A 144,179-nucleotide genomic window follows, 5' to 3' on the forward strand; every position below is an offset into this window, starting at 1 on the left:
CTGTTTATTTAAAGAGTTGCGGTGGCCTCCACTTGTGCACTTGTGTGGAGGAAAACATCACACTGAGATCTCAAGTGTCACGGCAATTAGTCAAATGGGGAAAGATGCTGCTCCAGGATATTCAGGGACACTGTACTTGATAATCTTTAATTTGCTCAATATTACAATTAAGGTAGCTTTAAATGTGTTATAACCTTAATAATGTCAACATGTTTCCATTATCTCTGGTGTTGCATATTACTTTTAACCTACTTCACATGCAAGAACGTATTAATGCATTTTTTGGCTGCTGGTAAAGTGGCCCTCTAACGTGCTTGTAAAGGACTTAATAACTTCATAGAAATGTTTTGCTGATGAGTATTTTTTAATTATTGGAAAATCTCTCAGTAAGGTTTGAAAACAAATGCACTACACTGTCATTGGCTAAGAGATAAATACTAATGAGGAGAGATGCGATTTAACAGGAAGACAACGCTGATGTTATCATGACAAAACAAAGTGGAGAGAATAAGGAGGAAAACACAGCAGAATTCAGTCAAAAGACCTGAGGTTCTAACTTCGGCTTCTCAACTCATTAGCTGTGTGATCTCAAGAAAGCTGCTGAACTTATCTGAGCGTTGGTTTCTGTATCTCCAGCTAAAAAGCCATGGTTGTTCTAGCAGTATTCATATGAGAATGTAATAAATTGATGCTGGTGAATGAGTTGTGTAAAGAGCTATGCAAATATGTATTATTATTGCACAAAGCTGGGAACGAAAAACATTTGGATGATGAGTGATGCTGTTTCCTGTCCTCATTTATCACATGTGTTTCCAGTAGTATTTTAAGACAATTAAGTCTAAACAAGAGGAAAAAGAGACAGAGGGGACAGTTCATTTCTTCCATCTTGGAGCTGCTTAGCCAGAAATGATAGATGATGGCTGTTCTACATCCATGCCCCTGCCCAATATGAGGATGGGTTTTATGTGAGAGAGAAGCAGTCTGCTAAGTAGCAACTGGAAAATGGAATTTGTAGGAGTCACATTTTTTATACCATGCTGAGAGTGACCAATGACCAGAGGCTAGATTTTATTTTCTTATTTTGGGATCAACTCCACTAGCCTCTGGCAGTTGCTTATGTGCCCTCCTCCTTCACAACTGTTCAGAGGCAGGCATAGCCCCATGCCTGGATTATTGAGGTAAACATTTATGTAACTCCAATGCTTTCCACTGGTGTGAAATTACTGATACGTTGGGATCCTCCATTTTCCCTAATTAGACCAGTGAGTGAGGGATTTGCAAAAACAATTCCAGAGACTCTCACTTTAATATTAACTAATGTGCAGTTGGCCTACTTTTTGATTTTCCCACTGAACATATAGGGTCAGTTTCTCATCTTGCTTGGCACCCCTGTGGAGTAAGCTCTCAGCTCAAAACTGCAATGTTTTCAGAGGCGGTGTCTTCCCTCCTGTCACCTCTGTCTTGTCCTTTGCCTCCCACTAGAATTTTGATCACCATCCAGCCACATACAGAAGCTCTGGTTTCAAGGGGCTGTAGAACTACGTTGACAGGCTTGTCTAGTCAATTTAATTAAGGAAATTGAAATTGTTCAATTGATTTTTAAAATATATACTGTATAGACCTGTATGATCACTGGGTGTGGAGGGGTGTATGTGTGCACGTGTGTGTGTGTGTGTGTGTGTGTGTATTAACATGAATTGGCTTTCAGAGTTATAGTGTACTCTTTATTCAGATAGACTTCGGGGAAGGTAAACTAGGAACACAAAAGGAAATACTCTCCATGAAAATTTAAGTGAGGCACAGTGGGAAGAATAACAATTTTTGGAGTCAGACAGATTGTGTTCAAATTCTGGCTCCTGAACTGACTTCTTTTGTAATCTTCAGCTAGTAAATTTATCCATGCTCCAGATTCCCTGTCAATAATGTAGGAATAAAACTTAGCTCTTAATTTGGTTGTGGGGTTATAATAATGTTGGTATATTGCTCCCCATATCTTGGCACCTAAGAAACATTATATGGTCACTTCTCATTTCTGAGAGACCCATGAGATAGATGAGATACACATGTGTACAGAAAATCTACCTAGTTCACAGGCAAGCAAAAACAGACCCACACCTTAGAAAGAGAAGGGAAAAGGAGGAAGAAGAATGAGCAGGAGACTAGTTTCCCAAACCAGCTTTAACCAAAAGAGCGATTTTTCTCTCTTCTATACACCTGGCTTCCAGATAGGATTTGGTTAACTGAAAAAGCTTCTCATCTAGAACAACTTGGCAAACCACTAGACAAGATCATCCTAAGGCTCCTTCCAACTCTCATATTCTGTCAGGATGTGTCACCTTTTTCAAACTTTAGTTTGGTAGACTATCAGGCTGCCTGAGGCTTCAGGAAATTTCAAGGCAGTTGTAGGGCAGAGTCAGCTTTTTGAAAACTATGAAGCAGACATGTAATTCTTGGATCTCTATTTTCTGTGTAGACAGGGCCCTACTTTTCTTCAGATTCCTCACTCCAGTAACCTATCCAGCCTCTAAAGTTTCTGGGAACAGCTCCCTGCCTTGGACTCCCCCCTCACTCTACATCAGTCTTCTTTATCCTCACAGCACACCTTTCTGTTTAGATGCAGAAACTCTGTCCTTATCCCTGACGGTGTCCATCTCCACTGAACCGTGGTTAATTAGAAGAAAGTACTTCACACCCTCCTCCCTCAGAAATATCTTTATTACCCAAAATTATAAGCCTCAGAGGGAAATGCTTTCCTTCAAGAGTATCTTTTCTCGCTTTCAAATGCCCACTGCAATGCCAGCTGCCTTGTTTGTCTTCCCCAGAAAGCCAGCTCTGATGTCAGATGTGAAAGTCTCTACTACAGTCGTTAAAAGATAAGCTTTGGGGTCAAACAGCCTCACACTTTGCTCCTGGCTGCATAACTTCTTTGCTTCTTTTTTTTTGCACACCTTACTTAATTTCTCCAGTTTCTGGTATTTTTATGTAATATCCATCTTGGGATTGCTGTAAGAATGTGACCCTTTTCCTAGGATAAACAGCCACTGAAACTAGTCACACCTCTTGTATTTTGTTACCACCACCATCATCATTATATAACCACTTGACTGTTAGTCTAAACCTGAAGGTAAAACTGCCTTTGCAAAAATCTCATTTAAAAAAAATGAGAATATGATGACAGTGAAAGAGATCTGACCAAACTGACTCCATCTTGCTTGTAATCTCCAAGCTGTCCTTGTTCATTCCTGGGAGTAGGTTGACCTAACTTTGGGAGGAGCTTAGTTTATAGATTAGCTTTGAAGCAAAGATGGTAACAATCCTTTCCCAAAAGAAGCTCCCTTCCTTCCTGGGGACTACACTGCCTTTGCAGGACTAACAAATTAGCTACAAGATTAGAAATTATGGTTTAGGAGTCATGCAGTCAAATGCTGCAAGATTCTAAACCTCCCCAAATTGCTCCTGGGGATAACATCACTATTGTAAAATCTAATATCAGGGCCTGAGATATTTTGCAGACCCTGTACTCAATGGATCAGCTGGCACCACCCAGATCAATAAACTGGCTCATCTGGTCTTCTGGCCCCCATCCAGGAACTGACTCAGCACAAGATGGCAGCTGTAACTTCCTATGACTTCATCTCCCATCTGACCAATTAACTCCTAACTCACTGGTCCCTTACCCAACAAATTATTCTTAAAAACTCTGATCCTCAAATTTTCAGGGAGTCTAATTTGAGTAATAATAAAACTCTGATCTCCCGTATAGCTAGCTCTGGGTAAATTACTCTTTCTCTATTGCAATTCCCCTGTCTTGCTAAATCAGCTCTGTCTAGGCAGTGGGCAAGGTCAACCCATTGGGCAGTTACATATTCTGCAGGAAATGTTACACTTGTTCATTTTATATAAATAAACTCAATTTGGCCAGGTGCAGTGGCTCACACCTATAATCCTAACATTTTGGAAGGCAGAGGGAGGAGGACTGTTTAAACCCAGGAGTTCAAGGCTGCAGTGAGCTATGATCACACCACTGCACTCCAGCCTGAGCCACAGAGCAAGATTCTGCCTCTAAAGAAAAAAATAAAAATAATTTAAAAAGATAAAATAAACTCAATTTAAATATACAATGGGGTTCCACTGTACACACACACATACATTCTCTCTCACACACACACATACACACACACGTACACATTCACATATACATCCAAAGTTGCACCTGAAGGACTTCAGATCTTCCCAGCACTAAAGCTTTGGGAAAATCCTCCTATCATTACTGGCTAATTGTTAAATGGTTATCTCAGCTTCTTGGATACCTTTTGGTCTAAAGGCTCTTCTGTTTCTGGGTTTTATCTGTTCATAGACATTAGGTGAGAATGGGCGCACCCATCCTTGGAGTCTACGCAACAGCCTGAGACCAGAGTATCCACTCAGAGTAATGAGCAGGCACACCTTCTGTTGAAGCCTGTCAATCTGTTCTTTCCAGGTTGGGGAAATTTTCTTTCTTTCCCTACTCTTTACTTTTGCCCTCAACTCCATGCTTCTCCTACCATCCCACTTTAGAATGCTCAGGACTTTATGAAATACTACAAGAATACACACATACCTCGATAAAAAAGGAGAATAGCATCTGGAAATGAGTGGGTGAAAAGTGTACGTATATATACATATTATAATAATCTTCTGTCATAATTAACACCACCGTCTGCAGCAGCAACACCATCACCACCATCATCATCATCACTGCCTATGTCACCAATACCAAGAACTCCTTTTCTATCATCTCAACACTTTGCAATTCTTAAAAGAAGACAACAATGAGTCAGACTTGCAATAGCTTGGAAGATTTTGTTATCCTTATGTATTAGTCTGTTCTCACACTGCTAATAAAGACATAACCGAGACTGGGTACTTTATAAAGGAAAGAGGTTAAATGGACTCACAGTTCCACATGGCTGGGGAGGCCTCGTAATCATGGTGGAAGGCAAAGGAAGAACAAAAGCATGTATTACATGGCAGCAGGCAAAGAGAGTCTCTGCAGGGAAACTCTCCTTTATAAAACCATCAGATCTTGTGAGACTTATTCACCATCACAAGAACAGCATGAGAAAGACCTGCCCCATGATTCAATTACCTCCTACTGGGTCCTTCCCAGGACACATGGGAATTATGGGAGCTACAATTCAAGATGAGATTTGAATGGAGACACAGCCAAACAATATCACCTTAGGAAGATAAAGAGACACATAGACCAACAATGCAAAACTCTAAACCTCAAAGATACTCATTTTTGACCAAAGCATATCTAGATACCAATAAATCCCTTCCCTTTAATGCAATACTTCACAGTCATTTCACCAAGTCTAATCTTCTTCCAACACAAAACAGTAAACTGGCATGATATATGGAGGGAAGAAAAATACTCTCAGGAAGACTGTATAAGTCCGCTCGCCACTGAAGTTTCAGCTTAAATTTTTAAATGTTAATGACTTCTTGTGAGTTGGTGACAGTGAATAATCCACATTAAACTAGGGGTCTTGTTGATGGGTCCTTCCCCAATTTTCAGGTAAATGTTAACTTCATATAAATCCCCTTTAACTAATGAAAGATAAACACATTCAAAGACAAAAGTAGTGCAGTTTATAACTGTGGCTAAGCTTAATAGATAGAAAATTCATGTAAAGGGCTTAATATTATTAATCCTGGAGTTGTACATTTCCAGACCTTTGATGCATAAAGGCAGAGCCCAAAATATTCCTCCAATTCTGATTAAATAGTAATAGCTATTATATACTAACAGATAAAATGTGCTTGGCAGCAACATAAAATCTTTACAAACACTAGGTCACTTAATCCTCACATCATCTTTGAAAAAAATGCTCCTGCAACTTGAAATGGCAATAAAACTTCAACATCGCATAGCCAGGAAGTGGTAAACCATGATTCAGGTCTTGCTTGATTGACTCCAAGGCCCGTGTTCTTAACTATCAAGCTACACTGCCTCCCACTTCATAACCTCTTCACCTAGATAAAAGCAGTAGGATGCTTGTAATACCAAATTTGGTAACTGACAAGCAGTGTCTCCTACAATGCATTCAACTTTTTTCTACTGCCATGATTGTCTATTTATTCAATTTAGTTTAATAAATAGGAGCAATCATTTGCCCTCATTAATCTGATGTTGTTTTTTGTTTTTCTTTTAGAGACAGAATATTCCTCTGTCACGCTGTAGTAGAGTAGTGCGATCATAGCTCACAATAGCCTTGAACTCCTGGGCTCACACAATCTCCCGCCTCATTCTCCCATGTAGCTGGGACTACAGGCATGTGCCACCATACTCAGTTAATTTTTAAATTTTTTCCTAAAGACAGGGTCCTGCTGTGTTGCCCAGGCTGGTCTTAAACTCCTGACCTCAAATGATTCTTCTGCTTAAGCTTTTGAAAGTGCTGGGATTACAGGTGTGAGCTATCACACCCAGCCTGATAAATCTCATGTTTATGAGGTTGTTTATAAGAGTCATATTAAACTGAATCTTTCAATCCTTCATTTCACATTTCCCACATTCAGTTAGTCGACAAGTGCTTTTCTATCTTTCGGAAGTACTTTTAGTTTATTCCTTCTGTCCATTGGTTGAGGCACTCATTTGTCATGTGGGTGTTGTACTAGTTCCTAATGAGGTTTTTCTGATGATCTCTTCTACTTTTATCTACAAGAAAAAGTTGTGAAAGGTTTAAAGTACATCATACAAACAAATAAATAAGTTATTGTGTGTCCTATCTGGTGCCACCCAGGTTATTTCTACCTTCCATTGCTTTTGACCTATTTACCACTCTAAATTGTAGCTAGCTAGTTACAATACAAAGGATACAGTCTGCACACATGTAAATGAATTCTGCTTAGTGAAGGAAAAATTGACCTCTCCTTTCTCCACAGAAAAAGCAAGTTATACATCTATAGTCAACTTTTCTAATCTATGGGTTCCTGCAACCAACCACAGATTCAACCAACAGCAGATAGAAAATATTCAGAATGAAAATGGATGGTTGCATCTTTAGAGAACATGTACAGACTTATTTCATGTCATTATTCCCTAAACAATACAGTATAACAACCATTTACTATATATATAGTATTATGTGTTATAAGTAATTAAGAGATGGTTTAAAGTATACAGGAAGATGTGCATAGATTATATGAAAATACTGAACCATTTTATACAAGAGACTTGAGCATTTATAGATTTTGGTATGCATGGGGGAACTGGAATCAATCTCTCATGGGGGAGGAGTTATCTGAGGGACAAGTATATTTGTAAATGTATTTCAGTAGTGTTGACTGATCTATTTTTGAATTCTCCTTTCAATAAATTTTAACATCTTAGTGGTTTCCTCATTAATTAATAAGTTAAATAACATATTTGGCATGTGTTCATCTTATATTTGTATGACAATCATAGTTTCACCTTAAAATAAAACCTTAAACATATCTATCTTTGACATCGTTTATGTTTCCCAGGAATTCAAGACTGTAGCACAAATTTGATCACAAGTATTTAATGAAAAGTGACCCCAAAAACCCACAATAATGATGTGGGGAAAGCAATACAGGCAAGAAGGAAAAATCAAGAAAGGGTGTGTTACCGAGCTGAGTACCAGTGTGGACACTGGTACTCAATGCTGGTGGGGTGCCCTTTGAGGAACCATGTAGAACACATGCCTCAGAATTATCCCTTCAGAGGGTAAGAGGCTGGGACGTTTCCCTGCCAACTGCCCTCTCCTATAGGTGGAAGATTACCCTAGGGTGTTAACTCCCTTGTACTGCCTATCTGTGCATTCCTTGGCTTTGGAAAAAGTTGTGAAGCAGAAAAGTGAAGAAAACTGTTGTGTGTAGTCGAAGTATTATGTTGAGAGAAATGCACAGAACTAGTATCCTGGCTGTACTAAATCATGTGAACGGAGTGGATATGGTACAAGGCACAAAACAACTGCTGCATGACCAGTGTGCTCTATCTAAACCAAAAGTTTATGTTAGTCCTCTTCAATTTAGAAACTTTAAGTGATTTCCCACTGTCTTTAAAATAAAGTTCAAGCACATGGTCCTTCATGCTCTGACTTTAACCTCATCTCTCACCTCTCTCCTCCTGGAACCCTATTCCCCATTCAAAATCAGATACTTACCTCTCCTGACACTATTTTGACTTTGCATGGTGTTCCTCCTCCTCCTTTATAGCTAACCCACTGTTAGATGTATTAGAAGTGTTGTCACTCCCCACCAATATAAGACATTTCCTGACTTATGTCATTCTGCTTGCTGTACTCTGAGGCTTCCTTTATCACAGCAGCAGCTACTCTGTATTTCATTTGCCTGTCCTCTTTTTCTCCCACTCTCACTTTTGCTCTCTTTTTCACCTTTCTGTGAGTTCTTTGAGGGCCAACACAGTACTTATTTGTCTTTGTATGGTCAACCTTAATAGCTCCTCACCCATAGTAAGCACTCTGTGATGGTTAATACTGAGTGTCAACTTGATTAGATTGAAGGATACAAAGTATTGGTCCTGGGTGTGTCTAGGAGGGTGTTGCCAAAGAAGATTAACACTGGAGTCAGTGGGCTGGGAAAGACTAGGTGGGCACAATCTAATCAGCTGCCAACATGGCTAGAATACAAACAGGCAGAAAAATGTAAAAAAACAAGGTCTAGCCTCCCAGCCTACATCTTTCTCCCTTGCTGGATGCTTCCTACCCTTGAACATCAGACTCCAAGTTCTTCAGTTTTGGAACTTGGACTGGCTCTACTTGCTTTTCAGCTTGCTGACAGCCTACTGTGGGACCTTGCAATTGTGTAAGTTACTATGCATATATATATATACACACACACACACACACCCATTAGTTCTGTCCCTCTAGAGAACCCTAATACACACCCCAAAACTAAAAGTTTGTTCATTTAACTAAGCACTTACTCTGCACTGTGCTAGAGCATAATAGAATGTAAAGAGTTTGCATTAGTCAGGATTGACCAAGTTATGCTGCAGTAACAAATAACTGAGAAATATCAGTGGTTTACAGCTAACAAGGTCTATTTTCCACTCCCCCTCTACATTAATCACATGTGAGCAGAAAACCTCTGATCATAATAGTTACTCAGGAACCCAAGCAGCCAAGCAATCATCCTCTGGAACATTGTTGGCTGCTACCTAAAGGAAAAGAGAGTTCTTGAGTATTTTGTGCTGACAATTACATGCTCAGTCCAGGAGTGACACAAATCACTTCTGCTCAAAAATCACAGGCTGGAACTATGTAGTCTCATTCATTCAAAAAGGGGCTAGAACTATAATCCTGACATGTATCTAGGAACAAGACAGCTAGAATTATTTGGTGATCTTCACAACAGTTTCAGTCATCAACATTATTATGAATGGAATTGTGTCTTGTGCAAAATTCATGCATTGGCACTCTCACCACCAGTACCTCAGAATGGGACCTTTTTTGAAAATAACATCATTGCAGATGTAGTTAATATGGAGTCACACTGGAATATATGGGCTTCTAATCCAATATGAATGATGTCACCTTCTTATAAAGGAGGAAAAGTTGGAAATAAGCACACATTCAGGGAGAATGCCATGTGAACATGAAGGTAGCTATCTAGAGGCCAAGCAGAGAGGCCTGGGACAGATTCTTCTTTCACAGTCCTCAGAAGTACCCAACCCTGCCAACAACTTGCTTTTGGACATCTAGCCTCCAGTACTATAAGACCATAAATTTATGTTGTTTAAGCCACTTAGTTTGTGGCACTTTGATACAGCAGCCCTAGCAAACTCACACACATTTCTGTACTAAGAAATGGTTGTTGCTGTAACAAGTACTTAAACATGTGGAAGTGGCTTTGGAATTTAGTGAAGAGTTGAAGCTGGAAAAGAAATGCATGGTAGGATAAGCCCAGACTGCTCTAGATTGTTGGTACAAATTTGAACCTTAAAGGCATTTCTTGTAAGGTCTCAGATGGAAATGAAGAACATGTTATTGAGGACTGGATGAAAAGAGATCCTTGGTATAAAGTTGCAGAAAACTTGGCTAAATTGTATTCTGATGTTTGTGGAAAGTAGAACTTCTACACAATAAACTTGGATATTAACTGATGAGATTTCTATGCAAAGTGTTCAAGGTGAGGCCTGGTTTCTTCTTGTTGCTTATAGCAAAATGTGAGAGGACAGAGATAAATTGAAGAAGGTATTATTAAGAAAATAGGAAACAGTACTTGGAGATTTGGAAAATTCTCAGACTATCCATATTGCAGAATCGAGAAAGCTTACTTTGGAGAGAATGCCAAGGATGTGGCTAGACAACCGTTTGCTAAAGAAATTAGGCGTGTGACTCATGAATCCAATCAACCATCTCAGCAGAAGCCAGAAATAGAGGTGCAGTTATCCAGGAATAATCTGTGGAGGATTCTTTTTTTCTGATGGCTTGGACCCCCATGAATTGCACAGGAGGCCAACAAAGTTTTTGAGAATTTTATACCAGCAGAAACATTGTCAGTCGAGATAGAAAGGAACAGAGATGGGACAAAATGAAGAAATAATGATGCCAAAGGTGGCTCCAGGGCTGGATCCTCCTGTCTCAGAGGACTGAGTGATCCTCAGTTGTAGAGGGCAGGGCCACTGCCCAAAGATGAGAAGCAGAGCCACCACCCAGGACTGAGTGGGACAGGGCCACCACTCTGATGGGCCTAAGTCACAAAACATTCAGGCAAAGAGGATTATTCTCAAATCTTAAAATCTAATGGAATAAAGGAATCAAGACCTCTTTTTCCCTTCTGATTTTTCCCTTTTAGAATGGAAATGGCAATTCTGTGTCTATCTCAACACTGAATTTTGGAAGCAGATATTGCCTGGTTGTACAGGTTCACAGATGGGGAGGAATTTTGCCCCAAGATAAGTCATACCCCAAGTCTCATCTATATCTGATGTAGAAGTGATTTAGATGAGATTTTAGACCGAGAGTTGATCCTAGAATGTGTTAAGAATTTGGGGGTTGCTGAGATGGGGTGGATATATTTTGCATGTGAGAAGAACAGGAATTTTAAGGGGCGATAGGGTGGACTGTTATGGGTTGACTTGTATCCCTTAAAATGAATATACTGAAGTCCTAATGCCCCGTACCTCAGAATGTGACCTTATTTAGAAACAGGGTCATTGAAAAAATCTTCAATAATGGCATAATGCCTTAATTTGTTTCACTCAAAAGTGCATCTTGCTAGTAGTTAATTTGAGAGGTGATCTTAGGAAGCACCGTGAGGGAGTTGAGAAAGTGAGACAGGAAAATGAGAAGGTAAAAAAAAAAAAAAAAGTACATGGATAGGATGGTTCCCGCTATAAGCAACCAGAATTGCATCACTAGAACTCAGGTTCTAAATGGAATGCTGGCAATTGTCAGTCCAAACTGCTCTGAAATCAAGTGCCTAGATGGATGTGGCTTCATGCATTACAAGGATCTGTTATTCCTAAATTCATAGATTGACTTTGTGAAAATATATATACTATATTTATAGGTACAAAGGAAGTGTCTAACAAATTTTTGAATGAATGAATGAGTGACAACGGCTGAGGAGAATGTCCACTAAAGAAAAGTCCTTAGGCATTCTGTCATTTTTAAAGTTGCCCCTGCTGTGAGAAAAGGCTATTTCCTCAACAGATAAAGTCTGAAAGAAAAGGTCCCACATGTATATTGCCCTTAGCAATGATGTGTCACTGCCAAACTGCTTGCAGTATCTGCGATGGTTAATACTGAGTGTCAACTTCATTGGACTGAAGGATGCAAGATCTTGTTCCTGGGTGTGTCTGTGAGGGTGTTGCAAAGGAAATTAACATTTAAGTAAGTGGACTGGGAAAGGCTGACCCACCCTCAATCTGGCTAGGCACAATCTAATCAGCTGCCAGCATGCCAGAATAAAAGCAGGCAGAAGAATAGGAAAAGACTAGACTGGCTTAGCCTCTCCGCCTACATCTTTCTCTCTTGCTGAATGCTTCCTGTCCTTGAACATCAGATTGCGAGTTTTTCAGCTTTGGGACTCACACTGACTTCCGTGTTCCTCAGCATGCAGACAGCCTCTTGTGGGACCTTGTGATCCTGTGAGTCAATACTCCTTAAAACTCCCCTTTATATATACATCTATCCTATTAGTTCTGTCCCTCTAGAGTATCCTGACTAATACAGTATATTTGCTTTAGATCACCCACATTAAATATATATATATATATATATATACACACACACACATATATATATACAAACATATGTATGTATACATGATGTATATTTTTTCTTCTCCTGCTTACTGATGAGCAACCTACTGTACTCTCCTGCTCTCACTCATTTAAAACATCAGAATACTGTACCTCAATAAACACTCCCTACTCAGGCCTTGCCACTTAGATAATGTTCTTTTATCTTATGAGAAGCTCCAGGAAAAACGTGCTCCTGGTCAAAGATGCCTGACATACTTACTTCCCAATTCTTTTTTGAAAATTCATTAATCACAAGACCCTGAGACTTTCTGCAGAAAATTATACTTGTTTAAGGGTTTCACTAACTTATTTGATAATTTCACTTTTTGATAAAACAACTGTATGTCCAGCAGAATTAGTATTTGGCCAACACTTCATTAAAATCTCCCTTACAACATAGGTTATCTATGCATGTTCACATGAGACAAGACAGCACAAACCCAGAAAGTGGTCACAAAATAAGAATTTTTATTCCATGGTCACTTGCACACTTTCAGGTCCTCTTTGCTGCTCTAAGGTAATATGCAAATTTGAAGGTGATGCTTGACTCAATGGATGATATTATTTCTATGACCTGCAAGATCCTTTTCATCTGTGAATTTCCACTCTGTTCTTATGATCCTTTCTTTTCTCGATCTTTTAATATTTTCACAGCACCTTCCTTTTTTATTCCTTCTATCCCAGATTCTAATTTTCTTCCCTGATATCTCCTTCACTTTCCGGCTTCCAGCTACATATAGATAGAATATACCATTTTAATCCAAACTTCTTTTCATAAATTCTCCAGTGTTCTCTCAAAATATTTTGGAAGAAATGTAGAGGAAAATTTCATGGCTCATCATATTATAATTATATTGAAGTAGAGATGAGTCCATTATCAAATCCAAGGAAGATCCTTCCGACATGTATATAATACATATTTGGTTGCTTCCACTGATCAAGTTTAACCAGATAATTGGCATTACTCCATTTTAGCTGAGCTAGATAAACACAGACTCTACATTTGACAAGAGGGCTTCCCTTGCATTGTCTTTCTGCAGTGACTTACTTGGTGTGAGATGGGGGTCCAGGGTAGTGGTGGTGGTGATGGCAGTGGCAGCAGCATTGATAATGGTATTGGTGATGGTGGTGCATAACATGTCTGCATATAATGGAACGTTTTTATATCTCTGTAGAGTCTAGGCCCACTTTCTTGGTAGACACTATTCTGTGTACATTTAGGGAACAGAAATTCTACAGCCCAGACTAGACTTCAGATGCCAGTATTTTATATAAAAATAGTGTTTCAGAATTTCAAAATAAGTTTGTCTGCCTGTCTATCTACCTATCATCTAACTATCTATTATCTACCATTCCCTATATTTAATTTTTAACTTTATGAGACAGAAAACAGGAGAAAACCTTCAATGAAGAAACAGAATGCTCATAATGCAGAGGAAAAACTATCTTGGTAAGGAAAATATTTCCATTTTATATTTTTAAGAGGTCGACACAAACAATAGTGAGTTAAAATATTTTTTAAATTATGCACAGTGTCACTTGCCAGTGTTGTGTTAATTAATGCAAATGTAGAAGACTGCATCAGTTCTTGCTTGAAATCTACTGATGTACATCTGTACAGTAAATATGTTAGTGAATAACCCTAAGCCACTGTCAGAAGATTCTTTTCTCAACTGCTAATCCTAGAAAATCATTGCCAGCATTCTAGGCGTATTTTCATATGTTCAGGAAAATCAAAAGGAATCAGTAGAAGCCTACAGAAGGGAGTGTGGCACTTTCCCATTCTGTATGCACAGGCTCAATTGCCCAGTAGTAAGCAGAAAATAGAAAGAAAATTAACATTTATTGAGCAGCTACTCAAGAAGTGACTTTTACAGTAGTTACTTAATTTTTATAAAATATGCATTATTAAAGTGTCTGTAAGATGCCTTAGTTTTCCAAAATGGCTAAGAACAAAATAAATGAGAAAGGTTAAAACAAAGATGTTTTTTGGCAATATTCCATGTGAGGGTACCAGCTCATTATTCCATGATTGCCATTTTCATTAATACAGAAGGATTTTAAGCATTGATGATCTTTTCTTCTAGTGAATAGAAAACAAAAACTTAACATCTAAGTAGTCAAAATATCTTTTTCCCCCAACACTGTTAACAAGAAATCTATGTCTGCTAACTTGGATTCTGAGCGTTTCTTGTGGAGCATCATAAAAGGAACTGAGAGAGAGAGAACAGTAAGTCACTGAAAAATGGAAAACAGAGGGTTAGTGGCAGAAGAGAAATGAACGGATGCAAATAGGAAAAACACAGAGTGGAGAAGACGAAAGCCAATGAGGATTGGATTATGTGTGTGTGTGGTTGGGAAAAAATAAAGAACATTCTCTGAATGTCCTCCTTATAGAAAAAATAAAGGAAGACTGAGAACCTAACTTACATAAAAGAAATAGTTATCAAGGGACAAGACTTAAAAACAGGATGATATCAAATGATATGCTCTTTCCACATTTCCAATTTCAATTGCATTTCAAATTAAATGTTGGATTAATTTTTAAAGTGTATCTCAGTTTTGGACTGGAACACAGATTAATTCAGTTTTATGCAGTTTACTTTAGCATTATAAATTACATCATTTCTGTGAGGATAATGATATTCTTCCTCCATATATCTCAGAATATTCTCTTCCAGCTTTTTTTTCTTTTTTTCTGAAATGTGTTCTCATTCTCTTGCTCAGGCTGGAATACCGTGGCAACATTATAGCTCACTATAGCCTCAAACTCTTGGGCTTAAGTGATCCTCCTGCCTCAACTCCCTGAGTAGTTGGGACTACATGCATGTGACACCACACCTGGCTAAATTCCCCAAATTTTTAATTGTTCAATCTGTTCATGAACTTTGAAGACTTCATATTCTTGACTCTAACAATGTATAGATAGAAAGAAAAAGAAAACATCGTATTTTAATTAAGATTTAAGTGAATATAAATTTTTCATTCTGAGCAAGACTTTGGCAAAATATTGAACTTATGCTAAGCTAAACATAAATCTATGGCTAAATTGAAGTGGCAATGTGAGGAGCTATGTCGATGTCCTCTCAGTGGAACAACTTAACTGGTCAAAGTTTTTTAAGAAAAAAATTGAAGTCTCTAGAAATTTTATGCTAAGGGCATGCAGAAAATGAAGAAACATTTTATTCAAGAAAAATTACTAAATCTTGGTAAAAATGGTAAGAGTCTGTGGCACTGAACCATGACCTGATCTCTCCCTGTCCCAGTCCCACCTAACTCCAGTTGAGTGTGGTGGAGTTCTACTCCTGGTGGCTTTAAACAGAATCACAGGGCTCTGCCTCCTCTTAGCACTCAGTCCAGGGTCATGACTTCTACTGGAGCATCAGCACACAAGCATTTCTCCTCTCTCCAAGCTTCAGCCAGCAGAAGCTGTGTTAAAGGCAAGTGTGGCCTGGAGGTCTAGGGCTCCCTCTTTCTGCCCAGTACCCACTTATATGGTGGAGCTTTGTCCAATATGTGTGCAGCTTAAGAGTATTGATATCTGTTTACTGTTGCTTCAGCTCAACTGTAGAGATACCTCCTGGAACCAATGACCCCCTAGTAGAATAGGGATGTCACCCTTAAAGAAGCTGGGCACTTTCTATTTGTTAGCTCCAGAGCAATAACACTGAGGTTCTGTCCACGGGGAGGGTAGGCTGTAAGAGCAGAGGGGTTCATAGCTCTCCATAAATGACCAGCTTTATTTGGAGTAGAGAATAGGGAAGTTGAAACCATAGGTCATTATTGAAAACAGTGGAGATTTTGGTAATGATAAATTAAAAGAAGTCTAGTAGCTTCATGATAGTAACAAGTGAAATGGAGACCAGCCAGAAGCTTAATAAGAAAAGAGTTAACTAAGAAGAACATTCTAGTGGTTTGAGAAGGTCTCAAATACAGGCCACAAAGAATACCCGTGTAAACACAAGTTAATTGGATTGGACAGTGGAGCAACTTATGCCCCAGGCATTGTTGAAAAAAATTGAGCAATAATCTAGCAATTCATGGAGAGCTGGGTGTGATACCAATACAGGGAGACCAGCCAGACGCTTAACAGGAAAATCAGGCGAAGAGACAATCAAAGAGCCAAGATAAAATCACTGTCATCACTGAAGGTGTGGGGCGTGATCATGACTGTGCACATGCCCAAGGCTGCACCCTCTGAGGAAAACATATAAATAAGGCTGCACACTGTGGAAATAGACTTCACAGGTTTAGTTCATCTAAGTTACTAAACAAATAAACAAAGGGTCAAGCAAACACAATATCAATTCCTGGAGCAGGAAAGTCAAAAACCAAAGTATCTACAATATATTCTCTAAAATGTGTAGTTTCCAGTAAAAAATTATGAGACATGCAAAGAAATAGGAAAGCATGACTCATACACAGGGGAAAAAAGCAGCCAATAGAAGCTGCCTGTGAAAGGAACAAGATGTCAGATTTTAAAAAGACATCAAAGTAGCCATTATAACATGTTTAAAGGACTAAAGAAAACTATGCTTAAAGCATAAAAGAAAGGTATATCTCACCATATTTTGATGAGATGGTAATGTCTTATCAAATAGAGAATAGAAATAAAAAGATAAAATTATATTTTTTAAATGAGTCAAATGGTAATTATGTAGTTGAAGAGTAAAATAAACAAAATTGTAAATTACTAGAGGGGCTTGACAATAGATTGGAGCTGGCAGAAAAGAGAATTAGAGAACCTAAAGATAGATCAATAGAGATTATGCAATTTGAAGAACACAGAGGAGAAAAAGAACAAATAAAAATGAACAGAGTCACAGAGAAATATGAGACATTTTCAAGTGCACTAACATAAGCTTAATGGGAACACTACTAGGAGAGGGGAGAGGGAAAGTGCAAACAAAAATATTTGAAGTAATAAAGGCTAAAATCTTCCTAAATTTGATGAAAAACATTAATCTGCATATATCCCGAAGTTCAAGACACTCTAAGCAGGACAAATGTAAAAAAATCCACACCTATATATCCACAACTATATCCAAACATCATAGTTAAAATGTTGAACGATTACAAACAGGAGAACATTTTGAAAAGAGTAAGAGATAAAAGTGATCATTGTGTAAAAGTGATACCTGAAGATTAATAGTTGACTGCTCATCGGAAACAATGGATGTCAAAAGGCAATTTAAAATGCTAAAAGTTGAAAGACATGAAATCAACCTAAATGTTCATCAATAACAGATTGGATAAAGAAAATGTGGCATATCTACACCATGGAATACTATGTAGCCATAAAAAAGAGTGAAATCATGTCTTGTGGGAACATGGATGGAGGTGGAGGCCATTGCCCTTAGGAAACTAATACAGAAACATAAAATCAAATACCACATGCTGCTACTTGTAAATGAGAGCTAAATAATGAGAACTCTTGGACACAAAGAGGGCAACAACAGACACTGTGTCGTACTTAATGGTAAAGGGTGGAAGGAAGGAGAGGATCAGAAAAATTAATTTTTGAATACTAGCCGTAGTACATGGGTGATGAAATAACCTGTAAAACAAACCCCCATGGCATGAGTTTACCCATATAACAAATCTGCACATGCACCCCTGAACCAAAACTAAAACTTTAACAAAAAAAGAAAAAAATTACTAAAAGTTAAAAAAATGTTCAACCCCAAGAATCTTATTTCCAGCAAAATTATCTTTAAAAAATGAAAGTGAAACAAATATATTCCAAGATAAACAAAAACTGAATCTGCCGCTAGCAAATCTGTTTGACAAGAAATTCTAAAGAAAGTTCTAAAGTTCTTCAGAGATGAAAAAGCAAAGCAGGGTAGTAAAGATAATGATGTAGCATAAAACAATATGTATATAACTGTATTGTTGGGTCTATAGCATATAGGATTGTAATATACTTGATGATAGCAGTGGAAAGGAGGTGAGCAGGACCATAGTTATATTGGAGTAAGAAAATAGTACCAGGTTATAACTAATATCCACAGAATAAATGAGGGGATAAAAAAGATAAATAAGAAGGTTAATGTGACAATCTGCTCAAATATATACTTGTTCTCATTTCTCTTTGGAATTTCTTCAGAAAACACTATTATAACAATGTATTGTGCTTATAACATATATGGACATAATATGTAAAACAATCATAGCACAGAAAAGAAAAGAAAATTTCACTGGAACAATGTCAGTATACCTCTAAAACAGAGGCAGGTAATGGAATAGAATTGAAAGTCTAGAAATAAATCCTAATATTTACTGTCAATTGATTTTCTACAAGGGTGCTAAGATAATTCAATGAGGAAATGATAATCTTTACAACAAATGGTGATAGGACAACTGGATAGTCACACACAAAAGAATGAAATTGCGCCCTTTCCTTAAAAATTATTAGAATGGGTTGTAAGAGCTAAAACCATACAACTCTTAGAATAAAACAGAGAAATAAATTTTTATGAATGTGCGTTAGGCAAAATACAACACCAAAAGCATAGTGACAAAAGAAAAAATAGACAAATTGGAATTTATCAAAATTAAAAACTTTGTGCCTCAAAGAATAGCATCAAATAAGTGCAAAGATACCTTATGGAGTGGGAAGAAATGTTTGCAAATTGTGTATCTAATAAGAGAATTATATCTAGAATTAATTAAAAAATCTTATGACTCAGCAATAAAAAAACAAATAACCCAATTTTAAAAATAGGCAACAGACACAAATAAATGTTTCTCCAGAAAAAAATCTGTGAATGATAATAAGCACATGAAAAGATGCTCAACATAATTATTCATTAAGGAAATACAAATCAAATACCACAATAAAATAGAGGAAATACTTCGCTCATTTTACCGTGCTTTGCTTTATGTTGCTTCAAAGGGTTGTGGCAAGCCTTCATCCAGCAAGTTTATTGACACTATTTTTCCAAAAGCACATGCTCACTTCATGTCTCTGACATTTTTGCATTTCTTGCAATATTTTGAACTTTTAAATTATCATTATATCTGTTATGGTGATCTGTATTCAGTCATGTTTGATGTTACTATTGCAATGGTTTGGGGGCACCAGGAACCACCCACACAGGACAGGAAACGTAACTGACAAATGTTGTATGTATTCCAACTGCTCCACTGACAAGTCATTCTCCATTTCTCTCTTTCTCTTCAGGCCTCCCTATTCTCTGAGACACAAGAATATTGAAATGAAGCCAATTAATAACCCTACAATGGCCTCTAAGTGTTCAAGTAAAGGGGTTAGAGATAATGCTATTACACACTTCATGAACTACAGTATAGTGTAAACATATCTTTTATATGCACAAGGAAACTAAAAAAATTGTGTGACTTAGTTTATTGCAAGTTTCACTTTATCATGGTGGTCTGGGACTGAACCCACAACTATCTTGATAGTATGCCTGTACCACTTCACACCCACTAGAATGACTAAAGCCAAAATGCAGACAATAATAAGTGTTGCTGAGGAGAAATAGAGATACTCATATACTACAATTTCACTCCTTTGCATATAGCTCTACATATACATCTACAAGAAATGAAAATGTATGTACACATAAAATCTTATACACAAATGCTCATGGAAGCACAGTTTGTAACAGCCAAAAAGTGGAAACATCTCAAATGTCCATCAGCTGACAAATGAACAATAAGAATGTGCTATAGTCACAAAACAATATATTATTCAGCAGCAAAATAGAATGAAGTACTAATACATGCTAAAATATGATGAACTTTGAAAGCATTCTATAGAGTGAAAACATATGGTCACGAAAGAGCACATATTGTAGGACTGAATGTTTATAAATTATCAGAATAGACAGTTTATTTATAAAGTAGATTAGTGGTTGCTCAGTGTTAATAGAAATGGGGAAATGGGAAGTGGCTGCTAATGCGTATGGGGTTACAGGAGTATTTCAAAATCAGATTATGAGATTGTGGTGATTGTACATGTCAAATGGGTAAATTGTATGATATGTGAGCTGTATCTCAATAAAACTGTTTAAAAACTATATTACTGAAAGTCTATCAATAAGTATTCCTATCTTACAATGAGATTAAAGCTCAGAAATGGAAAGTGGTCACCCAAATCCACATAAGCAAAAACTACCAGAAATAAGTCTGAAATTTAACTCCAAAGCTAGTGCTCTTTCCACATCACCAAACTGTACCCCAAAACATCGAAAAAAAATCTTTTAGAAAAACAAGAATTGGAAGACTGAAGCAGCTTCATACTCTTAACTGAAGCAAACCTGACAAATTTTCTCAAGCATCACATAAAAGGAGACTTTATTAAATGTAACTTTGGATTAGGCATGTTTGTGAGGGCGGTGAGGTAAATTCAGATAAAAACTATCCCCTGACTTCAGTGAGTGTGGAGTAATGTGGAACAAAAAGTGTAAATACGTGCTATGATGAAGTCATACTCCAGGAAAATACTGAGAGGAGGGATCTGCATCAAGTAACTTCTTTTTGAGGTGACATTTGGGCTGACTCTTAGAGAACACACAGGTTTTTAGGTAGATAAAAGAGGTATTTCAAAAAAAAATTAGCTGGGCATGGTGGCGCGTGCCTGTAGTCCCAGCTACTCAGGAGGCTGTGGCAGGAGAATTGCCTGAACCCAGGGGGCAGAGGTTGCGGTGAGCCAAGATCACGCCATTGCACTCCAGCCTGGGTAACAAGAGCGAAACTCCGTCTCAAAAAAAGAAAAAGAAAGAAAAAAAAAGAGGTATTTTCCACTTGAGGAATCTTAGCCAGTTAGTTCTCCCCTCCAGAGTTCTGACTCCGTGGATAAGCAGACCCAGGAGCAGAAGATGGACATTAAACTATCTTCTTAATTACTAATAAAGCTATTTGGAAAATATGATTTAAGTGTGTGCCCAAGTAGGCTTGCTGAGTCATCACCTCTAAAGTTTCGTGAGTTTACAAAAAAATGATGAGTTATCTATTGCTATGTAACAAATCTGAAAGCTTAGAGTGTTAATGATTTATTACTTCTGATGACTCCATGGGTTTACTGGGCTGTTCAGTGGCAGGCAGGCTGGGCTGGATGGCCCAAGAGGGCTGCCTTACGTGTCTGGAGTGCTAGAGCTGGATTTGGCCATGGTGCTTTGGTTGTCCTCTACATGGTTCCTTCATGTGGGACTTCCTCCCACACTCCTTCTCTCTCTGGCAAGACAGGCTGGACTTCCACACAACATGGCAACCAGATTCCAAGAAGGGAAAAATGGAAGCTGTCAGGGCTTTTAAGGTCTAGACCTACAACTCATAAAGCATCAGTACCATGGTACTTTATTGTTGTAAATAAATCAGAAGTCCAGTATGGATTTAAGAGGTGGGGAAATAGATTTTACTTCTTGATGGAAAAGTAGGCAAGCATGTGCAGGAAGAGGAGGAATTGTTGACAGCCCATTTTGGGGGATGATCCCAAACAGACTTATACATCTAGTCATAGATATAGCTGAAAACAGCAGGTCTTTATAACCGGTGGATACTGACTGCATGGAAAAGAACAGACAGAACAAGTGCCTTCTAGAGACAAGTGGATTCTAAACAGAGAGGAAGGAAGGCATTGCTCCAAGACTTCTCAATTCCTTCTCCCAAGTCCACCAATCAAATGAGTTCTCCTCCTCTGGACTAAGAATGAGTAAGGGGGTGGGAAAGGGACTAGAGGGTGTCTCAAGTAGAGTGCTGCTCATAGGGAAACATGAGGATTGAGGAATAAGTAAGTGGTCCACGACGATGCCGAGCAGAAGTCACGCAGAATGTTTGCAAAGTCAAATATTAGAAGGTATACATGAACTCTACAACTTCCCATTAGTCAGCACAGCTTGGAAAAGTACCAGGATGTTGCTGTCCAGGCCAAAAGGAAAAAAATAAAATAAATGGGGTTTCTTTTTCTGCGATGATCTCAGCAGTACCTCAGCCAATGTGCTCAACTCCATGTGGAGTTTCTTGAGAGATATCTGTTCTTCTTCTTCTAAAATAGGATTTAAGTTTGAGTACGTACTTATGAAAACTGAAGTTGGTTATTTTGATGACAGATGAGAGTAGGGTCCATATTGTAGAGGGGTATATAAATTACAGAGACAGGAAACCCCAGAGCCATGGCCAGCTCAGGTCATAACCCCCAGGCTCCCTCCATCCTGTGCAGAAGTACTAATGATGTGCGTGATTCCAACATCTAATTAATGCAGCAAATTCTGAAATGCTGTTGATGTTTACTCTTAATGAGTACATACAGTAAGGCAGGATGCTTCCATTTAGATATGCTAATGAATGTAATTGTAATTTTAATCCATCTTCTCTCCAAAGCAATTGAGGTTTCATAACCTGGAAAAATAGTGGGAGATTAGGAGTATCAGAAATGGGCTTTCTCCCTGAGGTAATTCACCTGAAACAAGAATCCTCAGGTAAAAAAAAAAAAAATTAAAACTATAAACCACCATTTGGTGCAGACTAGAGAAGGATTCTTGTCCTCATTTTGGAATCCCAGTGGGCCTAGAACACTTTGTGTTCAAGGACTCTCAAAGTTGTTTGTTCTTTTTGTTTGTTATTCCTTCCTTTGAGTTTATTTTAATGGTTGTTGCTTATAAGAACAATGAATTTGAAAGCATATTAGAACTGAATTAGGATACAAACACATGGACAACTATGTTGCATTACTAGCTAGGATCGGGGGTTATAACAACAAAGGTTAAGATAAAGGGTAGACACTGGGTCTGTAGAGTCCAAATAACCAGGGTAGCCTCTTTTAGAAAAAGAGTTTAAATTGAGAATATAAAAATTAGATACTGAGCCTTAGGAGGGGTTGACATAATTGAGGGTCTCAACGCTTAAGTTTTATTGGTTTCATAATAAATTGACCTCTGTTGGAAATATAACCTTATTAAATATATCATCTGATCATTTATATTGTTTTGTATAAAGAGCAGTTTTTCCATCACTGACAGATGTGTTTTGTAGCAGAGAAGACTTATAGAGGATAAGAGGATGTGTTACTAACAGGTAAGTTAATTTGCTAGTGCTGTTAGAACAAAGTACCACAAACTAGGTGGCTTAAACAAAAGAAATGTATTGTCTCATAGTTCTGGAGGCCTAGAGGCAAGATCAATGGGTCAGCGGGGATGGTTTCTTCTGAGGCTGTGAAAGAGAATCTGTTCCATGCCTCCTCCTGCCTTAGCTTCTGGTAGTTTACTGGCAATCTCTGACTTTCCTTGTAGACATGTCACCTCAATCTCGGCCTTCAACTTCATCTGATGTTCCCTCTGTGCATTTCTGTCTCGATGCCCACATTTCCCCTTTTTGTAAGGATACCAGTCACATAGGATCCACCCTACTGACCTCATCTTAACTTGATCATCTACAGAGATCCTATTTTTAAGTGAAGTCAAATTCATAGGTACTAGGGGTTAGAACTTCACTATCTTTTTGGAGGACACAATTCAACCCATAATAACAGGTGACAAGATACTGATATATGAACTAACTTAAGAAATTCAATGTTGCCAGGTAAAACCCAGCATACTGCTTATATCCTATTCTAATAAGTGAAAGTGTGTTTAGAAAATGTCAGAATTGTAGCAACATAATACCAGCTTGGGAAGCAAACCTACGTAATTCCTTCCATTCTATACCTGGAAGACTCCTATGGCTCCTTCATATTGCTCCAGCATCACCTTCTCTGAGACACCATTTCTCACTCATGTAACATCTGTTTGTCCCTCCAGATCTACCTTTTTCAACCCTGCCTGGCCTCAGCCTGAAGAGGCTGAATTCATGGGCTACATCAGTTGGGCTCCTAAGTCCTTTAGCTTCAGGCTGGGTTTAGCATATGTGGACCCCTAAGAGAAAACTGAAATAGTTAGATGGGTAAGGTCTAAGGATGTACACCCTGTACCTTCCTGTGAACTCATCTCTGGCTGTGTCTCTCAGATGAAGCCCACTGTTCCTCTCGAGTTCTGATTCTACATCTCTTTCCCTCCAGGCCCTGGAACCTTTCCTTTCTCTGGTCCCTTTCTTTCCTGTTTGGATCTCGGGTGCAATAGCTCAGGTTCTACTAAGCCATGGATGTGGGTTCTTTGCCCTGTGTTCCTTTATAGCCATCCTTTTGTTTGTTTCAGAGCTACTCTATTTTAAATGACCCATCTGTTTTGTACCAGGACCTTGACTCACACATCCTCCAGTCCCCAAATTTAATCACTTTCTTCTCTATCCCACAAGTGGATTAAACTTATATCTAAACAAACGTGCTTTATTGCACTATGTACATGTAATGGTGTTCACAGCCTGACTCTCTTACTAGGTTAAGAAGAGACAAATATCAAGTGAGGCTACTGCAGGAGCTCTGCCGAGTAACAGGGATACCCAGCCCTTCCAAACAGAGTTTATGTACCAGTTATCATCACTAAGTCTGAAATCTGATTACATTTGCCTCTCCTCTTTCTTCTTTCCCCTGTTTCTGGCAAATCACCTCTAAAAGCAGCTGACCTAGCAATTTTTAAGTTCATTTTGGGATAATGGGTCTTCCCTATATAGCACATTGTTTATCAAAATAAAGTAATGGAGAAGACATAATCTTAGTGACAAAAGACTCAGTCTTAGGAAGTATTAACTTCAGTTCGAATACTTATATCTGAAAGAAATTTTACTGCCTTCGCTATAAATCAACTCATTTCATAGGCCCAGAGGAAAAATTAAACAGCCACTTTCTGAGTTCTACTTGTAGAGTTTTACACAGCGGCAAGGTATTTGGAGGGGGTGCTATGGAACTAGTTATGGGTCACTTGTCCACTGAGTTACTGCTCACACTTCTGCTATCCTAGAAGCTCTCTGTTCTCACTCTCTCTCTCTCCCCCCTCCTTTCTCGCTCTCTCTCTCTCCCCCCCTTTCTCTCTCTCTGTCTCTCTGTCTCTGTCTGTCTTTCTCTCTCTCTCTCTCTCTCTCTCTCTCTCATCTGTTACACAGCAAGGTCTGACTGATACTACTTCTTAGTCCAGCTCTGTCTTCCAGGTCAGAGTGCAGTGGTGTAATCATAATCCATTATTGCCTCACATCCCTAGGCGCAAGTGATTCTCCCACCTCAGCTTTCTAAGTAGCTGGAACTATAAGCATACACCAGCACACCCAGCTAATTTTTGAATTTTTTGTAGAGATAAGGTCTCACTATGTTGCCCAGGCTGGTCTTGAACTCCTGAGCTCAAGCAATTCTCTACTTCAGCCTCCCAAAGTACTAGGATTACAGGCATGGGCTATGCAGCCCAAGCTCTCTGCCTTTTGTTTGTTTGTTTGTTTTTGTTTTTTTGAGATGGAGTCTTGCTCTGTTGCCAGGCTGGATGGAGTGCAGTGGTGTGATCTAAGCTCACTGCAACCTCTGCCTCCCAGGTTCAAGCAATTCTCCTGCCTCAGTCTCCTGTGTAGCTGGGACTATAGGCACGTGCCATCGTGCCCAGCTAATTTTTGTACTTTTAGTAGATATGGGGTTTCATCATGTTGGCCAGGATGGTCTCAATCTCTTGACCTCATCATGCACCCACCTCAGCCTCCCAAAGTGCTGGGATTACAGCCACCAGGCCCAGCCCTCTCTGCTTTTTCTATTTCAGGTTTGGGGCCTGGAATATTTCTGCAAGGCTTTCCTTGCACTTATAGACCTAACCATAACCACAAACCATTTTCTTTCTAAAATTCTTCTTCACCATCAAAGCTACATGAAACTTCTATCCCAGTCTTCCCTCTTTCTTCCCTTTTAAATCTCCAACCTATCTCTTTTCTTTCCGTGTTTTTAAGTAAGATATCTTGTCTACGTCTCAGTCATCTTTCTCAGCTGTTTAACATATCTGCTAAGGTGCCCTAAAGTCTTAGGATAATGGAACAGAAAATCACAGAGTATTAGGGCTTCAACTTTGAGCATAGTGACACGGGAGCAAGCAGGAAATAAAGGGTAAAAAGTAACTCAATGGCGATTAGCATTTCGAAATATTATCCTACCATCATACACTGATCTGAGGAGAAGTTCCTAAGGAGAGACATGAACATACACAGCTAGAGAGGGCAGTATGGTTGTGTCACCATTTATGTCAAATTGCATGATTAAAAGGGTAAGAATTCATGATGCAATTCATTGGTTTACCCAGAGCTTGCCCAAGTAATGAGCAATGAGCAACCCACCTGCCATGAGGATGTGTGGAAAAGGTGTTGCCATATACTACTGGAGAAATCTCCAGCATTGCTGATGACTGACTCTGTTTCTTATTTTAAGCTTCATGATGCACTTGCTCTAAATGGCTGCTTGCTGTCATTTCCACTTTTGCATAACTATCCTGAATTGTCTAAAGTTGGAACTTGGGGGTTCCTCCTATCATTCCTCTTATCCACCAAACTTGCAGATTCACCAAATAGGACCTACTTCAACTTCTCCTTTTATTCACTTGCCCAGAATTTAGCATCTCTAAATTAGTGATTCTCAAATTTGAGCATATCTCAGAATTACCTGAAGGGTTATTCAAAAGGATATTGCTGGGTCCCATCCCCATAATTTCTGATATAGTAGACCTGGAAATTTTTCATTTTCAATGAATTCCCAGCAGTTTCTTTCCCCAGGTAATGCTGGTCTAGTAATGCCACCACACAAATGCTTAAGTTTGGAAACGAGATCTTTAGTCCTGCTCTCCTAAAAGCAAAATGTTTCAGTGACAAAGAGATCACTCTATTTTCCTCCTCTGGTAAATAACTATGTTTTCCAGACTACGTGCTTTGATACAGTCTAGTCTCTCTAAAAATTCAAGAATTTTATTCCCTGGAGTCACTTTCAGGTCAGGGAATTACTTATTCGATAAATATTTAGTAAGCACTTACTTTCTGCAGTAGGTGTTATGACATGTATTAACACGAGACATATCCTCCATGAAAGAGGCAATAATGTGTTGCCAAACGCATGTAACTCTGGAAGTCCCAAAGTCGAAATGAAAGTGCACCTCTGCTGTAAGACACTGATTCTGGTTAGACTTGGTCACAAAAGAAATTCGTGCAAGATGTGGAAGCAGCAGCCATTACACTCAAATGTTGCTGTTGGGCAACTGCTGCAGCTTGTTCACGTGCCATTCATCTTGTGGCTCACTTTGTAGAATATGCATCAGCCAGTTTGCAGCTCTTCCAATTATCAAAGAATCTTTTCCTTCAGCTTCTCCAAGACCTGGGCCAGGTGCTTGTACAGCCACATGGTGAAAAGCACCAGGTCTTTTTGTCAGCACATTACTCACTCCATTCAGGTTGGAGGTACTGAGACACAGACATGAGTTCTAATTTGTCTTTATGGGATTCATTTTGTTCTTGGCTTCTTATCTGTCCTCATTTTCTCCCACTTTATGTAATCTTTTCTTAGGCACCATTATCCCTTATTACCTACAGTGACTTCCATCTCACACCCAACGAAGCAATGACTTTCTGTAGAACTCCCTATAAGCTCTCCTCAGAACTTAAGGCATAATCTCTATCATAAATTCCTTATTCCACATCACTCTTAGTGGTTCTGCTTCTCCATAAAAATATGACTGAGGCCGGGGGTGGTGGCTCACACCTGTAATCCCAGCACTTTGAAAGGCCAAGGCGGGGGATCAACAGAGGTCAGGAATTCGAGAGCAGCCTGCCCAACATGGTGAAATCCCGTCTCTAATAAAAATACAAAAATTAGCTGGGTGTGGTGGCGTGTGCCTTATAATCCTAGCTACTGGGGAGGCTGAGGTAGGAGAATAGCTTGAACCTGGGAGGCAGAGGTTGCAGTGAGCCAAGATCTCGCCACTGCACTCCAGCCTGGGCTACAGAGCAAGACTCCAACTCAAAAAAAAAAAAAAAGACTGAGAGACAGAGGTACCACTCACATGGACAAAGATATGAATGCTGCTCTTTAGAGTTTTGCAAAGCATGACCTATGCTGTCATATACATTAGCCCTGCACTAATACTGAAGATCTAAATCATCTTGGTCAATCTATGGAACTTTGCCTCATATGGAACTTCAATTTGTTAACATAGATAAAATGTCCTGACCACTCTAATTTAATGTAATTATCCCATCTCTGTTGTTCTCTATGCTCTTATTCTGTTTTATTTTCTACCTAACACCACTCTCCAAATAATTTATTTATTCCTTTGTTTACATGTTTAGAATCTGCATCCACTAGAATGTAAAATTCATGAGGGAAAGTGTTTTGTCTACCTTGTTTACAGTATCAGAAAACACATGTTCATACCTCTAGTACATGCCTTGGTATTCATCAAATATGATGGCTGGCTGAAATTGAAGCCGTCTAGCTTGGCTGATTGATCCCATCCTCAAATGAATTAATGACTAAATTAATTAAATGAATAAAATTCCTTGAAGAATGGCTAGTTCATGGTGATAACTCAACATAAAATGGTATTCTTTTTTTTTTAATTGGAACTGATAATGGAAATGTGGCCACTATTAGCCACAATATCCAACAGATATATGCCATAAAAAATGGCAGTATAGAATTTGAGAATACAGGAAAGTCACATGGAGTTAAGTAGTAAACCAAGGCTTTATGGATAAGGAGACGTTTCAGAGGGGTAATAATTTTAACAGGAGAAGGCTAGATGGGAGAGTGAAAACAAGAGGAGAAAGCAGGTGTTTAGCAAAGCATAGGTTGTTTTAAAATAATAAATGGCCTTTTTTGCCTGGAATATAAAGTTCATAACAAGAAATTTATAGAAGTTAAATAAGATAGAAAGGAAAATGAGGACCAAATTATGAAAGCCTTTTAATTACTCTCTAAATACTTAAAATTTCATTTTGTGAAACAGTATTCCACTAAATGTGTGCTCCACAGAGCACTAACACTAGCTATTCAAGACACTTTAGGAAAAAAAAAAAGCATTCATGGTCAAGTACCATATCCTTTATCTTCCTCTTGGAATACTGTAAGTACATTACCATATTTAAGACTCAGGGAGTCCTGAAGTAAAGGGACCTATTTAGTTTTGTTTAGCCCACGGTTCTCATATTTGGCGATGGAAAGTTTTCCATGCAAAATGCACAGTGCTATCGAGCAGAATTAGCATCTGTTGGATGAAGTTTGTTGAGAAGCACTCCATCAACATCCTATAGTAGTTGTCAAGGAAATACAACAACAAATACGATACATTCCTGATCATCTGGGATGTAATGCTATGTAGTGAATAAGGCACAAGGTTTATAGCATGATTTAGAGTTGGAAAACAATATATTCCAAAATAAATCCATATATATATTTACCTTGAAATGGCAGATAATAAATGTAAGTGTTGGAGAAATAAATACAGAGAGAACAGTTACGAAACTTCTGTAATTGTCTGAAAAGAAGGCAATGAAGCTTTGGATTATGGGTTAACTGTTGAATGGTTGAATGTATAATACATTCCTACATCCCCTTTCCCCACTCATGATCCGGCCCAGGCCAGCTGAGAAACTCCAAGAAATTTGGAGGCAGGGTGAGGCTATGCTTTCTGAACTTTCTTTTTCTTCCTTTTTTTTTTTTTTTGGTAAGAGAGAGCTTCCTGCTCTGCTACCCAGGCTGGAGAACAGTGGTGTGATTTCGGCTCACTGTGGCCTTGACTTCCCGGGCTCAAGCCATCCTCCCACCTCAGCCTCCAGAGTAACTCTAAACAGTTCTTGAGACATGAGGGCATTTGTCAGAAGGTCAGAGCTGGGAGAGCGAATTTAAACCAAGTGCTAATGTAAGAGAGCTAAAAGACAAGACGCAAGTGGAAGATGAGATGTGAGAAGATGAATGAGAAGTCACAGATTAGACAAGTGGGAGACAGTCTTGGGGAGCCCAGGAGATACACAGATGCTATTAGGATGCAATTTAATGTAGTGACCAAAGCCAGGTTAATTTAAAGGGACAAATGGCAGGTATCAGAGGTTAAAGGCATTAAGAAGGAGAATTCTTGTAATTTGGAGGCTAAGGTGGAAACAAACACAATCTTGGTAGAAAAATGGCTTTTGTCAAGGAGGCTGGTGGATAATTTGCATTCATTGCTCTTTTCCTTAGAAAGAGATGGAAATTTTGCTGAGAAGACATGGAAATGGACTTAGACATGGAAAGCTGTCTGGGTTTTCTCTCCCAGTGTAGAAGCTAGCCTCTAGGAAAAGAAGCAGCCTACTCCTCTATATTTCTCTAAGTCCCCATTGGCTACATCTGTATTAGATCTGCTAGCAAAAGAACTTCAGCTTTGAGTTAATGGCCATTTCTTTGAGTGTGTTGTACAGATATCTGTACCCATAGATTCAGGCTTAGTACTAGTGTGTAGTTAAGAGTTCAATAAATATTCAATGCCTGAATAAAAGAAGAAAAAGAAGGAAGAGAGAGAGAAAGGCTGATCCTGTCCAAGTTCAGAGAACAAATAAAGATTATTTAACAACATGAGGGTTTCTCACAAAACCTAAGTACATTATGAAAAGTCTAATGGCAAAAAGGATGATCATACAAATTTTCTCTGACTTTTTGAGGCACCAAATAAAAACCGGTTTATCTTTCACATGCTTCCTAATTCTTCATCTTTATTACATAGAGTAAACAAAAGGCAATTTGTGTATTTGCGTGACTGAGTCAACTTTCAAAGTCTATTTTCTGGTGTATTTGCTGTGAGTGATAGGACCACTCTGAATATGTACAGACAGGCACATCTATGTAGAAATGGAGATAATCAGAAAATCAGACAAAGCAGAGAAAGGCATGGTCATCTGATGAACTGGATAATACTTTGGAGAAGATGGATATTTTGGGTCTAAAATTAGTCCAGGGTATTTACACAGTTCACAATTTCTCTCTGCATAGACACAACGAAGTGGCCTTCCTGCAATCAGATTTCCAGAGGAAAAAAAAGCAATTCTTATTTGTCATTAACATTTACCTAATGCATAGGGTCAGTTGACATTAAGAAAAGTTGTTCAGGTAGAGTTAGGGTAGTCTGAATTATTTGAGGGAGGAGAAAGAAAACTGGATTATTCCGGTACTAAGGTAATTGAAAAATCCATAATAAATAAAGTAATGAGATTTTCAGAGAATCACTTAAGCAGGAAAAAAATGGCGTACAGTTACTAAATCTATAGCAGAATATAGATTCTTTAAAAGTTTTATCTTATTAAATAGAAATTTCACATTTATTTTCTGATAAAAAAATAAAAGTTCTATTTTTCTGGTTTTGTATAGAATCAATATATTATTTTGATATTTGTATAAATTTTAAATTTTCTGATGAAATTTGTGCGTTGAAATCTGCATAACCATTGTACATTAAATGGATATTGATCTAACATTAGAAATAAAAAACAATACCCATTAAATTAATCAATAAGGACTTAATTCCTGATGAACTCAGCAGCCTAAGGTGGGGTATTTGTTTGCTTTACCCCTTTCTAAGCAAACTATTTCATATTATAGGAAATAATCCAAGATTTAAAAGATTATGCTGGGGGAAAAACAGCACTCGTGAAAGCTGCAGTTTGTAATTGCAAAGTTAATTATCTTTCCTAAACCATCAGTTGTCACTTAGAGAGACCAGATTCTTGCAGACTCTCCAGGGACTGCCTTTATTTCATTCCTAATGGCTTGGGACCCACCATTTTGCTGTCTCTGAACATTTGGTCACTGAATGCACCATTTATGGAGTATTGTTTAATTAAGGACAAATTAAGAGAACTGTGCACAGAATTTAATTTCATAGGCTCTGTAAATTCTTTTAAAGAGGATACTAACTATAGGCATGATAAGTTTTCATTATCCATTTCTTCTATAAGGTATTGACAATTTATTGTTTGCAACAGTTCCAAGTTTTGTTTACTCTTCAGGGGATTTTGTTGGCACTGTACTTTTTGTGCTTCACAGAAATCCTATGGATGCATCCAATTCTTTATTAACCCCTTCAGTTCTGAATCACCCAGATGCAGAAGCTCACATGTTTGAAAGATTGCATTTGGTTTTTGTAAAGACCAGGGATTTATGGTGAGGGTCAAATGAGAACTGATATCATTAAAACATGTGCTTAATGTTTTAGATCTTGGGGTATAAAACATCCCAAGTTGATAAGTCATTCATTCATTCTTTCATTTGGTAAATATTTATTGAGTGCCTGCTATGCTTCAACAAATATTCTAATGAAGAATGCACCATTTGCTAAGAAGTAGAGGAGTTCTGAAATGTATTGGTTTTACAATTTTTTTTTAAATAAATTTGCTCCAGAATCCCCACTGCATCCTCTGAACAGCCAAGTATACATTATAAGTTGTAAGACACTTTTGATAGAATAATTCTGCATTTCATATGAGGCGAATATTACGGATCTTATTGTCCAAATTCCCATATGCTACTGGTGAAGATTACAGTTTATACATAAAATGAGCCAACATTTCTAACAAAGGATCTTAACTTATGAACCCTTCCCCCATTGCAGAGTTATCTCCAAAGAGAAAGGAAAATAGAATCCCACATAATTTTGTACATCTAAGAGTAGAGGGATCTTGGGTCCCACTTCTGCTTTAATCCTCCAAGTGAAATCAAGTCTCATCAGAATGCCTTCTTCCTTTCATAGATCAGAAGCATACAGAAGGGCATTTGCATCATTTGCCTAGGTGGAAAGGCCTTAACAGCCCTGAGGAGGCTTCTTGTGACACTTCTGTTCATGGGGGAGAAGCCAGATGGAGGTAGGCTGTCATTCCAAGAGAGAGTGGACATCAAGGAAACACATGGTAAGAATATGGGGAGAAGCTTCAGGGTGAGGTCAGATGGGGGACTTTAGCTCAGTGGAAGGAGGATGACTGAAACCTTGGTTTAGAAGGATTCAGCTTAGGACAGGTCCTGTCCCTGCTGCTGCTGCACTATGCTTCAGAGACAGAAAGCCTTAGTGAAATTCAGAGTTCCTGGGCCAAATGTAGCCTCCTGATATTCTGCAAAGCCACATCCTCACAGCAGTTGATCCTCAGTGTTCATTAGAACCACAGACCTCTGTTGACTCCCTCAATCCAGAGAATTTATATTTAACTGAGGGAGACTACCTCCTTCAACACCAAACTCCTCAATTAACATAAGCTTTTGATGGAAAAACTCAGGAAGTATATTGCAAACAGGCATCAAAGAAAAGAGCACAGGACCTGTTTTAAGAATAGAAAAAGAAAAAAACCAGGCAAAATAACAGCAATAATAATAACAGCAACAGAAAACAAACGACACTAAAACTATAAATTTAATGAAAACAAATGAGTCTTTTACATCTATTTACAATTTAAGGTAGTTAGAATTAGCTAACAGTAACAAAATACTTGACATGATAATTGACACAGGTGGAAAATTTTTTTTTAGTTTACAAGAAGTCATAGAGGAAGACAGTTGTTAGCATAGATTCAGCAGCTGTATGTTGTCAGGGTCAAGAACTCTGAAATACATTAACTTTGTCCATGTGGTCACAATATGGCTGTTACAAATCTGGCCATTACATCCTATTCAAGGAAGAAAGAAGGATGGAAAGCTTGTAGAAGAGTCGTATCATCCCATTTGTAAAGAAGAACATTCTTCCCAAGAAACTACCTGGATTTCTGCTCACCAAACTCATTGCTTAAAACCAAGTTCACTCATAGCTAAAAGAAAGGCTTAGAACATGAACATTTAATAGGGCTCATTGCATCCCTGTTACCAAGAGAGAACACTCAATTGGATTTTGAGTAGATAACCAAAACTGTCTATAGCACTGGTATAGCATCTTCTTATGTATAAAATAGTTTCACAGCAAAGAATTATTCTGACTGCAGGGATAAAAATCATTGAAGAGCAATTATTTAGAAGTTGTTAAAGGCAACCACAAGCTAACCTGCCTCAGAAACAAAAGTCTGCCTTATTTTGAACAAATTTTGGAAAGGCCCACATCCATAATTCAGGGAGTCATATTCCTACGCAAAAGCACTATACACTTGTTAATATATTTTTTTAATGTATCATGTTTGGAGCATGTTCATAGAATTTCTATGCTTTCAAGGTAAAACTAGGGTAAGGAAGAGAAAAAGAATATACTTAAAAGCACCTCAAATTCCTTCTGGCCCTATTTTCTGACTATTTTCATCTTTTGAATAATCCCACATAGTTTCCAGCATATGGAATCCTGAAGTTGCAGCATAATTACAATACATGAGTATTGCTTTGTTATTATAGCAACCTATTCTTAACTATTTTCCCTCCAAACTGCAAAAGTCTTTCTTTTGTGGGGATACTGCTGTTCTTCACAAAGTCAGCTTCTGGCTGGCAGCCCTTCACTCATCATAAAAAAAGATTTTTTTAAAAAAAGCAGTGTGTGTGCATACACACATGTGCATGCATGAAGTGGGGCCAAGACAGATTTTATAAAAACCTGGATCATCGAACACAGTATGCAGGACTAAATCCTTGCAATTTACATTTTTAGCATCACAGACAAAATAAGAGTATAAATGTTTGGATATAAGAAATAAAAACATAATAAATCCATAGATAGGTAAAACTCTAACATGTACTCTCAGATTTGCAGATGTGCACATTCGGATTTGCAGCCAGACAAAAGAATTTTTTATTATCGTATTTCATAAAGAATCTTCTAGCCATGAACTAGCTGCTAAAATATTTAGATAAGACAGAGTATATATAGAGGGAGGGAAAGGAGAAAAAAAGGAGGGTGTGACAGGGAAGTGAGGGAGGACTTGGAGGGGAAAGACTAAAGGGCTTAGAAATAAAATGTCATCTGAATCATAGCTAACATATTGCTCACCCAACACTAAAATGCTATAGAAAAATTATACCAAATCCAAAACCTGTCAAATGAGATTTAGCAACACAGTTCAGAAGTTATCCCCCATTGGGTAACTGTCTATACTCTTGCAACAAACCCCGTAAGTGTTCACAGTAGTTATTCCATATGCTAAGGGTAGCATATCATTTCAGAGCTGTCAGTTTTAATTTCGGTTTTATTAATTTTACCATAAGCCTGCAGACGTATATTTCAGAAGGCATATATCATGAAGATCGTAAACTCCCACAAAGAAGCTGGTGATAGTTATAGGTTATGTCACAGGTTTGATGGGAATTAGATTCATCAAGAGAATAGTAAGAGAAGGTTTAATGTATATGTCAAAGCATGCATCAAGAACTAGCCTGTCCACAAATTGGCAGTCTAGATTGTCCAAATGATGAAAAATACTTTGGTAATTCTTAAAAAATTAACAACACATTGTTTTACAAAAATGTGGGCTTTAAAGCAAACCTGTGAGCTCCTGAAAAAGGGTTTATTGTTTTTTAAAAAAGGAAATTACTTTTATTTCTAAAAGCACCACTTTTTACTTCAGTATTTCTCCAGTAACTTATTTTTTCAGAACCAGAATCAAATTTTCCATAGCATATTAGCAAACATCTTTCAGTCACTGATTGGTGTCTGTGGGTTTTAAAACATATAAAATGAAACCAATACTGTCATGAATTAAATATGGCTGAAAATTATTTGCCACTCATTCCATTGAGAGGCAGAATTTCTTCCTTCTCTCTGAATCTTGGATGACTTTGTGACTTGTTCTGTCCAAGGGAATGTACTAGGAGTGATTCTGATTAATTTCCTGGTTGAGCCTTAAGATGTAGTCCTAAGAGTCTTAAATAGGCTCATCAATGAAAAGAAAATCATGAGAAATTATTAAATCTCAAGTATGACCAACTGATGTTTCCTGGGTCATTTTATTACTATCACATAAGAATTTAGAACTCTAAGGCTTTTGCCTTTATGTCTTGGAACACTCCCCCTTAGAAGCCAGCCACCACATATGAAGTCCAGCTGCCCTTAGACCATCCACCATGTTGCAAGGAAGCCCAAGTCACTTAGGAAGAGAGAAGCTACCTAGGGGAATGGTGTGGTGCTCGATATGTAAGTGAAAGTTTCTTAGGTCTCAGCCTAAGGCCTAAAGATGAGACCTAAGAAACTTTGGCTCAGCCCTGTCAATAGCTGAATGCGGCTAAATGAATGATCCCAGTTACACCATGTCTCAGAAGTACTGCCCAGAAGAGCCCTGACAAATTTCTAACCTACAGAATAGTTAAAATAATATATTGTTTTTGCTTAAGCTACTGTGTCTCCAGGTGGTTTTTACTGTGCAATAAATCATCTACACAGATTATGTAGATGTCTATGTATGTGTATATGTAATGTACATGTTTGTAATTTAAACAGAAGTGATGCAAAATAAAAATTTAATAAAACATTGCGTTGTATTTTTATTTTAAAAGCCAATATACATGGATATATTGGGAGATGGCACAAGGTGGATAGGAAACTCAAATGAGAGACAGAGCTGTTACCATGTACCTCTTAAAAGGATTTTATACCATCATCATACTTACTCAAGGAAAGCGGGGGAGAAAAGAAGAGAAAGGGAGCGAGAGGGTGAGAATGTTTGATTTTGGAAATGCTTCCAGGGATTATATTTTGAGCAGCCTGGATGCCAGCTCTAAGGTAGACTTCAAATAGACTCATCAATGGAAATGTGATCATGAGAAAGCATTCAATCTCAAATATGGCCCACTGATGGACCTTTTGACTCTTGAGACATAAGCAGCCCCCTAGAGCCAAGAAACGTAACCTTATATACTTAGGTACAATGTTTACATTGAACATCTACACGCAAAAAAGCCTTAATTTTATTTTATAAGCAATATTCTCTTTTTTAAGTAAAGATTCACATAAATCACCTAAAACTTATCAATTGTTAATAGCTACTTATTTAATGTGGAGATAGTCAAAACAAAAAGCCCCATTTACAAAGTAGACATTTATAAGGGGCATGCATGCATGTGTGTGTGGTGATTACAGTTATCTTTACTGAGTCTGATTTTTTAATAAGTTTTTTAATGTTAACTGAACATTTCATCAAAGAGAAAAGGATGGCGTTTAAATGGATCTTATCTGAAATCATTTTGAACTCCTCTGTCATGAAAATGGAACATGTTTTTATCCTAGGATCTTTGCTATGCCCCATGTACAAAACATACTACCACAATAGTAAAACATACAATTCAACTCATGAGTATTTTAAAATGAAATGACTAAAATACCTTCTCAGTGGAATAAACTAATTTCATTACAGTGGTAATCATCAAAGCAAACTGACCATAGTATTCCATTAGTACTGCACGGCAAACTTGGATTTGAATATGACTCAAGAAGGTACAACCCTCCCTTCATAAAACTTTCATTCTCATTGACTCACATACAGAGAAAAACTATTCCTATATACAGATACTGAATTAGTATTTTGTCTTAAGTGTTTTAAAACATTGTTTTAATGTTCTAACTTTTCAAAGCTTTGAAAATTAAGAATAAAACATTTAATGAATATGTAGCTGATATAACAAGTAATCAAAAGAATTCATGCTCATGTGTGCACAAACACAAAAGTTTTAATAGCATGTGTGTTCAACCATGTGAAAATATTGTGACTGTGGTCACTGCAAGCTTTGACTTTTGAAAGCAAACAAAACTTTCATCTGGCAACACAAGATTAAATTTTGATGAAGTAAATATTTTACTTGGGGAGAGAATTATTAGGTTAGATTGTTTCAGAGTATTTTGCCGAACATCCTTTGAGGCCAAATCTACTGCGGTGCCTTGTTTGATTGTGCTTGCCATCTTATGCCTCTTTTATATTCATGAAAGAAATCCACCAGGGTAGGTGCCGCCTCCTTAGCCCCAGCTGCAGACTGACTACAATATAGAGCAGGTCTAAGACTAGCTCACAGCAAAGCGAGACCTAACCTAGACCAAACTAGTGAGACCTATTGCAGGACCCACCTACTACAGCTCAGCCCGGATGTATCAGTCCCACCTGACCCACAAACGTGGAAAATGTGCACTTCTGGTGCATGCTGCTATGATTATGTGAACATCTGTTACACAGCAAGGTCTGACTGATACTACTTCTTAGAAGATTTTAGGAAATAGGGACAAGTGGATTTTTCAAGAGCGTAAGTTGAATACTTTGTATTTACATTTTTGGTTTCTGGCTGTATTTAAGCAAACACTAAACAGGAAGAAAATACCAGGAGGAATTGATATAAACATCTGCCAGAAAAAACAATCTGACTGGGACCAGTGTTGGGAGACGAACGAGAGAGTATAGAAAAACAAACCAAAGGAAAACCACCACGTAGACACAGTCCCATTCTAACTCATGATAACTGATGTCATCAACTGAGAATATTGATCATATTCCTTTCACCAAAAATAATACTTTTCATATGTAGTACCTTTTGTCATTTGACTTTCTCAAAACGCAATTTAAGCAAACAGAAAGTATATTTTTATCTTCATTTTATAAATTAGTCAACTAAAGCTCAGAAAGGTGAAATGCCTCTGAGTCAAATGCAAAGATTTGACTCTAAGTTTTTTGTCTTCTAGGCCTGGACCTTGTCACAACAATGCTTTTTATGTCACTTTTATCAGGAAAAAAAATCAAAGCAAAAATAAAGGCCTTTATCCCAACCTGGAATTCAATACAGCATCTTGCCTAAGAACCATAAAATGCTGCAAAACATTAGCAGTGATTATCTAAGGACACTGTCTGTATGCCTCTTTGGGTTCATTTGGTTTTTTCTGTGGTACAGATGTGTCATCCAGGTCAATCACTCACCCCTCCGTAGTGGTTGGCCTCCTACCTAATGTTACTGACCAAAGCTGAGCCCCAGCAATGAATGAAGTCAGAAATTGGAAGAAAAGGCTTGGTCTTGGCTCCTATGTAATGGATTCAGCAGAAGCAAAATGCCAACTGTAATTAAAAATATATCTTGATCCTCGGTTGATATTTAGCATCTTGTCCATTAGCTTACTGGCTTGAGAGTTCACAGCCTTTGTGGTCATACCATTTGAGGGTTTTGATTTGGGCGTTGTGGTAAACTCCAAGCATTTGTCTGCACTCACTGGGGCTATTAATAGAAAAAGGTCTAAAAAGTTACGTTGTATTAGATATTTTTGTTTTGGTGTGTTTTTCCATGGGTATAACAGAACCACTGCCTTTCTCATTAACTACAACAACAAAAAAATATGCTATGCTGATATCCTATTAGCCAAACATGGAATAAGCTGCTAGCTAGTTTTAGTACTAGGAAGAACCTCAAATAAAAGCCAGGTATTTCATTCTAAAAACAAATATCACCTACTATGTGCCAGGCATTGTTAATACAAGGTTATGTAATACAAAGTTCCAAAAGCATTCCTTTGACTGGCTGTTTGCTAGTTCTTATAATAAGAAAATAATTAAATCCTCCTTCTCTGCTTAAATAAATCATTTGTTTAATGATTCATTCATTGACGAAACACTTGTAGATCACCTCCCATGAGAAAAATGTTCTAGAAGCTCATTCAGGGATCTTCTCCAGTTAAAACCTATGAGCTAAAATGACAGACAAGAAATGCACGCATCCAAACAAAGCCCTGGAATGGTTATTCTGCTCTGAAAGCCCAGTGAAATAGACTGTCTTTTGTTCATGTGAGGGGAGCCTTTGGATCACGTGGTTGCTGCATTGATCCTCTCAAGATCATTGTCTTCACAATTCCTTTCAGATTCTGCTGCTGTGATTTATCCAAAAATGGGGACAGGTACTCTCTATCCCACTTATGGCAACTTTGCCACCTGGCTGCTAAGGGAGGATTTCAAATGCCTTGAATATCCCAAGTTTTTCCATCAAAATAGTCTTTTCAAGTGTAGCTGCATCTCTTATCTCCCTAGAGACACACTGTCAAATATGGTAGCTGCCACATGTGGCAACTGAGCACTTGAAATGTGGCTAGTCCAAATTGAGATGTACTGTAAGTGTAAAATACACACCAGATTTAAAGGCTTAGCATGAAAAATTATGTAAAATATTCCATCTGGAATTTTTATATTGATTACCTATTGAAATGATCATGTTAGATACATTGGGGTAAATTATTAAAATTAATTTCACCTGCTTTTTATTGGCACCTAAACACTAAATTACATGTGTGGCTTGTATTAACATTCTCTTGGATATCCTTACATAGGAATACTAGATCTAGACCCTAGGAGTGACTGGTCGAATACATATGTTTTCAATTTTTTCTCTTCTTTTTGTCTCTATCCCAAACACTTGTGTTCTAGCATTCTCTTGCTACAACTTCATGCAGGAATCTAATTTTTCCATGTTTATCAAGTAATTAAAACAGACGTCTGGGAGTGAGTCCCTTACCAACCTCTTAATACCTTCAGAGCTCATTAAAGCTTAAGCAGGGTATCCTGTCAGACCTGGTGGAAGTAACATACTATATTAGTTTTCTGTAGCTGCTCTAATAAATGACCACTAACTTAGTGGCTTGAGCAAAAGTAATTTATTATCTTACAGCTCTGAGGTCAGAAGGCTGACACAGGTCTCACCAGACTAAAATCAAAACTGTGTTTCTTTCTGTAGGCTCTGGGTAAGATTCATTTCCTTGTCTCCTTCAACTTCGAAAGGCAACCTGCATTCCTTGGCTTACAGTCCCTTCCTCCGTCTTCAAAGTCAGCAACAAGACACTGAATCCTAACATCCTATCATTCTTATCTGCTGCTGCCTCGCCTCTTCATCTTTTAAGGGCTTTTGTGATTACATTGGACCCATATATTTAATCCAGGATAACTTCCCCTTCTCAAAATCTTTAACTTAAATCACAGCTGCAAAGTCCCTTTCACTACAAGTTCTCAGGATTAGAATGTAGACATCTTTGGGGGACAGAAAGGACATTGTTCTGCCTACTATACACACAAAGCTTCATTTAACCATCCTACAATAAATGCATGTATTTTTCAAATTTTAAAGAAGATTACCTTCTAGGGAATAGAAGAGCCTTGGGCATCTGATGGGCAAAAAGTGTCACCTCAGCATATGAGGTGAGGAGGACCTCATGAATGGTACAGATAAAATATAAGTTTGGAGGTCAGTGTTTCTGGATCCCTAATAATAGTAATTTCTGTTCCAGATGATTTATGAAAATGTATCTTGTGTATGTAACTGTTTTTAAACAGGGCTTAATCTTCATTCCCAGGAGACTTATTAATTAGGGCATCATTGTCTAGCTAAGAATCTTTACAGCAGACTTTCAAGGAAAGTCTAAATGAATCAAATAAGTTAGAAATTATATCTGGATTCCCAGACTTGCCATTCATCATCTTATTTTGTAACACCTCCTTCATGGCTATCAGTACCTCTAGATCGTGGTTTCTTAATGTTGGTACTATTAACATTTTGGGCCATATACTTCTTTGTGGTGGGGCTAGAATGTGGCTATTTAACAGCATCCCTGGCCTCTACCCAGTAGATGCCAGTAATATACACCTCCCACCCCAGAATTGTGACAATCAGAGATGTCTCCACACATTTCCAAATGTACCTTTGGGAAAGGGGATAAAATCATCCTCTGTCCAGAAATACTATTCTACATATATTAGGACACCCTAATTGAAATGGCACTGATTCAGGTATCCCAATCCTTCAAGCCCTCTAAGAATAAAAAGTATAAAATTTTATTTATGTTTGACTGGAGTTTTTCACAATGATTTTTTATATTAATCACTCTCCTTCCACAATCTAACTGGATCTCTCTATATAAGAAGAAATCACATGTAGTAAAAAGTATGAGCTTTGGAGTCATAGAGGCTTACTGTAGCCTTGGTTGACATTTCAGAACTTTAATTTTCTCATGAATGAATGTGAGTAATACATCTCCTTTTATAAAATGTCTAGCACAGTACTCGCTGGTCCCCGACAGCTGTTGCTTCCCTCTCCTCAACAACTACAGCCCCCTCACAACCCCACAAAAATCTGCTAAAATAAGAAAACTGAGATCCTGTAAGATCGTGGACTAACTCAACATGGGTGTGTGTGTGTGTGTGTGTGTGTGTGTGTGCGTGCGCACAGGCATACACACACAACGATATGAAATCACTAAAATCAGAGGCACAAACTGCTCTACTCTGCTAACAGCACAGCCTGGGTTTTCTCAGCCAAGTTTGATATTCTGACTTGACTGTGATGCACATGCTTCGTGATACATCTACTCCAAAGCTGAGACTAATGGCTATTTTGGTTTATCCTGGAGTCCTTGAAGTCATATCACAAGATCCTAGAATTTTAGAACTGGAGTCACGCTTACAGATCATCTAGCCCAGGAGTTTTCAAACTGTGCATACTGGAATCCTTTAGTGTCTGCTCCGGTGGGAGGAAGTGAGGAGCTAGATCCAGCCCTACATTTCCCAACCTCACTTCAACCGAAGTTAACACCGCTTGGCCCTGTTTTACAGACATGGCTCCTACGTAAAATTTGTGTGATAAAGGGGTTCTGCTGAATTTTTATGTTTAGTTTTCAAGCCATTGATTTAGTTCAACTCCCTCATTTTGCAAAAGTGAAAGTAACTTGACCTGTGTCCCTCCATGAATTAACAACACCCTCTGCACTTCAGCTTGCTGCTTTTCTAAGGGTCGCTGTTTTGAGAACAGAGCTGGCTTATGATCATTGTTAGACACTGCATCAACGGTTCTGCAATCAGCCAAGGGCATTGTGCTGAGAAGCCATCAATTATCCCGAGTAGTCAATGAGAGTTTGCTGTTGTAAAGGGACTCAATTGAAGATAATCCATAAAAAATCAATTACATTATTATTTCTTAATTAGGGCACTTGACAATATAGCTTTCCTCAGCAAAGCCATCAGTGAATAACACATAAATACACATAAATAAAGGCTGCTTCTGTCCCACTGAGCTCCTTGAGAAGTTCACAGTGACCTTTATTACCAAACATTTTCCAGACAAGAACGTTTGCATGTTTAAGAAAATTCTTAAGCTATTTTTCTCTGTTGGACAGAAAAATGAGTCAATCATAAGTGCCTGTAAAAAAAATAATATATTTGTATATTATTAAAATATTAATGTTAATTTAGTGCTTTCTAATTTGCAAAGAGCTGGCCTTTCTTTAAGGCAGTGATGAGCTTGACTCTATACCATGAAGGAAGCCAGTATGTCTTTACATCAACAACCAATAAGGAGGGGCCTCATCATATGAGACTATTTTCATGAATCTCCATTCATCCCTGATCTTATCCCATTCCAACTGAGTTTCCTTTTAGATACTAAGTCATGGCTTCATCTCTCATATGTAGCCTTGAAGAAGTCCTTTGGACTTGGTATTGATTTTATTTGTTCCTTTAACCTTTATTTGTTGAATGCCTGATTTATGTGACAGTCACTGTAGAAGCAAAGATTGTGGATGCACATTTTATCCTCCAATGGACAGGCAGTTATAATGCAATGCAAACCTCAAAGCTCTACAGGATTTTGAGAGCATTGAGTAGAGTATCTTACTCATGCTTAGAAAAGAAGAGACGGCTTTTTACAGTGAATTACCAGCTAAGCTGAGACTAGAATGATGAATAGGAGTTAACAAGACCAGGATAAAGTGAAATATCATGCGCAAAGGCCCAGGAGTGAAAGAAACTATGGCATAATACCAGATCTAAAAGTAGATCAAAATGAGTAGGGCTCAAAATACGACTGCAAATGTTGATTAGAGCCCCATGTAGGATTAGGGAAAGAGAGAGAGCTGTGAGAAAAAGGTGCTCTAGGCAAAAAGTAAAGCAAAGCAGGAACTGAAAAAGTTGACGACCACTAGTAAAGTATGAGGGATAATGGTGAGCAATGAATATGGAATCAAGAACCAGACTATGGAGGGCCTTACAAAGCATGTTAAAGAGTTTGTACTCTTCCAAGAGCAAATTCCATTCTAGTTCTGGCCCAGGAGAACTCATTCTCCATTCAGTTTTTAGAACGGTTGTTTTTGTGTGTTGTTTTAAGCATTTGCCCCCTATTCCATCTTAAAATTCCAATGGCTTTCCTTCACACTTGAGATTAAATCTAAGCTCCTTACCATGGTCAGCCAGGTTCTACATGCTCTCGTCCCTACTTACTTCTCTGATTTCCTCTCCAAACTGTCTTTCCCTTGCTTATTTCACTCCAGTCACATGAGCCTTCTGTCTGTTCCACTAGCATGTTAAATCCCTTGCTGTCTCAGGGACTTTGCACTTGCTGTTCCCACTGTCTGAAATGCTTTTCCCTCAGATCTTAACATGGCTGGACTTAGCACAAATGTCATTTCGGAGAGGTCTTCCACTATCACTCTGCTCTCAGGGTGCCTTCAGCTCAACCTCCTCCTGTCCTCTATCATAACATTCTGTTATATTTTATTCATTGCTGTATTATTGTAATAGCTAGGGAAGGTTTGCTCACATCCCCTCACCAACCCCACAATGTGGAATGACTCAAAGACAAAAGAAGCATATTTCTCATATATATACTAGTTCAAGATGGGTACTTCTTTTTGAAGGGTGAATCTTCTACTTGGAATAATGCAAAGACCCAGGGTACTTACATGTGGTGCCTCTGTCCTTATCTAAGGCTGCCATTCAACTACTGGGAAGGGAAAGGGAAACTTGGCCTGGAAATGGCACACAGTGTTTGCTCTTACTTTCCACTGGGGAGAATGAGTCCCACGACCACACAATTAGCTACAATGACATTACAGTATTTCTCTGTCTAGCCACTTGTCAGCAATACATAAAGAGAACAGATTTACTGGACAGCCATCTCTGCAACAGTAGCATAATCACTATTTAAAACTGCCCTGTTTATTTATCAGTTTGCTTAGTAGTGATAGTAGTAGTATTTTATTCTCCCATTAAAAATTAAAGTGGGTTTCATGATGCCAGAATCTTTTTCTATCCGTGGATACCACTATAGCTTCATTTCTTAGAAATGGTCAGATAAATATTGGGAGAATAAATGGTCAATAAATATTGTTTTAAAACTATGGTTTTGAGGCCAGTTATATTGGACAATATAGTAAGACCCTGTCTCAAAAAAAATACACACACATGCACACATATTTAACAGAAGTGTTGCTGTAATTAACTTTGGTTTTCATAAGTAGATCCCACACTTTTTCTACCATAGTGGTTTCTCAGCTTTCCTGTAAAGAGAAATCAAAGACCTGACTGTCTTGTGTAGAACTGAAGATAAGGCTTAGAGTTAGTGGTTTCTGAAATTTCACTTACCCAGCTCTGAAATTCTGTGTGCTCCTGATTCTTTTTATAATGTAAGGAGGAAAAGGAAACTTGCTCCTGAGATGCTAGGGTAGCTTTGCATTTAATAGAACAATGACTTATAGTCTTTGGTTTGGCTTAGGGTTGGGACACATTTTCAAATCTGAAATTGGCCTTAGTGCAGATCCTGATATCTTTAGGCAAGCAATCAGTTCTGTGGGGTTTTACTGCATCTCCTGGGGATGACAAGCAAACAGGACAGAAACAGACTTTGAGACAATGAAGGTCTTGCTGTTATTCAAGTGTGGCTAAGGTGCAATATTTTTAATCAGCACAGTGTTTGGACTGACTTTCTTAATGTAGCAACAATTCCAGGTTACTGTGTGGTATATTGAAAGACTCAGTAAGTATCTGTTTAATAAATATATTTAAAATGTCAATAATAATTAGAATGTGTAAAAATGTAAAAATGAAAAAAGCTGACAAAAGAGTTTCATTTTCTTTCTTTTGTTTTCTTCCTTTTAATTTGTAATTTTTTACGAGACAAAGTCTCACTCTGTCACCCAGGCTGGAGTGCAGTGACATGATCACAGCTCACTGTAGCTTCAACCTCCTGGGCTCAAAAGTGTGTAACACTAGGTGTGTAACACTATGCCTGGCTAATTTCTTGTTGTTGTTGTTATGTTATGAGAGACAGGGTCTCCATATGTTACCCAGTCTAGTCTTAAAGGAGTTTTAAAGCATGCTTACAGCTCACCAATTCTACATCTTTTAAAAATGCATAGGTTATACAGGATGTTGCCACTTTGGTTACATCTACAGAACAGCAAGATTTCACCAAAATGTTTTACAAGCATTTTCCTTTTCTGGAGTCTTTGGGGTAAAGGGGTATTTGGCTATGGCTGCTTCTGAGTCACACTCCCTTGTATCTTCTTTTTTGCTACTCCTCACTTTTAGGTACTAACATCTCAGTCCTTATTCCTACAGCTGCTATTCTTTCCCTGCCTTGGTGTCTGCCAACCAATGCCTACTACCTCTTTTGTTTCCCCAAACACACCAAAGCTGCTGTATATATTAGACTTTTACTACAAAGGTAAGACGTGGCGGCACCAAACCAGGTCCAACATAAAGGTAACCCCAAACCCTTCAAAACTCTACCAGCCCAAACACAGAAGGTATTATTTCTTAAGCTCGCTAGCTTTCATCTTATCAGGACCCAGGATCACTTCTCCCTACTTACAGAAGATGTTGTGTATTAGGCTGTTCTTGCATTGCTATAAAGAAATACCCAAGACTGGACAATTTATAAAGAAAAGAGGTTTAATTGGCTCATGGTTGTGCAAGCTTCTGTAAACAGGAAGCATAGTGCTGGCATGTGCTCAGCTTCTGGGGATGTAACACTGGGGATTACATTTCAACATGAGATTTAGGTGGTGACAAATAACCAAACTATATCTCCTTGTCAGTACTTAACCCAGTCCTCGGGTCTTACCAGTGTCCCCTTCAGAGAGTTTTCTGTGGGTGTCAGTGCTTGTCTCTCACCAGGCATAATCCTGAAGAGTGGGAGAATCAAGTTTTTCCCTTTTTCTTTCTTCTAGGAAAAGGCATTATCCATTATGGAGAAATACCACAAGCTCTTCATGGCAAAACCCCATTTATACTAAAAGTATAAAAATTAGCCAGGCCTGGTGGCAGGTGTCTGTAATCTCAGCTACTCAGGAGGCTGAAGCAAGAGAATCTCTTGAACCTGGGTGGCAGAGGTTACAGTGAGCTAAGGTAGCACCACGGCACTCCAGCCTGCCAGCCTGGGCGACAAGAGCAAGACTTCGTCTCAAAAAAAAAAAAAAGTTCAACATTGACCAGTCCACCCCTGGATACTGCTGAGGTATATGTTCTGTACTGGTTCCCAGAATTCCCTAGTGCGATTCAGCTCCAGTTACCCACATTCATGGTTACCTGCATATCCTGGTCTCATTTCCTCACTTTGCCCACCGGTGTTTCTTGAGACCACCACAAGAATAAATTTGTTAATTCATCACATGTGTATATATACAATTATTTATTTGTCAAATTTATCTCAGAGTCAGCTTTTGGGTGAATCCGCAAGGAAACACTACTGGACATGTCTATGCAGCTTCATTAACTCTCAATAAACACTTCTGCCTGGATTTGGGACTAACTCTGCATATCCAAAATACCCATGTGCCCCTGCTGACCAGTTTCAGCAAAGAGGTGACAGAAGCTCTGAGAGTGTTTTCTCCAAGAGGCTTTTCCTGATCACCCTATCTAAAATAGTACCCCCGCCCTCACCACCCCCTGTCCTCCTTTTTCTTTGTAGCATTCATCACCACCTGGCCTAAGAGTGGTGCTTATTTGTTCATTAATTTATTATCTATCTCTTCCACTAAGATATAAGTTCCATAAGGACTAGGAACTTCATTTATTTGCCTCTAATTTGTACATTTTTGATACCATTTAAACTCTATCCTACATCAACCAATCTACCAAACAAAATTGAGTCAGACATAGAGGGTATAAAGAAAAACATAATGTGGTTCTTTCCCTGAAAAAGTTAAGAGGCTAATGAGAGAAACAAATAATCAAATAATGACAATGGACTGTGATACGAGGTGTGAGCAGTGGCCTAGTCTATGTCTATGGAGTCTATGTCTTTAACATCTGTCATATGTATGAACTACTGATTCTCCACTCCGAATGCCACGCTCTCAGCTCTCTTCATCTACTTTCCTTCTAAATAAGTGCTCTTCCTCCAGGAATTTAAATACTCTGCAGATCCTATTAGAGTAAGCTTACAATACTCCAGCTGTGATCATGTCTTTTCCCTCATAAAAGCCTTTCAGCAGTTTGGTATTGCTTACATAAGAAATTCAAAATCTTAAACATGCTATGGACAGTTCTTTGAGGCTGTTGTATCCTCATTTACTTCTCTACTCCTTTTTAAGTGGAACTCTTCACAATTCTCAAAATATAACTTTTCTTGCTTCTGTTTTCTCTCTAGATGATGCATCTTTTTTCCCTTATTTTCCGCACCTGTCATGACTATCACACGGTTGTTTGGGGACAATTGCCCATGGTTCTCTTTCATTTCTGCATGTCTTAGAAGTGAGATATTGCCTTCCTTTGTTCCAGACTATCCCTTCAACGGTACTTATATAGCCAATAGCCTTGGAAGATAGAGACAGTGTCTCCTTTTGGAGCAAAGAATAGGTTTTCTTACTGCTCATTACAAAATAGATTTGGGTTTTCTAAGCTCAGATTCTCTCTCTTGTGACACAACCTACTGTGTGTTCAAGTGTTATCTCATCCTTTTCTTGTCTTCCTGTGGCAATTGAGGCTCATGGAAGCAGAGCAAAAAATATGCTTATATGCTGGTTACTTCTATCACTGTGAGTAATAAGGTATTATTTGTCTCTGATCCAGGAATCTTGTATTTTCTACCATCATCCATGCAACTGTGGCAGAATAACTTGTTAGCTTGCCAAAAGGGTTAGATTCTACATAGTCCATGATAAAGGCAAACCCTTCCTTAACTTTGAGACTTAACTAAATAATTATATTGTCAAAAGAAAAGTGAGAAAAAGAGGCATAAGAAAATAAAGAGTTCAAGAGAGCGTATGGCAGTCTCCAAAGAGGGCCTCATTTATTCCTTTCCTTGCTTTACATAAATGCTGCTCCTCATGTCAAGAGATTGAGTTTAGTTCCTATCCCTTTGAATCTGAGCTGGCCTTAGTGTAGTGAAATTGTGTTCTGGGACTTCTGAAAGTAGATTATTAGAAACCATCATTCTCAGCAAACTGACACAAGAACAGAAAACCAAACACCTCATGTTCTCACTCGTAGGCGGGTGTTGAACAATTAGAACACATGGATACAGGGAGGGGAGCATCACAGACAGCAGTCAGTTGTGGGGGGCTGGGGAGGGACAGCGGGGGATGGGGAGGGTGGTGAGGGATAACGTGGGGAGAAATACCAGATATAAATGATGGGGGGATGAATGCAGCAAACCACCTTGCCATGTATGTACCTATGCAACAATCCTGCATGACCTGCACAGGTACCCCGGAACCTAAAGTACAATTAAAAAAAAAAAGAAGGCTTTCAGCTTCCACAGAGGGTGCCTTAGAAACTTGCCTTTCACATATTCCCCTCTTGTCACTCATATAACAAAATATAAGAAATCTAAGCTACAAAGAGAGACCACGTATAGAAGCTCCGGTCAACAGCTGTCAATGAGCTCTCAGCTCACGTCCATGATCAACTATCATCCATGTAAGTGAGCCATCATGATCCTCCAGCCCAGTCCCGTCTTCAAATAACTTCAGTTCCAGCCATCACCTGAGCTCAACTATATGAGACACCACAAGTGAGAGCCACCGAGTTAAGCCTGGTTCATCAATAGTACGATAAAAGACAATACTACATTGTTTAAACTACTAAGTTTTGGGGTGGTTTATTATAAAGCAGCAGATAAATGGAGCAGAATCAGATTTCAGAAGGCCTGGGTCATCAAATAAAACACACAAAAACTACTTTTAAAAGCACACATATAGACAAAATTGCCAATGTAAACAAATTTATTTCATTCTAATCATGGTAGAAAAGACAGATGATTATCATACTTAGAATCTTAGATTATCATATCTCAGATGATTATCATACTTAGGAAGGTTATAACATTATTTTCAGACATCAAAATAGCTAAAAGCAAGTTAGGTATCAAATGATTTATTTAGGGATTCTCAGGTTTATGTGAAATAGTAAAGGTTTTTATTCTATTGGAGATTTTACTCATCGCTATGACCCTGTTAGTTTTAATTTGCCTCAGCATACAATTTATTTTTTCTGACTATGGAAGGTAACGTGCATAGTCATACTAGAAACAGAATAAACTGACAGTCCTTCCTTTTCCAGTACACACAAATGCTTTCCTGCTCGCTCTATTTGTTGCAACATGCATTCACGTGTCGTTCAATATTATAAGATCATTTTCATTAGAATATTCGATATACTTAGACCTGACTATGGAGACTGTGTCATACAGGTTAGCAGTTCTCAAACTTTAGCATGTATCAGAATCACCTGGCAGGCTTATTCAAGCCCAGATTGTGGGCCCTATCCCATATTATCTGATTCAGCAGTCCTGGAGAGGGGCCTAGAAATCCACTTTTCTAACAAGTTCTCAGGTAGTGCTGCAGAAGCTGCTGCTGCTCCCAGGTCCACATTTTAAACCACTGTATCATACGGTGGTAGTCAGGAGGGCAGCTGCTGCTGTAGACCACCTGGATGTGAATCTCAGCTATGTCCCATACTACTTTTTTTTTTTTGACATTGTGCCTCAACTTCTTCTGCAAAATAGAGATAATAAAAATAACCTACAGTAGAGAGTTGTTGAGAATATCAAACAAGAGAACCCAGGTAAAGCTCCTAGAAAAATTCTGGCATATAATAAGCACTTAATTAGTGCTGTTGTCCTTACTGACAAACTGTTTAACCCAGGCTTTAGAAGATATTATCTATTAACAAAAATCAATGTAGACATGTACAGACTTGAAATTTTCTTTCACAGGATGTTTAGGATTCTCCTGATTACTTCTTTGGATTTCTCCTTTCAGGTTGTGTCATATTGTTGAAACACAGTTAAGATTAGTTGAGTAATTAGCTTGTTCTCATTGACTATTTCATTTCAAAAACAGCAAAGCCCCACATAATTGTGATTGACCATCTATTTAAAGGAAGTCACCTAATTTGCCACTTCTACCCTTTAGTCTACTTCCTTATTACACATTAAAGTCTTCACTGGTCATTTTTTTTTTTTTTTCTCTAAAAGAAACACAAAGAGAAAAGGTTTTAAATAAATAATTGGATAAGTTTAGTATTTACTTGTTATTTCCTGAAAGGTGAAGTCTTGTCAAGAGGCAATGTTAGCATTACCAACAAATGTTTACATAGTAGAAATGATTCTTAGAATTCTTACAACTGCAGAGAACATTTTATTTTGGCTGACAAGACCACCAAGTATTTTCCAAATGTTTTTACTTCTTACCCTGAGCATTGCCAATGCTAATCTACTCATACAGTTTATAATTATTTGCCCTCAAAATCAGGTTTCTGTTTAGATATATTTGTGTTACCACTTTGCAAAATTTCACTTTTCTCTGGAGATTTTGCCCACAAAATGTCACATATCAGTGTAAGTCATAAATGAAACTTATTTAACATTCAAACTCCTTAGCTTATCTTACCAAGCCATTCAAAATCTCACCTTATTTACCCTTTCAGACTAAACTTGTCAAACTGTTACTTCATACAAGAGGTGTGCTCATGCATGTTTAGTGATCAGCTTTCTCAAGGGGGTGGGAAACAAACCAGCTACCACCGCCACCACCACCACCCAGATTTGTTGTCTTTGCCAATGGTAGGGGTATATATACTTCCACAATGGCCAATTTCAAACTACCCATAAGAGAGCAGTGAATGCAGACAGGAAGAGATGTGCACAGTTGGTTCTCACGAGTGAGCTGACACTAGCACACCACTGCTTCTGACACACATACACACATCAATGTTATAACCATAACAGGGTATCCATGATTTTATAAATACAACAGCACTCTCAAACCGGTCTGCCTTTGCTCATGTTGCTAATGCTGCCGAGAATACCCACCCACATGTGTACTGGCAAACTTCTACTTTACCTCCAAGGCTCAGGAAAGAGAATTTAAAAAGTCCAATCTTCATTCATAATTTTGCCATCACCATCAAAGGGAAGAATTAATTACTCCTTTTTTCTTTTTTCTGTGTTCACTTAGCACTTTAGTGATAATTTACTAAACACTATTACGTTGCTATTTGCAAATGTATTTGTGTATGCCTTGCATAGCTCCTGACACATAGTAATTAATACATTCATATTTCACTATTCGGAAAAAAACCCTCCAAGTAATTGAAAGCCCAGCATTTTAGGAAACAGAAGAAACAATATTTTCCAATAAATAAATAAATTAGTAAAAATAACTTAAGACTAATTAAAATTATACAAAAATTATTTTAAAGGTAAAATATTCAAGTAAGGGTATTTATCATGTAGAATTTTTGTTTACAGAATGTAATATTTAATATATTAATTTTTACTTAATTCTTACCACATTAGAAAAGGCTAAAAAAAAAACTAGCAGAGGTAAACCAACATACTTTAAATCAGAGAGCTAATTATTGTAAAGTCAAGATTGAAATTTTTCTAATCTGCCCTTTCTACTGAAATATGAAGTCAGTCTAATCTATACCAAAAAGCACTATCAGCTTCTTACAGCATTGTAAACTCAACAGTCATTTAATAAATATTACTAACTTTCCCCAGCCAAAGCCTGGTAAAAAACAATTCAGTAATACACATTTAATTCACCTTAGTCTTTCAAGTTTTGATAAACAAATACAGAAATAGGACCTGAAGAACATGGTAAAATTACAAAAGTGTGTAATTTTCTAATCCAGCAGTATGGTATTAACTCAATCGTTCATCAGGTATGTATTGAGTACCTACTATGTAATATCTAACATTTCCTGTCTCCTTACTATGTGTCAGGCAGTATGTCAAACACTTGATGTGTATATATTACATATATATTATATTTTTCATTCTTATAATCATTTGAAGCAGGTACTATTATTATCTAAATTTTTTCAGGTACAGCTTAGCAAGTTCAAACAACGTGGCCAAGGTCACAGAACTAATACTTGGCAAAGTTGAAGTGTAAACCAAGGCTGACACTTCCACTATTAACTATTAATACTATGAAATACTGCTTCATTTTTGTTGTAGAAATGAAACAATTGAAGACTCTTAGCACTAACAACAACAAACTGTCATTTAGATATTTGGGATTTTGGGGATAAAAGAGAGTAACTAGTCCCTGACTTCCAAAGAGTTTAAGGTCTGTTCAGCAAGACAGGAGGACATTGACATAAATATACTTCAATAAAGATATGTTTGTGATTAAAAATGTTTCAGAAATTCAGAAAAGACGAAATTTACTGGCAACTGAAACAAACAAGTAGGTGTCAAAATTTGAGGTAGGTGTCAAAGGAAGAGTAGGAGAAGAGAACAGGAGGAAAGCATTTCAAAGAAGCTAAAAAAGAGGTCACATTCAAGATGATGTGTCACCCAAAGATTATAAGTCATTGCAAATTGGAGGTGAGCGGTGGGGATAGGACTATAATCCAGATCTGAATACTGGAGCCTGGAGATAGGATGGTAATAGGGAAGTGAATTAAAAGAATGTACTGCAAACATCTTCATGAAGGTCCAGTAAGATTTTGTGAGTAAAAATAAAAGGACTCCAAAGTTTGTAACCCCAGTGACTAGGGGATGGGGAAGGAAATGAGGATATTTGAGAGAGAAACACTAGTTTGTTAATGTGGATAAGCCCTTTGTTTGCAAATTTTCTTTTTTTGGGGGGGGGGGGTGCTTTCCGGCAAAAACCGGAAAGCCTGCTAGATAAATTCTAAAGGAGCTGTAACACTTCTAAAAATGAGAAGATATAAAAGCTTCCAAATGGAAACGACTAGCAGGTAGCCAGAGATTTTTGCAGAAATGGATTCAGGAAAATGGTTTGGATCAATAGAGCTTATGTATATAGAAGTAATCGAAAATGTCTTGTGGGATGGTAAAAATCTTGACTAAATACTATTACAGAAAAGTAAGAGCTAAACCTTTGGGTAAGTCAACATTTAGGGGGTTGGAAGAGGAAATGCAACCAGTAAAGGGGACATTTTTAAGAATCAGCAAGTGTTAAGAAAGTCAAAATGAGAAATGGTGCCGTGTATTCTGGCCAGTAATACTAAGTACTAAAAAGAGGTCCACGAAGACAAGAACTAAAAAAAGACTATTGCTTTTCACAACTGATTGAAAGTGTTCTTGTAGAATACTAATACAATGAGTTGTACAGAAATCACATTGCTTTGAGTGAAGAACAGTGAAGAAATCAAGGCAGAAATATAGACCCTTTTTATAGTGAGCTAAGAGCAGAGGTAACAGAATGTGTGAGTTTTCTTTTTTCCCCCAAGTTGGAGGAGTCTTGGGTACACTGGAGCAGAAAACCCAAGATTGGGACAAAGACAGAGAATAAATACAGATGAAATAAGGTTCTTGAGAAAGCAAGAGGACGTGATGAAGTTAAAGGACCAGTTGGAGGAACCAATAGTAGACTGCAAGATAATCCCCCTTTCCTTCCTATGAGACCCCGGAAAAGAAAGGAGCAGAGAACATATTTTGCAGTTCAGAAAAGGGTACAGTTATTAGGCAAAAAATATCCTTTTGATAAGCTACCTACATCCAAATTCAGTCTGCCTGCCAAGTCATCACAATCATTTAATGGAAAGGCTTCCCCTAAAGGGAGCAGGTGTGATTGGAACCAATTCAAGTGTAAAGGGGTAGACACTTCCTTTGGCAATCTCCCACCTTTCTTCTCCCTCTTCTTTCTATCACATCCTGCAGGTGCCAGTGGCCCCCCACTGAGGAACTACATCCAGGTCTGCTCCTTGGGGATAATTCTCAAGACTGTACTTATTAAAAATTTAGGCCATTGTTGTTTTTTGCTTATCTGTCAAGAAAATGCTAATATTTTATTGGGTCTCCTAGCAACTAAATTACTATCAGCTTTTTCTCCTAGGGGGGCATTTCTTCCAAGTAAAGAATTTTCTATAACAAAATCTTTAACCGAAAGGAATGTATAGAGTTTCTGGTGCTGAAGCAGTCCACTTAGAGACTTTTTATCAGGAGTAGAGGATCCTGATGAAGGTCCCTTCAAAATTACATGATATGGTTAAAATCCACATGGGCTCGATGTGTTAGGAACCTACAGAGAGGTGGTTGAATAGAGTATATGAATGACTGCCTGACACACATCCGTGCTGATTAAATAGCAACCAGTATTGTTTATAACAATCAGTGTAATTAATCATTGTCCTCAGTTTTAAACCCTTTAAAACTACTTTATTAGAGAAAATAAGATGAGAAATTCCAAGTGTGGAGAAGGTCTGTATTAGGAGTCAGAATTCTCTGAGAAACAAAATTAATAGAATAGATAGATAGATGATGGATATATTTATTTCAAGGAATTGGCTTATACGATTATGTGGTAGGGTTCAGGTGGGCAAGTTTATACTCTTGGGCAAGACTGCACTGATGCTGCAGTCTTGAAGCAGAATTTCTTCTTTCTTAGGGAAACCTCAGTTTTGCTCTTAACACCTTTTTACTAAATGGATGAGGCCCATCCACAAAATGGAGAACCATCTCCTTTATTTAAAGTCAACTGATTGTAGAAGTTAACCACATCTACAAAGTATCTGCACAGCAGTATCTAGTATTTGACTGCATACCTGAGTACTGTAGCCTAGCCAAATAGACACATTAAACTAATCAGCATAGGGCTAAGTACTGTACATGTAAGAATAAGGATGAGTCGAACACAGTTTTAAATCCATTGCTGTATTGTACTACCTTCATCCCTTCACACATCCACTTTTCGCAGTAATGCTTTAGGGATAGCCAGGATAAGAAGTTTGGATTAATTCTAAGTAGAGAGAAGAGACAACCACAGGAAGAGTGATATGAAGTATTGGGAAGATTCAGTAGAAACAGAAAATAGGAATTATTTAAGAAACATTATCAGAGTCTAAGCACCCCTATGGGGCTTGAATATTCATGGGATGAGTTCAAACCAGTTTTATTTTTACTTAAAAGTCCAAGAAAGAGTGACCTAACAACACTGGAAGATTTGGGAATTCCCAGGTAAGTGACATTTAAGTCACATTAAAAAGTAATGAAATAATGTTCTTCCATCTGTTCTATCTGGTTCTTTTGTTCTGATTTTCTTTTGCATATGAATTATTTTTAAAAATTAGGATATAAAACCAGATATCATCACATCAATGACTGATCAAAGGAAGAATCAATTTTTCTATTAATTTATCATAATTTACACTCCTAAGGAAGGCATGTAGAGGAGGAGGAAAAGTAACATTTACTGTGTACTTACTACGTGCCAAAGCATCTTACTAATTTCCTTACTCTCATTTTCTCCTCAGGAGGGCTCTTTAAGTTAGGTATAATTATCTTGATTTTGCACATAAGGAAGCAGGATTAAAGAGGATAGACACAACACAAATGAAAAATGGAAGAATTCAAGGTGGATCTAGGTCTTAAGATAGGGCCTTCAAAGTCCATGCTTTTGACCAATACACTAAAGTGCGGTTTCAAAGCTGCAAGCCCATTATTTCTGGAGGTGTCCCTAAATGTGCTCTTTTGTGCCTTAGCATGTCATTGAGTTACCTTAGGGACAGGCTGGGAAGCTCAGAATAAGGCTGTGAAGCTTGGCGTGCTAAACAGGAAACTCACATCAGCTAAATCATGTAGACCACTTTAATCATGTACATATTGTTTTCTAGTATTCAAAAAATTATAAAAACCACTGCTTTAGTTAACTCATTCCAGGTATCTGCCAGACAATCTAATATCTGCCAGACAATCTAATAAGTATAATTTTTCTTGAATTAGTACTTATGATCCAAAGGACTCGATGTGGTTCTAAACCTAGAGTTTGGTAATTCAAATCTAATTACAGTGCAGAAGAAAATAACTCCTCATTTAAAATAAAGATCACCTCACTAGCTAACAGAAAAATTTCAGGTCTAAGTGAGATCAGTATTCACTGAATAAGAAGCCTGGGTAATACTGAAGTAAACTTTAGACTTTATTCCATGTCGGACTGCCTATAGAGGCCTATCCATAAATCAGAGCCTATCCTTACTAGAGTCCTTCTAAAAAGCAGATAAATAGGACATATATTAGGTAGTGTAATCCAACAATTAAAACATAAAGAGTCTTTGAGTGTTATCAAATCTATTAAGTCCAAAATAGTTCATTGATGACCAATTTCCAAGTGCTTAAATGGTGCAACTGCATCTTAGCTTATGTGAAAATCAATGCAAAAACATGAATCACCAGAGAGTATGGCGGAGCCTTCCAAAGACAGTTTGTAATTAGCAAACCATCGATCCAAATAGACAGGACCCTGAAAGCTACAGAGACCAGGCAGGTGAAAAGCCAGAGTCCCTGTCCTTTATAATTAATCATTACTGCTCTGCTCCCTCCCAGCAGGCAGAAGAGACTTCCAACCAGATTGTAATCTTGGCATTTTAGATGGTTTGAGAATGATAACTCAACTCTGGCACCAAAGGGAGATATGTATGATATTAAAGGGAACTCATTACATGACTTATGTATGCTCCATTATAAGGCCAGCACTATTATTAATACTTTCTAGTATCTTTTTTCCAGCACACCACATTCTGGTCAATATTATATAAATCTAAGTGAAGATTATAATTCATAGAATCGCAGAATCTTGGAACTGAAAGGAAGCTAACAGATCATTCTGTCTAAGCACTTCATCTACAGAGATGGTAAGGCAATTTGTCTGAAGTTACAAAGCAGTAGATCCAAGGCTAGAATCCTGGTCTCATTCCCAGGCCATGCACTTTCTACTACATCTTACAGACTAATAGCACAGGAAGTTTAACCTGGTGGTCTAGATCTTTTATCTTAAAGTGATTGATACAAATGTTAATTACACCATTTTTCAAAGGGAAAATGACCTTCTCTAAGGAGGCTCTAGTCAAGTCTGGATTCATGCCACAAATTGACATGCATTTGTAGTTTGCAGACAAATAAAAAATTCCCATGTTCTTTCCTTCCATATTCAAACTGTTGTGCAGACTCTACCTAAGGCAGACCCTCCTACTGTTCACCAATATCTAGTTTCCCTCATGAGAGGTTGTGCTTCACTATCTCTTTGAAGACAGACAAGGTTATGACTACTTCCTTGACAGTCAGGGGGCTTGTTGATTGTGGTCAGAAGTGACATGTATCACATTTGAGCTCAATTATTTAATTGCTAGTGTGAGATCCTACACCTTGCCCTTTCCTTACCTTTCCAATCAGGACAAACAGCATGCATCAAAATAGATGGTCCATTAAGATGGTCCCTGCATGACTATAACAAGCAGAGCTGACTGGTGTTGGGCATATAGTGTGAGTCACAGAGATCTGATGGCCATTTGTCACTGCAAAATGACTGAACCTATTCTGACTAATACAATAATATTTGATCAACTCAAGCTTCTTTTGATTTGTTGTGAGATTTGAAAGCACACACATACAATTGAGGCAGACAAATGTGTTAAGTGATGCATATTCAGACAAGATAAGAGTCTGTTACATTTTTTTCTCTGCTTGCATAGCTTGGAAACACAATCAAACTTATTTACTCATCTAACAGTTTTATTGTATACTTTTGGAAACCCTACTTGACTACAGATAATTATTTACGTAGATTATACAGTCATTACATATATAATACTGATCATTAATATTTTATTTTGGTTACAAATGTATTTCTTTAAAAATCAGTTAAATAGTGTTGAGAGTAAAACTAATTGGGAGAGAGGGAACTGAATGTGGAGCCAGCAGTTCCACAATAGTTACCTGAGAACACTACAGGGATAATTATTATTGAGTCAGTCAAATGTTCCCGCAGCCTGGTCTCAGCAGGAATCAATGCACACACCTCTGTTTTCAACATAAAGGGATCATCTCAAAATCACCAACAATTGTAGTGTGTAGCAAAGTGGGTTCTCTTTAGCACCTCAGGGATCTGGATAGGGTTCTCTCATTACTTTTGTTTAAACCAACATCCTTCTCCAAGAAGCTGAGAGAGAACTTTTTAAAACTCCACTTTGTTGGTATAAAACAATAACAAAATATATATATCTACATACTTTTACCCTTTCTCTCTCTCTCTTTCCCTTTCTCTCTCTCTCTTTCCCTTTCTCTACCCCAATAATGGTTCCTCTTGCTAGGCTGGTCAAGTCTTGTCATGAAAGAACAATAGAGGTGCCTAATGGATGTGTTTTTATCAAATTTATTTGACTTTGAATCTAATAATATTAGGGCCATTTGTGAAGCTGTAGATCAATCAGAACACAAAGACCAGTAGTCAGAAATTCCAGAGCTTCCAAACCATTAGATGCAGAGCAGAAATTTCCCAGAAAACCAAGCCTTCAGCCTCTAAGCATATAGAGCCGTGCAACTCAACACGTGGTTCCTGGGCCTGCAGCATCAGCGTCCCCGAAGTCTGTTAGAAAATCAAAGGCGCAGACCATGATCCAGAGTACTAATTCAAAATCCTTATAGAAGGGCCCGAGAATATGTGTTTTTAACAATCTCTCAAACTAAAGTTGGAGAATAACTTGTGTAGAGTCTTTAATCAGCCCAGAAGTCGTCATGCATTTCTGTGCATTTCCATTTTCATCTGGAACTCAGAGAGTGGGCATCTCTGGGACCAGCAGATAGCTGTGTGTACATTATTCAGCTGTTCTGAAGCCTCTGTCCGATTAGACCTTGTTGATGGCAGTAGTGATAGCAGCTCCTGCCTTGTGTGCTGAGGAAGTGCCAGGCAATTGCCTTTTCTTAGATAATTCTGAGATTAACGGGCTCACATTGCTCAGATGAGCAATGCTTCCCACCCTGCAGCCAGCCAGAGACAGAACATGCTGTCCTCTCTGTGGGCCAAGGGGCCTGCTTCCCAGCCATCGGTTTGGGCAGGAGAGATCCTGATCAGCATAAGTCACTGCCTGTTCCCAGATTGTCACCATTACCCAACCAGTGAGACATTCCGTCTTGGTGCTCAAGCAATGCTCTGCTGGTTTGCCTGGCTCATACTGTAGATGGGCAACTGCATCAATAATTGCAAAGGGATTCTTTTCAAAAGGGTGCAGGCAGACTAGGAAAACCCCTTCTACCTGATTCTGAGGGAAAAATGTCAGTGCAGTAAAACAGTCATTTACAGACAACAAGAGTGAGATGTGCAAGAACCTTCTCGTGCGTCCCACAGAAAGCCAGCTGGACTTTGAAGTACTTAATGTGTTTCTCAGCAGAGGTCACCATGGGGACAACTAGCCTCCTGGGAGAAAGAGGAGTGGTAGAAGAGGCTTCCATTTTTCCTTTTTTTTTTTTTTTGGCATTTCACCTTGAAACTATTGGATTTTTTGTTTTATACAATGTGGAGCTAGTGTTAGTGTGTGTGAATTGCAAGAAAACAGGTAAATAAAATGAAATAATAGCTGCCCTCAGTAGCAATAGCAATGGATTCTACTGCAAAATCTGCCAAAAGTAGTGGTAACAATACAGGTGAATATATGCTCTCCCTCTCTTAAAGCAAAAGCCATGAAGACATTTTTATATGACAGCACTTTGAAAAGAATGCTGCTTGTTTTAAAGCCTCTGGCTATAAGATGAAATGGAGTCCAAGTGTTCAAATATGCAAACGTGACCCTCCTAAAATACCCAATTCTGCCCAATTTTGTTAAATGGTTTAATTCTGTCCAACCCCATCAGATGAGATTCAGAATGGATGTACTAGAAACAATAGTAAAAAATGTTTTGCTGCAAAAGTCACAATGGCAAAAGTCTGGTTCCCTCTCCAGCCTCTCAAAAAAAAGCATCCAGGCTGCCCATTATAACACCTGCTGCTCACAATGAAAGCCCAAGCCAAGCAACTCATGCCCTTCCATCCAAATATCCAATCTACCCGCAGAGAATTCAAGCTGTCCAGCCACACACCAGCTGCTTGCTTAGTCACTGCAGAATGCTCAACTTCAACTCTCTCATCTCTGTTAATGTTTGTTCTCTTGGTTTCCCTCCTCTCTGTCTCTTTAATGAAACAGGAGCCATGAACACAATCTCAGAATCCCCCATGAACTCATGAACCAAGACCTGGGGCTTTTCCAGCAAAGATCATAAAATTTTAGCCTTTCCTTTAATCCTTCTCTTCCGATTACAGTATGACACAATGACAAAAATTTTCTAAAATAGAAGGGAGAACCAGCAATTTCTACTCAGTGCTTGGGGACAATGATGATTCTGGACATTTCACAGAATGAATGAGCTGTGACCCAACCTCACGAACTTACCTTCATTCCATTTTCCAACTGCAGGATGAATTCAGAGATGGCTTGCATCATCTTAAGAACCCTATTAGGAAGTTCATTTCCTTCCCATTTCATTTTGCTTTTTTGAGTGCCTTATTCACAAAAACAGTTTTCCGTCTTGCCTTGAGTTGTGATTCACCTTACCTCACAGACAGTTTTAAAGCAACACATATAAACCATTAAAAATTGTATTTTCTCATGAATGTACAATTTTAATTCAAAGACTATTTGATTTTACTTCTGATTGATTATTGGGAAGTGATTCTTAACATTTTAAATGTAGATGCCTCCTACTCAGGCTGTGACACATACTTATCTAACAAACTTAGATGTTCATAGTGCCCTTAGAATTAATCTTTATGTGCCCTTAGGATTAATCTTTATGATATAATGGATGATTCTGTGATATAAATAATCACTCCTAGTTGATTATGATTGCAAGCCATGATGGCCCTCTGATAGTTCTCACAACAATCAAGAGACTTCCCTGTCTGTGACCTTATCCAGGACAGCTCAACCAAGGGGGATGAAAATACAGCCCTAGCTTTGCTTGCCAAGCCAAGTAGCTCTCATGAAATTCACCTCTTTGGAGAGGGAGTCTTTTTGCAATTCATAGAGAGATTCTGTGTGGACTAGCAGAGGCCCCTGTGCCTGAAACACACCTCCAATCCTGTAGCAAGCGTGGTTTCTTTCCAACTTTCAGATCTGACCCCTCAGAGGAACCCTCCTTGACTATCTTTTTGAAAGCAACATGCTCTCACCCCAAATACAAACACTTTCTATTATACTCTATCTCAGCCCACTATTTAATTCTTAGCAGCAAAACAAAGCAGGGATTAGGCTTATAGTAGCTTTGATTATTCACCCCAATTATTTACCCTCTCCCAATATCTATATTCTTTTCTATGTAATTTTCTAGTCTCTTTCCACTTGACCCTTGTGATTTGTTTTGGGCAACAAAATAAGACAGAAGTATAATCACAAAAGTACATTTCAGGCCTCTATTTGTATCAGGTTAATAATGTTTTACTGGCCAAACAAATTACATGGTCAATCCCAAAGTCAAGAAAAGGGGAGGTGGGAGGAAATGCAAAATTACTTTGCAAAAGATGTGTGTGTGTGTGTGTGTGTGTTTGTGTGTTTGTGTGTGTGTGTATGAAAGCACTTGGCACTAATGACTCAATACACTGCATTGGCCAATTTCTACCAATAGTCAGAGCCCACCTGGAATATTGTTCTCAGGATTCTGAGGTTTTTACTGGGCTCATTGAAAAGTGGATGCTATATCCTGAATGTTTTCATCCCTCCAAAATTTATATGTTGAAACCTAACCACCAAGGTGATGGTATCAAGAGGAGAGGCCTTTAGGGTGTGATTAGGTCATGGGGCTCCACTTTCATGAATAGGATTAGTGCCCTCAAAAAAGAGGCCTGAGAGAGTTTTTTCCCCCACTCCCACCCCTTCAGCCATGTGAGGACAGAGCTTAAAGGCACCATCTCTCAAGCAGAAAGCAAACCCTTACCAGACACAATTTGCTGAGGTCTATTTCTTGGATTCCTAAACTTCAGAACTTTGAGCAATAAATTTATGCAGTTTATAAACCACCCAGTGTAAGGTATTTTGTTATAGCAGCCTGAATGACTGAGACAGTGGGCCATCCTAATTTCCCATACCTATCATAGCCTCTGGATATATAATACGACAAACTGCAGAGAAAGCTGTGGAGAAAGAGTTGAAAACAGATCAGGGGAATCAAGGAAGTAAATCTCTGCAACAATCCCAGCGTTTAGGAAACATCACTGATCAGTAATTTTGTCACAGATTTAGTACCCTATGCCTCTTATTTGTTGTTTGTCTGTTTGTTTGTTTTTCCAAAGGCTGTGTTTTGGAGACCACTGGCTGCATTTGCTATAGCCAGATGCTTACGTTTTCCTAATCTAAGAACTGAGACTATCGAGGAGGAGATAAAGGTGGCAGATCAGTGGTGGGGTTGGAAGCACTGAGTGTATTAAGCTTTGGGAAGCTTAATTTTTTGTACGCTATCTCTGAAATTGATTTCAAAATGTCTATGTTTTTCTCCCATTATTTGGGTTCATCAAAGATTTCTCCTATGTAGGCTCCTTATTAAAGTACGTTGATAATTTGCTTAAAAGTCCAAGAAAATGACTGGCATAGAGTCAGTTGACATAACTTTTTTCTTATCACACCGCTACTGGAACACCCACATGAAACCCATTGTTTACTCCCAACATTCACTTAAACCTTCAAGCACCAGCAAGTTGTTTGTTTTGCTGTTGTTGTTTTAAATCTGTCTCATATAAATCTGTGTAATGTAACTGGGGCACTGGGCTTCTGGTCTAGAGTACCTGCCTAGACTACTCACTGCAGTGGCTTTTGTACGTGTTGGACGGTAGCAGCTTTCCAAGTTTTTGTTTTATGAGAAAGTCAGACAATATTTTTAACCAAGTGTAGCAGTATTGTGTGCAGCACAGGGAAAAAGAGCAGAAAAAAAACATTAAATTGGGAGATCTCCGTTAAAAAGAAGTTCAGAAACCACTGACTTGGTAAGGGGGATGATTTAATTCCCCTTCACTTTGAGCCCTGCTTCTTCTCTTGAATTCCTCACTTCAGTGAATGGGGTTACTAACTGCCCAGTTATCCTAGACATAATCCAGAGTCACTTCCAACGTTGCTTCTTTCTCAAATGTCATCAAGTCAGGCAAATTATATTTTCTCAAGTGGTCTCATATTCAACCTCCTCACCTCTCTCCCTCCATCTTTTTCTTTCTCCCTCATCCCCACCCCTGAGACCACTGCACCTTTCGTCCATGTTATTGCATAGCCTCCCATATAATCTCCCAGTCCCCATGTTCTCTGATCTGTTTCCCAAACAACTAAAGTGATTTTCCTAAACAATATTTCAAGACACATACCTAAAGATTTAATTCCCGTTATCGTTCATTTTTTATTTTATTTTTTTCTTATTGAGACATAGTCTCCCCCTGTCACCCAGGCCGTAGTGCAGTGGGGCAATCTCAGTTCACTGCAACCTCTGTCTCCCAGATTCAAGCAATTAAGCAATTCTCCTGCCTCAGCCTCCCGAACAGCTGGGACTACAGGTGCGTGCCACCATACCTGCTAATTTTTGTATTTTTTGTGGAGATGGGGTTTCATCATGTTGGCCAGGCTGATCTCAAACTCCTGACCTCAGGTGATCCACCTGGCTCAGTCTCCCAAAGTGTTGGGATTACAGGTGTGAGCCACCGCACCCAACCCCATTATCATTCCTAAGATGAAGACTGAATTCGGTAGCTTAGCTTCTGATTACTCACCAGTCTCTAGGCCAGTTTCTACTACAAGATTCAAAACTCTTTTGGTTCTCTGAGCCCACCATGCTCTTTCCAGACTTTTATTCACATTATTTTCTCTCCCTGAAATACTTCTTACTCTCCCTGCTTAAGCATCTGTCACCTGGCCAATTCCTATTGAATCATGGTGAAGGCTGCACATGACCCTGGAAGCTTCCCCTGATAGCCTTAGATGGGTTGGGTGATGCTGCCGTGTGCTTGCTTAGCAGTGTCCCCTGTGGCAGCTCTTACCACATATGGTCTATCTGGCATGTGAACCCCACTAGACTGTAAGCTCCAGGAGAGCAGAGTCTGTGCTTGGCTTGTTTACAATTAATATACTCATCACCCAGGAAAGTATTTGGCACCTATTAAACATTCAATAAATATTTATTGAATTGAATAAACATGGAAGGCTGGAGGGCCATGTCAACTTATCTCATGTTGTAAGGATACATCCACAAACTCTGCCTCAGCTCAACATGGTGACAGAGCACAAACTCTGTCAGAATGCCTGGACTCAAATCCTATTTGCACCACTTACTAGTGTGTAATCTCGTGCAAGTCAGTCCTCCTAAACCTCAGATTTCTCATCTTAAAATGGGAATAACAAATCTTATTTAACAAACTTCTTAGAGATTAAGTATCAATAGAAATCAATCAGTACTGTATCTAGCAAAGTAGGCACTAAATAAGGAATATTCTTGTTATCAAAAATAGGTTAGCCAATGGGATTGAATAGCACTCCTTATGGGTAGTATAAAAAGCATTAGAATTTAAAAGCAAGAAGGAAAAATACCTAGGAAGTTGGAGGTAATAAAAGGATAGAGAAGTAACAATATCAGTACAGTTTTAACATTATACTAAGCTTTCATATGGAACTAGGGTTTTATTTGAGTTTATTTCATGTTCTTCCTCATATACAGATGTGTACAGGTATATCTGGAGGGCCTATGTACTTCAGTTTGTACTTTTCGGCAAGTGACAAAAATACAACTCACAGGCCTTAAGCACTAAAATGGATTTATTGACTCATGTAACTACATTATCCAGGTAACACTGGCTTCAAGCAAAGCTTGAACCTATGGCTCTAAAATGCCATGGAGAACCTAGTTACATTTAGAAGTAACTCTGAAAATGACTTCCAGAAGTTCTCAAGGATTTTTGTATCTGCCTTTCTATTCAGCAGGTAAGAGGAAGTCTTTATCTGAGCATTCAAGCCAAAGTTATCACATGCACTCTGATGGCTCAAAGAAAGAACATGTGACTCAAACTCCCCAAGTGAGAGTTGATACTGGGGCATTTTAGTGTCTGTTATCAAACACTGTGATCAAGAACACAATATATACTACTTGGCTTAAATGAATCTGAATTTACCAGTTAAACTGGAATTAAGGTCAACCTCATTAAACTACAAGGCTGAAAAGAAGGGAGGCAGGTTTTCTGAAAACCTTAGAAATGTTATTGCCATTAAAGAAAGGGAATAGATGTTTGCCAGAAAACAATGGTACTTGAAGGACCAGGAAGCATCCTGAAAAAGACCTAATCTTCAAGAATGAGAGAATGCAGCCTCAAGTACTTCATCCAAAAGCCACACCCACTAGAAGGTGACAGTGAAGAGGAAGAGGAGTGCCAGCTTGCCGGAATATTAGTTAATTAAAACATCCTTAAAGGATGTCCTAATGGTCATATGAAGAAGAAAACCAAGGAGCTGAAAAGTCATCCAAGTTGACCTAAAATGATAAATTTAGGACTCAAATCTAGAACTCCAAAACCACATGGTCTTGCAGACTCACATGAATTGAGACCCCGGTTGAAGTAATCACATTTCATAGCTGCCAGAAAACTTAAGACAATAGACCAAAAAGTAAAATGATAGGTTTATCTGAGCTTTGTATATATAATAGGTGCAACTATATTTAGTGTCTTCCAATCAATTGCATCCATGGAATCAAAGACAATAGTGAGATCTCATGAATCATAAGACTCAAAGCTGTTTTTCCATTTAAATTCCTAACTCTTTTTTTTTTTTGGTAGCATATGAACTTCTTATATTTATTTTTAGGCACTCTGCACTGAGCTGCCTGCATCGTGTCAATGTTTGCTGTGCTAACTTTGCATCTAAAGGTTATTCAACACACTGAGATATGAAAAAACATTCACATTTTTACCTCAAAGAAACTGTACTTGGATTCTGCTGTATGTTCTAATGGTGTTAAATGTCAAAAAAATACTTGAAATATAAGTATTGGGAAATGCGCTGCAACTGCTGCCCTAGATTGTTTGTGCAGCTAAAGGATATGAAGATGTCACTGCACTTCAGTTCAGGTTTGGCATTCTGGCGTCAGTCTGTCAGATTTCTAAGAGGAATACAAATTGGGAGGTAGAAAAGTAAGTCAGTGATTGTTTATCAGTGCCTGCAAGTCACCCAGTGCTAATCATAAACAAAAGAAGCAGTAACAACTGAGACAGCACATGAGTAATAAAATGGGTGTTGGTTGAGTGTACCGAGCACCTTTTTGTATTTCATCTCATTTAATGCTCATGTCAGCCCTGAAAAGTGGTGGTGAGAGGGCAGTGGATATCATCTCAGTTCTGCAAACAAGGAAACTGGCGTTCAGGTCAAGTTATTAAACAAAAGGTGATTTTCGCCCTTCTCAAACTGGTGACGTAAGTAAATTTCTAGGGCTTTTTTTTTTTTTTTTTTTTTTTTGTAGCGACAGGCTCTCACTATGTTTTCCAGGCCGATCTCAAACTTTTGGCCTCAAGCAGTCCTCCGGCCTTGGCCTCCCAAAACACTGGGATTACAGGAATAAGCCACCAAGCACACCTCCTCATGGCTTATTTCTGAGTAAACGTTAAACTCTAGCCCAGGGGTCAGCAAAGATACCTCAAGTGTCTCCTCCTGGTGAAAGAAGTCCTCCCTAGTCATTTCTGTATCTTTCAATGCTTTACAGCATAGGCAGGATTCTGTCATGACTGCCATTTCAGTAGCGCAACAAATTGCTCATAAATCAGGAGAGAGGCCAACCCACTCTCAGCTGTTTTATTTAAAGATGCTGGGAAAGCAATGGAGAGTTGAAATGTATGACTCGAACACTCACAGCACTGAAATTAATCAGGCTTCACACACACAGAAGGATTGCATGTTATATCAAGGAAGGAGAGGATACAAGTTAAAAAATGGACTTTTGAATTTCTTCTTTGTTTAGAAATTATACTGATTTGCTTTGTACGTTTCCACTTAAGAGTTGGAGATACTGTACTTCAATGTCTCAAAAGAGAAAAGAATAAAATGCCACTTATTTTTAATAACAGTGTTATTTGTATAATTAAATTATATTATAATTATCTTGTATTTTAATACCATAGTCTGATAATTATCACTATAACAATTAAAGTCATATTTTGAATCCGGATGACCAACATACAACCAAATATAGCCATGAGATTTCAGTGCATGAGTTTGCTTTTCTGTTTACAATCACAGAGTTACCAGGCAATCACCTAGATTGGGTTCTGTAAACTATGGCCCATGGGCTAAATCCAGCCAGCTGTCTGCTTTTTGTAGTTATATTGGAGCACGGCTACATCCATGCATTTGTGTACCATCTATGGATGCTTTCATGCAACAATGGCAGAGTTGTGACAAAGACTGTATGGTCTGCAAAGTTAAAAATATTTATTATTTGGCTTCTTACAGAGGAAGTTGCCAACCTCTGTCCTAGATTGTATGACAGTGTTTAATTTTTAAAATTTTTCTTTATGACAAGCATGCCTGGCAGCAATTAGACTGGCATATCATATATAAAAATTACAATTATCATCCCACATTTATTATTTTGCTGCCTTTGAAATAATCCACTAGAAGAAATATTCTGTTCCCTTTACTCGGGCCTATTGGCAATGTGATTTAATTTAATTGACATTTAGGAAATACCTACTATGTTTCAAATACAGAAATCATTACTCTCAGATTCGAATACGCCTTGTGAAGAAATGCCAAGTGATAACTGTGGATGGATAATAGAACATGATAAAAACTCTACAATGCTCTTTGAAAAACCAGCATGATCAAATGAATTTATAAACATTTTCTATCTTTTGCTACCCAGATTGATTAGGAGTAAAAATGCAGAGAATCATTTGACATCAAAGGATGATAACTAGTGTGCCTTTCCAGTGCCACTGCTATACTCTTTTAATATTCCAACAGTATATTGTTACCTTAAGACAATACCAAATAACTTTAACTCCCCTTTCACAAAGACTCCCATTATAATCCAATTCCTTTCAGATTAAGTACACTTTGATAGCAATTCCCTTATACCAAAAAAATATAGCCCAAGATAATGGGCTGTGAGTATAGTTTCAATGCTAATAAGAGGCAGTTTAACAGCCTCGAGAAGTTCATTCTGACTACATTTTCATTGCAGTGATAAACAGCATATAATACCCCTCAATTATAGCTTTAATGTAAAAAAATGAAGTTATAAGACAATTTATCCCAACTAAATTATAATTTCATTTCTGAGATGTTGCCCTTTTAATAAATAAATATTCTACTTACCCATTCCATTGTTCTCAGGTTGGATTTTGACAGTGAGATCGATTACAGGAAAGAAAAAAAAAGAAGTACAGATGAAATCAATGCTACCACTATAAGTAAATTAGTGAGAGTTTGTTCAAGCCACCAAGCTTGAAACCCTTCTCTCCCCTTTCTCTGAGAGCATTACAAAATAAAATGTTATTGATGACTGAAATTTAAATGAAACTGTGAATCCCAGCCTACTGTGGGGAGCAAACAAAAGAACACATTAGAGAAGCCCTTGAATCATATGATAAAGTTCATTTTTTAAACCTTGAATGTGATATGTATATATTCAGAAAAGTGCGCCTCTCATACGTACACAGATCTATGCATTTTTACCAACTTAACAGACCAATGAATCTGTCAACCAAGCGTTACCAAAGTAACAGAACATTGTCAAAACCTGAGAAGCCAGTCATGACCTCTTCTTAAGGATAACCACTATCTAGATTTCCAGTGGCATCAATTAATTTTGCCATATATGTTTTATATAAATAGAATCAAACTTATAACTGGCTTTCACCATGCAGCACTGTTTGCAAGAGTCACCCATATTGTTCTGTGTGCTTGTTTCATTCTACAGGCCATGTCCTAATGCTGTTTCCATGGATGGGCTTTTGTTTTACAATCACAATTAGGATTTATTTATTTTGAGTTAGACAAAAGAACACAACAAAACACAAAACCTATGATTTCAAAGAAGCTTAAAACAAAAATAACTTTAGAAAGACAGTAGCTATCCTGTACATGAAGTATTTATGACTGCTTTTATTAATAATAACAAAACACTGAAAACAACACATATGTCCTTAGATGAGCAAACGGTTGGGCAAACTTTGGCTTTTTATACAATGGAATATACTTCAGCAATGAAAAGGAATGGATGATGAATTCATGCTACACCTGGGATGGACTTCAAGGCATTATATTTGGTGAAGAATGCCAATCGTAGATGGTTACATATTGTATGATTCCATTTATATAACATTCTCAAAAATGACAAAACCACAGAGATGAAGAAAAGACAAGTGGATATAAAGGGATGGGGATGGGGGGGTGGGGAGCTAGGCGTGGGTACAGATGCAAAGAAGTACCCACTGTTTATCTGAAGTTTAAATTTCACTCTGTGTCCTATGTCCCCTACTCTAATCTGCACACAGTTCTGTGGGAACACAACTCCGCTTCTCTTGATCACCTGTATCCTTTTCACAGGACCCTTTGAAACTCACTGTTGGACATCACCAAAATCTCCAACATCCTCACCTATCTTTTCACCTCTTTTGTTTTTCAAACTGAAACCAGGCTGTCTCCTAAGAACACGGTTCCCATTGCATGCTTTTCTTTCCCACCCTCTGCATTACCACCAGGCTGGCTACGATGTAGGGGTCCCCTTTAATCCTCGGTGCCTCCCACTTCCTGACACTATCCAGCCCTGAATCCACTGTCCTCAGATTATGTTACTGATCATCCTTCTCTCCCTATGCATCTTTTGGGGAAGGTCCATCCCCTCTTGGTTCTTTGCAGATGTTAGTTCCTGATACAGTGTAATTTTCCACAAAATGATCCCTATTATAATTCTTAGTGATTTCAATGTCCATGAAAATGATCATTTCAAATCCTTGCTTTCTAACTTTCTTGCACTCTTCTCTACAGTATTTCAGTCATCTCTTCTTGCAGTCAGGTCTTAGACCTTGTTGTTATCAAAAATTGTAATTATCTTCTAAATTCACCTCTCTCTGTTCACCACCTTCAATCTGCCCTGTTGATAACCACTAGTACTCCAACTCAGCACTGGCATCTACACTGCGTTGACCCCATGTCTGAAACTGCCTCTTAACCCTACATCCTCACTCCACTGTTTATTCTGCTGAAGTTCTGAAGCCAATCATTCGCATCACTTCTTTGCAGATGCCCTCATCTTCTCTGCTCTCTTTGGCCTACTCACTTGAAAAATGCAACTCTGATCAAATCCAACTCTCCTCTGTTCCTCACCTGCACCTGTGAAACTAATGAAGCTGGAAATAAACACAGGACTGCTGACTCGCCTCACTTTCAATTCCCATTCACTCTCCACAAGAGAGCCCTTCATGTGGCCAATCACACTGTATTTCCCCAGTCCAGTTACCATCCTGCTTTCCTAGGTCACCATTTTATACCTTTTCTCTCTTCAAATACCTAACAGTTCCTCCTTTGTTCTCCCTTTCATTTTGTCAAGGAAATGGAGGCAACGCGATGAGAAGTTCCACAAGTTCCCACCCCCACCCCCACCTCCACCACCTACCTCTATCTAGGTCAAGTCACTGTCTTCTATCCTGTTACTGATATGTTGTCCCCTTTGCCAGGAAAAGCCCCCCTTTCTTGGTGCACTTGATCCCATCTGCCTTTGTCAACTCAAGAAAATTGTTCTAGAAATGTGTCAGCTTTCTCCTATAACATCTCTTGTCTACAGAATCTTTCTCATATATATGTTTATCTGAAGTTTAAATTTTACTGTGTGTCCTATGTCCCTATCTTTAGATAGATAGATAGATAGATAGATAGATAGATAGATAGATAAGATAGATAGATACAAATCTTCAAATCCACTTTCTAATCCAGCCAGTACCTCATTTCTTCCCTTCTTTTTCCAGCAAAACAAGTGTTATGTACACTTTTCCCAATTTATATCACATTCTCTTGGAATCCACTCTAGCCAAGTTCATTCTCATCACCTGATAGAAACAAAGCTCTTGTCAAGAATATAAATGACCTTCACGTTCTAAATCCAATGGGCTAATCTCATTTCTCAGCTCTCACTTGATCTATCAGCAGCATTTTGTTACATTTGATCTCTCTCTTCTTCCTGAAGCATTCTCTTTCCTTAGCTTCCAGCTGGTTTTCGTTCTACCTCACTAGCCACAGAATTTTCCTGTCCTTTGGTGGGTCTTCCTCATGTACCAAACTTTGGAATGTTCAGTGCCTCTAAGTTCAGCTCTGGGGAGCTCTTCTCTCATTGCCTTCATGATCTCATCTGACTAGAATCTGATAACTAACAAATTTCTATCTCCAGTCAGACCTCTCCACTGAAATCCAGAGACACTATTTTCAGGGTCATCTCAGCATTTCTACTGGAATAACGAATAACCTTCTCAACTTTAACATGTCAAAAGCTTACCTCCTAGCAAGATCATTATTTTCCCTTAAAAAACCTGCTCCTCTCACACTGTTCTATCTATCCGTTTGCTAAGGCACAAAATCTTGGAGTTATACTTGATTCTTCTTCTCTGTACCATATATACACTCAATCAGGAAATCTTGTTGACCCTACTTTCAGAATATATCTACAATCCAATCACTTTTTATCACTTCTACTGTTACCAGGCTGATTCAGTTGTCTCTCACTGTGATGACTGTAATGGTCTCCTAATTAGTCTGCCTATGTCCACACTTGTCCTTTACATTCTACTCCCAGTTCAGCAACCAGGGTGATACCATAGAAAGCAGATTGGTGCATGTCAATCCTTTTCTCAAAACCCTTCAGTGCTTCTAGTCTCACTTAAAAAAAAGCTGAAAGTGCTCACAATGGTCTACAAACACCATAAAATCTGCCTTCCCTATTATCTCAGTGTTCTCATCTTCTGCTAATGCGCCCAGCAGCAGCAGCTCATTCCACCCAGACACATTCACCTTTTTGCTGTTTCTCAAATATGCCAGCTATCCCGCTGAGTCAGGGATCTTGGACTTAACAGTGTTATCTGTTTGAAATGCCCTTCCTCTACATATTGACTAACTTTCTTGCCTCCTTCTGGCAAGGGAGTAACATAGTAGCAACTGACTCCTGCCATGCTATCTATCCTCCTTACCTGGGTGCTTTAGTTTTCACATATCACCATTTAGTATACTGTGCATTTAACTTCTCCACGTCATTTGTGGTCTATTTTCTGTCCTTTAATGTGGAATTGTCTGTTCCCCCCCCACCTGCCAACCACTAATGAATCTCCAGACCCTTACACAGAGAATGTTTTCGCTAATCAATATTCATGTTCCTTTTCTTGAGCAAGTAGAAAATCAACATTTTCCAGAACCCTCTGGTAGTTAGAGCGGAGTTGTGACTGATTTCAGGTCAATAGAATGTGTGTAGAAAACTCATAAATAAGGTACCTCCAACTTTGGTCCAGAAAAACCTTTCATGATGCTCTCTCTCCTTCTGCTCAGCAAACCTGAAGGCCATTTGTTAAAGATGGTAGCACCTTACTTTAGAAGGAGCATGGTCCCAGCGTGATCAGCACTGGACTGAGGCACACGTGAGAAACAAATCTCCTCAAGCTACTGATATTTCTAGAATAGTTTGAGGAATTAACTTACCCCAGATAATATGGCAATCAATAAATACGTATGAATAAATTAAAAAGTTTATATTATTTCTAATGTTACTCTCCTTAAAAGGCATAACATTGTTCCCTAACACAGTAAACAAAATATAATGAATACATTTTAACCATTAGCTTAAATGTCTTTCAAAGTAGCCAGACCTACAAAGACGTTTGCAATGTATGCTCCTTTATGCCCTTTGTGCTTTTCAAAAACCATTCTCCATGTTTTATTTTCTTTCCTCTTTCTAGTGTTGCTTTTCATGCTCAGTACTGCATTCACTTCTTGGTGCTTCACTGTCTGTTCTCATATCTGATCTTAGATCTGAGAATTTTCTGCCCATTCTTAATTTTTTCTTCTCATTTTTTCCTATTATTTGTTGTATAGCCTACACTTCATAGCTGATAATGGCAAGCCTTGGGGATGTTGTAGCTGTTACCACTGAATGAGAACATTTTCTGGTTTGTAAATTATCTATCATACAATATCTTCTTTGTAGGTCTTTGGCTTGTCTCAACTCTCGTCATGAATACTCACAATAATAAGCTTTTGAAATTATTTTAGAATTTGAATCTGTTAGATATATAATTAACAAATAAAGGTAATGGAATAATATAAATAAATTTTCTGTAATTCCTTTTTCCCAAAATTTTCTGTGGATTTATCTTATCTGGTGTTTCTATTTGTGAGACCTGTTATTTATTTATTTTTTAAAAATATTCCCATATTTAACAGCAGGCTCACACAACCCCTTGAGGACTAGAGGAAACGGTATCCCTTGTGGTAACACTTAGGATTATTTTCAAACAAAACATTTTTAAAACAATTTTGATGTAATCAGAATGTAGTGATAGCCTGGAATTTAAATATGTGAGGAATAGGTTTCTTAATGGTTTATTTCAATGGGACATAAAGTTAGGATTGTTAAGAAGTGCAGAATGCTAATTAACCAGACTTAAAAACTGAGGATGAGAGAAAATATCCTTAAGTGAACTCCTGATTAACCTTCCTTATTGAAAGTTCACAGAGGCAAACGATCAGATGGCACAAAGCTGCCAGGAGATCATGGCCATTTAGATTCCTGGGGGGTTGTTCCATTAAGTTATTCCACCAACCAGTAGGGGGAGACACAGAATACTCCTTGCAACCTAAGGTATAACTAATTCCGTTTCCTGGACCTCATCAGACCTTTCTTTGTCTGTAACAGGTAGAACAAGTTGGGCCAGTCTGACAAAGCTCATTTCTTTTATTGTTTTTGGTTTCTTGAATTACAGTTGATTTTTCATTCAAGTGACTCATTAAAAGGAGGGACTTTTGTGTATTTGGTGGTTTGGCAGATACTAGATTATATCTCTCTTTTTTAAAATAAATAAATGTGGCCTAAAATTTCGGTGACTCTGATTGAAGTTCAGCCATGTAAAGAATTAAACTTCACCGTATCTCCTAATCACGATCTCCAATAATCTTAGCCCAACAGTCAACTTTATAGGTGCAAACAAAAAGAATTCTTACAGACTTAATGTCAAACTATATTGAAAATTTAAAATGTCTATGGTAGGTTAATTCACACTGGTTAGAAGGTCCAAGTTTTGTGTTTTATCTCCCAGGAATCATAGAATTTTGCTTTTATCTATTCATCAGTTCAGTTCTACAGATATCTGGGATCCCTACTATGTGCCAACCCCAAAGTTGGGTAGCAGGGATAAAGAGAGGTCCCAGCACTTGACCTCTGGATAGACAGACATTTAACACACAGTTGCTGAACAGTGTGACCCATGCAACAAAAGAAATCTGAAAGAAATGGTGAAGTAGCTTAGATGAAAGAGAAATTAACTTCATCTGAGTAGGGCACTGAGGTAGGCTTATAAAAAGGGCTAACATGTGAGCATGGCTTTAAAGAATAAATCAGAGAGAAAGGAAGGATTTGGGTAAAAATGGAAAGAGATGTGAAAAGGCATAAGATGAAATCGTGTATTTGGGTACTTCTCCTTTGCTCACGTTGTTGTAAGATAGGGTGAAAGGGGGACATATGAGATAAAACTGAGGGGGCATATATAGGACAGGAGTAGTGGATAATCATGGACCAGGGTGTGGGGATGGATAACAAAGTGAATCAGGAGGAGAGGGCTCTCTTTGGCCAAGTGCCTGTTCAAACTTTGATGCTTATTCAGGCTCTACACTTGACACACCTGCTGACAAGTGTGTCATAAAGAAGAAATAAAGACCATGGAAATACAGGTGAACTAAAAAAAAAAATCTATGATCCCATTCCTTCAGAAAGGTCACCTTCACCTATTAGCAGAAGAGTTGTAGATATGAACTACTAGGTAGCTGAAATATTAAACAGCATAGTCAAAGATCATTTCAACTTCAAATGTATCTTGACACCCAATAGCAATTTTTCTTTGTTCAAGCTGTAATTTTAAAGATTAAACATTGGCTCATAGAAAGGCCTCAAAAGAATTTCTTGACAAGCAGATCTGTGAGTTCTTTAGATAACAACAAAGGCAAAACAACTGTGAACGAACACCTATTTTGCTTTTCTCATTTTGATTAATAATTGTATCTAATCTTCTATTAATTTTATAGAACACTGAGTAGAGATGATGACTTTGGAGAACTGAATTCTTACTTGTGTTATATAAAACGTATGTGAGTTGTTGATTTTTTTTTTTTTTTTTTTTTTTTTTTGAGACAGAGTTTCGCTCTTGTTACCCAGGCTGGAGTGCAATGGCGCGATCTCGGCTCACCACAACCTCCGCCTCCTGGGTTCAGGCAATTCTCCTGCCTCAGCCTCCTGAGTAGCTGGGATTATAGGCACGCGCCACCGTGCCCAGCTAATTTTTCGTATTTTTAGTAGAGACGGGGTTTCACCATGCCTCTGCCTCCCAAAGTGCTGGGATTACAGGTGTGAGCCACCGCGCCCGGCCGGGTTGTTGATTTTTAATAAGTCATTTGAAAAAAATAAAGATTGAATGTGCCAAAATACCCGACTAAATAGTACTTAACAGCCCTTTCTGAAAATAAAAGAAAACTCTTAAATGTTTATGCAAAACCTAATTACCAGTTTGCAAGCATTTCAGGTGGTTGAAAAAGCACAGGCTTGACAGGGAAGAAGTACAGTAAGTAGACATACTATTTCCAGTAAACAAAGCAGAGGTCAGTGACTTCTGAGGTCATAATCAAGATAAAGAATGCTTATGGATGCTTTGCGTAGGTCTCAGGTTTGCCATTCATTCATTCCCCTTATTTTTAATAGAGGAATGAAGAAAAGAGGAGAAAGAACAGAGGGAATTGAGGCTAAGAAGTAAAGAGAAAAGTAAAGTCATTTGGACCAAAAGGGTTGAGAACCCTGGGGCAGAGAGAAAAACGACATGGTAACGTTCAAGGACTAAAACAAGTCGAGAGTGGCTGGAGCATGGGGAATAGGTACCTTCAGCTTTTTCGCACCTAGAGAAGGTAAGAATTGAGCCACTCAATCTGTTCTCTTCATTTGATTCTTTCTTTCTCTATTTACCAAGTAACTCTTAATAATAAAGACAGTACAAATAAATTGTTTTTGTTTTTTAAGTGGAGAAATCCTAACCTCAGGTCATATTTACTAATTTCTCCCTACTTGAAAAAGATGTAAAAGTGACAAGTGAGAAAATTCCAAAATCTATACCATTCTAGACCCTAGACTCAGACGCTCAATGGAAATATGGGTAGTTTCCATTTGTTCACACCGTGAAGGTGGGAGTGGAGAGATTTCTGGGCTCAGAGTGAAGACCACCCTTCTATGTCTTATGTTCTCGTCCCTTTTTACTAGCTCTCTCCAGCTCATCCATAATGTGGTAGAGGAGAAAGGAACTAGCCCACATATTCCTATGGAAGATAGCTACAGTAAAAATGCAGAAATTCTTCACCCTCTGCAGGATAATTATTAGGGAGACATTATCCAATGGAAAGAAAGCCCAGCCACTTCTCCACATTCAAGCAATTCCTTTAGAGCCTTTTGCTTTGTTCCTGTCATTTTCTCACTCGATCTGAATTCTAGAGCCAGTCTGTTTTTTCAATCTTTTGTTTTGCTCTTAGTTTGATTTCCACTTTTACGCTCTGGAGTTCCTTACCATTTTGATACATTTTCAATGTATACTGTCACTTGTAATACCCTACTGAGTCGAGGCAATTGGCCAAATCCTTCCAACAGGAGGTGTCTCTCTTTTGGTCATGTCACTCTGTCAGTAACTACTGATGTTCTCGATCAATAGCTATGGTTAGAAAACAAGTATGAATCATTTTAGTATTCTATTTGATCCTCTGATCATTCTCAAATTCCTTGCATTACAGTCTTCAGAACAGAAAAACAGGACTGGGAGGAATGAAACGAGAAACTTCCTCTCAAAGGAATGTGATGAAGATAACAAGTAAATTTTAAATGATCAGACTAAGGAATTCTGTAAGTCTAGAATTGGCAAACTTAGTTATTTAAAGGACCAGATAGTAAGTATTTTCAGCTGTATGGATCACGCATACAGTCTCTGTTGCAACTGTTCAACTCTGCCATCATCCCGTAAAGCATTCATGGACAATACATAAATGAATGAACATCGTTGTGTTTCAATAAAACTTTATTTACAAAAACAGGAGTTAGGACAGATTTGGCCCATGGTCCTGCAGTTTACCAACCCCTACTAAAGTACAAGATACTATTATAGTAAATACATTTGGCCTGAGGTATCAAGAACATGCACTTATAAATTTCACACTCCAGCAGCCTATAGAAGCAGGTTTTGTTGCTCTTGTATACTGCATTGCTCATACTGACTTCATAGAAACCCTAAGGATAGAGTGGGCTCATTCTGCATTAAGATAAATCCACAGAGTGGACTTTCACAATTATAAAAACATCTGTAAAACAGAAAATCAACTAGAACTACTTTTTCTAATCAAATGATGGTAATTGTGATTTAAACTTTATTTAGCCAAAATTTTAGTCTGACTAATTCCCATTGATACCCACACATTGGCATTCAGACTGTATGTCACTTATCCAATAACTTCGAAGGAACAATTGTGTCTTTTCATGGAAATCTTGCAAAGCTCATGGATCACTGACCTGCTTTAGGTGATGTGTGGCATATCAATTCATCCCCAAATACACACAATAAACTCATCCATCCTATTTTCTTCTGAGATTTTATCTATACAGCAATTCATGAACATACACTTGCTAATTTTGAACCAAGGTAGCTTGACCATTTTGATTTTTTTTTCTTTTTGCCTGTCAAGATGCCAAAAGCATTTAGAGCACTTTACCAATGTCCCACTTGCCAAATTTCCATTTTAACTTCAAAGCAGTAGGAACCCAGAGACAAAACACAAAGCCCTCTCAGCTACTCAACTCCTATTGTTCTGCTTTACGCTGGTTAAAAAAATAAATAAATGAATGGCGAAACAGATTGTTTTTGAAACTGATAACACAATTTGTTCTCCTGCTTCATATGTTAGATTTCTGCCTGCAGCAAATAATTACAGCAGAGTTTTAACCCTCTCAAAATCAGCTTGGTTACGTAAGGGCTGCAACTGTCTTTCATAGAATACCCTTGACAATATGGCTTTACAAAAGAAAAAGCAGTGACCTCGGACACTGTCCTATGTGCATGGTCGGTGTTTAGTTACAGGAGGCATGCAGAGAGAAAACAGTCAAAAACTTGTTGTCAATTATTTAGCATTCCCATAAACCATTAGACGGTCAAAAATATCTTTAATTGATTCCATCGCTACCTATGCTACTTATTATTTATTACTATAACAAACTTCTCCATGGGAACAGCTAATTGTACCTCCCTGGTGGCCACTTCAAGTGGAATAAGCCCTGCACAGTGCTGCCTAAGATATGCTGAAAGGTCTTCAGCTTTGGGGATTTGATTAAAACTGTATTACACGAACATATCAGCAACCATTGCCAAAACAAAACACTAATTTAAAAAATCCTTCTGCTTTACTGCTTAACACAATTGAAAGGAGCTTTGTGTGCATGTGTGCATGCATTTGTGTGTATGTGTATATGGGTGTGTGTGTGAGAGAGAGAGAGAGAGAGACATGAGGAGTGGGAGCAGGAAGAGGGGCTGCATATGTTGTCTCTTTTGAAGACAGTCATATTTAATGGAAATAATGTGGCATTCTGTGGCATAATAAGGCAAAAGAAAAGGGCAATCCTGCCAGCTGCATTATGGGTATAGGCAAAATCCCTGACCTGGTGATAAGACTGCAAACTATTGTGCCAGAAAGAAAATTGTACAAGAAGCAACTTATCTTGCCCAACCCTCCCTACATACACACACATGCACACATGCACACACACCTTTAAAGGAAGCATAATTGTTAATCTGCTCTTTAGTAGAAAAGACAGATGTTATGGAAATAGTAAGCCACACTCTGCTAAGAGTGTTCTGTGGAAAGAGATTCCATAGGCAGCACTCTACACGGGAAGATTTAGACAATTAAGCAACCGTTGTGAGGCATGCAGATGAATAACACATGCTAAATTAAATCAATACCAAACACTGTGTTGGAAATAGGTTAATTGTTTATTTTAAACTTCATGGAAGGAAAAAAAAGGAAGCAACAGTGGAATTTGTCAACTACTTGGAGCCGTATACTGGCCTAGATTAACCACAGCAGTCCAAAGCACAGTGTGCCCCATAAAGTCCTGTGTATGGGCCTTTTAAAACATTGTGTCTACACTTAAACAATAATTCCAGATTCGTTTTAAAGAAGGTGGTGGGTGCATGTGGGATTTTTATAAATTTAAATATCAAAATATTGAAATATTGCCTGGTAATTTTGGATACTCAGGCTGAGTCTAAGCCCTGAAAGAAACTTGTGCTAGTTTACCACATTTATCCATGTAGACTTAGAGAAGAACAGAGGGCTTTCCCATTTCTTGTCTAAAATGATTGATAAGTAAGAGTCTGCAACATTATGTGAGCGAGTCAAAAGCAACAGCTGTCAAGAGATATCTTTATGTCATTCCAAAGAGTTAGGAATTTTAAATATCGTGAGGTACAAAAGGGCTCATAGCTGATGGATTTCTTTAGTGCAATGTTTACATGTACAGAATAAACAAATGCAAGCTCTGCTGTTAAAACAACAGAGAGCAACAAGGGGATCGCCTGTAGGTTTTAGTATCTATTTCATAACCCCAAATGCTCATTTTTGCATTTGGAAGTTGCAGAAAACAGGTAAGAGAAGAAGGCTTTCTTACTGAGTGTTTGAAGACTGCTACCATGCTACATAGCTGTGCACAGTTATTATGCTTAATTCTCTTCATGAGTTTGTGAGAAGTGAAGTATAAGTCTCATTTTTACCACTGAGAAAACCAAGGCTCAATAAAGTTAAATGACCTGACCAAGATCACATGCTGGTCAATGGTGAAGTTAGGCCATGAAACCTGTGTCCAACCAATTCCTAAGCCCAGGATCTTTTCATTACTATAGCAAGCTGCTGAAAACAATCTCAAGAAATGTTTGTAATTACAGCTCCGAACCTGTATCATGATCATCCATATGCTGTGTGACCTTACATTAACTGTAGGAAGACAGTTCTCTAAGGTAATCCCAGGGTAAGTGAATATGTGTCTCATATACCCATCTCATCACTTCATTACCAAGATAATTTGGCCAAATTGAAATAATGATATTAGATTCATTAAGCACATATGCATTAATTTTGATTCCTTTCTATATATTTTTAGAACATCAATTAATGCACCAGACTCATTAAGAGGTAATTAGTAGAAATTACAAAATAATCGTAAATAAAATAGGACTATTCAGATTAAAGGCGTAGGTGCTACTGGGCACCTAAGGTGACCTGCTTTACGGATTTGGGCCTTGAGTGCCCTAGCAGAAAAGTGAAAAAGGGAAACATGTATTACTGCTTGAGTTCCACTCCATTGACTATAATGAAAAGAGCCACCTGCAGGTTCAGTTTTACTCTGGCTCTCGGCCAGTGATAACGGAATTTGAAGATTAAATTACGTATGTCTTCACCACCAGCAAATGTCAGGAGAAAGGGCCTTGTGGAGTTACTATGTCCTCTCTCGGATTCCTCATTAGTGGCATAAATCATGGTATTAGTCTGCGGTTCCTATGTTAGATCTCCAGACACCAGGGTATCTTTATGGGTATCATTCATCATATGTCTCCTTTGTTCTTGCTGAAGCAGGAGACAGGGTGGAGAAGTTGGTAAGTGGAAGAGCATTTGTTGCTTTTACCTTCACTCTGTGATGTCCTGGCCTCGTTTCTAACCTCTCCTTTTGGCATCAGAAGTTCTCCCAGGATAACATTCAACTAGGGCACGGCACTTGCAGTTATTATGAAAAACACACATTTTCTACTGGCAAAGATAAACTTTTCTTAGAACTCAGGGAAGTATTTATCACATGAATTTCTGAAAATAGGTATTTTGTTTAACAGTACACAATATATTCAACCTGGATTTGAGCCACACACACACACACACACACACACAAAAACTAAAAAACAGTACAAAAATAAATGGCACTTCTGTTCTTTAAAGTGACTGAAGATTTCATTCATTGTTACAAGTTTCAGTATAAAATTCCATACATAGGACATGTAAAGCTTCATTCTCTCATAGCTTATACACATCCTCTGTCTATTTAAAAGTGAAGGTAACAAATTTTGGAATTGTAGAAGCTTAGAGCTAGAGAATAATTCAGAGGTGATTTCATCCAACCTTGTCGCTGACCAATGAGCCAATGAGAAACAAACAAACAAAACCCCTGCAACATTAAGTGTGAGGGAGCCAGAATGAGAACAAGAAAACCTTTCTAAGCCCACAGGTCCATCCGTGAATATACTCTTTTAGCACCATGCTGTCGGGGTGCAGTGCCAAATACTACATTAATGCATGGGTAGACTGGGAAACAGATTCCTACTGAGTATTAGAAGAAATGCTTGATAAGTAGTCTTTCTTTTTATTATTAAGCCCTTCCAAGAGTGCCTGACACATAGAAGAATTAAATATTAGTGTTATCTTCCACCTGTTGTAACTATTGCTATTTTACCATGGGCTGTGTGATCCCTTGGCAGGGATACGCCAAGGAGATTTAAGCATCAAATGAGTAATTGGAATTAATACCATGCCAGCCAAGAAATATTCTGTGGTGATGGTGTCATACAGTACCAGTGACATCTTTGCTGATTTGCACAAGCAACTTACTTGTAAAATGAGGTCAAAATATTCTTTAAGAGACCCTGTTGTTCCCATGTCCCTATATATAAGATTTAATTTCTAAATTATTAATATGAGGGATGCTTTTAAGATGTTTTATTTCTTTGTATTCAACTCCTTTTTTGTCCCCCTCCCCCAAATCTGCCTCCCAACATCCAGGATTTTCCATCTCAGTCAGTGACAACAACGATTACCCAATTTCTCAAACCAGAAATTTGGAAATTAATCTGGATTGCTAATTTTGCCTTTCTGGCATTTTCAGTCCATCAGCAAGTCCTACTGATTCTACCTCCAAAATCTGTCTTTAATCTTCTAGTTTCTCTTCATTTCCATTGCCACCACCTAACTATCATTATGGCTTACCTGGGCTGTCCAGACCGTCTCTTCATTATGCAATAGTGTTCCAGTTTTTATTCTTGCCCTGCTCCAGCCCATACTATTGCAGCAGCCAAAACTATATTCTCACATCTCCTTTCTGTGTAGAAAAACTCCTAGCTCATTCCTGCCTCAAGGTCTTTATGCGCTATTTTACTAAAATGATTTTATACTCTTCACATGGCTAGTTCCTTATCAGCTTCCAGATTCCAGAATAAATGTCACCTCCCCAAAGGCCTTTCCTATCCATCCTTTCTGAAGTTGGTCCCTCCACTATTCTCTCTCATATTGGTTTCTTTTATAGTGTTTGTCACAGTTTGTAATTGTTTTGTTTCTTTGTTTTTTAATCTGTCTATTCTACCAGAATACTTAAGGTACATGAAAGGGAAGGACTATGTTTTTTATTATTCATCACTTTATCTCCATAGCATATAATGAGGCTCCATAAATGTTTACTGAACGAATGACTGAATAAATAAATGAATGAAGTGGGTCAGTGGCCATAAGCACTTGGAGCTACTTTTAAGAGGATGGCGATAAGACAAAATGGAAACTGAGAAACATCCTGTGAAACAATATTGAAGATGTCTGCTTTCTTGTGTTGAGGAACAGTGACTTATTCATTTATTGTTCTAGTACTTAGCTTAGTGCCTAAAACTAAAGCACACGGGCTTCAGAAATATCTAATCCATGAATGAATAAAGTAACAAATGATGGGAACTTAAAGCTAAAAGAAATGATGTACATCTTGCCCTTTGGATGAACAGCTATGTGCAAACATGGAAGTTGTTTTGCAATTAAGGGTATTGTTGAGTATGTCATGAGCAGGCAATGATTAACTCTGAATCATTGAGCAGCCAATGATTAAGAGTTCTTTTATTAGAAGTTTCATTGTTTAATACATAGAAAGCAGGAGTCAGGCTTCTGTTCATCAATTTTTAACCTAGTTATGCCAGTGTCTTCTCTCATAATTATGAGCAGCTCATTCAACTCCTTGGAATTTCAGTTCTTTCCCTTTATAAAAAGTTTGGTCATTCATGCAACAATCTGATTAATAACAAGGTTAATATCAGTAACACAAATACTACTACTATTACTATTTCTAATGTTAACACTAGCAAACTAATATAGAAAACTTACCATGTAGATATGGTTTTCTGATATTACATTTAATTATCTTTACAATTATAGAAATGAAACCACAAACTCATAAAAAAGTTTGTTTGTTTGTTTGTTTACATGAACTCCTAACTTGGGAAGAAATTAGGAAGACTGCCCACCAACCAAAAGCAGAGGTCATCACTCCTCAGATCTTAACATATTAACTTTTAGGGATTCTTTCTTATATGAATAAATCCCAACATTTCTAAAACATAACTGTTCCAGAATTTATTTGGGGAGGCACTGAAAGCTGGGCGGGGGTTGTTCTTACTAGGAAACAGACATCAAAGGTTGATAATAAACATCTAAAAAGCAATTCTTATATATTTTGAATAGAGGAACATCTCCACAAACTAGGCAAAATAAGTATCTGCAAAAGATTCGAGTATACATTTAGGAAAAAAGGAAATCACAGTTTTCATTGAGAAGAACAAAAGGAAACTTTTATCGAGGAAATAAAATATTAAGAATATCTTTTATTAGTTGAGTTTTTTAACTTTCTAAATGTGCAGCATAGTTTCCATGAAGCTATAATTGTACTACTGCACTCCAGCCTCATGACAGAGTGAGACCCTGCCTCAAAAAATATGATATGATATATCATAATGTGATATAATATAACATAATGGAAAATATCTCACCACTAACAAGTGTAAGAACTAGCAATCTTTATTACAATAGGTTATACAACAGTAACTTATTCTGCAATTTAGACAAACTGGTTTTTCAATTTCTGCTCCACACCTACTGATACAATGATGGACATATTTCTATAACCAATCTCAGTTTTTTCATCTGAAAAGGGGGAGAGTAATAGCATCTCCCTCAGGGATCATTATGAAGGTTAAAAGCCTTAATCCATGTTACGTTATCATGAAACCTCAGTAACGCTCAAAGTGTTTGTTACTATAATTAACAGGAATTTTTTCAAGACTTTTCTGACTCAAGGGCCCAAGGTTTCAACTACAAAGAGTTATTAGGGTAGGCCGAAGGAGAAATAATTGGAAAGGAAATATAGAAATGTCCCCAGCCACTATTATGATCTTTTTCAGACATTTGATCTGACCATACCCCTTTCTGAAAAGCCTTCAGTAGCTCCATAAAATATCCAATATCCAAATATAACCTTCTATGCCCTGTGGCATAGAACCTTCATGGCTCAGATACTATAAAGAGTATGAACTCTGAACTGTCTAGGTCTTAATCCTAGCTTTGACAGTTACCTACTGTGTGACCTTGGGCAAGCTGCTTAACCTCTCTGTCCATCAAGTTCCTCATTTGTAATATGGAAATGACAGTAATAAATGGCTCATGAGGCTGCTATGAGGACAAAAAGTCAATTCATGCAGAACGATTAGGATAATGTCTGGCATATTATAAACACTAATGCTTTATATTTTATTATAATTTATAATAAACTAGTGAGGAAATACAATTTACATTATCTAATTGTTGCTGGATATTGGGTTGACTTGATCAGGAATTAGTATTGATCAAGGTTATGTTTGAGTGGTCTTGGGTTTTCTATTATAGCATAGATGAAACAAGATAAAATGAATGAGCCCTGGACTGATGAGGTAGAAAGAGAAATACCATTAGTAGAGGTTAGAAGCTCATTAGAATCAAATGGAAACTTCAAGTGTGTAAGACATGGAATTTCATCGCTGCAAGGTTATAGAAACCACCTGGCCATCTGCACATTTTTGTTGCAGTCTGTAGTTTCTGGTCTGTTCACGTGATCCCAAGTTGTCCTCCTCCTACTATAGTTACATTTAGTGCTAACTAATGGTAGTTTAAATATCAATGGGTATATTTTTATATTCCAAGGTTACCTGAAACGTTCAGAAGAGCAACAGATTCCTGGAATCTTCTGAGTGCCAAATGCCAATTTCAATGTTCCACTCTGGAAAAAATAAAACAAGAGGAATTAGAAGTCTCCAGGACTACATTCTGCCTCTGTACTTCCCAAGATGGAGCTTCCTGGCTGCTGTTTCCTCCCACCCAAGAATCTCCCCTCCACCTCCGTCCGTGCCCCGCTCCTAGAGTCTCCATTTGAGAACAGGAATGGAATGGAGAGAATGGAGGCCAATCACTAGTCATCCTGCATTTGAATTTTCTTTATGACCAGGGCTGTTACTACAGTGTTATACTTATTACATTTTCTCAGCAATTTTTATGTTTTGTACCAGGTATTTAGGGTCATATTTACTTCTGGAATTCTCAGTCCTTATAAACCTGAAAACAATCCAGCCTCAAAACCATAATACTTTCCATTAAAACAATTATTATATCATAATTTTTGATAATGCATAGAAATTGGATCATTGATAATTTAACATTTGTAGGGATTACAATTATGAGTATTAGAGTATAGTAGTAACATAGTTTAATGTTGCTATAGTACAAAGTGTGTGTGTGGTAATGAGGATTTTGGGATGAGAAAGGAGTTCAGAACAGTGAGAATAATAGTCTAGGCATAGGGAAATACTAGACTTTACTGTATTTCTTTGCTTACTTGGCTCTTTTCTGTGTAAGGTTATAAGCTTGTTGATGGTGGGACATCATGCCATTTCATTTTCTTTATTCCTTGAGTGTAGTCTAGTGTTTCACACAGTGTACTCTCAAAAAATGGTTGAAGGAATACATTATGACAAAACAGAGCATACAACAATGTGTAAGAGAATGGACTGCAAACAGCTGTCAGAGAAGAGAATATGATTGATGGAGAAGCCCCATTTGCTCAATAATTGTTTGGGGTTTATGTCTTATGATGTTTCTTGTTTTATTTCTCTCAAAAAGTTAACTCAAAGGGAAATATGCTCAAGATGATCAGTTTTATCCTGCCTGGGCTGGAAATTTTCCTTAAAGAGAGAATTATATCAGTATAGAGCCAAAGTCTTGCCTGAAAATGAAGGTTAATGCCTTGCTAGTCATATTGTACGGGTTTATGCACCAGCAACATGGGCACAACCTGGGAGCTTATTAGAAATGCAGAGTATCGGGCCCCATCCAAGACTTCCAGAATCAGAATCTGCATTCGTACAAGATCCTTAGGTGATTCATGTGGGCTGCACTCAATTCTGAGAAGCACGTGGTCATTTAAGGACTCTGTTGGCACATTAGCTATGACATGTCGCGTAATGATAAGGTCAGACAAGACTGTGGTTTCAAGTCTGGCTAGCTGGGAGAAGGATAGTTACATTAACTAAAATACGGAAGGGAAGATGAGGAACTGGTTTGGAGTGGGATGAGAGAGAAGCAGAAAGATGCCATTCAGGATTGGAAAAGAGGAACCATAGTTCCTCACACTTTTTGGCAATCAAATCAATAACCATGAAATGTAGTTCACTTCCAATATCAAGAGTTTGCAAATGTCTAGAGAAACTGCAAGACGGGAAAAACAAAGAAAATATTTTAGGCTGAATATATGTAAGAGGAAATTTTGTATTGTTTAAAGATATTTGAACTACTAAAAGCCCAGAGAGGAAGTAATTGTTACACTTTCCCTCTATATTGTATGGCTAGGGCATTTCCCGGAGCTGAATTCTATCAGCCAACTCTCTATATTTTTCATTCTTGTGCTTTGCACACTTAATACCTTGAAAAGCAATCCTTTTAATATCCTCTAAAACCTATTTTGGATACCTACATTGTGTAAAATGAGTGTAAAAAGCCTCTTAACACAATTGTTTTCAAATGACACTGTCAATGTATTTTTCCTTATTTTTGTAATCATTATTCCTCACTGGCTTATAATAACCCCATATAAGCCCAGAACAGTAATCTGTTTTCTTACGGATTTTTACAAGATTTTACCCTTCATTGTATACCACTGCTACTCTTTTTATTGTTTATGGCCTTGTCAGGTTCTGGAGAAATATCACAGCATTAATTTTTAAAAAATAAAACAGCCTGGAGTCATTTACATGAACTTTGCAAAAATATGCATATGATAGGAGTATAGATTGTCTGTTGGGGGTAAGGAGAGGAGGAGAGAAGCAAACACTACTTAGTATAATGCACCTTTTATCATCAGATCTCAAAGTGCTTCACAAATATTAAATATCACACTACTTCCCTGGGAAACAAGTCAATATGATTAAACACATTTCACAGATGAGAAAACTGAAAGCAAAGATTGGCAAAGTGATCTTACCAAAGCCATAACAAAGGTCACAGTGGAGTGGGGCCAGAACATAGCGTCATGATACTGATAATTCCTATCACTTGTCATTGGTTACTTGGCCCTTACTTTTGTTTTAAAAGCGGGGAATAAAAAAGCTTCTAGTCCATCAACCCAGCATAGTGTTTGTTGCAAGGTGTGGTCTTTTTCCTTGCCCTTCCCACAGCCCCAACTCTCTATCATCTTCTGCTAACCAGGCTCTTTAGGCCCAATCTCTTGCTGCCTCCTCCCCTCAAAATGGAGTAGAATAAATGTAGTCTCACTTGAGAGAAGGTAAAATAAATATTATGGCTGTGTGAGTGTGAGAGTGTGTCTGTGTGTGTTTATGAGAGAGAATGTGTGTATTCATTCAATATCAGAAAGGATAGTTGACATTTCTAAATTTTTCAAATAAAATGGGCATTTTTAGAATTACCGTTATTTGTGCTAAATGGTACTAGGAAGACGGAAATGCCATTATAAATTTTATTAAAGGCAAAGGACAAACTCCAAACAAATTTTGAAGTTTTCATGCTTAGAGAAAGGCAAGCAGGGCTCCAGATGAGGGACTAGAAGCTGGCTTTGTTTGAGCCCCGCCCTGACTAACCCTCTCCCAAAACACAGCTTGGTGAAAGTAAAAGCAGCTCAGCTTGGGCTTCCCTTCTCACAATGCCCTCTCCAGCCTGCCCCTATCATCTTCTCCCAGCATTGTACCATGCCCCTGGGGAACCAATGTATGTTTTCAAGATCACTTGGGAATTATGGTAAAACTGCTCTTAATGAGTCTTGTGATTCAAACTGGAAGAGACAGCACACAGAGGGGTAGAAGAAAGTTTGCATCTGCAAAGATGGCCAATGAGGACTAGCGTAACAGTGGACAACTTCCACTGAAAATAATCTGTAAGAGATTTTTGTCATTCTTTGTAGACTGTGTTTTTCACCCTTGGAATTTTGTTTAATCTCTGCCTGAATTTTTACCTATCCACCACCAACATTTCAAGGAACGTCCTGAACTTATCTTGATTTTTCACCTTCCAGTGAATAAACACATTCATGGTCATGAAGGTCTCTCTTCTCAAGTCACTGAAGGACCAGACCCTAAGCTGTCTGCCCTACTGATGTCTTTCCAAGATGTTGAGCAAGTGTAACCACACTAGACCAGCTGTCCCTTCCATTTTCAAGTGCAGTTTGGCACAAAGACCACAGTGATAGACACACTGATCCTCAGATTCAGCCAAACCTTATCGTCTGCCCTGCCTTGTCAATAATAATACCTATCATTACAGCTGATTATAACAATAACTCCCTGACTCTTGCTAATGATGATTATGAAAATAATTCTAAACTGAAATAACAACATAATTTCAGGTCTTAATCCTCATAGGCTGGAAATTAAATGTGGGCCCAGAAGTCAGAGGCATGGTCTACATAATGGTCCCCAAAACATTACTGCTTTCTTGTGCTGGAAATTAAGTGGCAAGCAGATTCAAGATTGCTATTGTGACTGGAGCTTGGTGACATGAAAGGTTTTCCTTTTTATTAGAAGCAATTTTCAGAGGATTCAATTCATTAAAAGGCTTAAAAAAGTCCTACAATTTCTTATTATGGCATGGAAAACAGTAAGTGTGCTAAAATCATTGAAAAGTGATTAAGGTCAAGTGTAAGGCACACTTTAACAATATATGTTACCTTGCATATGTTTAAACAGTGTTCTATACATTTATGTGCTCTTCCTTAAAATAAACAAATAAATTTAATATAGTAAATGACATTGAGGTCTGAAAAATAATTCTAGTTATTTTTTACTTCCCAATAAATGATAATATTCAAATGACAAATTAAATAATGCCAGATGGCGTCAGAAAGGTCAAGATAGATACATTTAAAGAAAGTTAAATTGCTTTTTTTTTAATTTTTATTTTGGCGAAGTTTCACTCTTGTTGCTTAGACTGGAGTGCAATGGCAACCTCGGCTCACTGCAACCTCCACCTCCCAGGTTCAAGCAATTCTCCTGCCTCAGCCTCCCATGTAGCTGGGACTACAGGCATGTGTTACCACACCCCACCAATTTTGTATTTTTAGAAGAGATGGGGTTTCTCCATGTTGGTCAGGCTGGTCTCGAACTCCCGTCCTCAGGTGATCCACCTGCCTCGGCCTCCCAAAGTGCTGGGATTACAGGCGTGAGCCACCACGCCTGGCCGAGAAAGTTAAATTGCTTTTAAGAAGATAATACATTCCTAAGTTTCACCTATTTTTCCTCTGTTTCCCTTCTTTTAACATAGGTGTTAAAACAGACTAAATGAAAAAAGTGAAATCAGAGGAAAGAAAGATCAATTAGCTAAACAAAGAGCGTGGATAAAGGATAAAATATATAACTAACTTGTCTATATAAAAATAATTTTGCAGTATAATTTTTTTCTTCTTGAAAAAATCTATTTTCCAGAGTGTCTCTTTATGCTACCTCCCTATCGTTTCTCTCCTTCTCTATTTGTAAGATGCATATTAGTCTCTTTTGCCTTTTAATCTTTAACATTCACCCCTACACGGACAATAGTCAGTCAAGAAACAGGTGAAAATGTAGATTTCATGCTCCCACTGGCCAAGAGTTTCTGATTTAGTGAGCTTAGGATTAGGTACAGAAATATGCGTTTCTTAATAAGCACATCTGGAGACCTGTGATGCAGGGGGTCCAGGAACTCCAACTTTAAGAAACACAGTGCCCTAAAAGCCAAACAAAGACATTTACGATCTTCAACAGGCCACCAGCCAATGGAGACAAACTTCAGTAAAGAGTAGAGAATAAACTAATTCACAACTCAAAATATGTTACTCATGGATCTTTCTGATTTAATGCTTCACTGAAACTGTTATGTAACAAAGCAAAACACAGCACAACTCTCTTAATGGAAGGGATAGAGGATTTACAACACCAGGGATAAAGTGACAGAAATGATAGCAATGAAGTGGGTGGGCTTGGAGATACCAATTTTTAAAAGATATTTTTCAAAGTCTAGGCACCATGAATTCTGAAAGATTTTTCACCAATTATTTTTCATCAAGTCCTATGCTATGGAATTATTTCAGCAAGCAATAATACATCATGTAATTTCGTCACGTAATTAATACATCTGAGAAGAGCGACTTAATGCCAAAACCACTATTCAGTCCATTTAAGGCCTTCCTCTTAAAAACAAGAAACGTCTTTCTTCTACAAACTGGGCATGGTTCAAAGGGTTCACGTTTAGCCTCAATTTAAAACTCCCAACGAATCTGGCAAAATGTAGTACCCAAGGAAGGAAAGAAAATTTACATCTCCAGAAGCTAGTGTTTAACGTCTTTTTGAAATTATTTGACTGATGCACACTCATATTATTTTTTAAAGACTCTCTAATGAGGCATTTCCCAAGAAATTTTGAAGATAATCTGTGGTGGACTGATTGGTGGTATTTACGTACTTCTGAGGGACCACAAAGTTACATTTGTGTGAATGAGTTACTTCCTATTAAATGACTCTTGTTTCACATGTTTAATAATACTTAGACTTCGCTTTTTTCCTTCTGCTCTCCCAGAGAAGTTTCTGTCTCTCCTGTCATTTGTTGTTGTGGTGGTGAAGTTATTTTTCTTGACAAGTTCCACCCACTCACATTTAACCTGAAGGTCTTTTCCACTGTAGACATGCTGTGAATGCGCAAAAAGGAAGCTTGTTATCGCAAGATCAGCAACTCAAATTACAGCGTGATCAGAAGTGACATCACTATGTGGTTTCATTAATGATATTAGAGGAGAACAAACTATTTTCAGTCATTTTCTTTAGTGTCGAAAAACTATGTGCATCTTCTTCGTTTCATTCCCCATCCATTCCCCTCCCTGAATTGCATCAGGGGTTTCTTCTCAGGATCACTTTTTCTTCTTTATTTCTAGTCCATCATGAAAATGTCTATCTCCTCATGTTTTGCCCATGTAGAGCAGAGCAAAAACAAAACAAAACAAAGCACATTAACACTACTGACCTGATAACTTTCTTTTCCCAGAATAAGATCTGAAAAGAATTTAAGAAAACCACAGATACTAGAACTGCTGAAGTCTACTTCCTGTGAATCTGTGTGGCTTGCTCATCAAGTCATGCCCCTTTTTCTATTCTTATTCTTTATTCTGTAGTCACAGTATTTCTGCAGTTGCCTGTGGACCTCACTGAGCACAAAGCCATGATTATTACCCATGCGAACATTGGTCCGGTTCTAGTCCTAGAGCAACAAAGACCTGTTCCTTGGCCTGCCTTTTCACCCAGGCTTCTGTGTGGGCTGTGCAATGGAATTGGTTGGTTTGAAACAGGTGTGCCCAGGAAAAAAAATTTACCTTTGTTTGCTTGGTAAACTCTCTGTATTACTTTTCCATGATGGAACTGAGTGCACATATGTGTGCTTTGATCAGTGGGCGACAATGGGACGAAAGCTTATCTGTGGAGAAAATAGGAATTCTATACACTCAAGAGTAGAGGGATTTGGAATGCTGAGAAAGGAATCTGAATACTAGGCCGTCTTCTGCCTGCTGGGATTGTTTAGGATCTCATGACAGACCAAATGGAGGAAGAAATAATGTTATCAAATCCTACAACCCATAGACAAGTCATTTAAGCCTCTGTAAGCTTCAGTTTCCTTAAGCCTAAAATAGAGTTGTTTTTTAAGCCTCGTCACTGTTGACTTTCTGGAATGGATTATTTCTTGCTGTAGGGAACTATGCTATGGTCTGTAGAATATTTAGCAGAATCCCTGGCCTCTACTCACTAGAAGACCGTAGCACCTACCATCAGTTGTGACAGTTTCCAGACATTGCCAAATGTTCTCTAGGAAGAGGGTGAGGGCACAATCACCCTCAATTGAGAACCACTGATTTAAAATAAAGCAGTTAAAATTTGTGATAGAATTTATGACAGATAAGGTTTCTGTTCTAAAATTCCATAGACATAACATTCTGTGACTCTAGATTTGCAGGCGATTTGCTGATACAAGAGACTTCTTGTTTTTTTTCAGCTTTTATGCCAGTAAGGAAAAGGAGAAAGATATAAACAGTTTTCTCACTTGTTATTACAAACGTTATTAACAGGTTAATGGCAAAAGAGGTTTTATCATTAGGATGATGAAATTGAGGTTTCATCAATTAAGATTTAGTCCCAAATATTTGTTGACAGCCTATCTCATGGAATAATGGCAGTAAGTAGAATTTGCTGAACACTTACTATGCTAAATGCTTTGAGTGAAATAGCCCACTTAATGCATAAAGGTTGAGGCAAGCATAATTATTAGCTCCAACTTACAGAGAAGGAAAACTAAGGTTTAAGGACAATAAACATTTACAATTTAGAATTACGCTGCTAGCAAATGGAAAAAGAAAAACTCAAAGTCAGATATATCTTCCACAAAATAGCCTTTTGACAAGTACTTTGCATTGCTTTTTAGGGTGTTGTGCCAGATATTGTTTTAAGTTTCCAATATTAACAGATTTATCCCTAGTCTCATGGTACCTATGAGGTAAGTACAATTATAATCCTCATTTTTTAATATGTGGACAGAAAGGGCTCATGGGCAGAAAGAAATTATGCTACTTCCCCTAGGTGATACACTAGTAGGTGGCAAAACTGAGATTTCAACTCAACCCATGATCTCAGCCACTACCCTCTGTTGTCTTTCAACATAAAAAGCTTTGGTATCAGTCCTTGGCACTCTCTGAGTCAATGCAAATGAGTATTCTTTTGGGGTTGTTCAATATGTGGTGAGAATTTTTAAATGGCAAAGGGTGTCATCAGTCTTTTTTCTGTAAAGGAGTTGATGCTATGGAATAAGAATAACACTGAAATTATAGTTGTTATAGTAAAAGAGATTCTCTCTCTCTTTCTACATTATAAAAAAAAATTGACCTGCATTTCTCCCACTCAGTCAAAGGGTGAGATCTGTGGAACACCCTTACTGGCAGTGCTATCCAAGGCCTGCCTGTAGCCGTCCAGGTACTTCCTCATCACAACTCATCACTCTGTCCTAGGCACTGTGCCAGTTGTGGGAATGCAGCCACAACTAATCTTGATTCCTGAAAAGCTCAAACATCAGTAGTAAGAGAAACCCACAACAAGACATTTACAAAGGGCTAGAGGAATCACAAATAAAGAAAAATAACTCTAACTTGGGAAAAGCCTGGCCAGGACAAATTTCTAAAGGAAGGAAACACTTGTGAGATGGTAACAGATCATCAACTATCCCAGTTGAAGAAACAAGTACGAGGTGTGAAAAGAAGTAGCAATGTCAGAAGGACATTGTTCGGTTATGGCTGGAGAAAAGACACCACAGAAGGTGAAAAGAAGCTAGAAAAACAGATTACTGTAGGAAAGAGAGAAGCTCTGGACTTCATTCTAAGAAAGCTGGGCCTTTTTCTAGGCAATACAGGCTTATCAGAGAGTTGTAAGCAAGAGAGTAGCAGAATCCGACTAGTATTTTAGAAAAAAACACTGCTTCTTGCTCGCCTATGTGGAAGGTGAATGAAGTTGACATGTACACAAACATGACTTTATCATTGGGTAGCCCCATTTTTTATGGAGTTTATAGTTTGTCAGATAAACATGATAACCTAAGACAGAGCAAAGTACCAGTTTGGCCCCAGTTTTTCTGCCACTGTTCTAACTTAGGGCTAATTAAACTGCCCTACAGGAATCTTCCTGAGATCAATTTCCTTAAGCAATGGGGTCTAGAAAATGCAGTTACAGCTTAACCTTCTTGTTCCTCAAAAGAAGTCTCCTGTGTATAAATGGAAAAGCAAACATCATATGTTCTCACTCGTAAGTGGGAGCTAAGCTATGAGGATGCAAAGGCATACGAATAACACAATGGACTTTGGGGACTCAGGAGGAAAGATTAAGAAGGGGGTGAGGTATAAAAGACTACAAATTGGGTTCAGTGTATGCTGTTCAGGAGATGGGTACACCAAAATCTCACAAATCACCACTAAAGAACTTACTCATGTAGCCAAATAGCACCTGTTCCCCAAAAACCTATGGAAATAAAAAATTTTTTAAAATAAACAAATAAAAGAAAGAAAAAAGAAGTCTCCTGAGTTTAGTGCTCTAAAAAGTTTGGTGTTGGCGAAGGTAAAAGAAGACTGTGCCAGCAGGATTAATATTTTACACCCATGAAGCAGCTTTGTAGTCAGAGTTCTCAAAGCATTAATTAGCATGGAGTTTAAAAATCCTTCTTCCTATGTGGTGAAAACACAGAAAACTGGAGATAATGATTGAACTTGCCATAGTCTCACAGTGAGGTGAACAGAATCTGGAAGTGAGCCCCTCTGTTTACACTGTGCCGCCCATTAGGCTGAAGAAGAGTTCAAATGGGTGGGGTTGGACCTCTGACTAGAGAAGTTGAATGTTTCCAGAGGAATATCCTAAATGCATAGGTCTTTATGGGTCTCACAGTCAATTCACTAATAGTATTGAAACAGTTTTCCATCTCAGATGGCTACAAGAGACAAAAACGAACCAGACAAGTCACATAAATTAATGAAGCCAGTCTAAAAAAGCCATCACATGAGAAGTAGGAGCCTACAGTTTTTTCATCTGGGTACCTTCTCACCTTGTGATGATGACCAAGGCAGAAAGAAGAAGACAGGTGGATGAACACTTGGTTTCTTACACTCACCAGGGTCACATCAGCAGTGAAGGAAAAATGTGTGCAGTCCCCAAGAATTTCCAGTGTATGCAGAATTAATACAAGTTCTTTTGTTGATAACTCAAGTAGATCTCTCTGTCAACTGCAAAGAACTCTCCCAAACTCCTTCCTAAACTCAAACTCATGGTGGAGCTAGTATGCTGCTCCATCCATAACCATGGTTTAATTTACATATGGCCTTTTGACCTTTTGTAAAACTTCTTTCATATGAGAAGAGGCCCTGTAGCTGTGTCAATGGGAACGGGTCCTGGCAGTTTAGTCACAACTGTATCCTCTACTTCACTGGACTCATTTGTGGTTCTAGGAATTTATACAGTCTGCAGTTTCCTTCCTCACATCTTGTCTGTTTCTCCTGAGGTTCTCCAGAATCCCTCCGAACTGTCTGACTTAATATGTTCAGTGTCTACTAAGTATACTAATACTGTATTATCAATCATTTTTTAATCAACAAAACACAATGCACTATGCCAGGAAAGAGGAACTTAAATGAGAAGACCCAGTCTCACTCTCAGCTGCCATTTCATTGAGATCAGTGGGTAGAATTTCTTCACATGTCTAAGATTCCTAGAATATTAGTTTGCTGAAGCCATTCTCTCAAGTTTCCATGGCCTTTAGCCATGCAAGGAGTCCTGTCTCCCACCCCTGTTCTTTGCCTGGGAATGATGGGGCAGAGAATAAGAAAACCATGGGGAAAAGTTTATTTTCTGCTGGGATAGCAATATTTTGTTGCTATAGAACTGCAATTCCATTCTGTGTTTTAGGATGTTCCTATCAATATGACATTTGGATAAACCATGGTTATCATTTCAAGTAGAACCACCCAGTAGGTAAGTGAAACCCAGTGAAATTTAAATAGAGCTCTATCAGTAAACAGATCAGTGATTTTTGAACAAAACACTCATGTCTATTTCTGGGCTTGGGTTTTCCTAGTTGTGAAATGAGGGGGTTAGTCTATAAAATGAGCCATAGGACAAAAAGTCATGATTACTTCCATCTCTAATGCTCTACTGTTTTTAAATTTTGGGGGCCATTGAATTCCTTTGAGAATCTAATGAAACCTATGGAACAAATGATAATGTTTCCAAATTTGAGAAACAATTCAGGCATTCACAGACATTTTCTTCTTCCCTTCCTAATCCCAAAAGCCCTCCCCTGTTATTCTGTAAGAAGGGGAAATTTTCAAAGTGCCAAGGATGAGCACTCAACAGGTACCCCAAATTGCTCCTTGAGTGAGCAAATAAATTGCATCTATCACGTGATGTATATATTCTCTGTCTTCACAAATGCAATCGTGTCACCATAAATAATTTATAAATATCCACTTGCATTTATTGTTATCTCCAAAGTATATAGCATTATGAATTCTAAGGACTGATTCATGCTCTATAGAAAGCATATCAAGGTTTCACAGAAGTGAGAATGATCTGGAATGTCAATCATTTCACTGATCACCCGGTTTTCTTCAGCTATTCAGGCTGGCATGTACTCGTTCGTGAAGTGCTCTATTAATTCAAAGAGTATGCTCTCCCCTGGAAGAGGAGAGCCTTTCTTACTCATGGATATCTGAGCAGATTCCCTCAAGAAACCCAACTGAAGCTGCTACTGCAGTACAGTTTTCCAGAAGGCATTATAAAGATACCTAACTCATTCAAATTAATTGGCTCTTTTTAAGAGATTCGGCCATTTTTCTAGTTACCTTTCTATTTTCTTATTTTTATTACCTTGAACAATATATAACTTTAATAGAATCTAGTATCATTTGAGGGGAAATAAAGGGTAAACCTCCTAAAATACTTAGCACAAGTGATGAGGAATGAGGAGTTTTGCCCATGGATTAAAAATTGGCTGTCACTGTAGCATTTGATTGTAGTTATGAACCTGTTTATTGCCAGGTGGTTTGGGTGGGAGGCTTTTTTTTAGCTGTATCAATAATACCAACCAAATGCCACCTTGGTTTCTCATTACTGAAGTCTGGCTTTTGACTCATCTCAGAAAAATCTGGCATAAATTTGTGTATTATACAACTGCACTCCAAACTCTGACTGCCTTGTATAAGCTAATCCAAAACATCTGTCCTGCACTTTGTGCTCAAAATCCCTAAAACGGGATATAAAATAATGGGAAATAGAAGGTCTGCCTTCTGTGCTTCAGTTATTCAAAACATAGGGCCTTAAACAAACATTCAGAAACAAATTTGTCTTCTGTAATCAGTTCCAAGCACATGTTGAAATAAATAAATTAGGGTGCATATCCCTTCTCCAATACCCACCAAGCTGGAAACAGTTTAAGTCAATCAACGGGTCTTCCAGAATCACCAAATTCTTATTACTCAGAAGTTATTGCTAGTGGCTGACTGGTGCACTTATAACCCCCAACAAGCAAGCTTCCTGGTATTCATGCCCTTGTATATACATGCTCCTTGAATCTTGACACTAGGCTTGGGCTTGTGACTTGCTTTGGCCAAGCAAGCCTGGTTTTTAGCAAGCCTGATAAAAACAGAAGCTTAATAAGTGTTCACACTGAGTATCCTCTTAGAAGGTTCCATCTTGGAAGCCGATTGCTGTACCAAAAGAAGTTCAGTTTGACTACTGAATGATGGGAATTGTGGAGTGAGGCCCTGGAAGAGGGGAGAATGTCAGAAGACTTAGCTTCCCAGCAAAGCTCCAGGCTGAATGCAATGAAATAGGTGACTTCAGCTAATCCGTATGAGATAGAAAACTGCTAGCTTAGCCTAGTCAACCCACAGAATGAAGAGTAATAATAGAGTATCATTGTTTCAAATCTCTAGGTAACGTGACAGAAATTAAACATGAGTTATATAGGTTTAACTTCATATTTCAGTTCATAAAAAATAAATGTATCTCATGTATATTTACATCACAACATATAATATAATGTATATAAATAATTTGATATGAATGTCATTTCTTGTTCTTTCTTATTCACAAAAGTCCAAACTCTAATGTCCATAGTAAAGGGGAGAAAAAAACTGTCAAGTGCAAATTGCACTTTAATTCCAAAAGTATTTTTCTCCATATTTGTAGTCAAAATAAATAAAAGCATCAACTAAGAATTCTTAAATTATAAAGTATTGACAGATTGGCTGAGAGTGGTGGCTCATGCCTGTAATCCCAGCACTTTGGGAGGCCGAGGCAGGAAGATCAATTGAGGTCAGGAGTTCGAAACCAGCCTGGTCAACATGGTGAAATCTCATTTCTTCTAAAAAAAAAAAAAATACAAAAAGTAGCTGGATATGGTGCTGCTTGCCTGTAGTCCCATCTACTTGAGAGGCTGAGTCAGGATAATCGCTTGAACTTGGGAGGCAGAGGTTGCAGTGAGCCGAGATCACCCCACTGCACTCTAACCTAGACAACAGAGCAAGACTCCATCTCAAAAGAAATAAAAAATAAAAGTATTGACAGATGAATGGACATTTTTATTAGTTGGCTGTACTCAAAACTAAAGACATGAAATCTATAAATGTGTTTCAAAACTGAAGTATAAACCTAAATAATTTCACTACCTTGAAAATTGTGTTTTCTAATGAAAGATTATAGGACCAAACATTTTCTTTGACCTTCACCAAATCAATGAGTTTAGTTGATAAATCAAGTATTTTTTCTACTTGTGTTCAGATTCAAATATAAGCTAACAGTAAATTTTATCTAGTATTGTTAAAATAATAAAAACTACCACTTACTGAGTGTTAAGTACTAGGAATTCTACACATGGCTTTGCGTATGCTAATTCATCATCACAACTTAAAAGGTGGATACAGTTATTTTTGCTCCATTTGGAGGGAAAAAGTCAAGATCAGAAGGAAATTTTCCAAGGTCACAAAGCATATAGGTGGCAGAGGCACTTCTAAGTACTTGCCTTGGAACCCTCTGTTCCCATAGTTCTCTAAGCCAGGAGTCAGAAAATTTTTCTGCACAAAAGCTAGAGATAACAAATACTTTTAGCTTTGTGGGGTCATACAGTCTCTGTTGCCATTATAACACAAAGGCAGCCATAGGCAATAAGTAAATAGATGTGGCTGTTTATCAATACCAGTTTATTTATAAAAACAGTGGTGCTGAGGTCAGGAGTTAAACACCAGCTCGGCCAACATGGTGAAACCCCATCTCTACGAAAAATACAAAAATTAGCTGGATGTCGTGGCACACACCTATAATCCCAGCTACTTGAGTGGCTGAGGCAGGAGAATTGCTGGAACCCGGGGGATGAAGATGGAGGTTGCAGTAAGCCGAGATCGCGCCACTGCACTCCAACCTGGGTTACAGAGCGAGACTCCATCTCAAAAAAAAACCCAAACAAAACAAAACAAAAATGTGGTGGGTTGCTTTTAGCTTGCAGCTATAGTTTGTGAACTGCCCCCACCTACACAACTTTAGCCAATGATTGTCAGACTTGAGCATGAGTTAGCATCAACTGGAGGACTTGTTAAAACAGATTGTTGGGCTCTTCTCCAGAGTTTCTGATTCAGTAGGTCTGGGATGGGGCCAAGAATTTACATTTATCACAAGTTCTCAAGTGATGCTGATGCTGCTGGAACTAGAGTCCACACTCTGGGTACCACTGCTCTATGCATACAGGATGTAAGTTGCTGACTGTAAGGTAGAACATCACTCTAAAGACCAACGTTTATTTTGCCACATTTTTAGTGAACTAAAGCATCCTGGGGTGAGAATTATTATTATTATTATTATTATTATATTATTTAGACAGAATCTCGGTCTATTGCCCAGGCTGGGGTGTGCAGTGGTACAATCTCAGCTCACTTCAACCTCAGCCTCCCATGCCCAAGTGATTCTCCCACCTAAGCCTCCAGGGGACTACAGGCGCATGCCACCACACCTAGCTAAGTTTTGTGAGTATTATTATTATTTTTTTTTTGTAGAGACAGGGTTTCCCCATGTTTCCCAGACTGGTCTCAAACTCCTGAGCTCAAGAAATCTGCCCACCTCAGCCCCCACAAAGTGTGGGGATTACAGGCATGAGCCACCGTGCCCCACAGAGAATTTTAATTGGAGTCTAATTTTTATTGCTGTTTCCTCTGTCTTAAACTTTGGATTGTTCTTGGAGGCAGTTGTAAGGATCAGGAACAAAGGGACGGGGAGAAGTGATTAAGAGAGCTAGAGTGAGTTCTGAACACAGATTTAGAGTTCCTGTCACCACTCTGTAGGGTAAATGCCCCTGACTGCAATAACTTAAACATACCCTTGGAATGACCTTGTTTCATATGGCAGATGGATCTGAATGTGTGTTTGGTGCTGGGGAATTCAGTGTGGCCAACTGGGATGTTCGTTCCTTTTCTTTTTTTTTTTTTTTTTTTTGAGACGGAGTCTCGCTCTTGTTACCCAGGCTGGAGTGCAATGGCGCGATCTCGGCTCACTGCAACCTCCGCCTCCTGGGTTCAGGCAATTCTCCTGCCTCAGCCTCCTGAGTAGCTGGGACTACAGGCACGCGCCACCATGCCCAGCTTATTTTTTGTATTAGTAGAGACGGGGTTTCACCATGTTGACCAGGATGGTCCCGATCTCTTGACCTCGTGATCCACCCGCCTCGGCCTCCCAAAGTGCTGGGATTACAGGCTTGAGCCACCGCGCCCGGCCTGTTCGTTCCTTTTCTAAAGGAAACATCTGAGCCCCAGTTCCATGGAACACAGGCAGTACAGGGCATTCAGAGCCTGAGTTTTGGGTTAAATAAAGATTGCCAGGTGGAGGTCATTAAGCGGAGAGTGGAAATGCTGCATAAACTTCATGTTCTTTGCAACTGGTTGCAGTTTTCCTGCCAAGCCCGCCACAATTGGCCCATTTCTGTAGCTAAGGGAGTCCTCCTGTCCAGTTTCCTGCCACTGGACTCTCTCCCCTGTATGTGTCTCCTTGTCTGGCTCTGGGTCTCTTCTGTTTCTTGAAAACTGGTGGCTTTCCATTGGAGGTTAATAGGTGTTCAGTACAATACACTCCTTACTCCATTCTTTCATGACTGTTCCTTCTTCATTCTTGATGATACTTACTTGTGACAAGTTTTAACCTCATCTTAGACAAGATTTACACATATTCATACATAATCACATATTTGTGTATGATATTTAATGTGAACTTTGAAGGTTATGGGTTTAGGATAACATAATCTTAACAGAATAACCAACTAAGCTTTCTACAAAAGCAACAAAATACCATAAGTCTCAATGTCGGAGTGAAACGAGGCAGATGAAACAGTGATTATAGACCTGAGTTTCTAAATCAAAGAAAAATGGCACTGACTACACACTGTCTCAGAGCCAAGTTTTAAACTACTAGGGATATAACAGAAGTGATTTCTCTATTTTTCACAATAACCCTGTAGTTTGAAAGACATTATCGCAGGTAGTTAAAAGCAAGGACTCCTGAGCCATCGCACACATGAGTGAATTCCAGGTCTTCCCTTATTACGGGTCTGTGACCTTGGGCATAATTTTTGCCCTCTCCTCTCTTCATTCAGAAAGCAGGATGTTGATTACATCTCTCTTGGAGGGTTATGTCAGGATAAAATGAGTTACTACATGGACAGAAACTGAGTATATGATAAATACTTATCAAAACAGTATATGCAGCTGATTACATACGGTAATTGAAGAGACTAAGTGTAAGAAAGATTGAATGATTCATTCTAAGCTATTTTATATACATAGGAATCAACCAAGCAAGAGTTGCGCCTGACTATGGCTGATTCCAAAGCTTCAGAGCCTAAGGGAGTAAAAATACAAGCCAAAGAAAAGGAGCATCCAGTCTCTTTTAGCAGGACAACAGGCTTAAGAACACACACCAAGAGATAATCCTAGTATCAAAAATACAGAAAATTATGCAGGAATGTTAGCTCAAAGAAGAATAGGCTTTTGTGAGTGTGGGCAAAAGAAAAGAGTCCAGGTGGAGCCATATCTGTGTGAGGCGAGGAGAGGGCATGGTACAAAGCAAAGCACAACTGCCCTGGATATAAATGATGTTGCTGGAAGTGGGAGAATATTCCTGTGGCATAATGAAGATTGCAGACTCAGGAGGACCCACCACGAAAACATACCCATAGCACAGATAAAATTAAAAAGAAGGAAAATCCCTAAATATGAAAAGAATGCTTTTAAATGCTTTATTTAAAAATTGAGTAGAAAGTGTTATTAGAATGATTTGCTACCCGTCAATAATAACAAATGACAAATGGGGGAAAATCATTATTCCTTCACTATTGCTTCTCTCAGACTCCAGTTATTTAGCTAAGTAGGGCAGAGGGGAAGGAGTGCCTGAGGTAGCTGGGAAAATATTAAGGAAAAAAATTGTGAAAATAATTTTATAAGCCCTTCTGTTTTCCAACAAGGGGCATATCCGTCCCAGGAGCCTTGCAGCTGTGCCTCGAATAGAGCAAGCTATTAGGTTTACAGCTCCCTGAAAATAGTTTCACACAGCTCTGATTGCATAGGACCCTCTGAGGTCCTGCTACAGGTTTGGTTTGGTTTCATGGTGATTTTATATTTCCTGTTTAAGTTTTTATTAGTTTTATATAGATACATAAGCATGAAGGGTCAAGAGGAAGGGAGAAACACAATAAGATGAAATGGAGTTTTTCAGTTAGTAATAGGAATTTAAGGAAACAGGATGTTGCTCAATTCATGTGAGGTTGATGCTGGAGTCTAGATGGCCAGGCCCACATTTAATTAAGGATCTGATGTCAAATAACTATGCAGAGTGGACCTATTGCATCTCCCAAGTTGTATTACCCTCCCCTTCTTCCATGTTCTTCTGTTTGAAGACTGTCTTGCCAAAGCTATCTCATTGTTGTAGACATTAGGAGCAGAGAAAAAAAATACACTTGTGGACCAAGGTAATTATAAATCTATTTCAGTTGGTGTTTAAAGGGAGGGGCCCAGAAGCCACACTGCCTGGGTATGAGTCCTAGCTTCTCCACATTACAGCCATGATATCTAGAACCCCAGTATTCTCATGCCTCACCTGTGAAATGGGGGCAATAGAACTTAACTCATATGGCTGTGTATATGTGGAAAGTCTCATTTAAAAATAAATGAGAACCAAGGTAAAACTTTAATAAATGTTTCTATATATCCACATATATAAACTTAGAAAACTACTAGGCATACAATGACTGAGATAATATATGTTAAATATTTAAGACAGTATCTGTCTTATAGAAACTGTCAATAAACATTTCTTAGTATTATGTTTATCATTATTATTGCTGCTGTTACATGTTTAATGAAGTATTAATTTACACAGCCAATTATCTCATCTCAGTTTCCTGAGATGCTGCTATATATGCTCCTGGTCTAGTGGGCTTGGGTCACAGTTGAACTATGCAGGTGATTTGGTTGCATGAAGAATCAAGGCCAGTGGATATACATTTATCAGTAGTAAACCACTCAATATTTCTAGAAGTAAAAAAGTATCATCCTCACACCTGTAATCCCAGCACTTTGGGAGGCCAAGGCGGGCAGATCATGAGGTCAAGAGATCGAGACCATGGTGAAACCCTGTCTCTACTAAAAAATACAAAAATAGCTGGGCATGGTGGCACGTGCCTGTAGTCCCAGCTACTCAGGAGGCTGAGCAGGAGAATTGCTTGAACCTGGGAGGCAGAGGTTGCAGTGAACCGAGATCGCACCACTGCACTCCAGCCTGGTGACCCAGCGAGACTCTGTCTCAAAAAAAAAAAAAAAAAAGAAAGAAAAAAAGTATCATCTAAGGTCATCCTTGTCAAATGTTAGTGTACATGGAAATTCTCTAGGGATCTTATGGAAATGCAGCCTCTGATTTAGGAGGTCTTGGGTATGCCTACATCTTTGCCTTTCTGCTAGTCTACAGACCATACTTTGACTCACCAGAGAATCTAGGAATGAGCACTCATCTGGAAGGCAGACAATCTAGGCTCCAGACCCACCTCTTCTGCTGAATTCAAATGGTATTTTTCACAATTCACTTATTTCCTTCACCCTGTCAGCCAGCCAAATAGGCACTAGGGGCGTACAAGAACTGCAGGAAATGTTTTGAGGAGTGCAAAGGTGGCTGCGGCATGCACACTCCAGCTCTTAAAGGATTTACCAACTAGTGGGTACAGAAACACACATACACACAGACAACAGACACACACACACACACACACACACACAAAGTGTCCATGAGAGGGAGGATCATAGTAGCAACCTAAAGAAATCAGGCCAAGTAACACATTGGCCTGATTAATGTTGCTTTGCCTCAATTTGTCCCTCTACAAAATGGAACTAATTTTTTTGTCACTTGGCTCTTAAGACTATATTGAGGGCAAAATGAACTCATCAAGATTAAAGTGCTTTTGCAAGCAGCATCCTATGTAGTTGCTGTTAATATCAGCAATAATATCAATATTCCAGTTATAAATAGATAACTCACTTGGAGTGATTCTACTTATTATTGTACATAATTCTAAGCATCACATTTTGTAGTAGGAAATGGCTGTCTTTGCTGACTTTACGACTAGGGCAAATGCTGTGTTTTTGGCATGGGACAGGAGGAGTACCCTGCACGAGGACTCTGCATTCAGCTCATAATATGGTGGAATTGTGGAGAAGGGAGTTCCACTTCTGTCTCACAGCTCAAAATCCTGGGTTATTAATTGGGGGCTATGAGACAGAAGTGGAACTCCCTTCTCCATAATCCCAGGAGGTTGGGGAGGGAATATTCTGAAGAGGTGTGGTCAAATTGTTCAGAGAAGAGCAAGCATCTGAAACAGAATAATAAAAATTATTCCATTCTTCCAATTATGCCAACAAATAGGAAACCTACTCATCTCCTTTCCCACTTCAAGATGAACTGGTTACCATTTTTAGGATTCCTTTTTCTGTTCTAAACACAATGAATTTTAAGTTGCTGGCCACCCAAGATCCAGAGCTCTCTGTGGGTTAGGATAAGACATTTGTAGGGCCTGCATCACAGCTAAACTTCTGCCTCTGCCCAATCTACTTTCCACTCCTGCATTTCCACAGATGTTGATCCTGAGGGCACTCCTTAATAAACACTCTGCTTGCTAATCCCCCCTTAGAGTCTGCTTCCTAGGGAATACAACCTGTGACTTCTTTGACCATTCCTCTTTTTACCCTGTGGCACATCTAAACAAAATTGACTACTCTTAATTCTTGAACAGGTCACAAATTCTAACCTCTATGTTCATTTGCACATGTTCTGTGTCCATCATATAATGAAATACCTAGCACAGGTCAAATATGCAATAAATAGTTGTTGTTGAAAAATAATGTGTCCTTGTATCCAGAAAAGTCCTCCCTACCCTTCTTCCTCTAATCTCCCTTTCTTGAGTAACTACTTTATCCTCATCTTTTCAGATAATTCAGCCTGAATGTCACTTCCTCTACCAAGCATTTTCTGATTCTGCCATTTTTCCTTTCTTGGAATTGGTATTGCTCTCTTTGCTCTGTAAGAGATTTTGTTAAACTGTATCCTAGCAGCTTATTTGCACATTTCCCTTCATCCTATGCAAACCTTGAGTTGTTTTTGAACACCTTGAAGTCATGGCTGTTTTTTTAACTTCTGTTTATACAGAAAAAGTTTTCTTTTCTTTTTTTTTTTTTTTAACCTTTTGTTTATCCAGACTCAAGAGGTATTTAAAAATGAAACTTAGATCTGTGATCTCCTGATACAGACCTCCATTAGAATTGCCTGGAGAAATGTTAGAAATATAGATTCTCATCCTTGACCTCTGACTCAATAATTCCAGAAATAGAGCCAATTTCTGCCACCTTTGGGAACTGCTGACCAAAATCTCAGCTTGACTATCTACCACTTCTACTGAGAAGAGATTGTTTAGTTATACTTTTAGTTTTTTGACATTACAGTTGATCCTTGAACGACATGGGTTTGAACTTCTGGGGTCTACTTACATGTGGATAATTTTCAAGCAAATGCAGATGGAAAATACAGCATTCATGGGATGAGAAACCTGCCTGCATGGACAGCCAACTTTCAGCATATGCAGGTTCTGCAACGCTGAATGAGGGACTTGAGTAAGTGCAGATTTGGGTATACATGGGGGTCCTGGAACAAAGCCCTCACATATACCAAGGGGTGACTGTAGTTTGATCATTTATTTTTAAGCATGGCTAAGCTCTTGGTCAGGAATACACCACCCAATTATGTCTTTGCTCCTATGGGCAATGATACTGTGCCTTCCAGAGCTCCAGTTTGGTGACAGCATGAGAGCACCAGAGACGGGTTGCCTGGGCTGACCCCTGGTCCCACCCTTAGATGGCTGTACAATCTTGGACAAATTACCTCTTTCTCTGTGCCTCAGTGACCCTACCTGGAAAATGAGGACAATAATAACATGTAAGAACCAAATGAGTGAATGCATGGGGAGTATTTAGAACTGAACTTGACACATAGGGAAATCTCAATAAATGTTCCTTATTTCTATACTATAATGATTACTGTTTTTATTATCTTAGAAAATTACCTTCTAGAAAAATATGTAATTATAAGGAGTATATTGACTAACTGTGAATGTCTGAAAGTTTGGCAGAGGAATGTATAACAAAATTCGCAATTTGAGATCCTAGTCCCACGACATGCATTACCTTCCCATCATCGTTAGTTGCTTTTCCATGATCTCCTGGTTCCTGGTACCTGAAGATTTTTCTCACATCTTGTTGTTCTGGCAGGGCTTTCCAAGCTTAAACAATACGCTTTATAGTTCAACATTCTACAAGAGACTTGGGTGAAGGATGTTTTTTATATCTCAGAAGTTTAAAATTGCGCAATCCTTCAGGCATAGTGTTTCAACTGAGTGTGGCCTGTTTTCTAAAAGCAGTCTTCCGTACAGACAGTGGTATATCAATTTGTCACCAACTTGGAGATCTCGGCAAAAAACTGTGAAAATTACATACCTGTAACTTGGTTTTCTCATTATAGGGACCTTGACCAGTCTGGATGCTATAGAGTAAGGCCATTGACACTTAAAAGAGAGCAGCTGGACTGAAGAATTTGATGCCAAAACTCGGCAACCCCTCCTTTCCCCTCCGCCTCCACATCCCCCTCTGGCAGGAAATTACACCCAAACCACAGAAAACATTGCACATGCTTGCATCCAAAGAGAAACAATAAAGTTGATCAGCTTAAATTAAAAGGCTGTAACCTATTTTTTACTTGGTATAAAAAAGTCAGGTGTAATAATCCATTTTACTTGTCTCCAAAAATGTTCATCCACCTAAATGCGACAGAAAGCTGAAATTTCACAGGATTAATTTAGGGTAAACTTAAGGAAAGGTTTGCATATAAAAACTCCCAAAAATATTACCATGAAAATCTGTGAACTTTTTCTCATTGAAAAAAATAATTGCTTCTCAGAGCCCCCAATTCTAGACAAAGACAGGAAGGATGCTTGACCTGTAAAAGATTAGGACTCTGTGATAGATTTGAAACCTATCTTGTAAAAGATAAATTCATTTTTGATTATTCTCCAGTGTAAAACTAAGACAAAGGAATAGAAATCTATTAAGGCAGTGACTTTGGGTCAACATGAGTTTAGGATGTAGAAATGTCATTATATTAACAGCTGGTAGCCTATTTACTCCTAAGAAGGGAAGAACATTTGCTTATAGATACACCCTGACAATGACATAAAGAAGATGAGTATTACATCGAATTAGGTTTGGAGAGAATGTTCTTTGTATAGTAACATCTTCTTTGACCCCTCAAATTTTCAATAAAATAAGTAAACCAGCATAAAGCTAATTTCTAGAGGATCCTTCATGAACTGGTGGAGGGATTCAATGTTGCCTCCAGGACAATGTAGGATGAAAGCAGGGACTAACATGACAGCTAGAATGTGGATGGACAGATGCATGAGGAAGCAAACTTCAGGAATTTATGAAAATTATGGAGGGGTCTCCAAACTTCCAGAGAAGTTCATGAAGAACTGGCAGATCCCTGACAGACAGGGAAGCCCTGGTTGACAGTTTATTTTCAAGAGAAAGAACTTTCCTATAATGCTCTCCTAGCTAGTAAAGTGACTCCCTAGCTCCCATACTTACTTCCTCCCTCAGGACTAACAAGCCCGACCATGGCATTGTCACAGGGCTGGACTCTTACCTCCCTAGTCAAGAACTTGAGAGTCCATTGAGGGAGACAAATGAATTAACAGATTCACAGCTCAAAAGGCATAGATGGAAAATGCAGCCCTGTTTATTGTGCTTCGTGAACGCAGAGAAGTCCCAAACTCAGCTTTGGAGGAAGATGATATTAGAGATGGTTTCTCAGAAGAGGTGACAGTGGAGTGGGGCAGGGGTAAATCTGAACAAACAGTAAGTTCAAAATGTAAAACTGTTTGATACTTTGAGGGAACAGCAAGCCCATGAGTGTGGCTAACTCACAGGGGCTCACGTGGGAGATTCAGGGCTGCTTTTCAAAACAAGCATGGGAAGGTAGCCAAGGGCCACATCTAAAGACTTTCCTAAGTCAGTCTGAAGAGCTTGGATTTTTATCCTGAAGACAATAGGAAACCACTGACAGTTTTTAAGCAAAGAAGCAATGTGATTACATTTGGTGATTGAGAAAAATGTGTTGAGGGTCTCTAGACAGCTATTTTGTGGAGTTTTGACATTTGCTTGTCCAATGCCATCCTCCTAGCCTGGGAACTATGTGTCCTTCCAGACACACCTCCCCTGTGAAAAATTATCTGATAATATCAATCCCCTCCTTTGATCTGTGGCACATTTGCTTTTTGCTCCTGTATCACTGACCTCCTTGCACATTTTTTTTTTCCAATGAAGCATTCTTCAAGTGTCATTTCACATCTAAATCTTTGAAACTTAGGACAGAGAATCACAAGCCTACAGGACACAATCAGATAAGTAAGAGCAAACCAAGAATAAGAGACATTTGTCTGCATGGTGCTATGGGTTGAATGTATCCCCCCAAAATTTTAAATGTTGGAACCTTTATTCCTTAATGCAGCAGTGTTGGGAGGTGGTGCCCAGTGGGAGGTGTTTGGGTCATGGGGGCTTCAGCCTCATGAAGAGATTAATGAACTTTCCTCAGGACAGGGATAGTTCTCACAAGAGCAGTGTTACAGAGCAGGTGACCCCACTGTTTCTTTTCTTTTTGCATGTGCTCACTTGTACTTCTGCTTTTCTATCATGCTATGAAGCAGCACGAAGGCACAAAGCCCTCACCAAATGTAGCCACTTAATCTTGGACTTCCCAGCCTCTAGTACTAACTATGACCTAAATACATTAAAAAAAAAATTACCCAGTCCCAGGTGATTTGTCATGGCAACAGAAAATGGACTAAGACATATGGTAAACATGTAGTCATGCTCTTTGCTTCTACACACACACACAAAAAGAGGTTAAAAAAAAAAAACCCACACATTTATGTACCATAAGAAAAACAACAGCACAAGGACAGTGTTAACAGAAATGTGTAATTAACCACAGTATTCATGAAGCAATAGGGAGTGATGAGATCTGTACTCAATCAGAGAGACTATTCACTTTTGTAAGAAAGGTAGTCACTACTTGTCCCAAGTAATTGTTAACATGCAGAGTTAGAGATACAGTGTGTAAGATGTCTTGATTAAAAAGGGGGAAAAAACCCTCAAAATCAAATTTTTATATGAAATATCCTTATATTTAAAAATTGGTGCAAAACTTTTCTAAATATTACAGACCAATATCAGCTTATCAATGGCCCAGATATATCCCACATACCTGATGAATTACAACTTCTGTAATACATTTTTATATGACCATGAAGTCTAGAAACTTCCTTAATAAATATAAGTTGAAAATAAAGCAGTTTTATTTCTGTGATTTTTTTGATACCCTTGTCTTTATCATTCATTGAACTCTAACTTTGCATTGACTTTCATTGCTATTTATTTTTCGTGTTTGTTTTTAACCTTTTCAAAAAGATGAGACTTCCCTGATATCATAAAGGATCACTTCAGCATCTTTCTCTCCCCTTCTCCTATGATGGTAATTTTTCCTTTGTTTAGGTACCATAATAATTATGAAAACCAAAATTAATTATTTACAACTGGTAAACATATTATCTCATTTGTTTCCTAAAACAATATCATAAAATAGCTACTGATATTTTGACTCTTACTTACAGATAGAGAATTCAAAGATGGGAAAGCTTAAACAATGTGTGTAGGCTTATGTAGTTATTAAGTTGCTAGCTGGGACTCAGACTTGACAGACTGGCCTCAGGAAGTACTATTACACTACTAAAAATACCAGATGATGGTAGAAATGATGTTGATGATGTCAGAGAACTTGAAGCAGGTATTTCTTTTCGCTCACTCAAGCTTCTGTGATTCCTCAAGGCTATTCCTTGAATGTAAGTCATTTCAAATAACTTTCAATACATGATGTCCCATACAAAAAAGAAGATGGAGTAATCTTTTGATTTTATGAAGATATTTGTCATGTGGCGATTTATAAACCTTGAAGAAGTAGTTTTCCAGCCATGGATTCACAAAGATGTGTCCTGATTCCTTTCATATTTGATATGAATATAATGGCTTTCATATGCATTCAAATATTTCTAAAACACTAATTTAAAAAAAAACAGCAAATTCAAGTGGCAATTCAACCCATTAACAATCTCCAATGTGCTAACTAGTAGGTCATTAACCATTTAATAAATACATATATATTTTAACATGAAGTGCATTTATACTAATAGAATACCACTTTTCCTCACTTTGCATATTGGAGTTCCATGTCAGATTTTGTTTGCATAATGCATTCTGCTCTGTGAGAAAGTTGGAAAGCCTCTTCCCTAAATATAGCTTCTTACTAAGTCAGTCCCTACTCTCCCACCTAATTACACATGCTTGAGCAGTCAGTAGAGGCCGATTAGCATTGTATTATATTTATGGAGTCTAAGATGCAATGAATTGTAAGATGTACTATTATTTTATGTACCAAAGAGAAAAATACTCCCAATAAAAACATGGTATGCCATCAATTCAGAGATCTTAACTTTTTAAAAACTATGTTCTTGAGTAAATAGAATATAGTAATTAAGAGCATGAACTTTTAACTCCGATTACCTAAATTTGAATTCCAGGACACCCTACATTCTGTGACTTTTGGAAAACCATTAAGTATCTTCAGCTGCAAAACAGAAATATTATTACAATCTAACTCAGAGAGCTATTGTGAGAATTAAATAAAAGAGTAAGCATAAGGCCAGAGGCTTGGAGTATAGCAGGTTCTTCGTAAATGTTTACTAATGTCATTATTAGGAACCCTAAGAAAGCCCTTGCTATTGGGTTTTGTGTTCCTGCCAAAGTTTATATGCTGAAACCTAGTCCCCAGTGTGGTAGTATTTGCAGAGGGAGTCTCCGAGTGATGATTGATCATGAAGTTGGAGCTCTCATGCATGGAATTAATGCCTTATAAAACAGGCCCCAGCCTTTCCCCTTCCAGCCTGTGAGGACGAAGTGAGGAGGTGTCATCTATAACCCGAAAAGTAGGTCCTCACCAGACGCTTAATCTGCTTGTGTCTTGATCTCAACCTCAAGAACTGTGAGAAACAAATTTCTGTTGTTTATAAGACACTCCGTTTATGGTATTTTGTCATAAACTAAGAAATTCCTTGATCCTGTGACTTGACTGTATGAAGACTGTTATAGACTAAGAAATCCCTTAATCCTATGACCTGACTGTATAAAGTTTTTCCCATTAAGGGCAGGGGCAGAATGATGAGACTTGTGTGATACCCAAATAAATGCCACCAGGAATCTATGCCTCTCCTTCTAATCTCCTTTTCAGAAGCTCTTTTCTCTTACTCAGAAGAGTGAACACATATCTGATTGAATGGGCTTTTATCGCTGGAGGAGGAGGTTTGCCTGATGATATAAAGCTCTGTTCAGATGCCAATTTAATCTTTTCTGATGGAGAGGTTTTAGAAGCTTTTAGCCCTCTTTCCTGACCCCCACATCACACAAATAGATTTCTCCTGATCTTATGTCCTACAGTCCCAGAGTTGTAAGGATGGAGTAGATTTTCTTTCTAAAGTTTTGGTCTTGAGTGCAGTGGTGGGGCAGTTTATTTAGATAAATGATAAAATAATGGATATATTAATTAACTTGATTGTGGTAATCATTTCAAAATATATTCTTCTATGAAGCCATCACATTGTATAGCTTAAATATATACATTATTTTTATTTACCAAGTATACCTCAACAAAGCTGGAGGAAAAAAAGAAAAGCAAAACAGTAAAGGTTTTTTAGAATATTTTTAAAAAGAATTATAGTTTTGGAGCTAATTTCAGATGCAGTTTTTATTCAATGTTAAAAATATAAAAATTCTTGGTTCCTTTGAATTGTGTATATTATTTATGTATGGAATTCTTATGTAGATAAATTTGGTGACAACTCTAGTCTTTTTTTTTTTTTTTTTTTTTTTTGAGGCAGAGGGTTGCTCTTTTGCCCAGGCTAAAACATAGTGGCATGATCTTGGCTCACTGCAACCTCGACCTCCCAATCAAGGGTCAATCCAACTTAGCCTCTCAAGTTGCTGGGATTATAGGCATGCTGCACCACCACGCCTGGTTAATTTTTGTACTTTTTGTAGAGAAAGGGTTTCACCATGTTGCCCAGGCTTGTCTTGAACTCCTGGACTCAAGCCATCTGCCCACCTTGACCTGCCAAAGAGCTGGGATTACCAGCGTGAGCCACTGTGCATGGCCTGACAATTCCAGTCTAAACATATTCTTGAACTCCAACATGCCTTTCCAACTGCCTGATAGGTACTGCTAATGCCTCAAACTGTGGCTTCATCAACTCATCACACTGGAAACCAAATTAATGGACTTCTCTAAAAACAAGTGTATGAACTAGGCTATGCTTTAGCAACAAATAAGACCAAAACCTCATGTCACATTCCAGTGGAGAATCTGGGCTCCTTCCACTGTGTGGCTACCTCATCTGGTACAATTTCCAAGGTCATTTCAGAAGGGAATGAGGACTTGGAGGTTACAAATCATGTTTAAACGACCAGAACTACCTGTAGTTTATCTCATTTCTACTCACATTACATTGGCCAGAATTTAGTCATCAGACACCCTAAACCTGTTGATTCTATATCAATGGCAACTGATTTTTTTTCTCTTTTCCATCCCCATTGATATTGTTCTTTTTCAGATATTTTTAATGTGTTCTCTGTACCACCAAAGTAGTTCCTAAAGAGGTATTCTTGCCTAATGTCTCCTTTCTTCCCACCCCTGTGGATATATCCTCTACGCTGCTGTCCAGCTTACCTTTCACAGACCTTGTCTATTCCCATGATTGCATAGGGTTTCCTTGGAAAACCTGTTGGGGAGGGCTGTTTTCCCTTGCATGATGTTCAGCTGCTGCCAGGTGCCAGCGCACTTGTCTAGGCTAGCTCCCAGCACACCCCCTCATCTATAACACTATTCAGCCTAACCAGATTTCTTGTTTTCCTAGAAATTTCCTTATTCTATGCATGGTTTCTCTAGTCAATACTTTTTTTATTTTTTGAAATCCTACCTATTATGCAAGAGCCAACTTAGGTGTATTCCTTTCTCTTTCAAGCATGACTTTATTCACCTGGTTGGAATGAAATGATAATTTCAAAGGGCTCCTAAGGCATATTTTAAGAACTCTTTTTTTCAGACTTTTTTTTACCATTCTGATAGGGACTTAAAGTGAATGATGTATGAACCATCTCCCTGATTTGACTGCTTGCTCCTTATAGGACTGCAATAGATACTAATCTTATATTTACAGCATTAACCTCAATGTATTAAATATCATAGATACCAAATAGATATTTAGTGTATTGACTAACTTTCTAACACTTTTATCAATTGCTAGGACTAAAAGATACTATAAAATTTCAAGTATAAGATTATTAATTTTATTTTCTTCTTTAACACAACACAACATTTTTCAAAGAGGAGTTTTGCTGCATTAAATGCTTAAATTATGTTCTTTAGGTTATGTAACTTATAAAAGTATGCCCAAGATGGAAAATTTTTATGAGGGTCTTTGTCATTTCCTTTAAAATCTGAAAGCCCTAATGACTGATGATATCTGGGGCTTTAGGTAAAGAAATATACCAATATAGTATGTTTTTTAGAACATACCAATATAGTATGTTTTTTAGAACAAAATGAGGGAGAAATAATGGAATAAGGGTGTATCAGAATGTTTTGGCTTGCAATCAGCAGCAAGCTGTAGCTCAAACTGATGTAAATAGTATGAGAATTTATGAACTCTTATAATAAAAGTCCAAAGGTTAGGATAAGCTCCATAACTGCTTTTTAGCAATTATCTTTGTTCAGTTCTTCTCTGTGTTTGCTTCATCCTTGGGCCCGTAAGAAAATGGATGTGGTAATTCCAGGCATCACGCTAAGCAGAAGGAAACTGTTCTCAAGTTTTGTTTTCAAAGAAAGAAAACCTCTCACAGAAAGTCCCTATAAGACTTTAGTCATGGTTCATTGGCAGGATTAAGTCACATGCTATTTATAAAACCAACCATTAGCAAGGAAAATGAATTACCCTAACTGACTAAAACAAATCATTTGGAATAGAATGAATTTTGATGGGTCAGCCTCAACAATTACTGCAAAAAGAGAAGGAAGGAAAGAAGGAAGGAGGAAGGGAGAGAGGGAGGGAGGGAGGGAGGGGAAGAAGGGCAAACTAGAATTAAAGCTAGAATTAGTCTTCTCATTTTACAAGCTCACCCTTTGTAAATAATTGTTGCATTTCAAAGATTTCTGTTAGTTCTCTAGATTTCAGTGGCTCTTAGTTGCAAAACTTACTTCATCAGAGGGGATTATATCTCTGGAGATCCATCTAACACTTGAATGCACCAGTCTGTAAGCCATTCATGTCTTCTCTGCTCACAAGTCATCGACCAGAGCTAGTCATAGAGCTCAACTTAACCACAGGTAACAGATGGCAAGAAGTTTAAATCTACCACATGTCAGAAAGCTAAAAATATTTGATGAACAGCATTAATGTCTACCATAGTCCACTAAATATTCAGTCCATTCAAACAATGGAAAAATCTTAGTGACTTATCAACACACAAGTTTATTTCTTACTCTGATTGCCTGTCCATCATAAGTTGGCAGCATAATTTTCCTCCTTTGAGTCACTCGAAGGCAAATCTAACTGAGGCATGTATCACAACACACTTTTTCACAATCATCATAGCAGTCGGAAGAGAATGTGGCAAACCGTGGACTAGCTTTTAATGCTTCTGTCTAGAATGACTCTTGTCACTTCCACCCACATCTCATTGGCAAAGAAAGCCATATGATTATGCCAAAAGAGAGAGCAGAAGTGAATTTCTTTCTGTGCCCAGAAAGCAGAGAACTGAACTATTTGGTACACTGTGCTTAGGAATAACCTCCTGTTTCTCTAATTCTATCTCCCCAACATGACATCTTGGTTTTTTTCAGGCTTCTTTGGTCACTATCAGGTAATAAATAATCTCTATCTTGTGTTGGCAAATAGGTAAGTCTTGTGTAATATCAGAACTCCAACTCCACCTAATTTAACATCTCAGCCCATACTTAGTTGTGTCCTGTGTTGGGTTTCGAAGACTTCCAGGAGTATGCATATAGGAGGGATGGGGGCATGATAGGCTTTTTCTCTTTCTGGATAAACTTCCACTCCCACTGATTACTGAGTCATTCTTTGAACAAATAGCTATTAAGCACCTACTCTACCAGACACTGATCTAGATGCTTGTGATATGGCAATAAACAAAATAAATAAGGGTTTCCATCTTCATTGAGCTTACATTCTGCTAGATAAATAAATTAAATATATGAGAGTTATAAGCTCTAGAGTAAAGAATGTAGTAGGAAAAAGGGATGGAAAATATCAAAGAGGTGCTATTTAGGCAGGGGTGTCCGGAGAAGTTAAGTAGAAATGGAGGTAAAGGAGTGGATAAATGGAGGAAGAGCTCCCAGGCCAGAGAGCAATAAAAGTAAAACCTCTAGAGCAGGATGTGGCCTGGCTTATTGAAAAGCGTAAGGAGGACAGTTCGGTTAGACAAGAGTGATAGGGGTAGAGTGGAGGGAAGAGAGTAGAAGGACATGAGGCCAAAGAGAAAAGAAAGAGCCAAGATCTAGGGTGGGTTTATCAAGATTTACTATGATATAAAGCCCTAGAGATCATTTTCTTCAAGCTCCTCTCACTTTGAGGTAAAAAGGAAGCATGAATCTTCCATATTAGTTGGAGTGGGGGGACTTACAGCACATTGACAATTTCTTGAAAAAAAGATTCTCCCTACTAACATCTCCAAATTCTAGTTTATTTTTTGCCTTCTCTTAACGCAGGCTGGAAGAGAGTGATGTGTTCTTTCTGGAAGAACCCTGAGCTAGTCCCATAGAAATATTCCACTACTTAGCTTTGTGAGATGGACCATTCATCACTTCTTATAACCAGAAACTTCAGGTGTTCAGAAAAGTTAGATTTAATAACTTCTTCTCATTACAAGCACAAAACTGCATCTAGAATGAGTAAGGGAGGCATCTAGGCCACAGAATTTAAGGAGGCATTCACTTTCAGAGATGCCTTGTGCAAGCACAAGGTTGGAACTTCATGACAAGATAGTAAAGAATAAGGACCTTCCAAATTTTCTGCCTATGTGTTTCATCCTAGTTCCAATCTTGAAAAGCAAACTTTAGTCAATGAAAGTTAACTCAAGCAGAAAAGATATTTGTTCAAAAAAAAAAAAGGTATAACCCATAGAATCACATTTGTTTGCATAACCCATAGAATCACAAAGAGTGCTTAGAAAACAGGATTGGATACTACACGATGAGGAACAGGCCCTCAATCATGCCACAGATCCAGTGACTGCATCCCAGTTGCCACTGCTGAACAGACATATCCAGCCTTGAGCTTCTCACCACATTAGAATTGGACAGGGTACCAATTACATCATAACCACAGGCTCTGCAGTTTCTGAAAAACGAAATAAACCACTGTTGTTGCTGCTGTTGCCAACTCTCTCACCAAAATTCATAACATCACTAGCTTCTAAGTCAAAGTTGGGGAAAAATTATCTGAGTGGTACAGTCTAGGTCTTGTGTCTAAGATGCAGAAGATTCTTTGAAAGTTAGTATTTGCTATTTGTGACTTCTATATTGAGGATAGGTTTAGATTCATTATATGGGAGATTCTCTAAACATCTGAGAATTTAGATCCTGGACAACCAAATACTAATGACAAGTGGCAATTGATACTCTAAAATAATTGGAATTGTGATAAGTTCTGTGAAAAAAATAGGGATTTAAAAAGAATAAAAGAAGAGGAATCTACTTGAAACACAGTGGTCAGCAAGCGATGTAAGCTGTGACCTAAGAAAGGGAAGAATTCAGCTATGCAAAGTCTGATTACAAGCAGAGGAAAGAACAAAGTAAAAGTCCCTAGAATGAGAAGAAGCTTGGTGTCTTCCTATAACTAATAATAGCTGGAGCATAAGTGAGGCAATATGGACAGGGGTTAGATCATACAGGCCCTTGTAGGTTGTGGTTAGATATTTGTATTTTACCCCAGACACAATGGGAAGTCATTGCAAGCTTTTGCAAGAAATAAAATTATCTAATTTCATTTTTTTTAAGAAAATCACTTTGCCAATGTCTAGAGAAGAAATCTGTATGGAAAGAGTCAGATCAGAGACATTAGTTGGAGGACTATTGTGGTACTCTGGGGAGAGAAGATGGTCTGAAATAAAAAGGTGACAGCAGAGATTGGAATAAAAGTTTGAATCAGATTCATATGTTTGGAGAATCAATGGCTTGAATTTGGTAAGTTAAAGGAAAAAAGGAATCACAGATAATTGTTAGGTTCCTGGACTAAAGTCATTGAACGAATAGTTGTAACTTTTACTGAAATGGAGAAGTAGAAACCAGGTATAGTGGTAAAAGTTCAAGAGTTCTATTTGGGACATGTTCAGTTTTTAATGTGTCATCAAACAGGCAAGGCTTTGACTCAAGCTGTGAAAGTACCTCAAGAGTTGTAACAAACCAATTTACAAATATTTCAAGTAAAATTAGTACTAAACATTCCATGACTCTTGGAGTCTAGAAACATTACGTTGGTTTTTCTCTGTTTTTTTTTTTCCTTTATTTTTTAAAAAAATAACCAAATGTTCAGACATACAGAAAAGTACAGGAATAAAAACTTACAAGACACCTGTATATCCACCATCCAGATTTAACAAATGTTAACATTTTACTATATTTGCTTCAGATATTTTTTTAAATACACAACACAGTACACACACTCTTCTTCCTCACCCCATTTCTCTTAACTGTATGATGTCATTTATATAAAATTCCAAAACACTCAAAATAATTCTATGTATTTTTATGGACTACTGCACATCTAGTAAAATTATAAAAACAAGCATGTCAGGACATGCCAACAGCAGAATATAGTTTTTGTTTTTCTAATTTACATTAAATGCTGTGCAATACCCACACATAGGGGTTCTAAGAAATCACACATCAGTCATTTTGGAGTGTGGCTTTTCCCCTTACTTGAAATCTTATAAGAAATCTTCCGCTATGGCAAACCAGGGACATTGGAGGGAAGCTCTAGCTTGCAGTTTATTGGAGTCACATATGAAAGGCTCTTTGCCTGAATTGACACAGACCCTTTGGGAGCAGGAAGGTTGATTCTTTGCAGTATCTGCTACCTTAGGCCAAATGTGCCTCCAGAACCTGTATCACAGCTCCCAGTGCCACCACCACTTGTGTTAAGGCCAAGCATCCACAGCACCTCCTCATCAGAAGTCCCAGACCTTGCCACACCAATCTCCAACCTCCCAGTTTCAGGACATATAATTCTTCCTAAAGTTAGAACTCCTCTTTGCTCCTTCAACATTGCCAACCTCTAGCTTTGGAGCATTCTAGTTCTCAGTCACCGGTTTAACAAACTAAAGGTATCTTATTTCCTCTCGGGTAAGGGAAGCCAGCACTCAGAACAGCAAGCTCTGTCAACCTTCAAAGAAAAATGCAAAAACTATCTTTTTTTTCCCCCAATGAGCTTATAAGCCACACTTATGGCAAAATGCCATTCATTTCTCGGACAGGTTATCTTCTCCCACTTAATGCACTTTCCCTTTTGCACGTGGCCCTGCTGACCACACTCTCTAACAGAGCTCACCTAGAGTGTTCCCAGCAGTCACTTCAGTAGGTTCTTTTCTCTACCACTGTTCTTTTGCCCTCTTAGGAGATGGTGTACAAACACTGGACATTTGACTATTTTCATCACTTACTACTCTGACTTCCTCCATAGTTTCTTTCTTGCACCGTGATCTCTTAATTCCAATTATTTCCTATTCTTCTCAAAGAGGCACTCTCTTTTTTCTTTCTTTTTCTGACTTTTATTTTATTGGTAAGCCAAAAGTATTACTTGATAAATAAAAGGGTATTTCTACTAATATAACAGAATAAAGTAAAGGGAAACAAAACACATTTTAAAATAGGAATCCTATTGTCCACTGATACCTCACAAAAAGAATATGAAACAGACAAAGGAATGCTCTAACCTACTCAAGCCAGTAACAGGACTCCAAGGTTTTTTACTTAACTTTAAATATATCCACTTTGGAAAAAAAAAGTACTTAATACATTAAAAAGCTGTATTACAGGATGTTATGGAGTAGATTAGAGACCTAACCACTATGAATACCATTGTTTCTCAGACACTATGAGTTCCAAGTTCCACTTAGAAATTTAAACAAAGTAACGCATTGGTGACTCTGTACACAGTCAGACAATAAAAACAACAATTCCTACTTCCAGTAGGGAAATATTAGTTTTTCTGTAAATATTTTATTTATTTCAACACAACTGTTCTATTTCAATTATTAGAGAATTATCTAAATGTCTTTCTCATAAGGTTTTTAAGCACAGGACAAATACTTAAGGGTATACTAAGTGTGTCCGGAACTAAGTGAACAAGAGGCAAAACTTCAGTTTTTTATAAACTATCCCTTTTCCTTTGTTTCTATTTTCAGGTCCAAAGTCGCTAAATAATAAAAGTAGGGTATTTAATTACTGCTAGACTGAGTTCAGAAACTACTGAAATTCTTACATCTCTGAAAGCTATCAAAAAATAGGATAAAATCATTTTTGTATCTCTCATGCTGAGAATATATATGGCAGACAATAGGCTTGCAATAAATATTTGAAAATGGAAAATTATCTATCTAGAATGCTATTAGATATGCATTCTAATGCATATCTGCCCAAAGGGGAAAAAAGATAATTCACCATCTCTTTGAATCCTTAGATTGTATTTTCTCAACAGCATGGTGGTATTCCATGTTCCCTTTTTCCCACACTCTCTCAACCCCAAATCCCTAAAAGGCTGAATTCAGGGAGGCAGGACTGGACAAATCAAACACCTCATTAAAGATGCCTGAAGAAATATGCCTAAAGATGAAATTATAGCTCTTAGACCAGCACTCAAAACCCTGGAATAAAAGAAAAGAGAGGAGGAGGGGGTAGGGGCAAAATTATGTGATTTGACCGTGGTTACTTATCCAGCAAATGTTTCTGAAAGCTACTAACTACTAATTGTGGTAAAGGTTTTTAAGCCGGGAAATGGTGAGTCTTTCTCTCTTTCCCTGACGCTCTGTAATTCATGTGCAGTTTGGGAATGGCACTATGTCGTAAATACAATAATATTTTAGAAAAATTTGAACACTCTAAGTTAATAGTTATACCAATTTGGAGCCATAAAAGAGATGCAACTCTAGAGATTTCAAATAATTTAATAAGGCGTTACCATTTTTCTGAAGTTCTGTGGTACTTTTTTTCACCAGCCTAGAAAGCTCTACCATGTGGCCTAATTCAAGGCTGCAAGCAGGAAAAATTACTGACTTCATTATGCCTGCCGGGTGCTCTCCAGTAAAAGTGTTAGGCATCAGGCGTTCTCATTCTAGGAGGCTCCATAGAAAGCTTTTGCTCTGACAGATCTCCACTGGCTTCTTATGAAAAGTAATGGAGAGAAGGAGGTTATGTTCTATTTTGTACCAAGCTTAGAGGGTTTTGCCCCCACCCCACAACTCCTTTGCCTTAGAAAAGGCCCACAGCATGACCTAGTCACACCCGAGTCATAATGGCCCTTAGGCCACTGAGCAACATTTAGGGCCTGCTGAAGAGAGATTAATGCTTATTATTATTGCCATTAATGGTGTTACTGTTATTGTTGTCATTAGCCATTGCTTATTGGAAATGAACATTCTGTGCTCTTTTGAAACATTCCACTGCTTTCCCTGCAGTGTGTAGAACAGCCAGTTGCTAATCTACAAGGGAACAAAGTCAAAGTAAAGCCATCGTTTTTCACTGTACTTCTTTTGGTGCCACTGGACTTAACGTTTTTCATTGCTAAGATGAATAAGAAGGCAGGAAAAAATGCAGTATTAACTAGGGTGAAGCTAGGTATTACAGTAAGCAGACAACATTCTTTCAAGCACTGGCCAACAGACTCAAGTGCCTTCCATCTTGAAGCTACCAAGTCCATCTTGGTGACTGACTCCATTCCAGCCAGCTTAATGGAGGAAAGGTCATGCATAGGAGGTCTTAAAGTTGCACAGACTACTTCTACTCATATTAACTGGCCAAACTTAACCACAGGGAATCTGGAAAATGCAATATAGTAAGCAGTGAAGACAGGATTGGAACCCGAACAGCTAGACTTCAGAGACCTGTTTTTCAAGTGTTGGGTCAAAACACATGGGCAGGCCTCTAGGTAGCATTCCCTGAGAAAGTGACATTTATGTGCATACAGAAAGCACAGTGCAAGCAAATCAAACAGCTCCTTGCAAGTTGAACCACACATGGAGGGTTGGGTTTTGTTGTTGTTTTTTGTTTTGGTGCTTGTTATTGTTTCAGGAAAGTCAATATGAGATCTCCTAAAAGATAAGCTCTTCTTAAAGCAGCTTTTGCATTTCTGGTAGTGAATCATAAAATGCTAGACACAGAACAGGCAAGCAAATGCAAATATCTTTTATCTGAAACAACTGAATATCTTCAGAGGAAAAAGCTCCAGTATCCAGCCTAGAGATAAACAGCTGGCTGTCTGGGATCTGCTTGCTCTAATGGAAGGTAGGGAGGTCAGCTCTTCCAAATAGAGATTTTCATCCAATTTTCTACTGTTATTATTTCTTTTCCTTTTTATTGTTGTTTGTTTGTCTGAGATAGGGTCTTTCTCCTCTGTTGCCCAGGCTGGAGTGCAGAATGCAGTGGTACAGTCATGGCTTACTACAGCCTTGCACTCCAGGAATCAAGTGATTTTCCCACCTCAGCCTCCCAAGTAGCTGGGACCACAGGCACACACTACCTCACCAGGCAAATTGTTAATTTTTTCTGTAGAGACAAGGTCTCATATGTTGCCCAAGCTGGTCTCAAATTCCTGAACTTAAGTGACCCTCCCAGTTTGGCCTCCCAAAGTCGTGGAGTTACAGGTGTGAGCCAACACACCCAGCCCATTTCCTCCTGTTTGCAGTCCCATAACTTGCTCCCGCTCACCCACTTTATTGATGCATCTGAGCTTATAGTGAACCTCTTCTTCCTTCTTTTCTGTATCCCCTACTACAAAAAACTCTACGCTGTATCTTCCTCCACTTTACCTTACCAGTTCCCACACTTCTATATATTTTCTGTCTGGAGAATTTTTCTGTCTAAAGAATTAGCATCTTTTCAAGTACAATGAAACATTTTCCAGGATAGACCATATTCCAGGCCACACAACAAGCTTCAGTAAATTTTATATGATTGAAATTATACAAATTATTTCCCCCAATCTCAATATAATGACATAGAAATTAATAACAAATAAATTTAGGAAAATCACAAATGTGTGGAAACGAAACATACTACTAAAAAATGGGTCAGGAAAGAAATCACAAAGGACATTAGAAAATACTTAGAGATGAATGAAAAATTAAGATACAATATACCAAAACTTAGGAAATACAGCTAAGGCAGTATTTAGAGGAAAATTAATAACTGTAAATATTGTATTTTAAAAGAAGAAAAATTTATTTTATATTTTTAGCAAATTATTTTTAATTTTTGTGGTTACATAGGTGTATAAATTTATGGGGTACATAGTAGGTATATAAATTTATGGGGTTCATTAGGTGTTTTGATACAGGCATGCAATGTACAATGATCACATCATGGAGAATGAGGTATCCATCCCCTCAATCATTTATCCTTTGTATTGAAAATAATCCAATTATACTCTTTATTTTTGATGTACAATTAATACTCTTTGAGTTATTTTAAATGTATAATTAAGTTATTATTAACTATAGTCACTCTGTTATCAAATAGTAGTTCTTACTCATTCTTTCTATTTTTTTGCACACATTAACCATCCTCCCTTCCCCTCCAGCCCCCCACTACCCTTCCCAGCCTATGATAAGCTTCCTTCTATTCTCTGTCTCCATGATTTTAACTGTTTTGATTTTTAGATCCCAAAAGTAAGTCCGAATATGTGATGTTTGTATTTCTATGCCTGGCTTATTTCACTTAATAATGATCTTCAGTTCTATCCATGTTGTTGCACATGATAGAATCTTATTCTTTTTTACGGCTGAATAAAAAAGTTTTTTTTTATTCCCCAGTTTGCAGGAATCCATTGTGTATATGTATTCATTAGTTTGTTGATAGATACTTAGGTTGCTTAAAATATCTTAGGTATTGTGAACAGTGCTGCAACAATACCTCTTCAATATACTGATTTCCTTTCTTTTGGGTATATATCCAGCAGCAGTGGGATTGCTGGGTCATAGGTAGCTCTATTTTTAGTTTTTTCAGAAACCTCCAAACTGCTCTCCATAGTGGTTGTACTAATTTACATTTTCACCAACGTGGTACCCCATAGCCACCATTACCAACAAGCCATGGAGAGTACCATCCGAGTACTGCTCATGTTCTCTTAAGTCCCAAGGGCTGTTAGGTCATCTTGTGGTGAATGCTGCCTGGCCTGGGAATTATCCTTCAGGGCAGCGGGCTCCCTTCTGGTCCAGGGCAAATCTAGAGATGCCACTCGAGAGTCAAGTCCTGGAATCAGTGACCCTAAGTGCCCACTTGGTAGTCTATCCCTCTGTGGCCATGCTGGTACCTAAGCTGCTTTTCTCTAGCAGTATAAGTTCTGCCCCAACGCCACTACAGCTAGTAATATGCTGAATCTCACGCAAAGCTGGCAAGTCTCAGAGGCTCACCTAAGTACCTGAGTATTGCTACTGGTTATTCAGGGCCTAAGGTTTCTTCAGTTAGCAGGTGATGAATGATGCCAGGTCTAGGTCCTTCCCTTCAAGGAAGCGGGTTCCCTTCTCACCAAGGGTGTATGTAAGAATGCCATCCAGGTGCTAGGGCCTGGAACAGGAGCCTCTTGACTCTGACTAGTGCCCTATCCTGCTGTGGCTGAGCTGGTATCCAAGTTGCAAGATAAAATTATCCACACTCTTCCCTCTCCTCTCCTCAAATGGAAGAAAGGGGTCTCTTTTGAAGACATGAGCTGTGCATCCTGGAAAGAGGTGATGCCAGCATTCTTAACTGCCCTAGCTGATGTCTCAATAGGTTGCATGCTTCCCCAGTCCACTGTCTCTGGGCTCAGTTCAGCACTAGAACTCACATATGAGTGCAGTCCTTATGGCCTAGATTGCCTTTCAAGTTTACTCACAGACTCAGAGCACTTCAGCTCATAGTGGCAAGGTTTGCAGGAATTCAAGTTTGGACCTCTGGGACTGGAGATTCTCCTCTGGTAGCTGGTTAAAATGATACCTCGATGGGCAGGCATCAGCTGAGTTTGGTCTGGTTTTCCTTTCTGGCCTAATAGAACATTGCTGAGGTAAATGTCTCACAATTGACAGGCTCTCCCACACCCAGTGCCCAGCAATGCTCTCCACACTGTGTGGGGTGTGGCGGAGGGGTGACATCAATGACTTAAGACTGTTTTTTCTATCTCTTCTGTGTCTCTTTCAGTGACACAGAGTTAAAATGAGGTATTACAGGGATGACCTGATTTTTTATTCCTATGAAGGCATGTTTTCTGTGTAGATTGCTGTTAAATTGGTGTGCTTGTGGTGGGTGGACAATTGGTGGAGCCTTCTATTCCACCATCTTACTCGCCAAGATATTCCTTATTCCCTATTGCATCACTGTATTCCCTACTGAATCACTATATTCCTTATTGAATCAGAGGAACGTTTTAAGTCATAACTTAACCTCTCACTTTAGCACACTAGCAAAAAAAAAAGTAAACTTAATGCAAAAATAAGAAATGAAATAATAAAGATTGGAGTGAAAATTAATAAAGAATAGAAAAAATTAGAAAAATCAATGGAATAAAAAATCGGCTGTTTGAAAAAATCATCAAAATTGACAAAACTTTAGCTAAAAGTCTGAAAGTAAACAAGCAAAGATTTAAATTATTAAAAGCAGGAATGAAAGAGGAGGCATCACTACTCACCTTACATAAATAATGAAGATGATAACGGTGTGCTGTAAATAATTGTATGAAAAATAGATTATCTAGATAAAATAGGAAAATTCCTAAAAAGACAGAAACTACTGAAACTGATTCAAGAAGACATAGAATATCTGAAGAGGTTAATAACAAAGAGGTGGAATTAGTAACAAAATATTCCCACAAAGAAAAGCACAGGCCCACATTGTTTAACTGGTGAATTATATCAAATGTTTGAAGAAAAGTTTTATAACAGTATTGTATTAATGTTATTTTTCCTGAACAGCAATAAGGTTATATAAGAGAATGTTTTTCATTCATGGGATATACACACTAAAGTATTTAAGGGTAAAGAGACATAATATAATACTCTTAAATGGTTCCCAAAACTCTGTGTGTATGTGTGTGTGTGCACGTGCACGTGTGTGTGTGTGTGTGTGAGAGAGAGAGAGAGAGGATTTGTGTGGTAAACAACTCTATGTGTGCGTGTACAGAAAGAGAGAGGGACAGAAATAAACAGAAACACAGAGAATGATACAAGAATGCAGTAAAATCTTAACAAGTTGAAAAGCTTAATTAAAAGTATAAAGAAGTTTTGAACGCTATTTTTACAACAATACAAAGTAAGTTTGAAGTTATTTCCCAATAAAAGTTTTTTTAAAAATAACAATACGTATGACCAAGTGAGAATTTCATTCTATGAATACAAGTATTGTCAAATATTAGGACATCTCTAAAATAATATATCACAGGAATAGAATTAAGGAAAGCAATTATATCATCATACTCATATGTGGAAAGGCACTTGACAAAATTTAAGTCAATCTTGATTAAAGGTTTACTGAAATAAGAGCCAATGGATATTTAACACAATAAAGAAGCAATATAGGACCATCCGCTCTGATGGATATTCAAACCTAAAAGTACATTTTTAAACATCTATATTTAAAACAGCATAGTTAATATTGTTACATAAATAGACGGAAAGTCAAATAGAGAAAAAGAAACAAATAATAATGGGAATTGTTTTCTAAAAATGTCAACATAAATCAGTGCAAGAAAAATGGAAATTTTTATAAATAGTATTAGGTTAACTGGACAGTCATTTTGAAATTAGCCAAATATAAAGTAGATGCTATCTCAAATATATATAATACATACATTAGACTACAGTGCTAAACATACATTTTGAAACTGTACCAAAAATAGAAGAGAATTTTATGATTTAGGAGTGAAGAATTTATTTCTATGACTCAAATATAAATAACTGAAGATAGGTAAATTTTATTACATAAAAAGTTTCTAAAGGCAAAAAATAAAGACAGCAAATATAAAAAACAAAAACCACTAAAGAAAATTTAGTATACCATGGACCCCTAAAATCTGAGGAACAGAATTAACAACCTAACAGATAAAGGAGGAAAGACTTGACAGACAGCTTATAGAATAAGAAGTAAAATCACCCCCTTAAACATATGAAAAGATACTCAACCTCATCTAATCAGGGAAGTTAAAATAAAACTAACACGAGATTCTCCTTCTCACCTACCAGACCAACAAATAATAATAATAATAATTGACAACCTACTGCTCTTAGATAGCTGTGTGGAAATAGCAGTTTCTTATCTTCTTGATGGAAATATAAAATGGTAAAAGCCCAATGGAGGGAGAAAAATTACATATAAATTACCTTTCTGATTTAGTAACTCCACTTCTAAAACTCTATCCCCAAGGTAAGCTGGCAAAAACAAGCCTATTTATGCACAAAGTCATTCATTGCAGAAAATTTTATAGTAGCAAAAGACTGTAAACAACTTCGATGTCCATTTTTAGGAGACATCTATGCAATAAAGTACTAGGCAGCCTTTAAAAAGAATGAGAAGATCACTATATTTTGAATGATCTTCAGGACATGTTTTTAGACTAAAAAAAGTTAAAAAAAAAAATTAAATATGCCACTTTTATGCAAAAAAAATGGGCTACATGAATATATCAAATAGTACAAATATAAAAAGGAAGAACTGACATCTTTATCATACAAAAGGAAGGTAAGGTGTGACTTGCAGTTAATTCAAAAGGATGTAAAACATAAATACAAACATACATAAACACAAATATTTTCAGGTGGTCCCTGAGTTACAATGGCTTGACTTATACTTTTTTGACTTTACAATGGTGCAAAAGTGATATGCATTCAGTATGTTCCTCAACTTATATTGGAGTTAGGGCCCAACAAAACCATTGTAAGTTGACAATTTAGTTATTTGGGTTTATTGGGATGTAACCCCATCATAAGTCAAGAAACATCTGAAAGAGACAGAGAAGAAACAGAGAGAGACTCAAGGCATTGGCTCACACTCTTGTGAAGCTGTAGGATACTCCGGCAGGCTGGAGACTCACAAAAGAACCAATGTTACAGTTTGAGTCTGAAGGCACTCTACTGGCAGAATTCCTTTTTGAGGGAAGGTCAGTCTTTTTTCTTAAGGCCTTTAACTTCTTGGATGAGGCCCATATATGTACTTTACAGAGGGTAATCTACTTAACTAAAAGTCTTCTGACTTAAATGTTAATCTCATCTAAAAATACCTTCACAGAAACCAAAAAAATGTTTCTGTGTACCATGGTCTCGACAAGTTAACAAAAATTAACCATTACAATATTTATTTCTGCTCCTTCCAAATAAGTACTACATAGAATGAGAGTAAAGGAGAAAAATAAAATCTATAAACCCCAAGTAACAAAAAATCTTAAAAGAAAGCAACAGTAAAGTAGAGAAGGCACCACACGGAAACAACAAATGGAAAGTACATGGAGGAGTTGTGTATTAGTCTGCTCAGGCTGACATAACAAAATACCATCCACTGCAATATAGTTTGGATATTTGTCCCCCCTAAATCTCATGGTGAAATTTGATCCCCAGTGTCGAAGGTGGGGCCTAGTGGGAAGGGTTTGGGTCATGGGGGTGATTCCCTCATGAATGGTTTCGTGTCCTCCCTTGAGGTAGCGAGTGAGTTCTTGCTCTATTAGTTCACATAAGAGTTGGTTGTTTAAAAGAGTATGATTGGAAGTAAATCACTTTTCAGCATTTACATAGTATTTCACAGACTTAAATGAAATATTGGTTGGCTGTTTGTTTGTTATTTTCTTCCCTTATTCCTTCCTATCTCCATTGTTAAGCACAATTATCGGCATAAAAGAGGTTTTTAATATCTATTTTTACATTGCATTCCAGCCCGGGCAATAGAGCAAGAATCTTGTTCTCTCTCCCCCTTTTTCTTTCTTTTTCTTTCTTTCTCTCATTAAAAATAAAATAAAATAAAATAATAAAAGAGTGTGATACCTCCCTCCTCCTCACTCTTGCTTTCTCATTTGCCATGTGACATGCCTGCTCCCCATCCCCCTTCCACCATAATTGAAAGCTTACTGAGTCTCTCACCAGAATGATATGCCAGTGCCATGCTTCTTGTACAGCCTGCAGAAACATGAGCTAAACAAACCTCTTTTATTTATAGATTACCCAGTTTCGGGTATCTCTTTTTAGCAATGCACAATAAACTAAAACAGACTGGGTAGTTTAAACAACAGAAATTTATTTTCTCACATTTCAGGAGGCTAGAAGTCCAAGACTGAGGTTCTGAAAGATTTGGTTTCTGGTGAGGGCTCTCTTCCTGGCTTATAAGTAGGGGTCTTCTCACTTCAACCTCACATGGTCTTTCCTAAGTGTGTGTGCTCTCTGATGTCTCCTCTTAGAAGGACAGTAATACTACTGGATTAACCCTATGACTTCTTATAATTTTAATTACTTCCTCAGAGGCTATATCTTCAAGTATTTGCTTCATGTACGAATTTTGGAGGTATACAGATAGTCAGTCTACAGCAAGTTGTTATTAATTTAGCAGAGAAAAGAAAAATGAATCCTTTAGGTATAGGAGAATACCAAAGAGAAGCAAAGAGTTTTGCCTTGCAGAATCCAAGAAAACTCAGATTTGAAGATATAGGTGGAAGAAAACTGAGGTACAAAACTAAAAATAAGAGAACTGATTCAAAGTCTCAATACTATTCAGTGAGATACCTGGTTGCTCTCTCCTCATGCTCACCTCATGTAGCCAGATGAACACTGTGCAGAAATTTAATCTGTGAAAAAAATGAGACTGAGAATTTCCAGATTCAAAAACCTGTAGAGTGAAGGTTAAGAATGAAAATAAGGAGATTAAGATAAATCATAGGCACAAAATCCATCCACTAGCTCCCTCCTTTCACCAGGCACCAGAGTAAAAGCACTACCCAATGCAATGAATGAAACGTGATCCAAAGCAACACACTCACCACAAGGTTCTAGAAAGAACAAGTCACATATCAAAGACTGAAAATCATAATGACTCTGGACTTCTCATGAACAATACTGGAAGCAGAAAGACAATGGAACAATGCCTTTGAAATCTGGAGAATAAAAACTTCTAACATAAATTTTGTGCTCTGTCAATCATCAATCATGTGTCAGAGTAGAACAAGCATGTCATCAGAAATAGAAAAAGTTGTAAAATATACTTACTATATTTCCTTTATACTTCCTATATTTACTTCTCCTTGAAAACCAAGAGAACACTGGAAAATAATGCTACATCTAAAACAGAGCATCATGCTCAAGAGAGAAAAGAAAATTTTATTGGATGAGGGTGAAGGGAAGACTCAGGATGACAGTGTGTTGATCCTAAAGAAAAACATATCAGAATTAGAAAAAGATGATGAAAGATTCCTGGAGAGAGATAAGTACTTTAAAAACAGAGTAAGAAAATTTTTAAAAAATTCAAAATAGATACGAACACCTGATTCATTTAACTAATGGAAAAAATTATTGAGACTAGTTGTACATTTTCATTGGCATGTTGGAAAGAATTAGTAATAGCTACAAGCAAAGCAAGAATGCGAACATATTATACAATTATTTACTTGAGAAAATAAACCTGATACAAGTAAGAAAATTGAATTATGTTATACCTTTTGATCTTGTAGTGAAGAATATTTAGAAAAACACTAAAATGTAAATAATGATGAATATTGATTTGATACCTCAATAAGGGAGAAAGGAAGCATGGGACATAAATCCTCATCTATCACACTATAAACTCAGTAAATAAAGTCTAAAATTGAAAAGTCAGCAAATATATGTATAAATATGTTATCTGAAAATATGGAATTAACTGTAAAATAACAACTATCAAGGGATTAAAATGGCTGGCTTTGAGAGCAGGTGTATCGGTAGAGATGAGATAAAAGACTGCTGGCTTTTGTTATAAGCTTTCTGGTTTCATTTATCTTTAAAAATTATATGTAAATGTAATAAAGAAAAATTTAGCTACAGCTTAAAAACTGCTACGTGATTCAGTAGCCTCTCAACACTGACTGTGAGGAAACTACACTAAGAGGTTCTTTTCTGCTTAAGGTGACAAGAAATGGAGAATGAGAAAACTAGGAACATAAGAAATTGCTCCCTTGAACGGAGTCACTTTGAAAATGTTTAGTGTAGTGGGGCAGTGGGGTTGTCATCAGGTCTTTGAAAAGGCATGTCCAGCATGAGGAGGGGAGGGGAGGGGAGGGAATAGGAGGGGAGGGGAGAGGAGGGGAGCAAGATCAAGACAGAGCCATGAGTCTGCTGCATCTAGGAACACCATTTGGTGGTCTTAATGGCAGAGGACTTTAATGTGGCGGTAGAGGTGAGAAGCTGATCACTGTGGATAGACTGGTACCAAAACAGAGATATAGACCAATGGAACAGAACAGAGGCTTCGGAGGCAACACAACATATCTACAACCATCTGATCTTCGACAAATCTGACAAAAACAAGCAATGGGGAAAGGATTCCCTGTTTAATAGGTGGTGTTGGGAAAACTGGCTAGCCATATGTAGAAAGCAGAAACTGGACCCCTTCCTGACACCTTACACTAAAATTAACTCCAGATGGATTAAAGATTTAAACATAAGACCTAACACCATAAAAACCATAGAAGAAAACCTAGGCAAAACCATTCAGGACATAGGTGTAGGCAAGGACGTCATGACCAAAACACCAAAAGCAATGGCAACAAAAGCCAAAATAGACAAATGGGACTTAATCAAACTCCACAGCTTCTGCATGGCAAAAGAAACAGTCATTAGAGTGAATCGGCAACCAACAGAATGGGAAAAAATTTTTGCAGCTTACCCATCTGACAAAGGACTGATATCCAGAATTTACAAAGAACTAAAACAGATTTACAAGAAAAAAACAAACATGCCCATTCAAAAGTGGGCAAAGGATATGAACAGATACTTTACAAAAGAAGACATACATGAGGCCAACAAACATATGAAAAAATGCTCATCACCACTGGTCATTAGAGAAATGCAAATCAAAACTACATTGAGATACCATTTCCCGCCAGTTAGAATGGCGATCATTAAAAAATCTGGAGACAACAGATGCTGGAGAGGATGTGGAGAAATAGGAACACTTTTACACTGTTGGTGGGAGTGTAAATTAGTTCAACCATTGTGGAAGACAGTGTGGCGATTCCTCAGGGACTTAGAAATAGAAATTCCATTTGACCCAGCAATCCCATTACTGGGTATATATCCAAAGGATTACAAATCGTTCTACTACAAGGACACATGCACACGAATGTTCGTTGCAGCACAGTTTACAATTGCAAAGACCTGGAACCAACCCAAATGCCCATCGATGATAGACTGGACAGGGAAAATGTGGCACATATACAGCATAGAATATCATGCAGCCATCAAAAACGATGAGTTCGCATCCTTTGTAGGGACGTGGATGAACCTGGAAACCATCATTCTCAGCAAACTGACACAAGAACACAAAATCAAACACTGCATGTTCTCACTCATAGGTGGGTGTTGAACAATGAGAACACATGGACACGGAGGGGAGCACTATACACTGGGGTCTGTTAGGGGAGGGACAGCAGGGGGTGGGGAGTTGGGGAGAGATAGCAAGGGGAGAAATGCCACATATAGGTGAAGGGGAGAAAGGCAGCAAATCACACTGCCACATATGCACCTATGCAACAATATTGCATGTTTTTCACATGTACCCCAAAACCTAAAATGCAATAAAAAAAAATGAATAAATAAAAATAAATAAATTGTAGGAAAGATCAAGCATGAAATAGAAGAGAATTTAAGATCAAGTGACATAGTTTTGCTTGTTTATTTGCTTAAATATCTTTCATATGGAAGAGGCTTGAGCTTATTTCCATGCTGAGAGTCAGGAACCATCAAAGGAGATTCTGGAGAGAAGATAACAGAAGGGGCTATTTCACAAAGTAAGAGGTGGTAAAATCCAGAGCTTAGGGGAAACAATTCCTTTTTAAGTAGTTTATAGGCATGGAAGGCTCTGATCACCTCCCTGTCACACACATTTTCTCTCTCACACACACACACATTTTCTCCCTAATCTTGATTATATCTTCAGTTTCCTAATCTGAATTTACCAATAATTTCAGTATCAGTACTGTATAGTCTCAGCCAACAAAAGTGTCTACTCGCACTAGTTATAAAGACTTTTGTTTCTGTTCTACCACAATGGAGAAATCTTAATTAAAAAAAAATTTTTTTCGCTAATGTAGAAATAAGGAAAAGTCCTGTATTTTCTTTGCTATGCAATCAGCAGAGATTTTGAAACAATTCCAGAACTATGTTAGGTACTGACAAATATTATTAGATTATTAGAAGGTTGTTAGTAACACAGTCATTTAAAAACAGAAAAGTCTCATTAGAAACAGGAGATCTATTTGTACTGAGATCTGCAGATGATAAGCCATTTGATTCTGAGATGTGATAAAACAATTTTTGACAAAGATAAGGTAGGCATATCCTGGTCTAATCTGGTCTAATACTGGTTGATGTCTACTGTAGAGTAATCAAGTTGTCAACACCTAAGTCAATGACACTCAAACTTTTCCTTTTCTGATTGCCCACTACCATCACTATCACTTCCCTATTAGTCTTTCCTTAAGCTTTCTCCCAATCACAGTTAATGACATCTCCCAAAAATGCAAACTTACAAAAATTTTACTAGCTATTACCTCCAAAAGTCCATGGAAAACTGCAAAATCCTTATTTATTTTTCATAGCAGATCTTAAGAACAGAAAAGAAGAAAATATAGGAGGCAAACGGAACCAGACTGCACTATCCATGCATGCATTATCCATCTAAAACATAGTTTTTGACTGTTTTACCTTTAATCTGATGACTCGCTGAAATTCCCTAACAGGCTCCTTAATTTTTTCCCTTTAATTCATAAATCTATTCAAATACTAAAACCCTGCAAGTTTCAAATAAAATGTGTCAGGAAGACTCAGCTGCTCATCCAGTCTGGAAGTCAGAATCAAGAACAACATAGGAACACTCCAATGACTGTTCTTTGAAAGGTTCAAAAGAATCAGGAATTGGGTTGTGGATGAACAAAACACAGCATATATGCCACTTCGATCACATTTCCATATTAGCCCAGTCCAACTCATCACACACACAAAAAGTATAGCATTCTTATCCTCTGAATTTGAACAGGGAATCAGAACCCTTCTCAGCTAAAGACTATAGTCAACTTATTCCAATTAATTGGAGTTAGTATTTATGATAAAACTTATTTGCCATCACCAGTCTAGAGCTTGAAAAGAAATGATTTGTTACTTCCATTTTCATATACACAGAAAACTGGGGAAAAGGACTGGCTCTCCTGCTGAAAACAACTAAAGCATGATGAATGAAGTATAGAAAAGCACCCATGATCTAGCAAAAGTGTGAAAATTCCAGGCGTAAAACTGACAGAAGGGAGATGCTAGAGAGGTAAGAAAGGGACCAAAACCAGTTTCACTTCAAAATCATTTACCAAACCAGACACACTTAACCATTGTTTTTTCACAAGCTAGGATGACTTCAGGAGGAGAAAACGATGCCTAGAGTCTACCCAGGATGAGGAGTCTACAGAAAGATTCCCATACCGATTCCACAAAGGCTTAAACACTTAATGTAATGAAATACCATCCAGTTTAAAGCATCCAAACCTTGGTGCTAAACAGAAAGGGAAAATATATTTCCTGAGAATTCATAATGACAAGTCAGCTGCTAAAAGTTTATAGCCTAAATTCTTACTAACTGGGTAATCTGAAAATTTTCAAGTGAAGATTCTGCTTAAAGTGGTCCTGAACTGGTAATAGCTTCAAGAACACAATAAAAATAAATACAAGTTCTTTACATACGATACTATTTTCATCCGAGACCCTCAAAAAATTTCCAAAGATAAAGTTCCAAGGGAAATGAACAACTTTTAGTCAAAATTTACTAACCCTGCAAGGAAACCAAGCTCATGGCATGAGAATAATAAGAAAAGCTATGTAATTACAGACGTATAGAAGTATAGAATTAGACACAAAATATACAATAAATATATTTAATAAGGTTCAAAATAAAAAGCGCTTATAATTAAAAATATAATAGAAAGTAGATTTGTAAAGAGTCAAACAGAACTTCAATAAACTGAAAATAAAATTGAAATTATATTTTTAATGGATACATTTAATAGCAGAACCAATAGAGCCTGCAGGTGTGTCAAGAGACAAAAACTAAAAGATAAGGAAAAATATATTATCTAGAATGCAAACAGAGAGAAAAATACAGAGAAAAAAAAGACATTGGCATAAGTGGAAAATAGAGTAATTAATTACATTAATATCAGATGAAACAGACTTCAATGTAAAAAGCATTACTAGATTTAAAAAGGGTCAGATCGTAATGTTAAAAAGTCATTTCTTAAGGCATAGGGTATTAAATTTGAAAGTATGTAATAGATCACTTAAATAAAAAATTGATAGAGAAGTAAATCCAGCCTTATAGAGAAATATTTCTATACTTCCCTCGTAAATATAAAGCCATACAGGCAAAAGAAGTAATATTTTTGATGAAATAAACATATATTAAACTCTGTCACCAGTATATGTACTGACTATCTCATTTTTCACCCTATACAACATTTATAAAATTTGATCATATACTGAACCATAAAGCAGGTATCAATATAGCTCAAAGGATTAAAATAAGACAGAATATATTCTCTCATCAATAGGCAATTCATCTAGAAATTAATAATCAAAAGATAACTGTGAAAATCCCATATACTGGAATGTTAAGGAACATACTTCTAAGTAAACCAAAGATCAAAGAAGAAATTACAGTGCACATTAGAAACTATTAGAAATAATGAATTTTTTTAAAAAAAACCTAATAGAAGTTGTGAGATGCAGCAAAAGCAGTATTTAGAGGGAAGTGTATTGTCTTAAATGCTTATGTTGGAAAATAAGAAAAGTCATAAATTAGCAAGATAACATTTATCTCAAGAAGTTGACAATCACAAAGAAAAGAAAAAGGATAAGGTGGAAAATAACACATCAGAAAACAAGTGAATTCTAGAATGGAATGGATCAAAGCAATCAAAAAGGTGGTTATATATAAATCTTAATACAATGTGAAAATCTCTTCAGATTAATAAAAAAGAAGACACAAATAAACACTATCAGAAATGAAAAGGAATGCATAACTGTACATTCTGCAAATATTAAAGACATAATTTATGTCAAAAAGTTAAAAAACAAGTCAAATTTCTAGAAAAAAAATTAGAAGAATTTAAAAGCCTGAGTAATCTCATAATTAAAAATATTGAATTAGTAGTTAAAAATATGCCTATAAAGTAAACCCAGTCGCAGGGTTGTTTTTTATTGGATTTATTATGATATAATTTGTATAGAGTAAAATGCATACTTTTTCGGTATAAGTTCAGTAAGTTTTGGCAAGCACAGATAGTAGTGTGACTATCACCACAATCAAGATACAAACATTTCCATCATCCTCCAAAAGTTCCCTTGTATGCCTTTGTAGTACATTCCCTTCTCCCTACTCCAGCTCCTGGTAACCACTGACTTGATTTCTGAACCTATAACTTTGTCTTTTTCAGAATTTCATACAAATGGAATAAGACAATATGTAGCCATTAGTCTGGCTGTCATTTAGCATAAAGGTTTGGAGATTCTTCCATGTTTTTGTGTGTATCACTGGTCCATTCCTTTTTAATGCTGAATATGCCACTGTAGGGATGTACAATTTATCTATGTACCAGTGGATGAATAATTGGATTGTTTCCAGTTTTTTGGCAATTATGAATAAAGCTTCAAGAAATATACAGCTCTTTGTGTGAACATATGCTTACATTTTTCTTGGGTAAATACTTAGAAATGGGATTTCTGGGTTATATGGGAAGTGTATGTTTAACTTTGTAAGAAATTGCCGAAGTGTTGCTCAAAGTGGCTGTATCAGTTTGAACCTCCACTAGCAGCTCCTGTTGCTCCACATTCTTATCAGCACTTAGTATGTCATTTTGTTAACAAAAAAAAAAAAAGTTATACCGATTTGAATAGGCATGTAGTGGTGTGATTTTATTGGTGAAGTCTACCAAACAAAGAACAAGTAAATCAAAGAGTAAACAAAATCCTCTAGAGAAGAAATAAATGAAGACACGCTTTTCCTTTTATGAGGCTAACATGACCTTGATGCCCAAACATAACAAGCAGAGAACAAGGAAGAAAAATTGCATAACAAACTTTCTCATAATGTTAGATGAAACTACTCTATACCAAACATTAGCAAACTAAATCCAGCAGTACATAAAAGGATAAAACAGATGACTAAGTTATCTCAACCTTATAAAGGTGCTTTAACATTAGAAAATCAGCTCGCATAAATTAATACAGTAGCCCAATTTTTTAAAATTATATAATCATATCAATACATTCTGGAAAAACCTTGCTAAAATCAACAAAAGAAACTTGGCAAACTAAGCATAGAAACAATCTTTTTTTTTTAACCAGATAAAAGGTTGTACAAACAAGGTACAGGGAACATCACACTTAATGAGGAATCCTTATAGACAATCTCTTTAAGATTTGGAACAAGAAAAGAAGATGAGCTATCACTATTCTTGCTTTACATTTTGCTGAGGTCCTAGCTATTAAAGAAAAGAAAAGGAAAAAAAAATAGGGATCAGGAAAGAAAAGTGATAATTCTCAATTATCACTTAAATAATAAATTTTGATTCATTAGTGTGTAAATGGAATGCTTAACCACTGCCCAGGATTTTATACAAAAAGAATGGGTACTCATGTACGCTTCTGACACTAGCAGTTGTACCATGATGAAATAGTGATGAGAGATGAATAATATTAGGTTGTGGGTTTCTCTGTTCTCTATTATTCCCTGTAACCATTGCAGTCTGACTTTGCTGCACCATTATTTATTATGAGGCATTCAACAGGTTGCTGGAGGAAATTCATAAATCAGACCATAAAAATAACATAATAAAGACAAAAGAGGAAATCTTGCATGTAAAAGGTTAACAGAGGCGGTTTTCTTATTGTTGCTGGCTGTTAGAGGTTGAAATTCCTTATCTGAAATGCTTGGGACCAAGAAATGTTTCAGATTTCAGATTTTTTTGAATTACTGGTTGAGCACCCCCAATCCAAATATCCGATATTAAAAATGATCCTACAAGCATTTCCTTTGAGCGTCATGTCGGTGCTCAAAAAGTTTCAAATTCTGGAGTGCACTTCCGATTTGGGATACTCAACCTTTATTTGTTTGCTTCTTTGTTTCCAGTACTTTGGAATTCTTGAATGTCTTAGAAAACAATAAAGTGCAAGGAAGTTTATAGAATCTTTAAAAGTCATCAATTATTTAATAAACCACAGAAATTGCCTCTTCGCTAATCTGCCCAATTTTAACATCCATGTTAGGATATTAGGAAGATTCTCAATCTCTAAAATGACTATGGTTTCCAACCAGAATTCAAGTTTCCAGGGTCTAACAAATAAAACAATTGACTATAAATACAACCAACTATGCAACCTTTCATATGTTCTGAATGTGCAGTTATGGTTACTTTAACATGTACGGTATTCAGTATCCAAATCTATTCACTTGTTTATTCAGCAAATATAGACTGAATGCTTCCTATGTGCCCTGGAAACATAGGTGTGAATGAAACAGTCAAAACTCCTTGTCATAACGGAGCTTACTTCTTGATTAAGGAGACAGAAAGTAACAAAATAAAAGAACAATATAGAAAATGTCAGCTGTGAACAAGTTCTATGAATAAAAATGAAATGGGGGTTAGAGAGGACTGAGGATGGTATGGAATTTAAAATTTTGAAGGTGTTTTCAGAAAAAGTTTCACTAACAAGATCAAATTTAAGCATAGACCTAAAGAAGACTTTAAGTCATGCATTTCAGAAAACAGTCAAAACAAGAGAAAATAGATGCCAATCAGTTATGCAAAATTAACAATGTAACTGTGCTTTTGACACACCTGTAATTCAATAATTTGTGCCTCTAAAGTATTTAAATTGAAATTACTCTACCCACTGGCCCTCTCAGCCATAATAGCTATAGCACAGATCAAGCGAAAGTTCTTGGGACCAGCAACAGGAGATGGAGTGAGACTGGTAGAGTGTATAGTATAATTGGGGTTGTGGGGTAGGTAAATGCTAAAATTGAAACTATGCTCATTACTAGATCTTGTCTTGGACTGAAGATACTTTATGCATCTCCTTCAGCTTTTTGACAGCAAACTGCTATTAAAATTATATAAAAGAAGATTATTTAACAGACCAAAAAGGCAGAAGCTAACACTGAAGTCTTAATGTCTATGCTTGGACACACCTGTGTACATGTTTTCATTCACTGGCTCGACTCATTCAGGTTCTTTCTATGAAGCAGACTCTCTTAGTTTGCCTTTTCCCTCAGAAGATATTGAGACAAGGATTCAAGTCCAAATAATTTACTAGGGTAATGATTCCAGGAAAGTCCAGAAGGGAAATGGGGAAATGAGACAAACGGTGGGTAGCCAATAGAGGGTTAAGTTCCCACTGGGTCAGCTGGAGCTTAATGCCACTGTGGGACATATCCTCAGAGTTATCCACCAACCTTTGTTGAAAGATGCTCAGAGGGGCATTAATTTTCAAGCACACTTGGTCACCCAACACTCAAGGGGAATGATCTCTGCCAAAGAAAGTACTCAGGCAAATAGTTGCAGCTGCTGGAATTTGGATGTCAGATGGTAGGTCCAGAAATGTGCTAAGGGAATATGTGTACCAACAGCAACTGATAAACTGTTTAAGAGAAAAGACTCTGGGATTAAAATATTATTGGTCACCCTGATTCATTAACTGATAATCTAATAAATATGAGAGGGGAAACCATTATGCATAATGCACTGAGTTTTATTTATATATTTATTTAAAATTATAATTTTTTTTTAAGTTCTGGGGACATATGCAAGATGTGTGGGTTTGGTACATAGGTAAACACGTGCCATGGTGGTTTGCTGCATCTATCAACCCATCACCTAAGTATTAAGCCCAGCATACATTAGCTCTTTTCCCTAATGTTCTTACCTACCCTGCCTTCCCCGACAGGCCCCAGTGAGTGTTGTTCCCCTCCCTGGGTCCCTGTGTTCTCACTGTAAAGCTCCCACTTAAAAATGAGAATATGTGTCATTTGGTTTTTGGTTCCTGCGTTAGTTTGCCTAGGATAATGGCTTCCATCTTCATCCATGTCCTTGCAAATAACATGATCTCATTCCTTTTCATGGCTGCATAGTATTCCATGGTGTATATGTACTACATTTTCTTTATCCAGTCTATCACTGATAGGCATTTGGGTTGATTCCACGTTTCTGTGATTGTGAATAGTGCTGCAATGAACACACGCATGCATGTTTCTTTATAATAGAATGATTTAAATTCCTTTGGGCATATACCACAGTAATGGGATTGCTGGATCAAATGGTATTTTTGATTCCAGATCTTTCAGGAATCACCACACTGTCTTCCACAATGGTTGAGCTAATTTACATTCCTACCAACAGTGTGAGTTTTATAATGAGGCTAAGAAGAGTTGGCCCCGGTACTCACTGAGATACTGCATATTGGGAAGGTAGATACATAAATAGTCTCAGAAATAAATAATTGCAACTGATGGGTGCTAAAAAGACTAAGATACTAAGAGGATGTATTATAATGTGGCCTCTAGGCTTAGAGAGTCAAGAAAAGTAGTCATAAAAAGTAATTTGTAAAGAGAGATAGAATAAATAGGAGTTCATTAAGTAACAAGTGGGAAATGAGAGGAAGAAAAAGAGCAATTTCTATCTATACCCAGCCAATGGAAAAGAACAAGGCATTAAATTAGAGAAATGGTAAAAATATTATAGATTTGTTTTCTTTGTTCGTTCACCTTTTAACAGTGATGTTCCAGTGGTCACCTAAAAATCTTCTACCTGCATGTAATTAGCCACCTGTCACCTTCAGCAGACCAGCAGGAAGCAAACGTAGACACTGACTTTCCCAGTGTCTGCCTTTCTTGCAAACAACATGCATCTCTGAAGCACCACCTCCTCTACTTCCCTGGGATAATCCTTTCCATTTCTGTTCCTCTACCATTCCCTCCATCTACTAGTATCACTGACATCCTATCTTTCACCAGTACAGTCTTACTCATTATTTCCCTGGCAATCTTTGATCAAGCTCACTTATTTTACCTATGATATCTCCATTTAAAAATTGAAACTCCTGCCAGTGCCCCAAACCCCTGCTCACTCTGCTTTTTCCCATAAACCATATGGGATCTTTCTTAAGATGGAGAGAGAAATGTGGTGTACTCTTTGCAAACGACAACCTTTAACCTCAGACAGCTCCTCAGAAAACTGTCTTCATATAACCTGAAAGATAAAAGGATAAACATTCCCAACATTCATTCAATTTATTACTAAATGTAAGATCATTTGAGGCATGGCCACAACATTGCCCTAATAATCTCTGTATTAGGGACTGTTCTTTATTGGGTCCTCTGTATATTTCAGTTGGTAAAACAGATGTAAATTACTCATATTTAGGGATATGTGTCTTCCATTTTTCATTCAACAGCAAATTCCTCCAGGCATCTGAGAGTAAATATAATAATTTAAATTTCATTTAATTGTTATGAATGAAAAGTAGTTGTTACTATAAATGTTTGGTAAATCTACCAGAAGTGCTTCTAGTATTTGGATGAGTATATCTGATTTATTAAAATATTACTGGCATACATATACAACGAAATGCTAGTCTAGTCAGCCATAAAAAGAATGAAATCCTATGGTAACATGAATGAGCCTAGAAGACATTTTGTTAAGTGAAATAAGCCAGGTGCAGAAAGACCAACACCGCATAATGCCACTCATTTGTGGAAGCTAAGTAAGCTGATCTCATAGAACTACAGAACAGTGGTGACCAGAGGCTAGGGAGGCTATGGGAGAGAGAGGGATGAAAAGAGTTACGTCAACAGGTACAACATGATAGTTAGATATGGGGAATAAGTTCTGGTGTTCTATTACACAGTAGAGTGACTGTAGTAAATATTATAGCATATATTTCAAAATAACTAATAAAGAGGATTCTGAATCTTCTTGCCACAAATAAATGACAAATATTTGAGGTAACGGATTTCCTAAATACCCTGATTTGATTATAACACAGTGTATATATGTATCAAAATATAACACTGTCCCCCATAAATATGTACAATTATTGTCAATTAAAAATAAAAATTTTTAAATAAAATGAAAAATATAAATGACAAATGTTACTGAGAACTCTGATCCTTGAGCAGCCATTACACTGATTTTTAATGTCCTATTTTAATGACTATAGTCCGTGTATTATACAATTATTATTTTTGTTAGATTTTAGTCTATTAATAACAATATATTATCAGTAATACAACTTCTCTTTTATACATCATCTTTGAGTTTTAATATCAGAGAAGTAAAAACTACTCAGCAGCATTCTGACAATTTTTAACTATTAATTTGTTCATTTTGCTTGTGTTTTTAAGGTGTACTAGTAAAACTGACTCTCAACAATGCTGTATATTTTAACTTAAAATTTGCTAAAATGATCAATATAAAGCAAAATATTAGTGAATATGAAAATGTCCAGGGCATAAATGGACTTTTTTTTTTGTCTTCATAAGATTCAAGAACTGTGGCAGAAAAATAAATGGACTATATAACCCTAAAATCTGGGGACCACTCTCCTATATAACATGGC

General features: G+C 37.7%; 1 non-coding gene across 1 annotated transcript; it reads right to left on the minus strand.

Moving 5' to 3' along the window:
- Positions 1–53,928: 53,928 nt before the first annotated feature.
- Positions 53,929–53,990, minus strand: LOC135275954 (U7 small nuclear RNA). Its single transcript, XR_010343537.1, has one exon. It is a non-coding gene; the product is annotated as a U7 small nuclear RNA (small nuclear RNA).
- Between the last annotated feature and the right edge of the window lie 90,189 nt (positions 53,991–144,179).

This window comes from Aotus nancymaae, unplaced genomic scaffold, assembly GCF_030222135.1.
Source record: "Aotus nancymaae isolate 86718 unplaced genomic scaffold, 86718_ANA_hifiasm-v0.15.2.pri h1tg000019l, whole genome shotgun sequence".
In the NCBI taxonomy this organism is placed as follows: domain Eukaryota; kingdom Metazoa; phylum Chordata; class Mammalia; order Primates; family Aotidae; genus Aotus; species Aotus nancymaae.